This window comes from Erpetoichthys calabaricus, chromosome 1, assembly GCF_900747795.2.
Source record: "Erpetoichthys calabaricus chromosome 1, fErpCal1.3, whole genome shotgun sequence".
In the NCBI taxonomy this organism is placed as follows: Eukaryota; Metazoa; Chordata; class Cladistia; order Polypteriformes; family Polypteridae; genus Erpetoichthys; species Erpetoichthys calabaricus.
Genome location: NC_041394.2, coordinates 327,347,614 through 327,491,792, shown reverse-complemented (window position 1 = coordinate 327,491,792; position 144,179 = coordinate 327,347,614). Strand labels below are relative to the sequence as shown.

General features: G+C 40.2%; 2 protein-coding genes across 5 annotated transcripts; both read right to left on the bottom strand.

Moving 5' to 3' along the window:
- Window positions 1-31,975: 31,975 nt before the first annotated feature.
- Window positions 31,976-95,895, bottom strand: LOC114664665 (gastrula zinc finger protein XlCGF26.1-like). 4 transcript variants are annotated; one of them, XM_051925628.1, is made up of 3 exons: window positions 95,793-95,895; window positions 88,407-88,887; window positions 31,976-34,045 (listed from the first exon to the last, which is right to left on the bottom strand). In XM_051925628.1, the coding sequence occupies exons 2-3, from the start codon at window positions 88,858-88,860 to the stop codon at window positions 32,661-32,663; spliced, it is 1,839 nt and encodes a 612-aa protein (XP_051781588.1). In that variant the 5' UTR covers window positions 88,861-88,887; window positions 95,793-95,895; the 3' UTR covers window positions 31,976-32,660. The 4 variants fall into 4 exon arrangements, with proteins under 4 accessions (XP_051781588.1, XP_051781570.1, XP_028674695.2 ...); XM_051925610.1 differs by lacking the exons at window positions 88,407-88,887; window positions 95,793-95,895 and adding exons at window positions 51,049-51,552; window positions 74,693-75,060; XM_028818862.2 differs by lacking the exons at window positions 88,407-88,887; window positions 95,793-95,895 and adding exons at window positions 51,049-51,581; window positions 57,787-57,958.
- Window positions 95,896-104,763: 8,868 nt separating this feature from the next.
- LOC114664639 (gastrula zinc finger protein XlCGF26.1-like) lies at window positions 104,764-127,239 on the bottom strand. The gene is made up of 3 exons (XM_028818833.2): window positions 127,134-127,239; window positions 112,172-112,633; window positions 104,764-106,779 (listed from the first exon to the last, which is right to left on the bottom strand). Exons 2-3 carry the CDS (start codon window positions 112,596-112,598, stop codon window positions 105,971-105,973), a joined length of 1,236 nt encoding a protein of 411 aa, XP_028674666.2. The 5' UTR covers window positions 112,599-112,633; window positions 127,134-127,239; the 3' UTR covers window positions 104,764-105,970.
- Between the last annotated feature and the right edge of the window lie 16,940 nt (window positions 127,240-144,179).

Below are 144,179 nucleotides of genomic sequence, written 5' to 3'. Positions count from 1 at the left end.
TTGGGGTAATTTTGGTCGGCCGGCCACTCCTGGGAAGGTTCACCACTGTTCCATGTTTTTGCCATTTGTGGATAATGGCTCTCACTGTGGTTCGCTGGAGTCCCAAAGCTTTAGAAATGGCTTTATAACCTTTACCAGACTGATAGATCTCAATTACTTCTGTTCTCATTTGTTCCTGAATTTCTTTGGATCTTGGCATGATGTCTAGCTTTTGAGGTGCTTTTGGTCTACTTCTCTGTGTCAGGCAGCTCCTATTTAAGTGATTTCTTGATTGAAACAGGTGTGGCAGTAATCAGGCCTGGGGGTGGCTACGGAAATTGAACTCAGGTGTGATACACCACAGTTAGGTTATTTTTTAACAAGGGGGCAATTACTTTTTCACACAGGGCCATGTAGGTTTGGATTTTTTTTCTCCCTAAATAATAAACACCATCATTTAAAAACTGCATTTTGTGTTTATTTGTGTTATATTTGACTAATGGTTAAATGTGTTTGATGATCAGAAACATTTTGTGTGACAAACATGCAAAAGAATAAGAAATCAGGAAGGGGGCAAATAGTTTTTCACACCACTGTAATAAATTTTCTGTAATAATTTTGTTGCATTTGCCTTTATTCGCTGCGCCCAATTGAGGTCGCCCTTTTGAAGCTCGCCTTTATTCGGCGCTCAATTGAGGTCGCCTTTTTGTGCGCACCTTTATTGACGGATACCATCAGACAGACCTTAATGGATATGAAAAAGCACCAAAAAATCAAAAAGAGTTTACATTTGTATTTGGGTTTAGTATTTCGCTATCCTCTTTAATAAAATCCCTGTGTGTGCCCAGGTGTCCGTGTGGGTGTTCTGGTGAAGTGCACATGTGCGGGGCACGGTGCGATGCGCGATATTACTGTCAAGAAAAAATTACAGGCGTTTTACGGAAATACAAACCAGTATTACTGGGAGAGGAAATTAAAGGTACACAATACAGTGACGCATATTACAGCCACATACGAGCCAGTATTACTGTCAGAGGAGATTAAAGACATATTACCGACGCGCACGCCTGTATTACCGCCAGAGAAAATTAAAGGTATATTACGGACGTACAAGACAGTATTACTGTCACAGAAAATCAAAGACACACAATACACGGTGGCTGCCCACGAAGAACGGTCAGCTCAGCAAGTAAACATCAACCCAAGAAAGGCTGAAAGAAAGAAAAATACAACCAACAAAAAGAATGAGGTCAAAGTCCCTTGCCATTTAATATAGACTGTTCTTACTAATGTTTATGCACTACTGTTCTAGCGCCCGTTATTGTAACGGGCTTAATGACTAGTACTTCAATATTTTCACAGTGCTACAGAAAAATTATATGGCCTTTATTAACCCCATGGGAACATTCATATCAATACAACAGCCAAAAAAAGCTTGCATAACTACTACAGCTGATCAATTAATTGCTAAATAAAATAAATGCAAGTATGTTGTGCTGATATTTAAAAAAAAAAAAAAAAAAAAAAAAAAGAGAGATTTGACCCCAATGTTACCTCGTACATTTATATCAAGAGGGGTTAGGTGGAGGTTGTACCCTTTGGTGAATGAAGGCGGTAACTCGTATGTTACGTTAAGAGGGCCAGTGTAATGTATGAGTAACCACGTAAGCATGTAGAAGAACACAAGGCACCGCTGAAACGGACAAGTACCAAATTTACGTTTTTCTCACATTTACCAAGGCTCGTTGCCCGCCAAGGATCATTGGCCATCAGGGCATGCAATACACCCACAGGTCACCCCTTAGTCACAGAGAGACACACCAGCTTCAGAGACGGTTCTACTAGCGTATACCTGTTAACGTCATTACTTTCCATTCAGGGATTTCCGGGGTTGTTCATACGCACAAAGTGAATATCGTTTGCAATAACAACGGATGTAATGTCGCTTAACAATTGAAACTATTATTTTAATAGTTTTTAATGATCTACATGGCACACATTTTTACCTGTGGTCTGGGCCTTTAAATTGAGAGGAATGTGTAGCAGCACGTTGTTTACTCTGAAGGCGTGTGAACTTAATTTCCGGTGTGGAGAAACAGAAGCAAAGTGATGTGCATGGAAAGTCCGATCCAATTACAGTTTGGAGCAGCTCGTCTCGGTAGGGATCGGGGTATCCAGTATGCCCAGATAGCCAGCTGGCTCCTTATTTTAGTAAGATGGACAATCTCTAATCCGGAGTGGTCTGTGGGTGGAGCGATGGAATAAGATCGAGACCCCAAATCTTCTCTGTTAGCCCTAATTTATGCTGGTGTTATCTCTCCACAATGGACCTTTTGGGCCAATGGGATATTGGACTGTAAGATGGACTACCCTCGTGTTCAAGCCTCAGCACTTCATTTGTCCCCAGGTGGAAGTTTGGCTTTTAAAAGGCTCTTTAAATAAATAATATATACGCACGTGTGTTTGTGTGGGTGTGTGTGTGTGTGTAGCTCGTCCTCAGAAATGAACACGATGCGTGCGCGACTTGCAATACAAGCAAAAGTCGGGGGGCGCAGTGTGATAAAAGTCGGAACGTGACGTCAGAGTCTGTTTACTATCTACACGTGACAGGAAGCCGTTATGTGGATCGTACAGGATTGATGTGCCTGCTTCAGTGTTTGAAGAATGTTTCGATGTGGTGAAGCAAATTTCCGGCATATAAATGCATTCGTGGTGCTTTTATATTTAAGCGTCGCATATTACCCATCATAATGATACGATACATTTTAAAAGTCTCACACACTATCTAATGTGCCATTTATTTATTTATTTATTTTTTTTGCAACAACATCAGAATATACGGCGGTGTATTTGAACCACAGAGGGAAAAAAAAAGTTAGGGACTCAGTAAAAAGGTGTATTTTGTGATTAAAGTGGACATTTCGACTTATCTCGAATTGTCCACTTTAATCACTTACTTTATCATTAAAATAGACCGTCATAAACGTCCTCTTAAAGCTGTTAATCGCTATGTGTTTCTGGGCCTTCCTCCTGCATTGACAGCAGCGGCAAACAGGAATCGCCACACAGAACACATTGCATTTATGATATCTCAGCTCTCTGCACATTTTGAATCCTTAGATTTATACTTGATATCACTTTCATGATGCAATGCATTAACGTATGCCTATGTATATTTCATTTTACTGATAAATCGTTAACATCATTTAAATAATGAAAACTCTTAATTACACACATGGGGGTGACACGGTGGCGGAGCGGTAGCGCTGCTGTCTCGCAGGGAGTCGCGTCCCTGGTGTTCCCTGCCTGAAGTCTGCATGTTTTCCTGGTGAGTTTCCACAGTGTGCTCCGGTTTCCTTCCAAAGACATGAAGGTTTGAGGATTTGGTGACGCTAAAATGACGCTACTCTGTGTGTGTGTGTGTGTGTGTGTGTGTGATTGTATTCAGCTTGCGATGATCTGATGCCCCATCCAGGGATTTTGTTTCTATCTCGCTCCCGATGCTTGCTGGAATGGGGGCATCCCTGGATTGATGGATTTCATCATTAAACATCCATCCTCTTCCAGAGATATTGTGGCAAGCTGTCCTCGGAATTTAATGGGTGTTCCAGGCAGTTCATAACACAGCGAAGCCGAACCTGTTCTCACTGTGATAATATCTCGCATTGCCACCTGGTGGAATTTTCCAGATTTACGTAAAGTACGCACGTAATGAACAGTAACAGTACAACACTTGCGTAGCAGTAGAGTCCTCAGGAGCGGGCGATCGTTGAGACTGTATACCAGTTAGTCTTACTGATGTTGAGAGACCAGCACTGCCAGGGTTTCAGACTCCTTTCGATTCTTAGACTTGTCACCAGCTGTGATCGGCCATGACGTTGTTCTTCTATGTTATCTACAGCTGCGTTTCCCATCCACCGGTCTGCAGACCCACACAGATCCATGAAAATCAGGCAGGTCATACATTTTAGCCAAATCTTTCCTTTCTGACAGTCTGTGATATCACTGATGTATTGTTAAATGTGAATGCTTGGCACTATTCTCCAACCTATTGATGATAAATTTGGATGCTCACAACTCCCTGAGGGGGCCCACTGCTCTCACCCACCACCCTAATCCCCTCCACACCACCAGGGCCATCTTAACAGCATCATAGGCCACCGGGCAAAGTAGTGCACTGGGATCCCTGTTTTGATAGCAAAACCGAGACCTACACAGGCATCAGAAACGTGGGCCCCTCTGCTCCTGGGGGTCCTGGCCCCCTACCACTGATCTCAACATACATGGGCCACAAAGAGGTTTTTCATGCTTTAGCCAGTCCACTAGTCATAACGGCTGAAAACTGCTCTTCTACAGAATAGTATTGTGTCCAGATGAGTGATAACTGGGGGTCCATGGGTGGTGCTGGTTCACTTCTGAGAGAATCCCACCAGGGAAAGGTTGTTCTGCCTACAGTAAGACATCTCATAGGCAGAATGGAAACTAAATTACCAGCAAAGGCCAATAACAACACAAACAATAACGACTGCTTTGTCATGTATCTGTGTGTCTCTCGTCCATCAGCAGCTTACAACCAAATTGGTTGCTTTTCCCAGCTTACTCGTCCAAAATCAGAATTGGTCAGCTTTGCCTTTTTTTTTTTCCTTTTGTGTGCATTCTGCTTTCCTGTGTGGCCATCATTCGATATACATCACCTGATCTAAACTCTCTCCTTGTAAGCCATCCATGGGTTAGTTCTTAGTCTTCATGGAGCTGCAGCAGAAGGGCAGCGTACGTTCAACTGTTTTTGTGGTCTTTCCTGGGGTTTGTTTCTGCTCATCAGCGGCCTCATGTATAATGCCATGCATAGAAGTCACACTAAAAACATGGTGTACAGACAAAAGTGGAACTAAGCGTACGCAACATTTTTAAGCCTACACACCATTTTTACATGAGGCCCCAGGTTTTCCTTTTAATTTTTGCTTTTGCTGCAGAGGGCTGACCGTGTCTACACACAAGGTGGAGGAGTCCTGATCTTAACCTTCATTTCTTATAAACGAGCTTTATGATTGATTGATTGGGTTTTTTTTTTTGCTTCATTTGGAAGTACCTCCAGCACACAGTGGTCTGTTGAATTCCTGAGATACGTGGTCTGTGGCCCATATGTGTAGTCTGTTTCGATAAGCGCCATGTCTGCTTCATTGATTCTTGTACATTGACTGGTGTCCATGAAGTAGTTTTCATGTGTCTGTTGTCCAGTTTATGTATGATGTTCTGTGACCAGTCAGTGGTATCAAAGCTGCATTGAATGACTAGCTGGGTTATGACCTGAATTTTATTGTGTGATGTAACAGAAGCTCTGAAGATCAAATTTGTTTGGCAGACATTCTTGATTTCTTGCTGCTATTCCTTATGGTTAATTGCAGCTCCTTCATTTATTCCTAAATCTATGTCCAGTTCTTCCAGGTTCAAATTTCTGATGATGCTCTCCTCATCCAGTCTGATGGTTTCATTATTTCTCTTTTGGTTTTTTTTCTGATGGATGAAGACTACCTCAGCACACATCCCCAGCCCAAGTTTCATTTGGATGTCTTGTGAGAAGTTTTTAACCCAATGAAGTTGTTCCTGGTTGCAGGGGCCAAGTAGCTTGAAGTCCTCAACAAACAGGAGGTGTGTGACAGTCTGTGGTTTGGCCGATTCCAGGTTCTGATGCTGAATCCATGGCTGAGGTTCTGGAGGAGAGAGGGCTTAGTGGATTTAGTGCTACACAGAACAGGAGTGGTGTCACCTCAGGGTATATTCCTCATTTGGCTTGTTTATTTGGGATTGCGGCCTCTCCTTTGTTGGGGTGGAGTGTCAGAGTTGTTTTCCGATATTGCATGGTGGTGGATGTGACTTTTATGAGGGCACAGTAGATGCTGTACACTTCAGAATCCACAATTGTGACACACTGTCATAGGATTTCTTATACTCCACCTAAGCCATGCTTGGGTCTCTGCTCTTGCAGAACCTCATTCTCACCTTTGTTACCAATAACTGGTCTTTTGTTCCATATGATGATCTTTTGTTTTATTTATGTTCTGTTGCAATTATGTTGCTTTCTTCCAGGTGACTGTGGATTGTCTTTGCATTTCTTGTTGTAAAGAGTTTGTGCATAGAAGAGATGGGTTCTGGGATGGTCGTGCTTTTTGGTATGATCTCATTTTTCGAATTAGGAAACTTATGCCTGTGCTTAACCACTGTGGTGCCACCTGTGGGTGCTGCATTAAGACCTTTGGGCACCCAGCCATCTGCTGCTGCAGTGCGGTGAGATGTTTAAGCCAGAAGTTTGGTATGGTGTCAGGACCAGATTAAGTGTGGTTTGAATTTTTTTTTGCATGGTTAACTCATTCAGTTTCCTTCATGTGTTTTCACGGTCTTTGTCTAGTTTACTTAACCAGTCAGCTGCCTTTATTCTGTTCTTGAGTATCCTCAACATATTTCGCCCCCCAATTTTTTTTTATTTGGTCTGAAGGTGTAGCTACTTCCATAGTACCCACACCTAGCATTGTATAAAGTGTCCATCTGTCTGTCTGCCTTTCAGGAAAGTAGCACACCATTCATGCATTTAGAGTTTCTTTATTGTGGGACATGATACTTGGATAGTAATAATAATAATAATAATAATAATAATAATTCATTACGGGCGGCACGGTGGCGCAGTGGGTGGCGCTGCTGCCTCGCAGTTGGGAGATCTGGGGACCTGGGTTCGATTCCCGGGTCCTCCCTGCGTGGAGTTTGCATGTTCTCCCCGTGTCTGCGTGGGTTTCCTCCGGGCGCTCCGGTTTCCTCCCACAGTCCAAAGACATGCAGGTTAGGTGGATTGGCGATTCTAAATTGGCCCTAGTGTGTGCTTGGTGTGTGGGTGTGTTTGTGTGTGTCCTGTGGTGGGTTGGCACCCTGCCCAGGATTGTTTCCTGCCTTGTGCCCTGTGTTGGCTGGGATTGGCTCCAGCAGACCCCCGTGACCCTGTGTTCGGATTCAGCGGGTTGGAAAATGGATGGATGGATGGATAATTCATTACATTTATATAGCGCTTTTCTCAGTACTCAAAGCGCTATCCACACAGGGAGGAACCGGACCCACACTCTGAGTCATGGAAGAATTCAGTAATGCTACAGCTGGGAGGCAGTAAAAGTTGTTTTTTTTTGTGTTTGTTTTTTTAAATATACAGTGAAATATTCTTCAGAAAAAAAACGCTAACCCACTCTTTGAAGAAACTGTCATATCTGAACTTACTCAGAAATCAACTCTCAAATATGCAGAACACGATTATCTCTCAGAAGTGGAATATCCTCAAAAGTAAGTGATTCTCAAAAGATGTTGAACCATGGAAATGGAGAGCAGCCTTAGGGGAATTAAGGATGGAAGGTGATGGAGGGACAGCTGACCGAAAGCATTCGAGTTTGTCCACAGAAGTCCACTGTCGACTGATGTGCCACTCCAACAGCCCAAAGATCAAAAGAGAGGTCGGCACCAAATGTTTACAATGCAAAACAGGCAAAAAATAGAAAAGAAAAAAAAAAGTATATATAAGAACACAAACAGAAGCGAACCCAAAAGTCAAAGAGAAAAAGCAGGAAAAGAAAATACCTCAAATAAAATAAAGCAGACGAGCTCATCGATACAAGACAAAGAAATCCAAGGAAGGAAGGAAGAACAAAGGAACCGTCTGCTCTCAAATAAGAATACAGACTAAAGTTTGACAGGCAAAGAAACGATGTCCTCTGGATGGATGGCATCAAGGTTAGAGCTGTTTGGGGACAAAAGCAGACGTCACGTTTTGATGGAAACCAAAAACTGCTTTTGAGCCAAAGAACCTCATACCCACTTTTTCTGCCTCACTCCGCACTGTCTGTGCAACGCGGCCGCAGAGAGCTTAAACAACTCAGCACATCCACATAAAAATGACAAGGGGTGAGCTTTCTTGAAGGCTTTTACTGGACAGACCTCGTTGTAAACTGAAATATAAACAAAAGAAACATACAGGTGTACAACCAAAGACAATAAAGAATGATTTACAAATCAATACATAGCAGACAGTATACATTCAACAATAAAGTTTTAAAAGACACTTACAAGGCGAGTGATTTCCATGGTTGTATCGAGACCAGTGGCGTAGCTTGAGTTCAGGCCGGGCGGGGCTTCAATTTGCCGCACTCCAATGTATCTGAATATGTTAACTTATTTAAATAGAAAATTAATTAAAATGATGTATTGAGAAAAACTAATACATTTTGAATAGATTTATTTATATAGAGAGAAACAGCAATATTTTTTTCACATATAATTATTTATAAGCATCAACTAGACAAGAATATAGTACAGACGCACTGATAAGACGTGTTCTGATTATTAGTTTAATATAATTACGCTGCGAAACCCAGAACCGGTGTGGTGTACAAGTGATAGGTGGGGATGAGCAAGAAAGCATTCGGATTGATAATGAAACGAAATTATACATTGTGAATTAGTTGTTTATCTTCCTAGAAATTATTATCAGTGTAATGTTTGTTTATTTTTGTTATTACCTCATAAATTTCAACTGCTGTGTCTGATGCCGTCACAGAAGGACCATCTGAAGATGATTTTTGAAGCATTTATGGATGAAAATCAGAGAATTTGACTTTTTTTCATTCATGAGTGATATTTTTCCAAACCCTGCTGCTTACACATGAAGTGTTCTGAGCCTTTTGGCCAATAATGCCGCCCCCAAAAATGTGCCGCCTGGGACGGACCGCCCCTTCTGCCCGCCCCTAGCTACGCCACTGATCAAGACAAAGAGAAGCGCGTAGACAGAGGTTCAGATTGCTGCATACCACAACTAACCAGACCCAGGGGTTTATATACCTTTTAAGATACGCTTCGGACGTGACCGAAACGAGATAAAGGGGTGCCTACATGAGACACATGGGTTGTATTGTATTCAAATGTTTAATTATGGAATCTACATGTTTTACGTGAGTTTCATGGACATTTATAACACCACTGTGAGTGTGGGACGTGACTGACAGTTGTTAATAAATGACCAGACAAAGGGGGAGCACAGCTCAACAAATAACCGCTAACAACATGTGGGGCAGAACACCACTAATGATTAGGCTAATAGACGATAGTCAAGGGGCTGGGTTGATCGGGGGTTAGATCTGATTGGCCAGAAGACTTTAATTATATATTTATATATATATATAATATAATTTGTGGGCCCTTATCGATTAATGAAAGTCATTGAATAATTGGTGAATACATCATTGGCCAAATAAACATAATGGATTGATCTGACACAAGGAAACAGTTCAAGTTAATAATACTAATAAAAGAATTGCTGACTGCATTAGTTTTACTGTTATTATGTAACATAATCCACAGTTGTAGACAAATGTGTTGAGCTATTTTGTGAATATTATAATACCCCTTATGGTGTGTTGCCTCTTAGACACACACGGAGGTGACCTCCCTGGAGGAGTGGATAGGCTCCTGGTGGAGGATCAAGTTGTCACCATCTACTTTGGCATAAATGACAACTCTCATCCGAATCTCTGAGAAAGGAGTCAAGTGGTAGAGCAGAACTGACAAGATGGCCATCTCTGAAGGCCCACCAGTGCCACACGTCAGTTCAAGTTGGATTAATGCCTACGAGTTTTCATTAGCATCAAGTCACTTCATGCACATGACCTGCATAGAGTTAGTACAATTAATTCTTAATAAACCAACTGTGGTGGGCTGGCGCCCTGCCCGGGGTTTGTTTCCTGCCTGACGTCCTGTATTGGCTCCAGCAGACCCCCGTGACCCTGTAGTTAGGATATAGCGGGTTGGATAATGGATGGATAGATAATTGTACTAAGGAATTGACGATTTGAGATGGAAATTTAGGACTGGCCAGTTTAGAACTTCGCATGAAGAGGCATGAAGTAGTAGAAATACAAATACTGATGCTAACTTGGAAATGTCCAGCCCACCCTTAAAAAGCCAATTGAAATTAAGCATTACATTAAAAATGGTTGGCCTTGATGCTGGGAATGTCAAGAATCGAATAAGTGAGCTCGAGTTAAATGTAGCTGGTGTAATTTTGATATCGTAGGAATAACAGAAACCTGGCCAGATAATAGAGGAGTTTAACATACGCAGGAACGTGTTAGTTAGGAAATATGGGCAAAACTACAATAAATAACCAGGCTGTTCCTGTTTCAAGCTGAATAAAGCCAGTTTTGCTAAAGTACTGAGACTCAGCCTCGTGTTTTGGGGTGCAGACAGGGACTCACACGTCACACGACAAAATAATAATTGTATACTCTGTATTTCAGGGCGGTGTGGTGGCTCTGAGGCTAAGGATCTCCGCTGGTATCCAGAAGATTGCTGGTTCAAATCCCCTTTACTGACAAAGGAGATCTTACTCTGCTAGCCCCTTAACCTGCAATAGCTCCAGGGGCGCTGTACAATGGCTGACTCTGTGCTCTGACCCCAAGGGGTATGACCTGCCTGACTGTTGTGTCTGTGTATATGAGAGCGGTAGATCTCACTACAATAAATAACCAGGCTGGTCCTGTTTCAAGCTGAATAAAGCCGGTTTTGCTAAAGTGCTGAGACTCAGCCTCGTGTTTTGGGGTGCAGACGGAGACTCACATGTCACAACCTTTATCATAGTATTAAAAAAGGCAAGATTAGAGGGGGGTATTATAGACACAGGGAACTCAAACCACCCTGATATGCGCTAACCATAAAAAGAGCAGGAAGGAGTTTAAAGACCTGATGTGTGACTGTTCTTTAACACAGTATGATAGACAGAACTTTATTTGCCCCCAGTTGAAAATCTGGCTTTTAACAGAAGTTCTTTAAATAAAGAAAAACAAATAGTAATAAATAAATACACACACACTTTGGTCTGAACACACACCACTTGACTAAAAAATGACTAAAAAGAGAGAAAAGTTCTGACTTGGCAGTCACAGTCACAGGGTGGCATCATGCAGATTTATGTAAAGGAGCCCCCCGTCACATTTCTTGACACCCTTCTGCTGAATAATTCATTGGCTGGAAGTCTTCAGGGTGTGTGTGTCACAGAGCGGATATGCAGCATTGTTCATAATGGCACTCAGTTTTGTTTTAATTCTCTACTTCACTATGACCTCCAGGGGGTCCAGAGTGCATCCTATCACTGAGCCTGCCCTTTTAATCAGCTTGTTGATTTGGAGGGCCTCTCTCTAAGTGATGTTACCAGCCCAGCACACCACAATGTTGAAAATCCCACTGGCCATCACAGAGTTAAAGAAGATATGAAGGATGTCACTCCCTACATTAAAGGACCACACTCTGCTGTGGAAGAAGAGCCTGCTCTGCTCCTTCTTATACAGTCCCTTTGTGTTCTGAGACCAGTCCAACCTGTCATTGATGTGGACCCCCTCTACATCCACTCCCTGAATAGTGACCAGACATGGAGGCGGCTCTTTGGTGAGGTGAAAGTTAATAACAAGTTCCTTGGTCCACCTAACTTATACTTTGTGTCATCCCCCTTTATCAATTCACTCCATAAGTGCACAATCCTCTTATAGTTTCTGCAAGTGACATGACCTGGTGGTATATTTATAGTCTGAGACATACACAATGAAGAGTAAAGGAGACAGGACTGTTCCTTGTGGTCCTCCAGTGTTGCTCACATCCATATCAGAGACACAGTCCTTGAGTCTCACAAACTGTGGTCTGCCTCACAGGACATCATAGGCTCATCCACCTGAGTTTACCCCTTAACAGAGTTGGCTGGCTGGTACAGAAGGTGTTGGAGAAATCAAAAACCATAATCCTCCCAGTGCTGCCAGTTTTGTCCAGGTGAGACTAAACCTTGTGGAGCAGATAGATAACTGCATCCTCCACTCCAATATCAAATATGCAAACTGCAGTGGGTCCAGGTGGTCTACCACAAGAGGACTCATATAGTCCACAGCCAGTCTGTCAGAGGTCTTCATGACGTGAGACATAAGTCCCACTGGTCTGTAGGAATTAGGTGAGGATGCTCCGGTCTTATTTGGAACACAAACAATGCAGGATGTTTTCCACACCAGTGGCACTGTCTGTAACCTTAGGGACAGACTGAACAAGTGACAGAGGACACCACAAAGCTGCTCAGCACAGGCTTGAAGAACTCAAGGACAGACTTCATCTGGTCCCACAGCTTTTCCTGTGTGTGGTCTTGTCAGTTGTCTCCTTACTTGGTCTTCCATTCTGGATACTCCACACTGATGGTACAGCACCAACAAGGGAGCAAAGCCTGTCTGGAGTTAGTATTTTGTACAAATTAGGACAGAACTGAGAGTGTAGAGGTGATTGAACCACTAGGGTCAAATAAGCACACCCTAATACAATTGTCAGTGTTTTGGAGGAGCGCATATTCTAAAACTACAACAGATACATTTTAGTAGAACAAATTGTCAGCAGAAGTGGAAATGCCTAAGTAATATAAATGAGGATAAACATTTATGCACGGAGATTGTTGAAGAGATGTGGAGTAGGTTGCTAAAGTGTTGTACATACAATGCAGGACAAGTCTCTCTATTATAAAACAAAAAAAAATCTTGGAAGGAGACGAGACGTGATTATGTCGGAGAGACACTTATACGTCCCGCGAGACGAGTTTAAGCCCGGAGCCAGAAATAAAGGACAAAGAGCAGATGACAAAGTAGAACGTCATAAAGAATTCAAAAACATTGTCGCGGTACACATGCAAAGCAGGTTAGAGGTAATGGAAGTACGAAAATTCAAAAGTCTCAAAAAAGGATAGGAAAGATCGCATTAGCGCAAACAAACAGAAATTATTACTCAGTGAAATAACAGAACAGTGAAAAGAGATTGAATATATTGTTTGGATTTAAATTTAAGTCGGAAACTTGTAGATCATCTAATTCGTATTGCCAGTAAGAATTAAAAGATTCCAAAAACGTTGGTGCGGTATGAAGTCCTGTGAGACGGAGACTTTTAACGTGAGATTCTTTCAAGTCACGCCATACTTACAACTATTTTCAAACAAGAACACAGTCATCTAACCTCAGTCATGTGAATGCTTTTGGCACTTTGACTTCCTGTGCTCTCAGCTCTTATACATTTTATCAGGACAATAATTTTATATGTTCTAGATGACATGTCAATGACTAAGTGAAGAAGAAAGAGCATGGAGAAACATTCGAAAAAGTCGTTTAATTTAATAGAGAGAAAGAAACGATATTCACTCACAGGCAGTTAAATGTTGCGTTGTCACGATGCAAGTCCAAACACGGAATCAAAATTCAATGCGATTTTGAAGAAAAGTTAACTCCAAATATTGTTTGTACTAAAGTTTTAAAGTCAAAGTGAAAACAATGCATATGTAACAATTCCCATGAAAATAACAATCTATTTAAATTGAATAACCGGTTAACCAAACTTGGGGGTGGATGAGTGAACGAGCAAGAAATTAAAGACATAAAAAAGGAGCTGAAAATGAGTGGTAAAGGGAAAAAAACTGTATGAGAGCAAAATTTCAAAAAGAAACCAGAACATCAGTAGGAATTTAAAACTACAGAAAAGGTGAAAAATGACCCAATGAGAGATTTTTCTTCACAGTGGTGCCTCGTACTTCGAATGATTATAACTTTGAATGTCCAGAGTTTGGATGCTAAATTCAACAGAAACTTTATAAGGAGTTTGAATGATGCTTCTACGTCTTAACTGCGCGTGCAGTGAAAAAATGCAGCATCTGATGGCGCTTACTCAGCGAGCATAAATGTCATCTGTTGTGCGCCCATGTTGTCTCTCACTATGAAAGCATCTCTTGTGTTACGCTCATATGTTTTCAGTGTTTTTTTTTTCACTTTATATTTGGTGTGTTTGGTTTTATATATTATATATATATATATATATATATATATATATATATATATATATATATATATATATATACAGTCCTGTGGTGGGTTGGCACCCTGCCCGGGATTGGTTCCCTGCCTTGTGCCCTGTGTTGGCTGGGATTGGCTCCAGCAGACCCCCGTGACCCTGTGTTCGGATTCAGCGGGTTGGAAAATGGATGGATGGATGGATATATATATATACACACATATATATATATATATATATATATATATATATACATATATAATATAGTGAAAACGCTGAACGCAGCCCCAAGGGGACGTGACCGCTCCTCTGAAATTCCCTCTTAAATGGTGATTTAATGGGAAACAAATAGTTTTTTATCTCCTCTTTGCTCAATCAGCTGCAGGCCTGCATCTTGCGTGGCACTTCAAACATTTAAAAGCCTGTATAGCAACTGTCCTCTTGTCTCACTGCCTTGTCTCTCTTATTCCACATACATCCTCTGCTCCTGTTGGGGGTCCTGCTCCTGAGATGCACCCCTATGAAGAGGAAGATTTTCTGTTCTATTGATTGAGATAAGGAGCTTGACTCCTTGACTATGTACGTTAGGTCCATAAATATTTGGACAGAGACAACTTTTTTCTAATTTTGGTTCTGAACATTACCACAATGAATTTTAAATGAAACAACTCAGATGCAGTTAAAGTGCAGACTTTCAGCTTTAATTCAGTGGGGTGAACAAAACGATTGCATAAAAATGTGAGGCAACTAAAGCATTTTTTTAACACAATCCCTTCATTTCAGGGGCTCAAAAGTAATTGGACAATTGACTCAAAGGCTATTTCACGGGCAGGTGTGGGCAAGTCCGTCGTTATGTCATTATAAATTAAGAAGGTAAAAGGCCTGGAGTTGATTTGAGGTGTGGTGCTTGCATGTGGAAGATTTTGCTGTGAACAGACAACATGCGGTTAAAGGAGCTCTCCATGCAGGTGAAAGAAGCCATCCTTAAGCTGCGAAAACAGAAAAAACCCATCCGAGAAATTGCTACAATATTACGAGTGGCAAAATCTACAGTTTGGTACATCCTGAGAAAGAAAGCAAGCACTGGTGAACTCAGCAATGCGACAAGACCTGGACATCCATGGAGGACAACAGTGGTGGATGATCTCAGAATCACTTCCATGGTGAAGAGAAACCCCTTCACAACAGCCAACCAAGTGAACAACACTCTCCAGGGGGTAGGCGTATCGATATCCAAGTCTACCATAAAGAGAAGACTGCATGAAAGTAAATACAGAGGGTGCACTGCAAGGTGCAAGCCACTCATAAGCCTCAAGAATAGAAAGGCTAGATTGGACTTTGCTAAAGAACATCTAAAAAAGCCAGCACAGTTCTGGAAAAACAATTTTGGACAGATGAAACCAAGATCAACCTCTACCAGAATGATGGCAATAAAAAAGTATGGAGAAGGCGTGGAACAGCTCATTATCCAAAGCATACCACATCATCTGTAAAACACGGTGGAGGCAGTGTGATGTCTTGGGCATGCATGGCTGCCAGTGGCACTGGGACACTAGTGTTTATTGATGATGTGACACAGGACAGAAGCAGCCGAATGAATTCTGAGGTGTTCAGATACATACTGTCTGCTCAAATCCAGCTAAATGCAGTGAAATTGATTGGGCGGCGTTTCATGATACAGATGGACAATGACCCAAAACATACAGCCAAAGCAACCCAGGAGTTTATTAAAGCAAAGAAGTGGAAAATTCTTGAATGGCCAAGTCAGTCACCTGATCTTAACCCAACTGAGCATGCATTTCACTTGTTGAAGACTAAACTTCAGACAGAAAGGCCCACAAACAAACAGCAACTGAAAGACGCTGCAGTAAAGGCCTGGCAGAGCATTAAAAAGGAAGGATTGGATTGGTTTGGTTGTGTTGAACTGCTTTGGGATTGTGTTGGGCCTGTGGGACACAAGGAAGGCGTGCCCCACGGCTGAAGAGAAAAATAAAAAGTCTTGTTGATTTTACACGTGCCTCTCTGTCAGTCTGTGCTGGGTCGGGAGCAATATAGCGCCTTATTACAATACATATACACATATATATATACATACATACATACATACATACATACATACATATATATACTAGCTATTCCCTGCAGCTCCACCCGAGTAGTAGTGAAACAGGTCAAATCAATAAATAAACAGGTATTGCTAGCTAAGTGGAGGTAAGTCAGCTCCAAAATGTGGCCAGAGGTAGAGTGATTCGAACAGAGGCTGGCAAGTGAGTGGGGGGGGCTCGACCAGCTTTCCACTCCTGACATCACGCTTCCCCTCCCCTCCCCTCGGCCCGCAGCCTCTGTCTCAGATTAGCTCGAATACATCGGTCCAGCAAGCGAACTATGATACTTAGCGCGATGACAGAAGTCGCAAAATCAACCGGAATGTTCAAGCAAATTATAGAAAAAAAAGATCTAAATACGTTAAGTAGTTTTCTCGTGATAAGCGGACAGACAGATGGATAGACAGGCAAACAGACATTGGATTTTATATATAGAGAGATATAATTATATAACCCTTATGAATTATCCATGCCATCCAAGAAGAGTGTAGTAACGACAGCTGAAGTGGGAAAGGAACTTATTTCGAACCATGAAGGTATGGTAAATGCAATCTACATTTTATTATACAGTACTTACGTATTTTATTGTTTTTGTGCTTTATTATTTATGGTGTTTGTGTTATTTTTACTTTAAATAATGTGTATGTGCTGTTTACGTTTATTGAAATGGGTATTGTTTTGGATCTGGGAATGGATTCATTCACTTTCCGTTATTTCTAATGGGGAAAACTGCAGAAACGATTCAGAATTCAAACGGCCTGCTGAAATAAGTTCAAAGTACGAGGCACCACGCATTTTAATAGTAAAAGAACAGTCAAAGAGGAAGTGAAGAGTGTTAGGATCACGGAGGACAAACTAAAGTATACTAATAGTGAAATAGCAAATACTTTGAACTTGCACTTTTCTAAAATGTACAAGAGTAAAGATGTTCACCTCCTTAAAGCAACAGGTACAGTACTGCTAAGTGATTTGGAAGTTGTAGAGGGAGAAGTGCTGTTTGGATTAAACAGGCTACAATCTAAAACATCACCTGGGGCCTTGTGTTTCAAACATGTACTTAAGCCATTTCTTACACAATAATCAGGATTATTAAAACACAAACTTTTTCAGTGTTGTCATTTTCGTGATTCCAGGCTTTAGGACAATGAACTGAACAGAAAATCTCATTTTGTTGTGTGTTTCATTGTCACGTTTCAATGTCATTTACCGGTGATAGAATAAATTCAAGAACATGTTCTCTCAAAGGGACTGTCTTCAGTGTTGGTAATAACACCTAATGCATGTGTTTAATGGTTATTGCCCTAGTGTGTAGCCTATCTTTTTTTTTATATAAAAATGGCATAACTGGCAATGGCAGCATTAGTTTTGTTGGAGGATATAGCAGGCTATCAGGGGTCACAATGATGATGACTGGCATACAAGCCGATTTAGAGACGTCCGCTTGGAGTTGTGTGCTGAATTGGAGCCCACATTACAGAGGACATCTCACACAAATCACATAACCCCTGTTATGGAGGCTACATGGCGACAGGCACTTCTTCAGCATGAACTGGCTTACTGGTCAGGAATCTCACAGTCCTCTGAGTCGCATCACACCACCTTTATGGGATGGTAGAATTAGCAAGCCAAGGTCAAAAAGCTATTGGCAGCGACTGCAGATTTACCTAATGTAATCCACGCATTGGACTGCACACAAGTTGTGATAAAAGTGCTATCACAGACTGAATTTGCTTTTGTAAACAGAAAGCACTTTTAATCGCTAACTAATCTGTGATGCTCTAACATGTCGCCATTTACTTATTTGTCTGACCATTTTATCCAAGGCAATTTACAACATTTGACATACGTTTGATTATGTTTCTTTCATTTTTCTCATTGGAGTCCAGACAGGTGAAGTGACTCACTCCTGGGGGGTATTTTTCGTACGTCGCTTAAACCATCCGAGATCAGGTGCCTCATCTTGAATGAGTTAATGCCAGTGAAACTCATCCAGATAAGTCGGTTTTTCAAACGCAGCTGTGTATTAGATTAGTGTAGCTGGATCTAATCATACGAGATGAATGCGCGCGCCCGCGCTGAGTGAAAAGCCCATATATATTGAGTCTAGAAAACATGATCAGCAAGTCTTTGATAGGCTGTAACAAAATGACGAAAGAACGGGCGCATTTTTTTTCACACACGCAGCGCAAGACCTTTTATTCGAAGGACACGAAGAATTTCAAGATTTAATATGCACAAGCGGTAACACTGCAAAAGCAGCCCAGACCAGAAAAGACGGCTGGCAAAAAGTGGCCGAAAAAATTAAACGCTAAGTAGTGTACATTGTACTTAGTGAATGCAACGTTTCATTTCCTATGTGTCAGATTAATTATTATTTAATATGTCATAATTCCAGATCAAACGTGAGCACAAGGAGAACATGGGAACAGGTTAAAGTGAAGTACAAGGATATACTTCAAACTGGTAAATATTGGTATATAACTATTTAAAGAATTGTTGACATAAAGAATCATATATAATATAAAAAACATTAATTCTAAAGCTAATAAGGAGGCAGACAAGCAAAAAACAGGTGGAGGTCCACGCGGTCCAGACCTAACCCCTGCAGAAGAGTTGGCTCTCCAGCAAAATGCCCATCGCCCTGTTTCTGAGGGCATTCCAGGGGGAAGCTCCTCCTCAGAACCAGTGGCAGGATGCAGTGGTCACTTCATTTCAGGTAAAGGATGGTCATTGCATATTTGTCCTCCATGTGTGCTATAGGTATGTTCCATATAGCCCTCTTTTTCGTTGGGTCAGTTGCAGGGAATGTCATATCCTTTGAACCTGTGTCTGACCAACGAGATATTAACGAAGGTCAAATATTTGATGAAGACACTGTGTCTGATTATTCTTCAGGAGGAGAGGTACACTTTCCAAATAATGTTTGATCAAACTCCACTCTGATCAGTCCCATGTGCCCCAATCACATTTGGAAATCCTGGTAATGAGAATGTTAGGCTGATTGTGGGATTCTTCGTGGAACTGTGGGTGTTTTAGCCTGTGTATTACCTACCTGCAATGGCATGAAACGCCTCTTTTATTGTCTGCACACGCAGGTGTCCAGGAAACACAATGAAAACCTGAAGGAAATGTTTCAGAGCCAAACAGACTTTACGAATTGCCTGGCAAACTGCACTTTTCGATCGCTGTTCCGCATCGCCTACAGTATATAAAAAAGTGCCGCTTGCAAGAAACCTCAAAGCAATGCCTACTGTCTGTGTGGTTGCGAGAGCCCGACTTCGCCGAGTTTGACTTCGAATATACGGAGCTAATAAATCTTTGAGGTACAATATTCCCCCTCGGCTAAAGCGGTATCTTTCGTACAGAATTTCCTCCGGGGGCAATAAAGGATCTTGCCGATCGCGCAAAACCCTCTTTATATGAAATTCTCTTCCTATAATTTGCACATCAATATCAATTGGTCGCTCATTCATGAACGGCGAAGCCCTGACTGGATGACTTCCACACCGTCACTGATCACGTGTGTAAACTAATCCTTGTTTACGCAGAACAAACCTGCTCCGAGCAGGTTTGCGGATTTGGATGCGTTGCTATGACAACACTTCCAGCAAGAGTTTAAAAAAACCGACAGATCCAGGATCAGGCCAAATCGTCAACAATTACATCCGGCTAAGCGAGTAATCCACGTACGAAAAATACCCCCCCCGGTCACACTGTGTCTTTAACAGGATTTGAACACCCAGCCACAGGGCTTGAATGAAGCCAAAGCCTTAACCAGTATGCCACTCTGGCTAATGTTGTTCTGAGATGACTCGGCTTACACCACGGGTTCTTCATTTTATGAAACAGTACTGTGAGGCAAAGACTTTAGGGTCAAGCTATGCCTGCTTGTTGGCTTCTTGGTAACAAGCTTAATTGACAGGATTGCAATTAAATTTAGTAAATTACATTATTCTTTCATTAGATCATTAGAACAATCTCGACGAGAACAGGCCATTCAGCCCAGCAAAGCTCATCAGTTCTATCTACTTAATTCTTCTAAGAAAACATCAAGTTGAGTTTTGAAAGTCCCTAAAGACCTACTGCCTACCACACTACTCCATCCATCCATTATTCAACCCGCTATATCCTAACTACAGGGGCACAGGGTCTGCTGGATCCAAACCCAGCCAACACAGGGCGCAAGGCAGGAAACAAACCCCGGGCAGGGTGCCAGCCCACAGCAGGGCACACACACACACCCACACACCAAGCACACACTAGAGACAATTTAGAATCGCCAATGCACCTAACCTGCATGTCTTTGGACTGTGGGAGGACTCCTGCCCATCAACCTCCAGACAACGTAGAGGCTAACAGAATGTCAAGTTCTACTGTATCCCATGAGGAGTGTAATGCAGGTCAAGCTGTACCTGCTGGTTGCCGTTCTGGTCTCCATATTACAAAAAAAAAAAAAAAAGTATAGCAGTGCTTGAGAAAGTCCAGAGAAAAATGGCTAAGCTGATTCAGGGCCGAGAGGTCGGAGCTATGAGCAGCTGAACCTTCTCAGTTTAAGCAAACGCAAATCAAGACATGACAGGACAGAATTAGTGCAGTGGACCCCGGCTGTTACTTTAAAATGAGTTTAACAAGAACACGGGGACACAGCTGGAAACTTGCTAAGCACTTCCTTTTTCAATTCATTTAAAGGAGAACAGTCACGTATTTCTGTCATTGGTGGAGATGGTAAAGTCCATGGTGGGAGAACTCGGTACAATGGACTGAAGGTGAGTTTAACGGGAACACTGGGGCACCATTTGAAAGTTGTTAAGAGTAAATTTGCAAAAGTATTAGCAAGTTCCTTCCCAGAGAGAACCATAGACAAATTGAATGCAGTGTTGGAGAGAGTGGAACTTTGGGGACCCTCAAAACTCAGCTTGTTTTTGCTTTGGAGAAAATGGTGGAAAGGGTTGGCAAGCTTAAGCCGTTACCTAAATTGTTCTAATGCACTCATGTTTTAATTGCATAAGAGGAGGAAGATGAAGCAGACACATTTCTAATAAAAAATTTGATTATGTACTTGAGCTTAAAACCATCAGACAAATACAGGGCGGCCCACCTCCACCGAGATGACTCCCGGCTGAGGTTGTGTCGCCTGCCTTGTTTCCTTCCTGTCTGACCTCTGGAAACCACTTTTGTGGTGGCAATGTACTGAAGTGGTCAGTGCATACTAGTGCAGCCAAAATTAATGACATGCCAATTTTTCTTGGGCCATGTGAAAAAAAAACTAACTGCTTGCAAGCTACTAAGGGTTAAAAACTTATTATAATGGCAGGTTATTCATACAGGCGTCTGTCAAAAGACAGGTTGCAGTAAGCTGACCTAGGATAACTTCCTTCTTTAGGAATGTGACTGTTAGACACAGGAAAGATGACCTTTCCTTCTTTGGGGCCCTCCTTGATACGTACACAAAAAAGAAACGGTTGGCCGATTTGCGTAATATAAGACGAAATTCTTAGATGCTGTTTCATAAATAAGGGGGAGGGAGGAAAATGAATATTAAAAGGCGTTTGAAACGGGAACTTCGCTCTTCTGCTTTGCAAAGCATGAATCCATGTAGTCATGTGTGACTGAATAAGGACTGATTGATTGAACTATTCCTGTCTTCCTCTGAGACCTCCTTCCACAGCCACCACCCTGTATCATTAGTGATAAACAAGTAGCTGGAATAATGAAAAGTAAGTAAAAAACAGTGTTTGAAACAAGGAAGACTTGCACATACGGTAGGTAGAAATGACCCACATCCATCCATCCATCCATCCAGAAGAGACAGAAAATTTAACTGGGAAGGCCAATCTTATTTAAAGAGCGAGCTCATGGCATTGAACTTGTTTAAAACGTCGCACTGGGGATTCTCAAAGAAACTAAAGGATTTCCTGGATAAGTCTGAAACCAGCAAGCAATTCTTCACGTATTAAAAAGTTGTGGGAATGTGGAACAAATTACCAAGACATAGGGGTTACAGTCGAAACCTTGACCACGTTAAGTGGTGTCTGGGTGAGGTTTTGGGACAGCTTAGCTATTTGTTAAACAAATCAGGTTGATGGACTTAATGGTCTTCTGTCCTTTGCCAAATTTCTTATGTTGTTGTTCTTATAACAGACCACTGTAATCACCGGCCTGTGCCTGCTTTACAATTTCCAATGCCTTTCAATTTTAAATCAAAAAGAGAGCAATTTAAGTGAGCAAAATACCAAAGATATTTGTCTTAAGTTTAAATCTAAAATTATTTTTGTGCTTTTCAGCATGGTGATTGAACATTCAGTAAGTTATTCCAATACACATTTAAAGCAAAAACACAAAAGTTAGCATACTACACCTTGGCTACTGCAGTCGGACCTGCGGAGTGTAACGTGGTAGTGTGCGGCTTTCGCTGATTCAACTTTTAACACATTTGGACACCATGAACAGTGTAAAAAAAACAGAAATGTCCAGGCCTCTGGGAAATTGTAAGGGGTACACACATGGTTAGGTACAAAGTAAGAAAATGCACCTGATAAACAAACCCTCCATAAGTACGCTGTTAGTACACCACACCACAGTGAAATAAATATATACAGTATATATACAGTAGGCAGGTGTGAAAAAATGCTGTAGGAATGCTTTCACCGATATACATTCTAGTTGTTTATTTTTTATCAATTTACAAAATGCAAAGTGAGCTAACCGAAGAGAAATCGAAATCCAATCAATATTTGGTGTGACTACTCCTACTCTTTGCCTTCAAACCGGTTCTTATAGGTACACTGGCACAATATCATGGATTTTGTAGGATTATCATCAGGTGTATGATTAACCAGTTATACCAAACAGGTGCTAATGATCATCATTTCCATATGTAGGTTGAAACAGTCATGAACTGAAACAGAAAGCGCTGTGTAGGAGGCTTAAAACTGGGTGAGCAACAGCCAGACTCTGCTACCAAGATGAGGCTGTGGAAGACAGTTTCACATCACAGGTCACAGGAGCACAGCAACAAGACACAAGGTAGTTCTGCCACATCAGCAAGGTCTCTCCCAGGCAAAGGTTTCAAAGCAGAATGGGGTTTCAAGATGAGCTGTTCAAGCTTTTTGGAAGAAGCACAAAGAAACGGGAAACATTGAGGACCGTAGGCGCAGTGGTCAGCCAAGGAAATGGTGTGGAAGATGAAAGACACATCATGCTTACTTCCCTTCGAAATCAAAAGATGTCCAGCAGAGCCATCAGCTCAGAACTGGCAGAAACATGTGGGGCCTGAGTACACCCATCTAGTGTGTGGAAAAGTCTGGCCAGAAAAGGTCTTCATGATACCTCTGATATGGAAACAAGGCCAAGCGACTCAAGTATGCACAAAAACATAGGAACTGGAGTGGAGAAAAATGGCAGCAGGTGCTCTGGACTGATGAGTCAACATGTGAAATATTTGGCTGTAGCAGAAGGCAGTTTGTTCATTGAAGGGCTGGAGAGTGGTGCAATAAGGAGTGTCTGCAGGCAACATTGAAGCATGGTGGAGGTTCCTTGCAAGTTTTGGGGCTGCATTTCTGTAAATGGAGTTGGGAATTTGGTCAGGGTGAACGGTGTCATCAATGCTGAGAAATACAAGCAGATGTGTATCCATCATGCAATACCATCAGGGAAGAATCCGATTGGCTCCAAATGTATTCTGCAGCAGGACAACAACCCCACACATACAGCCAATGTCATTAACAACTATCTTCAGCGTAAGGGGGAACAGGGAGTCCTGGAAGTGATGGTATGGCTCGCATAGAGCCGTGATCTCAACATCATCGAGTGTGTCTGGGATTACATGAAGAGACAGAAGAATGTGAAGAAGCCTACATCCACAGAAGATCTGTGGTTAGTTCTCCAAGATGTCTGGAACAACCTACTTGCCAAGTTCCTTCAAAACCTGAGTGCAATTGTAACTAGAAGAATCAATGCTGTTTTGAAGGCAAAGGGTGGTCACACCAAATATTGATTTATTTCTCTTCTGTCCATTCACATTGCATTGTTAATTGATAAAAAAGAAACTATTAACACTATTATTTGTGTAAGCAGTCTAAGTTTACAGCATTATTTCACAGCACTATATATCACATTCAGGATGAAAGAAAGCAGAACATTAACTCAAAAATATAAGTCAAGATCCAAATTCAATGACAGCACGTAAACATTTTACTCAGCTCTCATACAACTCAGTAATTCTTTAAAAAAAAAAAAAAAAAAGGAACAAAATGTGAAATACACAATGCAAATATTATACAGTTTATAATCTGAATAAATACAGGAAAGTAACGGAAAACGATACACAAATCATGTAAACCAAAGGTTCACATCAGTTTCTCTGTCTGCTCATCTGGCTAAGCATTGTAATGGCTGGAGAAATCTCTGAGATTTGCTTGTTCAAAGGTCAACACAGATGACAGATTGGAAACCCAGAAAGCTAATGAAATGTCCATGATGGCCCGTGTCCATCTTCACACTGTTGGGCAGCAATGGCTGAGCACTGCCTTCTGTTCTATTTAGCTGCCTATATTTTTACATAATGAACTGCTACCACAATAACACATTCTAGGCAAATTAATAGGATAATTAGCTGAACCGTGTGCAAGAAAGCAGCAATCCAAATATGTCCAGTAAAGTGCTTTTACGGGGATTTCATGTGCAGCAGTAAAGACGGATCCTGTTTGAAAATCATTTGCCACATTCACAACAGCAGCAATGTTTCTACTGGGGATGAGGCCGTTCGTTTCTTCATAGAGCTTTGTGTTCTGTCATTGACAGGAAATAATGAAGTTGGGCCTTTAATTTTGTTTTGCTAAGTCCAATGGATGTAGAAGTACAATTTCAACTGTGGTCCATATCCGGCTTATTTCAGATCCCTTCGTATTTTGCTTTTTCCCCAGTTTATAAGGTGGAGTAGTTACTTGGGACTGACACCAGTCTTAATTTTCAGTTTGTAGAATCTGCTACATCAAATGTGAACTTTATAATGAAGGCTGACCTGGGATTTTCATCATTATGCTGAAGTACCTGATGGTCATAAGAATATATTAAACATGCCCAGTAAACAGGAACAATGCAGCACAAAAAGTACAGACAGAAAATGCCAATGCAAGCTGACATTACAAAACAAAAATATGCATGAGAATGCTATACCATATGGGGTAGTGGGTGCCCTGAAACTGAAACCAGGTTGAAAACAGGCTAAGCCCTGCCAGCTTGGAAAAGTGACTCAGTTGTTGGAATTGCCTGTACCTCATTTAGGAGAACATGACAGGTCAATTGTTATCAGAGTTAGTGACATCTGCAGACGGATAGTGGGCACACGTGGCTGTGCAGGTACCCGAAAGAACAGGCAACATGGGTACTGGCAGGGGGATCTTTCCTTTGAAAGTACAGAAAAAGGTAATGCTGTTAAGAATGCCAGAGCCAGTATACCAAGTTATCGTATGCATAAAACAAGGGAAAGAATGACTTTGACCATAAAAGAAAATTCTGAGTCTTGGCTGGAAGTAACGGGGAACTGGATTTAAAGCTGATTGTGACAAAATAAGAAGTAGATCAGGACAAACACCCAACTGCATGGTGTAGCAGAAAGGCTAGGGGTGTGGAGATAAAGAGAGAGAGAGTGATGGGAGATGTAAACAGAAGACTTGGGCAAGGTACTGGAAGGGAGACGAGTGGATGGTGGCTCTGCCTGGCACACAGGGACTTGAACCCATAGGGGCAGGCCCTGAGAAGGAGCAGGACTTGATTTCTGTTCTGTAACTTTGTTTCTTCCATTCTGCTTAATTGTTTTATGTACATTACTGTCACCATTTGTGATTAATCTGTCACTTACATAACCCTAGACCTCCCAAAGCACAGAGGTTTAATTACTTTTGCAAACACTAACTTTTTGCATTTTTCTTCTTCAGTTGAATATCTACAGAAAGTGGCATATTTTGACTTAGGAAATGAATAGCATAACAGATCACATTAAAAAACTGAATGCATAAATATGTATACAAATCTTTTGTCATGCAGAAAACTGATTATTTTCAAAGGAATACATTTGCATGCTGCTGTGTGTGTGTTTATGCATATAGACACACACATACTCTATATCTCTCACTCTCTATAACATTATATATATAACATTATATACAGTGCATCCGGAAAGTATTCACAGCGCATCACTGTTTCCACATTTTGTTATGTTACAGCCTTATTCCAAAATGGATTAAATTCATTTTTTTCCTCAGAATTCTACACACAACACTCCATAATGACAACGTGAAAAAAGTTTACTTGAGGTTTTTGCAAATTTATTAAAAATAAAAAAATTGAGAAAGCACATGTACATAAGTAGTCACAGCCTTTGCCATGAAGCTCAAAATTGAGCTCAGGTGCATCCTGTTTCCCCTGATCATCCTTGAGATGTTTCTGCAGCTTAATTGGAGTCCATCTGTGGAAAAATTCAGCGACTGGACATGACTTGGAAAGGCACACACCTGCCTATATAAGGTCCCACAGTTGACAGTTCATGTCATAGCACAAACCAAGCATGAAGTCAAAGGAATTGTTTGTAGACCTCCGAGACAGGATTGTCTCGAGGCACAAATCTGGGGAAGGTTACAGAAAAATGTCTGCTGCTTTGAAGGTCCCAATGAGCACAGTGGCTTCCATCATCCATAAGTGGAAGAAGTTTGAAACCACCAGGACTCTTCCTAGAGCTGGCCGGCCATCTAAACTGAGAGATCGGGGGAGAAGGGCCTTAGTCAGGGAGGTGACCAAGAACCCGATGGTCACTCTGTCAGAGCTCCAGAGGTCCTCTGTGGAGAGAGAAGAACCTTCCAGAAGGACAGCCATCTCTGCAGCAATCCACCAATCAGGCCTGTATGGTACAGTGGCCAGACGGAAGCCACTCCTTAGTAAAAGGCACATGGCAGCCCGCCTGGAATTTGCCAAAAGGCACCTGAAGGACTCTCAGACCATGAGAAAGAAAATTCTCTGGTCTGATGAGACAAAGATTGAACTCTTTGGTGTGAATGCCAGGCGTCACGTTTGGAGGAAACCTGGCACCATCCCTACAGTGAAGTATGGTGGTGGCAGCGTCATGCTGTGGGGATGTTTTTCAGCGGCAGGGACTGGGAGACTAGTCAGGATAAAGATGACTGTAGCAATGTACAGAGACATCCTGGATGAAAACCTGCTCCAGAGCACTCTTGACCTCAGACTGGGGCGACGGTTCATCTCTCAGCAGGACAACGACACTAAGCACACAGCCAAGATATCAAAGGAGTGGCTTCAGGACAACTCTGTGAATGTCCTTGAGTGGCCCAGCCAGAACCCAGACTTGAATCCGATTGAACATCTCTGGAGAGATCTTAAAATAGCTGTGCACCGACGCTTCCCATCCAACCTGATGGAGCTTGAGAGGTGCTGCAAAGAGGAATGGGCGAAACTGGCCAAGGATAGGTGTGCCAAGCTTGTGGCATCATATTCAAAAAGACTTGAGGCTGTAATTGCTGCCAAAGGTGCATTGACAAATTATTGAGCAAAGGCTGTGAATACTTATGTACATGGGATTTCTCAGTTTTTTTATTTTTAATAAATTTGCAAAAACCTCAAGTAAACTTTTTTCACGTTGTCATTATAGGGTATTGTGTGTAGAATTCTGAGGAAAAAAATGAATTTAATCCATTTTGGAATAAGGCTGTAACATAAGAAAATGTGGAAAAAGTGATGCGCTGTGAATACTTTCTGGATGCAATATATTATATATATATATATATATATATATATATATATATATATATATATATATATATATATATATATATATATATATATATATATATATATATATATATATGAGAGAGATAGATATTATAGTAGAGACCCTGGTTCCAGACCTGAGAGGGACACATTTTCCAAAAAGCTATGGACTGCAGAGGACACTGGGATGTCCAGAAAGTTAGTTATGTAAATGACCCGTTAACAGTGCACGAGCAGAGGGTTGCAAAATCAGCACTGTGATAATCAGTTTATTCCACATTTCCTTGCTGCTGAGGAGTCTGTGTGTGTGGGTGCCAGTAAGCTTTGGATGGACCCTGGCATTGGGTCAGCTCAGCAAACCAGGGGATAGCAAGACAGCTGGTTTGCTCCTGACCCTGGAGGAGTGGAGTGGGCTGGTGCAGAGTGGCATGCATGTGTTCAGGTTGAGGCGATGAAGGAGCTGGGTACACTTTATGTCTCATAAGACCTGACATGCCTAAGAAACCAAAGGTCCATAACAGGATTACATCAACATCTTGGCATAAAGTGGCCGAGTCCATTCCTCTGTCTCTTGAACAAGGGTCATTACAATATATATTAGAACATTAGAATAATCTAGACGAGAACAGGCCATTCAGCCCAACAAAGCTCACCAGTCCTATCCACCTAATTCTTCTAAAAAAACATCAAGTCAAGTTTTGAAAGTCCCTAAAGTCCTCATTTTAAAATAACAGTCTTGATCCACTGGACTAATTCCCTTTGTGATTTTAAACACTTCAATCAGGTCTCCTCTTAATCTCATTTTGCTTGAACTGTAAAGGCTCAGCTCTTTTAATCTTTCTTTATAATTCACCCCCTGTGACCCTGGAATCAGTCTAGTTGCTCTTCTCTGGACCTTTTCTAGCGCTGCTATGTCCTTTTTGTAGCCAGGAGAGCAAAACTGCACCCAGTACTCCAGATGAGGCCTCACCAGTGTGTTATAAAGGTTGAGCAGAACCTCCTGTGCCTTGTACTCTACACATCATATATAACCTATCATGTGGTTAGCCTTCTTAATGACTTCTGAACACCGACAGTTGATAGTGTAAAGTCCACTACGACTTCTAAATCCTTCTTATAAGGTGTACTTTCAGTTTTCAGACCTCCCATTGTGTATTCAAACCTAACAATTTTACTTCCATTTACGGACATTAAATTTCATCTGCAACAAATCTGCCCAAGCCTGTATGCTGTCCAAGTCCTTCTGCAATGATATAACAGACTTCAAATTATCTGCCAACCCGACTATCTTGGTATCATCTGCAAACTTAACCAGCTTGTTACTTATATTCGCATTGAAATCATTATATATATTAAAAATAGCAGCGGCCCTATCACTGATCCGTACCGGACACCACTCTTAACATCGGCCAATTCTGAGGAGGTTCCTCACACTATCACCCTCTGCTTCCTGTGTCTGAGCCAATTCTGCACCCATCTACACACATCATCCTGAACTCCCACTTATTTTAGTTTGATGCCAAACCTCTCATGTGGCTCCATATCAAATGCTTTCTGAAAGTCAAGATAAATAATATCTTCTCCACTTTGATCATACCCTTGTGTTACTTCTTCATAGAATTCCAGCATGTTAGTAAAACACGACTTTCCTCTTCTGAACCCATGCTGACTGTTCAGAATAACTCCTGTCCTTGCCAGGTGTTACTCAATCTTATTCTTAATAATTCCTTCCATTAAATTTTCCTGTGATCCATGTTAAGCTTACTGGTCTATAGCTGCTTGGATCTGCCCGGTCACTCTTTTTATATAACGGGAAAATATTTGCCCTTTTCAAGTCCTTCAGAATCTCGCTAGTGCACAATGACTTCCTAAAAATGTGTCAAGTGTTTATATATGTACTCACTAGCCTCCTTAAGAACTAGAGGCTGAATATTATTTGGTCCTTGTGATTTGTTTGATTTCAGCTTATTTAATCTGAGCAGCACTTCTCCCTCTACAATTAACAAATCCCTCAGTACCTCCTTAGTAGTCCCTGTTACATTTTGGGAGGTTATCCACTTGCTCACTTGTGAACACCTCAGAAAAATGTAAGTTTAGGGCGTCCGCTATTTCTTTCTCTGTATTTTTTAATTCCCCTTAACTATTCCTGATGCACTTCACCTCCTCTTTGACTGTTCTTTTATTACTAAAATACTGAAAGATATATGAATGTATGTACAATGAAGCTGAAAGAGATGCTCACTGTTACTGAATAAGCCAATAACTGGCCAGCTAGCAGTCTTTTTGGCAGTTTGCGGCGCATTCACACTTACTGAACAATCCCCGATGTGCGGAGTTCAAACCTCACCTCTGACAAACTCTCATGGAGATAAGAAGAATTATTATTATTATAATAATTTGTGAATTTCCCCTTGGGATTAATAAAGTATCTACCTATCTATCTATCTAGAAGATGGGGAAGTGCGGTGAGTGATTTTTGCCTGTGACTATAGGATTATTTTTTCTAACTTTGACAACATTCTGGGTTGAAGGACTATTAGCTTTTTATCGTCTACCTTTGGGGATCTGTAGTCTATTTCCTTAAAAGATTTTATAACTTGTTTTTTTGGATTGTAAATTTGGGGGATACACCTCTTGTATATTAACCTGCTTGGCAATAACAGAGTGTGTGGGTGATGGTAATAATCCATTTTACAGTGCTAAGCCTGAATAAACCTGAAGACAGTAATCTAGTGTCATCTAGTGGATAAAAACTATCATGCTGGAAAAAATAGCAAATTTCTGTGTGTTTTGCCACCTTACTCAATATTATTGAGTGTGGTGGAACTATCAAGCAAAACACAATAGTGCATAAATTAAAAGCTGTAAAGACAGTTTTAGAACAAACTGAATCTGAACCGTAAGTTAAACCAAAGAATAGTGTGGAATGTGAATTGGTCATCAGATGTTGGCACGGACAGTGAAACTGATGTATACTGCACTGTTATGGCCAAACGATATGCCAGTGAATTTGGTTGCCTGAAGGTTCAACATGGTGCAAGAAGGTGCATGGCCAAAAGAAAAACTGGGTTAGGGTTAAATTGGAATCTAGCTGAAGGACAGTAAGATATTGGCCCCCCAAGCTCTGTTCCTAATGCAGCAACTATTTGTGCTAGAGGAAATTTCGGAGTCACAAAGCCTTGCACTGTGGTAGCCTACAAGAACACGAGGAACACATTGCATGTGCAGATCAGGTCCTGACATTCTACCTTCTCATGTTCAAGCTACAGAAAAAAAATATACAAAATGCACAAAGAATCCCACTTCTCCTGTCCTGATTGCAGCACTAGTCTGTGTGTGGGTGACTGTTTCAAATATATCACACAAAGGACGCATGCTAAATCTACATCACTACAGCAGGGAATGATCGAAATACCTTTCCTACTGAATTTATATTGACATTTTGGTATTTACATGTTTCTGTTACACGTAACAAACTATTATTTTCAACAAGAAATAAGTATTTGACTTTTTTATCCAGGGGTAAACGTAACACTAAGGAGCCTACCTTCCTTGATGTAATCCCCCATGTCTGTAAATCATTTAATGGCCAAGATGGAGATTGTCAAAATGATTTATACTCTGGCTCTTCTTGCAAGTTTTCAAGGGAGCTTGTTGAAAGAATATTAGCGCTGCAGAGGTATTCTTTACTGATTTTCTGTCAGTGTGCCCTCTGATTTTTTATAATGTCTGCACCTTCAAATATCACAAAGCATTTAACTGATTCCTTCCTCAGGTTTCGGACTGCACATAACACCAGTGAAATACATTCAGGTGGCAGTCTGTTTGGAGCTGCTGGGTGCAAACTCAGAACAATAGAGTCTAGTTGTGATCCATTGAGGAGTTTGTGGCTTTACATTAGACAGCAGTGATGTTATGCAATATACCTGGTTAAACCATGACGGGTTAGCCAACTCAAATAATTATGCCTGTAAACAAAGTGAATTAAACATGCAGTCCAACTGGCTGTTCAGGGTCAGTTCCCAAATTATGGGGATGTAGAGGTCTGCTGCTGGAGCCATCAGACTCAGACAACAGGATTCAGAGTGCACAGTTTAGCTGAAGGAGAACTAGCCCCCTCTAGTGACCAGTTGGGGGCTTATAACTGCAAGGGCATCTTCTTCCTTCAGTGGACTCTCTCCATTTCAGTCTTGATATACGATATACTTCAACATTAAAAAAATAAACAAATGATGCATTTTTGGTGGATGTTAATTTTCCATTGATCACTGTATGGGGTGTCAAATGTTTTGCATTTTTTGTTCTGATTTTGTAAGTAGAAACTTGTCATCCCTGGTCAGCCATTGGGTTGTCTACACTCACTAAAATATTTTTTAATCTCAACCATATTCTGGTGTTTAAGCCACAAGTAGAATGAATTATCTGGGGTTAGCCTCTGCTAAATAAAGAAGTTTATTTCTTTGGCTATTAGCTCCATCCACTCCATTTCTTCATTTCATTTGTGTGTGGTGTATGCGTGGCTGTAGTTGCCCAATCGCCCTGCCACCTTATTTCTTTCTTTTGTTCCTGGAGGTCTTTGCACGTGGTACTCCTGAAGGTTTCAGTTTCTGTTTGATCTGGCAGTGGATTTATTTCAAATCGGAGTTTCCATCCAGTAACCCACCATGAAGTGGTTTTTGTTTGTTCCTGAGCAATTTGTTCTGTCCGTGTCAGGTTTCTGTAGGCAAAATATACCATAGACAACTTCAGGTCCTTATGTCTTAAAATGAAATAGTTTGTCTTTATTAGTTATATCTTTGCTAAAGGCTTTTTTTTTTTAAATAATCTAACATTTCCATGCAGCACAATTAATTTTCCTCCAATAACATTCACCCAAGAATCCAAGCTTTGTTTTGTACTGCAGTGCCATGCTTTTGATTAAATACTGTGTATTACCATGTGCCTCTGAAGATGGCTCTTACGAAAATAGCGTTTGCCACAGTCAGAACAGCAGTATGGCTTCACCCCTGTGTGAGTCAGCGTGTGCTTCAGAAGATGATCTTTCTGTAAGAATCGTTTGCCACATTCGTTACAGCAGTAAGGTTTCACTCCAGTATGAATTCGTCTGTGTCTCTGGAGGCTGCTGCTATCTGAGAATCGCTTATCACATTCAGGACAGGGGAAGGGCTTCTCTCCGGTGTGAATTCTTAAATGGGTCTGAAGACTGCTCTTATCGATAAAATTTTTGCCGCATTCAAAGCAGGAATATGGCTTCTCTCCGGTATGAATTCTGGTGTGTGTCTGCAGTCCACTGCTGCGGGAGAATCGTTTTCCACACTCATTGCAGCAATATAATTTTACTCCAGCATGAATTTGGTAGTGTTTCTTAAGAGTGCCACTATCACAAAATCGCTTGCTGCATAAGGAACAGGAGTATGGCTTGTCTCCGGTGTGAACTCTGGAGTGTTGCTCGAGACTCCTGCTGTCAAAGAAGCGTCTTTCACATTCGGAGCAGCTAAACGGCTTCTCTCCAGTGTGAATCCTTGCATGTTTCTTTAGACTGCTCCCCGCAGTAAATCGAGTGCCACATTCATCACAGGAATATGGCTTCTCTCCCGTGTGAATTCTTTTGTGTTTTAGAAGACAGCTACTGTCAGTAAATCGTTTGCCACAAATAGGACAGCAATAAGGTTTCTCCCCAGTGTGGGTGCGTAAGTGTTTCTTAAGACTGCTCTTCTCAGTAAATCGTTTACCACATTCAGAACAGGAATACGGCTTCTCTCCAGTGTGAATTCTTGTGTGTTTCTGAAGGCGGCTCTTGTCAGGGAATCGTTTGCCACATTCAGAACAGCTGTATGGCCTCTCGCCGGTGTGAGTTATTATGTGACCTTGAAGACTGCTCTTACAAGTGAATCGTTTGTCACACAGGGTGCAGCAGAATGGCCGCTCCCCAGTATGACTTCTTATGTGCTTCTGAAGATTGCTGGTAGAAGAGTATCGCTTGTCACATTCAGAGCAGCCATATCGTGGAATCGGCCGGTGCTCTTTAGGTTTAGATTTGCCATTTAAAGTTTTTCTCTGTTCCCCACAAACATTGGAAGTTGTTGCATTTGTATTATGTACCAGTTGCTTAATGTTGATGGCATCGAATCTTGTTAGTTTCACAACAGGCAGAGTGTTATTCTGCAAACAGGTTAGTGTCAGAACCTGTAGTTCTGATGTTGACAGCTTTGTGTTTCCACTTCTGCATTTTTGCTGTAGCTTGCGATGAAGAGAGGACTGTGCAAACATAGCTGAGGGAACACTACTTTTCTTATAAACACCTGCCAAAAAATAAATAAATAAATAAATTATTAAGCATGTTCAAAATAGAAAATAAGAAGTTCAGAGTGTGATCTGAAAGAGTTGACTATTAAGTGTAAAACTGGTTTATCTGAACAGGAATAGGCCACTATCAGGTGTGTATTGCAGTGGTGACAGGTTCACACTCTCCTTCCGTTTACATATTTATTTATAATATAAAGTACCAAAAAAAGACATGATCAGAACAGCATTATCACCTATGACCCACCATGGAGTAAATGGAAAGAAAATGAATATTACTTGAACACAGGAAATTTATTAAACAAGACACCATTCAGTCCATTTGTCACTTGCAAAATTGTCTCAATATCTCATTCAGATACTTCTTAAAGGTTGTTACAGTTTCTGCTTCAGCTACAGAACTATGTTTTTTAATCAAAGGTTCTTTACCTTAGAAACTACCACATAATCCTAATGTTCTATTCTAGTTCTCATTTTAAACAAAATAAACCTGCTGAAACAAAAGTAACTGCTCTTGTCAAGAAACCCATTCACTAAATGCACATAAATTAAAGAGTCTAAAGACCACATTTTTGAAAATAACTGCACACAAAGACGAATAAGAATAAAATATAGAACCAGAGTACACGACACTTTAGTCTAAATAGTGAAAAAAGCAAGTGAGAAGCAGCATTCTCTCATCAATAAAAACTGAAAATACATAAATATGTCACTAAAACAGAAACTGAAATATGTAGAAATCAAAGAGAATTTCATCAACCAGGACACAGGCAGCTCAAGGTGCATCAGAAACCATGAATTAACACTGACTGGTGTGTAAGAGATTTCCATCACACAATGAGTATATCATCTGCAGGATCATATCCTGCAAGCACAAGTAGTATACATTATATAAACAAACCACACGGAAAAGACAGCACCTTCAGAAGTTCAGATATAATCATAATGCATGAGTGAAGGATCCATATGAACAAAAGGGTTTGAGATTTCTGAGCCATTGGAAATTCTTCAAGCTGAAATGCCTCCTTATGAGATAGGCTACAATATTTTCCAGCTGAAAATTGTTATCCCTTAAAGCATGGGTGTCAAACTCCGGCCCTGGAGGGCTGCAGTGGCTGCAGGTTTTCATTCTAACCATCTTCTTCATTAGTGACCAGTTTTAATTAACTTGACTCTGGCTCCTTAGTTGTTTTTTTTTCCCTTAACTAGCAGCTAGGCACAAATGAGACACGGAACAAGCTTCCGCATGACCAGCTCACTTGTGCCCATCACACAACATCTGAAAATAAAGAAAGCATGAAGGTCTCGGCAAGGTTGATCTCTCAGGTCACCAAAACATTTTGATGATGTTCTTAGAAAAATCAACAACAGCAGCAAAAAGCCGTGGAATTAAATAACGGGTTTAATTAACAGCAAGAATGAGCTTCTCATTAAGAGATTGGTTGGAGTTTGAAATCCCAGTTTAGCTGGTCATCTGTTGGCTCATTTCAAATCTCATTTCTGTTTGGCTGTCACTTAATGAAGAATCAAATCAATTCAGAGGACTTAATCCTTAAAGAACAGGGCTATTAAAATGGAGAAAAGAAGTTAATTAGCAGTGAAAACTACTCACTGATTAGGAAAAGGGTCAGAATGAAAACCTGCAGTCACTGCGGCCCTCCAGGCCTGGAGTTTGACACCCCCACCTTAAAGAAAAGCTGCTGGAGAAAGCCACCTGCAAGACATGTCCTTTATCCTTCATACTAATGTCTTTCACCTATATTCACTAAAGAGTAGAGCTTCAAATGTAATGGCATGTATACCCAGTACAATGAACTAGTTGTCACAACACTAGTTAAGATTTGTCAGCAGACAGAACAAAAGGGTAATTTTAAAAGGGACCAGAAGGTAACTGTATGTTGGGGGGGAAGGGAAAACATTTCCAGAAAAACCAAGAAAACCAAATATCGAATTTGAAACTTGAAGTTAAGAATTTAGAACTTAAACTTAACGCCAGCAATCTCTATTGTAATGGATGCCCCTCTTTGATTTGGGTGTGTTTCTAATCACTGACAAGCAGGACATTCATGGTGCTGACCTTTACACCACTACACCTGTGACATCACACACTTCCCGTTATCCCACCCTGGAAACTGCTAATACAATATCCACAAAGGCAGCACCCATGGATATCCAAGATGGTGTTTCAGAAAGATGTAAGCATATGGAAACAAAATTTAAATTCAGTGCTCTAACAAATCTCAAGCATAACCAAAATGTCAAAAATAATGACAGAAAAAAAAATTAAAACATGCAACAGTAGTTTAATACACACATACCAAAGTTACAAGCTCACACAGGACAATTCATCACCCACATTCAGACTCCACCAATCCATCCATTATTCCCTCACCCCAAATGTGATTAGAATTAGTAAGCAAAATGGCCGGACTGCATCTTCATCCATGTGATTCCTCTGTTGTGGCCTCCCAGCTGGGTAAGGTATTATAGTCCAGCCCAGGTGGGACGCCTGTCCATCTGTTTACAGCGGCAATGTACTACGCTGTCCTTTAAGATATTCCTTTTCTATGCACAGTTCATGTAACACTAACACCATTTTGTAGTCAACCCAGGAAGCTGCTGTATCTTGTCCCACTTGTGAAAGGTCTTGATGGATCACAGGAATGGAACAGTCAGGAAGCTATATCACGTATGATTAGTTTTTTAAAAAGAAAAAAAAAATTGGGTTTGGGTTGCACATATTAGGGATACAGTTTATTTGTTACTTGTACTGTTTTCTCTTTAGTTAAAAATGCTAAGGTTTTGGTATAACTTGAAAAGGCAAATCCTTGTTTATGTTACTTTTTTCTTTTCTTTCTTTCCAATAGACTAATTTTCTTAACATTGGGACTGCCAAACTAAAATGACATGTTTGCCCTGTGCCCCACCAACCTCCCCACATATCTTGGAGGAAAAACTGTATAATGCACATTTTTGATGCCTACTATTAACTTACATGCTGAGATCAGAGCAGCATATGTGTCACATTCAGGACCACCAGATTATTCCTTCACAAAGAAATGCTATCCTATAAAGTTCCACTGTATGCAAAGCTTATAATATTCTAACTTTATTTATTTATTTATAAATATTTAAATTAAATTTATTAAATTTAATTACATACAAGTTCTTTTATCTGCATACATGACAACTCTAAATGCAAACTCCTAGCATTTATTTACTACAGGATTTTATTATTCAGTATTATTCTGTATCAGATTATTATCTGATATTGCCAAAAGTCAATAAAGTAATGCCTATATGAAATCAAAAATGTGTTAAATAACAACTGATACAGTCATATGAAAAAGTTTGGGAACCCCTTTTAATTCTTTGGATTTTTGTTTACCATTGGCTGAGCTTTCAAAGTAGCAACTTCCTTTAATATATGACATGCCTTATGGAAACAATAGTATTTCAGCAGTGACATTAAGTTTATTAGATTAACAGAAAATATGCATCATAACAAAATTAGACAGGTGCATACATTTGGGCACCCCAACAGAGATATTACATCAATACTTAGTTGAACCTCCTTTTGCAAATATAACAGCCTCTAGACGCCTCCTATAACCTTTGAGTGTCTGGATTCTGGTTGGAGGTATTTCTGACCATTCTTCCATACAAAATCTCTCCAGTTCAGTTAAATTTGATGGCTGCCGAGCATGGACAGCCTGCTTCAAATCATCCCGTAGATTTTCGACGATATTCAAGTCAGAGGAATGTGATGGCCATTCCAGAACATTGTACTTCTCCCTCTGCATGAATGCCTTTGTAGATTTCGAACTGCGTTTCGGGTCATTGTCTTGTTGGAATATCCAACCCCTGCGTAACTTCAACTTTGTGACTGATGCTTGAACATTATCCTGAAGAATTTGTTGATATTAGGTTGAATTCATCCAACCCTCGACTTTAACAAGGGGGCCAGTCCCTGAACTAGCCACACAGCATGATAACAACAACATTTATTTATATAGCACATTTTCATACAAGTAATGTAGCTCAAAGTGCTTGAGAACCTCCACCAAATTTGACAGTAGGTAGCAGGTGTTTTTTCTTGGAATGACGTGTTGTTCTTCCGCCATGCAAAACGCTTTTTGCTATGACCAAATAACTCAATTTTTGTCTCATCAGTCCAAAGCACTTTGTTCCAAAATGAATCTGGCTTGTCTAAATGAGCATTTGCATACAACAAGCGACTCAGTTTGTGGCGTGAGTGCAGAAAGGGCTTCCTGCTCATGACCCTGCCATACAGATGTTCTTTGTGCAAATTGCGCTGAATTGTAGAACAATGTACAGATACACCATCTGCAGCAAAATGTTCTTGCAGGTCTTTACAGGTGATCTGTGGGTTGTCTGTAACCATTCCCACAATCTTGTGCATATGCCGCTCCTGTATTTTACTTGGCCTGCCAGACCTGCTGGGTTTAACAGCAACTGTGCCTGTGGCCTTCCATTTCCTGATTCCATTCCTTACAGTTGAAACTGACAGTTTAAACCTCTGAGATAGCTTTTTGTAGCCTTCCCCTAAACCATGAAACTGAACAATCTTTGTTTTCAGATCTTTTGAGAGTTGCTTTGAGGATCCCATGCTGTCACTCTTCAGTGGAGAATCAAATGGAAGCATAACTTGCAATTGACCACCTTAAATACCCTTTCTCATGATTGGACACACCTATCTATGAAGTTCAAGGCTTAATGAGCTAATCCAACCAATTGGGTGTTGCAAGTAATCAGAATTGAACAGTTACATGCATTCAAATTAGCCTAATTACAAGGGGACCCACATTTTTGCACAGCCAGTTTTTCACATTTGATTTAATTTTATACAACTAAATACTGCTTCACTAAAAGTCTTTGTTCGGAAAACACCCCAGTACTCAGATGTTCCTAGGAAATGAAAGACATACCACTGTTATCTTTTTTGTTGAAAGTAAATTATTATGCAGGCTGAGAGGATTATGCAGGCTGAGAGGGGTTCCCAAACTTTTTCATATGACTGTATATAGGACTTTGGCCAAATTTGACATAAATGTGTGTGGCGTTGTGCTTCAAACACTCTTAAAAATGCTGGTTCTACAATGGCACTTTATTGGGTTGTGTGGTAGAACCACTGCTTGAAGAGGAACAAAATCATTCAGGGGTGTTTTCTTGCGTATTATGCTGGTTCTTTGCGGTTTGAAAAGCTCCCTAATACATGATATTGCCAAAGGTATCAGGACTCTGTACCCCCCAGACCCCCCCAAATCATTGAATTCTGGCGTTCCAATCCATGGCCACAGGTGTATAACATCAAGCACCTCGGCATGCAGGTGGCTTCTACAAACATTTGTGAACGAATGGGTTGCTCTCAGGAGCTCAGTGAATTCAAGCGTGGTACCATGAGAGGATGCCACCTGTGCAACAAGTTCATTCATGACAATTCCTCACTACTAAATATTCCACGGTCAACTGTTAGTGGTAGTATAACAAAGCGGAAGCAATTGGCATCTCAGCCGCGAAGTGGTAGGCCACATAAAATCACAGAGCAGGGACAGCGCATGCTGAGGTGTCTAGAAGTCACCAACTTTCTGCAGAGTCAATAACTACAGACCTCCAAAAGCTCAAGAGCAGTGTGTAGAGAGAGCTTCATGGAGTGAGCAGCTGCATCAAAACCTTACATCACAAAGTGCAATGCAAAGCGTCGGATGTAGTGGTGTAAAGCCCACCGCCACTGGACTCTAGAGCAGTGCAGACATGTCCTCTGGAGTGACAGATCACAGAATCCGATGGACGAGTCTGGGTTTGGCAGTTGCCAGGAGAGCAGTACTTGCCAGACTGCATTGTGCCAAGTGTAAAGTGGTATGGGGGGATTATGGTGTGGGGTTGTTTTCAGGGATAGGGGTTTGGCTTGGCCCCTTAGTTCCAGTGAAAGGAACTCTTGATGCTTCAGTATACAAAGTCATTTTGGACAATTCATGCTCCCAACCTTGTGGCAACAGTTTGGGGATGGCCCCTTCCTGTTCCAACATGACTGCGCATACACCAGTGCACAAAGCAAGTTCTGTAAAGAAATGGATGAGCGAGTTTGGTGTGGAGGAACTTGACTGACCTACACAGAGCCCTGACCTCAACTCAACAGCACACCTTTGGGATGAATTAGAGTGGAAACGGCGAGCGAGCCAGGCCTTCTCTAACCCTAACGCTCACAAATGCTTTGAATGGTCACAAATTCCTCTAAACACACTCCTAAACCTAGTGGAAAGCCTTCCCAGAAGAGTTGAAGCTGTTAGGCTTTAATATGAAGTTGGCCCACCCTTTGCAGCTCTATGTATTAAGAATTGGATGTTATTAAAGTTCATGTGTGTGTAAAGGCAGGTGTCCCAATACTTCTGACAATATAATGTATGTGGACAGAGCAGAAATCTTTCATGAATAGTAGGCTACCGAGAACGATATAACAGATCACGAAAACCTGAACATAGCCTGTGTTTATTGTACCCAGCAAGAATCCTTTAAAACCTTAACCCTATTGGTATCTGTTATCATCAACTCATTACTATTTATTAACCTACTTATGGATCTAAATTAAGGTTCTTTCTGGAACCTTCCTGTGGATGGTTCTTTTGGGAGCCAAAACAGCTTCTCTGTGGCACTGCTCTGATGAACCACTTTGGCACTTTCATTTTAAGGAGTGAAGATTTTATATTTGAAAACATTCATGCCATCAATAACAATAGTGCATTACCCACCCTCTTTCAATAAGAACAAAAAAACAACCCTGATCATTCTGTAGTTTACTCAGATGAGCAATCACTTTGAACTTTTACCATGTTAATATTGTCAGTCAATGTTCAGGTGATATGCTGGGATGTTTGCTGCAGATTTCAACTCTAACCCAAACCCTCTTAACACTGTAAGGGTGTTGCTACAGATATTAAGTTAACAAGGTATTTTCCAGCAAAAAATCTTGTGCAGTACTCAAGCTATTCTGGAACATTCACATCATACATTAAAACTGTTTTCTTAACCTATTTTTATTTTGGAAATATCGGACGTTTGTTTCATCACACAGTATTACTCAGAAGCACATGCAACAGATTCCCTCGATTCAAGTTTTTACTCTCAGTTCAAATTTTCTGTTTTATACTCTGGTTTGTCTTTCCTTTTGTCCAAAGTAGGTGTAATAATTACAATAAAATGAATACACTACAACACAAATTTATTTTGTGACACAATAATCTAAGTACTAGATCTCTATTCTGCTCACAGCATGATTGATGAAGTACATACAGTATAGATCACCAAACCAATACAGGGCAGTACTGCAGTACTGACATATCATGCAGGAAATACCAGAACAAGAATTATAACTTGAACTATTAAAGTTAAAATCTATTATATCATGGTGCATTAATCTAAGAATTTACTGTACTTAAACATATTACAAGCTAATTTTAAAGTAGCTTCACAAATATCTAAGAGGGAGTGGGGATGTAAGGGACCTAAGAGCGCCTTTCTACAGGTGGAGGTTTTTGGTTATTTTCTCAAGCATATGATGGGCACAATTAAGAAAAGGTGACCAGTTATTGCTGCCTAGTTGAGAAATACACAATGTTGTCCTAAAAGTAAGGTGGCACATGGTGACAGATCAGTGACAAGTTGCTTTTATACATGGATTTTACAAAAAAAAAAAAAGATTTGAAATTATTTTAAAGAAATAGAGAAGATGCCTTCAATTAAGGAAAATTAAATTATATCCATTTTCTTTGGGAACATTTATATATATAAAAAAAACAAAAAAAAACAAAAAAAAACAATGAACTTGCACACATTACTGCCTTTGACCCTAGTTCTTGTTAATATTTTGAGGGGAATTATAGTTTCAGAACTTTAAAAACTAAAGATAGCTTCAGAAATGCCTCAAAAAGTGGCGGAGTGGTGGCTCTGAGGCTAGGGATCTGCACTGGCAATCGGAAGGTTGCCGGTTCGAATCCTGTAAATGCCAATAGGGACTCTGCTCTGTTGGGCCCTTCAGCAAGGTCCTTAACCTGCAATTGCTGAGCGCTTTGAGTAGTGAGAAAAGCGCTATATAAATGCAAAGAATTATTATTATTATTATTAAAAATCTGTCCTATATAACCTGAGCTAAGTAAATCACTTTTATCTTAAACGTTTTGCCTGTTTTATATGAGCAGTAAAACTGTTAATGTCTGTTTAGTGTCCCGTGTGGTTTTACTTCTATCAAACCAAATTTTTTTTACCCTTATTACTTTCATAGTTTTATATATTTCATTTAATAAAGAAAAAAAATGTACATACATAAACACACACACAGGTCCATAAGTATTTGGAAAGTGACACAATTTTCATAATTTTGGCTCTGTAAGTCACTACAATGGATTTGAAATAAAGCAATCATTATGTGATTGGAGTGTAGACTTCTAGCTTTAAGGGGTTTACCAAAAATATCATATGAGCCGTTTAGGAAAGACAGACATTTTTCTACATACGCTCCTCCCCCATTTTCAGGAGCTCAAAAGTATTTGGACATTTGACTGCCAAGTTGTTCCATACCCAGGTGTGAGCAGGTCCCCATATTATTTAATTTACTATTAAGCAGGTAAAAAGTCTGCAGTTGATTCCAAGTGTGGAATTTGTATTTGGAAGCTGTCACTGTGAACCCTCAATATGAGGTCCACAGAGCTGTCCATGCAAATAAAAACAGGCCACCATCAGGCTGAGCAAACAAAGCAGACCCATTAGAGAGACAGCTGAAACACCAGGAGAGGTCAAATCAACCATTTGGTACATTCTTAAAGAGAAGGAACACACTGGTGAGCTCAGAAACAGCAGAAGGTCTAGAAAACCACAGAAGACAACTGTGTCGGATGATTGCAGAATTCTATCCTTGGTGAGGAAGATCCCCTTCACGACATTTAGCCAAACCAAGACCACTCTTGGGGAGGAAGACCTATCACTGACAAAGTCTACAATCAAGAGAAGACTTCATGAAAGTAAAGAGAGGGTTTACCACAAAGTGCAAACCACTGGTGATCCTAAAGCATAGGAAGGACAGATTAGACTTTGATAGAAAGCATTTTTTAAAAGCCTGTCCAGTTCTGACACAATTTTCTTTAAACAAAGGAAACTAATATCAATATGTACCAGAATGTTTGAAGGAGAAGAAAAAAAATGGCTCATAATCTGTAGCATACCACATCATTTGTGAAACATGGTGGAGGCCGTGTAATGCCTGATCATGCATGGCTGCCAATAGAAGTCAGTCACTGGTGTTTATTGATGATATGAATATAGGCAGAAGTAACAGGATGAGTTCTGAAGTGTACAGGGCTGTACTGTCTGCTCAGATTCAGAAAAATGGTACAAAACTGATAAGACGACATTTCACAGTACAGATGGACAATAAGACAAAACATACTGTGACAGCAAGCCAAGAGCTTTTCAAGGCAAAAAAGTGAAATATTCAACTGACCTCAACCCAACTGGACATTCATGTCACTTACTGAAGACCAAACTGATGGCAGAAAGTCCAATGAGCAAGCAGCACCTGAAAACAGCAGCAGTAAAGTCCTGGCGCAGCATCACTAGGGTGGAAACCCAGCACTTGGCGAAGGCCAGGGGTTTAAAGTTCAGGCAGTAATTGACTGCAAAGGATTTGCAACCAAATATTGAAAATGTTCCTTATATTTATGATTATGGCATAAATATAAATATATAATATATAGCCCATGAAAATGGAGGGTACCAGGTATAAAAATGGCTGCCTTTTCTAAACAGCCCATACAATATTTTTGCTAAACCACTTGAATTAACGCTGAACGTGTACACTTCACTCTCATAATGATTACTTTCTTTCAAATCCATTATGATGGCATACAGGATCAAATTGATGAACATTGTGTCACTGTCCAAATACTTATGGACTTAACTGTACATACACACACACAAAAGGTTTTGCCTCAGACATTGACTGTATTTATATATTATATATATTGGGAAGAGATCAACAAGGACAGTTTATTCTACAATTTTCTTTAAATGTTATAGTAAAAGCCAACACAATAAAATAATTTAAGAGGAATCACCATTAAATGTCTTCAAGTTCTGCCTATCATCAACAGTTCATCACATCTCTTCATCTCTACTGTACCTCTCTCAATGGCTGAGGATGCGATCCATCATTGCAGCTCAACTCTGACATCTTGTGTATGTAAATGTGACCAATTATTGCTGCATAGTCAATAAATTCATACTGATGTTCTTAAAAGTAAGGTGACAGTCTGAGCACATGGCGGTAGATCAGGGTCAGAAATCTCCATCAAAGTCACAGTTCATGGATCCTCCAAAAGGATAATGACCCAAAACACACAGCTAAAGGCACCTAAGAATGGCTAAGAACAAAACCTTGGTCTATTCTGAAGTGGCCTACTATGAACCCTAATTTGAATCATATCAAACATCGAGGACAAACAATAAAACATGTATTCTGAAGAAGGCCCCCTTCAAACCTGACACAGATGGAGCAGTTTGCTCAGGAAGAGCGGGCCAAACTACCTGTGGACAGGTGAAGAAGTCTCATTGAGTGCTGCCAAGTATCGCTTGTTTGCAGCGATTGCCTCTAAAATTTGTACAACAAAACATTAGGTTAAGGGTCCCATCGATTTTGTCCGAGCCATTTTCATTTCTATTATTATTTGAAATATTTTGTTGAATCAGCGCTCTAAAGCAAAGCCTGATTTTTTTGTTGAATATGCAATAAATAATGATGGGTGCCAATTACATTTGTCAGTTTCAAGTTATTTCAGAGACAACTGTGAGTTCCTTTTTTTTTTTTTTTGTGGAGGGGTGCCAACAAAGCTGTCCACGTCTGTACACTCTCCTGTTCATTTTAGTCAACTCTCTATCAAGTTAATTGAACTAATGTGCTCATTACAGACATTACTCAGAACAGGGGTCTCCAAAACCTTGGTACCAGCAACTCGCAACCCCTTTCTAAGTAGCTCGCCAAAGGGTTAATGAATCCTACATAAATTTTAAAACTTGATTAGTCAAATAAGGGGTGGGAAATCTTTCCAAAAAATCATATCACGATCCTTTTAACACAAAAATCACGATCCACAATCTGAATTGCAATCTATCTTTTCAATGTGGCATACACTTAAGAGAATATCTGGACTCAAACTCATCAAGACCGAAGTAACACTTTATTTTAAATTTCAAACAAAGTTGAATTCAATTGTTCTCTCGTTCGCTAGATAAGCGGAGTTAAGGAACATGCCCCGAAGCTGGCGCGAGAGTGAGGAAGGCCCCTCCCCCTGGCCCGCTGCATGGTTCTTGGATTCGCGCAAATAAAATCAGTACCACAAGCGAACTCTGATACAGTGCATCCGGAAAGTATTCACAGCGCATCACTTTTTCCACATTTTGTTATGTTACAGCCTTATTCCAAAATGGATTAAATTCATTTTTTTCCTCAGAATTCTACACACAACACCCATAATGACAACGTGAAAAAAGTTTGAGATTTTTGCAAATCATGAAGTCAAAGGAATTGTCTGTAGACCACTGAGACAGGATTGTCTCGAGGCACAAATCTGGGGAAGGTTACAGAAAACTTTCTGCTGCTTTGAAGGTCCCAATGAGCACAGTGGCCTCCATCATCTGTAAGTGGAAGAAGTTCAAAACCACCAGGACTCTTCCTAGAGCTGGCCGGCCATCTAAACTGAGCAATTGGGGGAGAAGGGCCTTAGTCAGGGAGGTGACCAAGAACCTGATGGTCACTCTGTCAGAGCTCCAGAGGTCCTCTGTGGAGAGAGGAGAACCTTCCAGAAGGACAACCATCTCTGCAGCAATCCACCAATCAGGCATCTCTGGAGAGATCTTAAAATGGCTGTGCACCGACGCTTCCCATCCAACCTGATGGAGCTTGAGAGGTGCCGCAAAGAGGAATGGGTGAAACTGGCCAAGGATTGGTGTGCCAAGCTTGTGGCATCATATTCAAAAAGACTTGAGGCTGTAATTGCTGCCAAAGGTGCATCGACAAAGTATTGAGTAAAGGCTGTGAATACTTATGTACATGTGATGTCTTCAGTTTTTTTATTTTTAATAAATTTGCAAAAACCTCAAGTTAACTTTTTTTACGTTGTCATTATGGGGTGTTGTGTGTAGAATTCTGAGGAAAAAAATGAATTTATTCCATTTTGGAATAAGGCTGTAACATAACAAAATGTGGAAAAACTGATGCGCTGTGAATACTTTCCGGATGCACTCTACATAGCAAAACGAGAGAAGTCGCAAAATCAACTGGAATGTTCAAGCAAATTATAGGAAAAAAAAAAAACAGATCTAAATCCATTAAGTAGTTCTCTCGTGAAAAGCGGACAAATATACAGACAGACAGACATTGGATTTTATATGTTATTTATTAGTAAACCTTCAAAATAATGTGCAGTTAAAGACTTAACAGCATTCTCAGCATTTCTGGAACTTAGTAGAGCCAGATAACTATAAGAATCTTCACCAAGCAGCTCTGAAAATATCTGCTTTGTTTGGGTCTACATACTGTACCTCTGCGAGTCTGCCTTTTCAGACATGAATCAAAGTTCAGATCAAGACTGATAGATGAACATTTAAAGGACTCCATAAGTGTGAACCTAAGTGGCTACACTCCACCATACACCTGCCTCTCTTGTTGACTCCATGCAGTGCCAGTCATCTGACTAACTGAAAAAACACATCACACATGCAACTGGACATGTGAATACTCTTGTGAAGTGAAACAAAATGACAAATGAATAAGTCATATCTGTGTATTTGGCATTGCATTGTTTTGTTTTGACAGCATTCATGTTTTAATTCAATAGTGTGAGATACACTAGAAAATGCATACAGATATACAAAATGAACTTGCAGGTGAACTAAATATTTTTTGTGATGTTTTAATGCAAAATTTGAGGTGTGGACACCAACATTTTGTAAATGTTCAGGCAAAACAAGCTTATTCAGTTTGTTTGGGTTGAAATAAGCTATGAGAATAAACGTTAGAAAACATGAGTAGCTCTCGGCCATTTTCATTTTGTAAAAGTAGCCCTCGAGGGGGAAAATAGGCTGGAGACCCCTGGTTCAGAACATAAAAAAAACATATTCACCTCTTTGAAAGTTCTACACAGCATTTGACATTTTTGATGCTAGTGTTCCACGTTAATTACAAATATTAAACACATAGGTATTGACCCCCTTCAAGTCAGTATCTAGTGCATCTACTTTTGACAGCCATGACAGCTTTGACTCTGTGTGCAAAAGTCTCTATCAGCTTTCCACATGTGGACACTGCCATTTCCCCCTCAGTCTTCTTTGTAAAACTGCTTAATCCAAGCAAACATCAGCACAAATGAAGACAAAATAATTGACCATAAAAATATAATGCACACATTTAGAGACTACTATAAAACCTTATACTCTACCGAGATTAAAGAAGACAAGACACAATCTAAGGCATTTCTGGACACATTACATATACCACAGATAGATACTCTTTGGGCAGAGGAATTGGATAAACCTCTGGCACTATTAGAATTACTAGATGCTATAAACTCACTGCAGAGTGCGAAAGCAGTAGGCCCCAATGGCTACTCTGCTGAACTCAGCTAGCTCCCCTTCTATTAGCAACATTTACAGAAACTAGAGAAAATAAAATTCTACCACAAACTTTTCAACAAGCATTAAGTACTGTCTTTCCTAAGCAAAATAAGGACTTATTAAAATGTGCATCGTACAGACCAATCTCACTTCTGAATAACACTGTAAGATACTCTCCTAAGTCCCAGCTAGAAGGATGGAAAAAGTACTACCTTTGGCATTATCACAAGACCAAACTAGATTTATTAAAGGCAGACACTTAGCTTCCAATCTCCAACGCCTGTTTAATTTGTGAATTTCCCATTGGGATTAATAAAGTATCTATCTATCTATCTATCTATCTATCTATCTATCTAATGTAATATATTTACCCACAAAATCAAACACCCCAGAGATTATATTATCGTTGGATGCAGAAAAAGCATTTGACATGGTTGAATGGAACTACCTTTTCAGTACATTGGAGAAATTTGGTTTGGCCCGAACATTTGTGAATGGACCAAATTACTATATACCAATCCAGAAGCTTCAGTTTGCATTAACATCATCAGTTCAGACTACTTTAAACTAGAATGTGGTACCAGACAAGGATGCCCCTTGTCTCCACTGCTTTTTGCAATCGCCATTGAGCCACTTGCAATTTACTGTTGAAATGCTATTGAGATAAAGGGATTATCAGATAAGGACTGGAACAAAATGTTTATCTATATGCAGATGATATGGTACTGTATATATCAGACCAACAAACTACTGTGCCTGCAGTCCTAACAGCACTAACAGAATTTCAAAAGATTTCTGGTCTCAGAATCAATTTGAATAAAAGTGTGCTCTTTCCAGTGAATTCTCAAGCACACAATACAAGATTGAACACCTTCCCTTTTATCATCGCAGACCAGTTTAAATACCTAGGGGTAAACATCACAAGTAAATATAAATCTCCGTTAGCAACACAATTTTGCCGTCTGTATGGCAAAAATTAAGTAAGACTTGCATAGATAGTCAACCCTTCATCTCACATTAGCTGGAAGAATTAACGTTGTTAAGATGAATATCCTTCCTAAGCTTTTCTTTTCATTTCAAAACATTCCAATATACATCAATAGATAATTTTTTAAGAAATTAGACTCAACCATAACCTCATTTATTTGGAATTCAAAACATCCACGTATCCAAAGGGCGACTCTACAAAGACCCAAGGCAGAAGGTGACATGGCTATACCGAACTTCCAATTTTATTACTTGGCAGTAAATATACAAGCTATAAAAACTTGGACATGGACACAGATGAACACACACAGGCTTGCTCCGCAACAGAAATAAAATCCTGCAGTACTTCTTTATATTCCTTGCTTGGTACCCCTATAAATACAAGTTATCGCAAATATACTAACAACCCAATTGTGCTTCACTTACTCAGAATACGGAACCAATGTAGAAAGTATTTTAAGATAGAGAAGCTTTTATCTGTGACACCTCAGCAACCTTTTTCCACCCTCTGAAATGTACACAGTTTTTAATACCTGGAAAACATTTGGGATTAAATCACTTAAGAGATCTGTACATAGACAACATTTTTGAATCCTATGAACAATTACACAAATTTAACTTTCCTGCAACACATTTCCTTCACTACCTTCAAATCTTTGTTCAACAGAACCTGTCCAATTTTCCTCACCTCCCACCTACCTCTATACTGGAAAAAATATTGCTCAGTCTCAAGGACTCAGCATTTCTCCAATATATAAAACTATTTTACAGTCCCTCCCTTTCAAAGATCCAAGAGAAAAGTGGGAAAAGGATCTCTCACTCAATATCTCAGAAAAGGAGTAGAAAGTAGCAATGCAGAGAATTCACTCGAGCTCCATATGCGCAAAGCATAAAATTATTCAACTTAAAATTATATATTGAGAACATCTGTCTCATTTAAAATTGTCCAAAATGTTTCCAGGGAAAGATCCAACCTGTGAATGCAGCAATCAAGTTCCAGCATCACTGGGTCACATGTTTTGGGCCTTCGCCAAATTAACATCATTCTGGGCCAAAATCTTTAAATGCTTTTCAGACAGCTTGGAGATCACAATACCTCCTAACCCATTAACAGCAGTGTTTGGTGGGCTCACAGAGGGGCTTAAAGTGGAGAAGTACAAACAAACTGTAATTGCCTTTACCTACACTACTGGCACATAGTCTTATCTTAGTCAATTGGAAGAATCCTAACTCTCCCCTATTTTAAGTCAGTGGGTAACTGATGTTATATACTATTTGAAACTGGAAAAAATCAAATTCGCACTTAGAGGATCTGCACAAAACTTTTTCAATAACATCTCAGGTTCTCTCCTCTCTTTTACTCCATTTATCTTTATTCATTTATTATTTTATCTATTCATTTGTCTTTACTAGCATAATGTCTTACACTGCTGGCCTAACTCTCTTTCTCAGGGTTGGGGTTTGATTTGTTTCAAACCTTTTTCTTTTTGTAAAGCTCGAGTTGTGTGTGGAGTGTTATTTGATTTAAAAAAAAATCAATAAAATTAAAATAAAAAAGCTTAAACTTTATCAGGGTGAATGGTGATTGTAAGTGAACAGACTTTGTCAAGTCCAGATACAAATCCTCAATTGACTCAACCACACCGAGATGTTAACATTGTTGTTTTAAGCCATTCCTGTGGAGCTTTGGCTTTTGGTATATATTGTAACTTGTGTTTTACAGTCCCCTTTTGAAAGAGTGGTCTGAACCATTCTTTTGTCTTCATTGTATAGATTAGACCATCATATTGACTCAGGACAAGTGGACATTTAGACTTCAATCAACTGAAACCCCAGTCAGCCGATCTCCATTGAACAAATTATGGGCCTTCTAAAACCAATTGGCTGCACCAGTGATGATTTAGGGGTGAACACCTGTGAGATCTATTATTTAGTTATATTTCCTCCATTTTATACGTTTAGACTTTACCACAAATGACAGCTTAATTAAGACAACTTTGCGAAGATCTGTTTTTAACATTTAGAGTTTTTTTTTCCTGTTTTTCTATTTAAAAAAAGCCAAATAAAATCAACTGATTCAACGTTGTGAAACAATAAAATGAGAAAACTGCCAAAGGGGAGTGAACACTTTTCATAAGCACCGTACTATGTGATAAATGGCCTGCTCAATTCAAAATTCTATCATGTGAGAAAACTCAGTGTGTATGGTCTTTCACTTTTTACCGCACAATTTATTCATCTAAACAAGCCTTAGTTTCCAAGTTGCACAAAAAAGCAATTGGGCACCGTTTATGTAAACCTCAGGCTCAAAAAACAAACTTCTTTTAGCACCTACCATTTTTAGTGGGAGATGATGCTTTCTCAGTCCTCTTCAAGTCTGAATCCAATGATTCCGACTTCACCTGGAGAGAGTGATCCTGTAGGGAGAAGGGCCCACTCAATGTGGAGCCTGGCCCGGTGACTATTTCTTCCTCTTCTTCTTCTTCTTGTTCTTCTAGAGAAACAGCTTCTGATTTAAAGTTTTCTTGCTTGACTCGGTTTGTAATTCCCTGCTTGTGTATGTCAGACTGGTCAGATTTCTGCTCAGCCTTTTTCATGAAATGGATGCACTCCAGTTCACAGTCCTCTTCCTTAATGGCTACACCTCTTTTCTCTATAGTGTTCGTGAAGACCCGGCTCCTGTGTAGTACTACATTGCTTCTTTCCTTGACTTTACCTCTGTCTTCTGAGGGTCCTTCTTCACATGTATATTTCACCTCTAGGGGCTCCAAAATAGCCTTTGATATTTCCTCCATTTTATACGTTTAGACTTTACCATAAATGACAGCTTCTTCTTCTTCTTCGTCTTCCTCCTCTTCTCCTCCACCTCTGTATAAATAGAACAGGGTAGAATTAGTCACAAAGAAATGAAGAACACTGAGTTTCATCCCAACTATCTGACACACCGAGTATGTCAAGAAACGCTACTGGGACTCCTTTAAACCCACAGCAATATGCCTTTATAGTGCTTGACTGGGACTGGGACTGCTCTCCTACCTTTAGCCAAGTCAAGCATTTTTCTTTCTTTTTAGTAATTCTAATGTGTATTTTATGGGAGTTGTTTGTTTTAATATTTCTTGAGTATCTGTAAAAAGCTAAATTTTCTCCCTTGAAACAAATAAAATATGGTCTGTCAAAATCCTCCTTAATAAACGAGTAAACCAAATTATTTAATTTCCAGAAACTGCACTTCATCCTTCCTTTCTACCCACTGGCCATGCATAGAAAAAGAAAAAAAAATCTTAGAAGGTGCTTTGTGTTCTTACAGTAAAGTGATATCAATAACCATTAGGCAGAAAAAGATGGAAATTACTTCATGACCAGACTTCAGATTCACTAGCTACGGTTTCTCAGTGTGACATAATTTTGCAATTATATAACAAGATACAAATGGAAAATATTCCTAAATTACTCACAATGTCTATTTTATAGTACACAAAACAAGACAAATACTGACAGCTGTGTTTAACTTGGAGACCCCAATCACACTCGGACCTTAATTTATTTCTTCAGAACCTTCTAAAAACAAAGAGACCACTCTGGGTCTGCACAGATTTAGGCCATAAAGCAGAGAGTTAGAAATTCTAAAGCTTAACCCGGACGCTAAAGCTCACGAGCAGTGATCTCTCTCTGAGTGCAGTGTGTGAGCCATCATTCACACAGTTTATAAATAAACAATGGTGTCAAAAATGGTGGTTAGAGAAAAACTGTGCATGATTGATGTGGAACTTCTGTCTGTCTCGCTGCACCCCATTCATCTGCCCAGAGAACTTCATCACGCCAACACCATCTCCATTTGCGATACGGAGACTTTTAAACAGTGTGCACTGAACAACACACTTCACAATTGTTTACCGGAGCAAAAACGTCACTGGGTCCATCAGACCATTACTGTGTCCAGTTTATTCCAACCTATAAACCCATCTTTAAGAGAGAAAAGCTGGAAAGCAAACAAATTAAAGTGTTGGATGAGGACTCTGTAGAGTACCTCTAAGGCTATTTTGAGGGTACTGACTGGTCAGTGTTTGAAAAATCCTGTGCTGACATTAATGAACTGACAGACACTGTGAGGTGTTACATACAATTATGTGAGGACACCATAATACCCAGCCAAAATACACCCTAACAACAAGCCGTGGATTACCAGAGAGCTACAACAATTGTTGAAATGCCCTTTTTTTTTTTTCCTTCGGGTTAACATGGAACGTTAACGGAACAGAAGGAGAGGAAACGTGAAAGAAACCAGTCCAAGCTGAAGTACACTATATTGCCAAAAGTATTGGGCCTTTACACACACGTGAACTTTAATGACATCCCATTCTTAATCCATAGGCTTTAATATGGAGTTGGCCCACCCTTTGCAGCTCTAACAGCTTCAACTTTTCTGGGAAGGCTTTCCACAAGGTGTAGGAGTGTGTTTAGGGGAATTTGTGAGCATTCAGAGCATTTGTGAGGGTTAGGATTAGAGAAGGCCTGGCTCCTAGCAGTCTCCACTCATCCCAAAGGTGTTCTATCGGGTTGAGGTCAGGGCTCTGTGTAGGTCAGTCAAGTTCCTCCACACCAAACTCCCTCATCCATTTCTTTACAGACCTTGTTTTATGCACTGGTGTGTGCGCAGTTATTATTTTTTTTTTTTTTATTGTTTGAGAAAAATATTATTAATAAAATAATAAATAAAAAAAAACTTTAAAAATAAAAATAAATTAACAATGAAGACTCACTAATGTGCTTGTATTGTTTACTGAAGTGCCTTGTTACAATGTTTTTAGTTTTTCCCATCTTTAGCCAATACTAGGGGGCTTTGCCCCCTGCTCACTTTGCTTGCCAACCCCCAGGCTGCGCTACGTGCCAGCCACTTTGCGTCTCTGCCGCTCGCGTATGTGTATTTCACTTTCACCAAACAACAAATCTTTCAATTATCACAGATACGCCTCTTCATTGGGAAGAAACACTACTTTTCCCTGATGGCAACACGAATTAGATGACCTACAAGTCTCCGACTTAAAGTTTAAAGCCGAACAATAACTATATACTTCTGTCATATCACCTATGTTCATATATTCAATATCTTTTTGCTGTTCCATTATTTCACCAAGTAATAATTTCTTTGTTATCTCTAATGTGATCTTTACTATCAGCTTTGTGAGACTGTCGAATTTTAGTACTTTCGTTATCTCTAACCTTCTCTGCATGTGTATTGTGCCAACGTTTTTGGACTTCTTATGACATTCTACTTTGTCTTCTATTCTGTCTTATTTCTGAACCCGCTTGGAGCTGAGAGCACAGGAACTGTGTCTGACAATAGCATTCATACGAAAGAAGAAGTGATTGGACTGTGAGCGTGGTTGTAAATGTTTGACAGGAGGGCAGGACTTGGCAAAATCTCTTGGCAAAAAGTCTCATCTCACAGGACCTGAAATTATCTCTTGCGGGAGCTGAAATTATTCCGAGAAAGTCTAGTCTCAGGATTTCCTTTTATAATAGAGAGATAATGTTTTGCTGGCTGTGCAAATAAATTCTTCCATGATTGGTGGATCAAGACCTTCACAAATGTGTTAGCAAATATGCAAATTTACTGGATAGTTGGCAAAGTAAGAATTGCACCTTTGAGTTCATTGGAGGAATAAATTCAGCAATCATAACTGACATTAGAAAAATTAGAAAGTGAGGTAGGCTGACTTTAGATAGTCCATGAATCAACGGAAATAACTTTAAAAAATTAAATGTAAGCATTAAAGTGAATCCATTCATAAAACTGTATTCACTGGCAAAAAAAAAAATTCAACAGCATGTGACAGTTCAGCTGATCTTGGGAATATTTCAGATTTGTATATAAAACAATTTAAATTAGAACCAGATGTCAATGTTTACCTTGAAAGGTGCATCAGTCATGCAGGGCAAACAAAAAAGGTGTAGCTGCTCTTTCAGGCCTAACCATTTTACACTCATCAGAGGAACTTTGTGTGGCACATCATGAGGACCCGGGTAAAGATGAGGGATATTGAGACTGTGCTAAGGACTATTTACAGGTGCTGGTCATAAAATTAGAATATCATGACAAAGTTGATTTATTTCAGTAATTCCATTCAAAAAGTGAAACTTGTATATTAGATTCATTCATTACACACAGACTGATGTATTTCAAATGTTTATTTCTTTTAATGTTGATGATTATAACTGACAACTAATGAAAGTCCCAAATTCAGTATCTCGGAAAATTAGAATATCAATTAAGACCAATGCAAAAAAAGGATTTTTAGAAAGGTTGGCCAACTGAAAGGTATGAACATGAAAAGTATGAGCATGTACAGCACTCAATATTTAGTTGGGGCTCCTTTAGCATGGATTACTGCAGCAATGCGGCGTGGCATGGAGTCGATCGGTCTGTGGCACTGCTCAGGTGTTATGAGAGCCCATGTTGCTCTGATAGTGGCCTTCAGCTCTTCTGAATTGTTGGGTCTGGCGTATTGCATCTTCCTCTTCACAATACCCCATAGATTTTCTATGGGGTTAAGGTCAGGCGAGTTTGCTGGCCAATCAAGAACAGGGATACCATGGTCCTTAAACCAGGTACTGGTAGCTTTGGCACTGTGTGCAGGTGCCAGGTCCTGTTGGAAAATGAAATCTGCATTTCCATAAAGTTCGTCAGCAGCAAGAAGCATGAAGTGCTCTAAAACTTCCTGGTAGACGGCTGCGTTGACCTTGGACCTCAGAAAACACAATGGACCAACACCAGCAGATGACATGGCACCCCAAACCATCACTGACTGTAGAAACTTTACACTGGACCTCAAGCAACGTGGATTCTGTGCCTCTCCTCTCTTCCTCCAGACTCTGGGACCTTGATTCCAAAGGAAATGCAAAATTTACTTTCATCAGAGAACATAACTTTGGACCACTCAGCAGCAGTCCAAAGGCGAGACGCTTCTGACGGTGTCTCTTGTTCAAGAGTGGCTTGACACAAGGAATGCGACAGCTGAAACCCATGTCTTGCATACGTCTGTGCGTGGTGGTTCTTGAAGCACGGACTCCAGCTGCAGTCCACTCTTTGTGAATCTCCCCCACATTTTTTAATGGGTTTTGTTTCACAATCCTCTCCAGGGTGTGGTTATCCCTATTGCTTGTACACTTTTTTCTACCACATCTTGTCCTTCCCTTCGCCTCTCTATTAATGTGCTTGGACACAGAGCTCTGTGAACAGCCAGCCTCTTTAGCAATGACCTTTTGTGTCTTGCCCTCCTTGTGCAAGGTGTCAATGGTCGTCTTTTGGACAACTGTCAAGTCAGCAGTCTTCCCCATGATTGTGTAGCCTACAGAACCAGACTGAGAGACCATTTAAAGGCTTTTGAAGGTGTTTTGAGTTAATTAGCTGATTAGAGTGTGGCACCAGGTGTCTTCAATATTGAACCTTTTCATAATATTCTAATTTTCCAAGATACTGAATTTGGGACTTTCATTAGTTGTCAGTTATAATCAACAACATTAAAAGAAATATACATTTGAAATACATCAGTCTGTGTGTAATGAATGAATCTAATATACCAGTTTCACTTTTTGAATGGAATTACTGAAATAAATCAACTTTGTCATGATATTCTAATTTTATGACCAGCACCTGTACACACTTTTGTGTGTGTCATCTCTTAAGATAGCAAAATTTGAGGAGCTTGTCAAAGCTTCAGAGGCAAATGCGATTGCGTTTAAAACACTAAATGAGATCAAGTGGCTACACAGTAAATACTCTGATTAGGAACTACAACATTTTAATGGAATACTGCCAACACAAGACTAGATCTTGCCAGATTTTTTTAAAAAAGTTTGGAACAGATCCTCTAAGTGAGAATTTATTTTTTTCCAAATTCAAATAGTACAGGACATCATCATTATAATAGGTGAGCTGGGATTCTTCCAGTTGAGCAAGACAAGTCTCCGTGCTAGTAGTGTGGTGTCAGCAATTACAATCCATTTGTCCTTCTCCACTTTAAGCACATCAAACACAGCTGTTAATGGATTAGGAGGGATTGTGACACCAAGGCTGTCTAATAGGCATTTAAAGATTCTGGCCCAGAATGATGTTAATTTGGTACAGGCCCAAAACATGTGGCTCAGTGAAGCAGGAGCTCGACTGCAACGTTCAATATGTTATATATCACTATTATTATACAATAGCTGCCAAATACGTCAATCTCCTTGAGAAAATAAACTTGAAAGTGGAGCTACATTCTATTATATGTACACCATTCTGTGAAGCAGAAACAACCTTTTCTATTCAACTAATATGAAGTTTAATAGCAGACATCCCTTGTCTTCCAGAAATCGGCTCATTTTCCCAGACTCCCTCAAGCGATTCCCAACTTGAAACCCCAAGATCCTGACACCAGCAATCCCTATACGGCTTCCTGGTCCCTGTAGCACACAATCCCATCACCTGAAAGCGGTTCTGTATGGCGGGGTTGTATATAATAGCAGAGATCTTTAAGTTGACAACTTCATTTGTGGGTTTCTTTCCTCCGTCATGTCTGCCTGTCATTGACTGATGCTTCGGGGCGGAAAAACAGTTTTAAAATTTGACATGTGCTTCCAGGCAGTACCTGTTTTCACGGTTAACTCAACGAGATATCTCTTCATTCCCGCTCTGTTGTTAACAGAGAGTTGTGACTGGCAGTTTCCCAGCAAATGACCGTATACCCGTTGTTTAAATCGATTCAAGTAGATTGTCGTTTATTCTGCATCATCTCCTGAACAATTCAAGAACCCGCACGCCGGCTGCTCCGTCTTCCATTGAAGGGTTGGGGCGCACCCTCGGCACTATTCTGTCCACACCAACATATCCACTTTTAACCACAAAACTCTTCTCCCTAAGAGACTGTTGAGAAGAGTAATAGCGGCCGCTGCCAGTGCCAGTTGACAGCGTACAGCGACAGACTAAAACGCCGAGGAAATAATATTAATAAGCGGAGACCGAATACGACATGAACTGAAGACAGCCGTGAGCACCGAGGCCAGTGGGCGGTTCAAACAAGAGAACACTCACCGTGGTGTAAGCATTAAATCAAGAAAAGCACAGACGGTGCTTTTCATGCTGCTCGCCATCTGAATCTCTAGCGCCAGTGCGCAATGGTGCTACTGCATCGTTGTTTTTTCAATTTTTATCGCTGATATCGCGCTTGTACGTACCTCTTCTTCCGGATAAGACACCTGCGACGCGCAGCTGTACTTCTTATATCAGCCTTCCCCCTAGCAAGCTAATAGCAAATGTGTCTGGGGAGGGGGAAAAAAACAACTTCCGGTTCTGACTACACTGTGATGTATCAAAATAAGAGTTCTACTACTACTGTAGTTAACCAGAGTCTGTACAATGTGTTACACGTACAGAAATGGCAATGCAATACCCCATACAGAGATGGCTCACTTGAAGAAAAAAAAATAAAACAGGTAATGTCTCGGAAATGCCACCCTGAATTCATCATTGACCACCCTAACCCACTCTAACTCTCACCTCGGAGTACTGTTCCCTCCACACATCCTTCTGCTGATACCAGCATAGAAGAGACATCCCCACCCATAATTACAACAGCGCAAGTGAGCAGAGAGCTGAGGAAACTTTGTGCCAGCAAACCAGCAGGTTCAGATGGAGTATCGCCACAACTGCTAAAGGTCTGTGCATCGGAGCTAGGGGGTCCTCTACAGCGCATCTTCAACCTGAGCCTGGAACAGGGGAGAGTCCCGAGGCTTTGGAAAACATCTTGCATCACCCCAGTCCCAAAGGTATCACGTCCTAGTGAGCTGAATGACTTTCGGCCTGTTGCTCTGACATCACATGTGATGAAGACCATGGAGAGGCTGCTGCTTCACCACCTTAGGCCACAGGTTCAACACGCCCTTGACCCTCTGCAGTTTGCAGATCAGGAGAAGGTGGGAGCGGAGGATGCCATCATCTATATGCTACACCGATCCCTCTCTCACTTGGACAGAGGCAGTGGTGCTGTAAGAATTATGTTTATAGACTTCTCTAGCGCCTTCAACACAATCCAACCTCTGCTCCTTAGGGACAAGCTGACAGAGATGGGATTAGATTCATACCTAGTGGCATGGATCGTGGACTATCTTAAAGACAGACCTCAGTATGTACGTCTTGGGAACTGCACGTCTGACATTGTGGTCAGCAACACAGGAGCGCCACAAGGGACTGTACTTTCTCCTGTCCTGTTCAGCCTATATACATCGGACTTCCAATACAACTCGGAGTCCTGCCACGTGCAAAAGTTCGCTGATGACACTGCTATCGTGGGCTGCATCAGGAATGGGCTGGAGGATGAGTACAGGGACCTAATCAATGACTTTGTTAAATGGTGCGACTCAAACCACCTACAACTGAACACCAGCAAAACCAAGGAGCTGGTGGTGGATTTTAGGAGGCCTAAACCCCTCATAGACCCCGTGATTATCAAAGGTGACTGTGTGCAGATGGTGCAGACCTATAAATATCTGGGAGTGCAGCTGGATGATAAATTAGACTGGACTGCCAATACTGATGCGCTGTGCGAGAAAGGACAGAGCCGGTTATACTTCCTTAGAAGGCTGGCGTCCTTCAACATCTGCAATAAGACGCTGCAGATGTTCTATCAGACAGTTGTGGCGAGCGCCCTCTTCTACGCAGTGGTGTGCTGAGGAGGCAGCATTAAGAAGAAAGACGCCTCACGTCTGGATAAACTGGTGAGGAAGGCAGGCTCTATTGTTGGCATGGAGCTGGACAGTTTAACATCTGTGGCAGAGCGAAGGGCGCTCAGCAGGCTCCTATCAATTATGGAGAATCCACTGCATCCACTAAATAGTATCATCTCCAGACAGAGGAGCAGCTTCAACGACAGACTGCTGTCACTGTCCTGCTACACTGACAGATTGAGGAGATCGTTCCTCCCCCAAACTATGCGACTCTTCAATTCCATTTAACATTATACAAAGTTATTGTCTGTTTTTCACCTGCATTATTATCTTTCTTTAATTTAATATTATTTATTGTATCAGTATGCTGCTGCTGGAGAATGTGAATTTCCCATTGGGATTAATAAAGTATCTATCTATCTATCTATCTATCTATCTATCTATCTATCTATCTATCTATCTATCTATCTATCTATCTATCTATCTATCTATCTATCTATCTATCTATCTAAGTGAAATGCAATCACTGAATGTAATTTTAACATAGAAAGATATACTGTCATGCTGCACAGATTCATGTTCTTTATATGCTCTTTTAGATAGCTCTCTATCCTTAAAAAGATTGCCAGTATGACTCTGGCAGGCTTGGCAGGCAGGATCTGCTTCTGTGCTCCCCTGCAGATGGCTCCGAAGCTGTTGACTTACATGACAGAATGCCAGCCTATGTTGTTGGTGGCTCAATCACAGGATGATGCAGATTTGTCAGGGTTATTCCATAACACTTCCTTCAAAGTCGGTGCCCCCAGCAACCAACTGCAAATTCTCTCAGCATCACACAAACTAGACGAGATGGCAGGGTAATTTTCTTTTCAGTTGTGTAGCTGGTGACATAGGCAGACCAGCAGGAATCTTGAGTCCTATGTTGTCAGATAAAGCAACGTTGATTATAAGCAATGTGCTGGCAGGTGGCAGGGTTGTTTAACACTAATGTTGTGGGGCAAGGAATCCCAAGGACAAAAGAGTTCCAAAAGCTCTTCTAAAAATGCACACTACAGGGGAGTATATAGATAGACAAACTCCAGCTGGAATAAGGGCAAGAACAGAAACTTTATAAATGAAAAAATAAAAGATTTACTTCACAAAATGCTTTGTAACAAAACGCCAGCTCTGGTAAGCACAAAAGGCAAAAATGAATATGCCTGAAACTTGAACAAAGTTCCAATACAGATTCCAAAGGCCTAATTAGAAGAAACAGAGCAGAAGGCCAAATAATCTGTAAATTACTAATACAACAGCAAAACATAAGTAAACTCACCATTCCCAGGCACGTCTGAAATTAAACAGTAGGCACTGTGGGACACCTTCTGGATTTATAGGGTGGTGGGCAGTTCCTGGCAGTGATTGGCAGTTGGCCCCACCTCTTCAGGACCACCCACAAAACACAGGGAATTTAACACAGGCAGCTTATACACATAAACAAAATCAAAAATCAAAAGAATAATGTACATAAACATCAAATGTAATATTAATAACATCAACATCAATGAAAGATTCAAAAATGAACAAAAGAAACATAAAACATCTATTAGAACCCCAGGCTGAGACATGACAACTGCACTGCCAGTCAGTGAATACGATCCCTCCTTGTGATGGTAAGGGGTCAGCTGATCACAGTGCACCGACACTGCCCAGTGTCCAAGGCTGGATTAAGACCACCACAAGCCCCAGAGTGTCAAAACTCAAAAGGCACCCCTCCCTTCACCAATAATAATAATAATTAATTACATTTATATAGTGCTCAAAGCATTTTACATAGACAAAGGGGAACACCTTCAATCTCCATCTGGATGATGTGAAATCAGCCATTATTACACCAGTGTGCTCACCACACATTAGCTCTTAGATGTTGAAGAGATGCGAGAGATAACCAATTAGAGACAGGAGATGATTAGGGGGGCCAGAATGGACGAGGCCTTGATGGGCAGTCTAGCCAGGACATCAGAATAAACCCTACTGTTTTCAAAAGATTCTCTTAATGATCACAGAGAGTCAGGACCTCAATCGTACATCTCATCCACAGGAAGGTGCCATATTTACAGCACAGTGTCCACTGTCACTGCACTGGGGCATTGGGATCCACACACAGACCAAAGGGTAAGCACTCCCTTCTGGCCTCACCAACACCTCATCCAGCAGTAATCCAAGCTTTTCCTAGATGTCTCCCATCCAAGTACTGGCCGAGTCTGAACATGCTTGGCTTCAGGTGGATGACCTGTTCTGAAGTGCAGGTGCTATGGCTGCTGACACTACACTCACTGAAGACACGGCTACTAGACACGTCTATACTTACACGTTATGGACATCAAATATGTCTATCATACATCAGGTTCAAGAATTGAATTAGGAAAAAAAGAACTTTACACTGGGTTAACTTCACCTTCCTTTTTTTGTCCATTAGTGTACTAAGCGTAATAAAATAATCGATAAGTAAAACATTCCATCTGTGGAAAATCAATTTTCTACTGATAGCACATTTAACAAACATCTAACATGTTTAAAAGGCAATTATCACTTTGTGACAAAAGGTAATATACGTGTATAACTGAGCATTTTGGGGTCACATCCTTGCACCAAATAAAAATAAAAAACAGAATGGGGATCCACATTTGGGTTTGGCATTGCTTGATACATCCTCATTGTCTACTACACCGTTGTTCACACCTCTGTCTGTGTTACAGGACACCACAGAATCAAACCACAGCTTAGTGCTAGAGCCACTAGAAGCCGCTAGAAGCCACAGCGTCAGTCTTTTCCTGACTGACTGTAAGGTTGGTCTCATAGTCTCAGCGGCAGAATTTACAGCTTGTTCAAATCATTATTTATTTTTTAATTGTCAGGTATACTTTTCAGAAAAGCAGTACCTTTTGCTTCTCTCTCTTTTTTTCTTTTTAGCTGCACCACTTGGTTACCATTTTGAATTACCACCCATGTGGACTTTTTCACTTTTCTGGACACAGTAACACATCACATGTTCGCTCTCATTAACAATGACCTGTTAGACACCTGCTCTGACCATGTCCCATCCATATGAACCAACCAGGATATTTTATTTAAACCTCATTGGATAGGTTTATAATGGTGAGAATAAACTTAAAGTAATTTTGATGGTGGATTGCGGTGAGTGCCTGTCAATAAATTTTTCTTTCCCTCTTGGATGCAAAGGCCCCTTTGCAAAGCAGGACACTCAAGAGTGTGTGCCCAAGTCACTCTGATGGTAGATCCAATGCTGCTGGTGTCCTACCTTTACTAATTATGCTACTTCAAACAACCAGTCCAGCACAATACATGGACTGTGACAGCTGCTGGTCAAGTTCAGTGACCTCCTATTCATTGTGGGTAGTGCAGCCACGAGATCTCCAGGGTGTAGAGGACGGCATTGGCATTATCTCTTGCACAGTATATGCCATTCTGCTGATTGCTAGCACCCTTCTGATGTTTCTGAATTAGCATGCAGGTTTACCTCCAGACTTGGCTGTGCTGGGATTGGGCTGATTTTCAAGCTGGGGGTGTCCAAAATCCAGGTTAAGCCCACACTACGACATGTTGGTCCCTGTCTTTCTGATGCTCTGCTGTTATAATAGAGAGTTGGGTGACCAGGTTTATTTAATGATAGGTATGAATAATAAAGGGACATCTTTAATCTGCTTTGTTTGACTAAAATCCTTCTCTCTCCCTTTTTTGTCTCCAATTTATCAGATGCCTCCTCCAAATCTCATGCCTTGGTTCTTGCCACTGCCCTCTTTTGCACCCCTTTTTTGTCTGCTTATACATTTCTCTATCCTCCTCCCTCCCAGACTGGTACCATGTCTACTTTGCCTCCTTCTTTGCCTCTATCACATCCTGCACCTCTTCATCTGCTCTCGATACAACTTTGCTATTCTTCTCCCATCATTCCTCCACACTCTCAAATGACTGCACTTCATTTATAGAACTTTTTTTCTAAACTGTTCTTGAGCCCTTCCTCTTTTAATCTCCATCACTTTATCCTTGGTGCCACTTGCTCTGGTTTTATTCTCCTACTGATTTCGATCTCCCAGTCTATCACCACCATTTTATGCTGCACTGTCACACTTTCCTCATTTATGACCTTACAATTCTTTATTTCTTTATAACCATGGGGCACAGAAACTGCCCAAGTATTAATTGGGCTAGTCTTACAAATCTGTGGTGGGCTGGCACCCTGCCCAGGGTTTGTTTCCTGCCTTGCGCCCTGTGTTGGCTGGGATTGGCTCCAACAGACTCCCGTGACCCTGTAGTTAGGATATAGCGGGTTGGATAATGGATGGATGGATAGTCTTACAAATAGTGAAGTAGAAGAACAGGAATTTTTTTTGTATTATTATTATTTTATTAAATTAATTAAAAGTAAGTATCATTACATACAATCAAGTTAGACTTAACAAAACTAAATTCATTTCAACACCCACCCTTGAGAAGGAAAAGAAGGCCAACAGTCTGAGTAAAAACTTTAAGAGTAGAAAAGAGGAAAGAGTAACTAACCTTCTCCCCGATATAAATGCTTATTCTAAAATGTTATTGATTAGATCCGGGATCTCAGACTAGTCCTGGAGGACCAAAGTAGCTGCAGGTTTTCATTCTAACCATTTTCTTAATCAGTGCCCTGTTTTTGCTGCTAATTAACTTCTTTTGAATTAATTTTAATTGACTTGCTCTTGATGACTCATACCCCTTAACTGTTTCTTTTTCCTTAAGTAGCAGCTAAACAATACTGACATACAAAATGAGCCAAAACATGACCAGCAAACTGTGTCCATCACACAATATCATAAAATAAAAAGGGTGAAGGTCTTAGGCATGTTGATCTGCTCAGGTCCCCAAAATATTTTAACAGTGCTCTTAGAAAAGTAAAGAAAAAAATCAACAATTTTGAAAATGTTATTGCACAATGAGAGCAGCAACAAGCCATGGAATTAAAGAGCGGGTTTAATTAATGCAAGACTTGGCACCTAATTAAGCAACTGGTTGGAGTTTGACGCCCTGACTTAGTTGATCTTCTGTTGGCTCCCTCACTTCACGTTTCATTTCTGTTAAATGAAAGAAATGAAGCAATTCCAGAGAACACATCTTTAAAAACAACTCAATTAAAATTAATTCAAAAGAAGTTAATTAGCAGTAAAACAGGTCACTAATTAAGAAAAGGGTTAGAATGAAAACCTGCAGCACTGCGGCCCTCCAGGACTGGAGTTTGAGATCCCTAGATTAGATCGTGCCAGGTTTTGAAAAGGTTTGTACAGATCCACTAAGTGTGAATTTGATTTTTTCCAATTTCAAATAGTGTAGAACATCAGTTACCCACTGACTTAAAAGAGATGGGTTGGGATTTTTCCAGTTGAGCAAGATAAGTCTATGTGCTTATAGTGAAATAAAGGCAAGTATAGTTTGTTTGTTCTTCTTATCTAGGAATCCACCAAACACAGCTGTTAGTGGATTAGGAAGGATTGTGACCCCAAGGCTGTCTGACAGGCATTTAAAGATTTTGGTCCAGAATTTGAGTGCAGGACAAAACAGGAATTTTTAGTTGTTAGCAATGACAGTGCTTTAACATACTGTGTTAACAAACAAATGTGGTGTGAAGCCAGTCTAGATTTAGTATTTTGTTATAGTCAGGTTAGGATTGAGGGTGTAGAAGTGATTGAACTGTTAGGGTCAAGTAACCATCAAATAAACCAGTTTTCAGTGTGTTGGCAGAGTGATTATTATTCTTTCTTATTTTACAAACTTTATTTAAAGAAAAGAACATTGCATACAATCAAGACTTGCACTTAAAACAAAGAAAATAACATTACATACAATCAAGTCAAACTTAACAAACCTGAACTCAACCCCCTGGCTGAGAGAGAGAGAGAGAGAAGAGAGCTAACAGCAAGAATAAATCTTTTAAAACAACAAACAAGTGAAAATTAATATCATACCCCCTAATATGAAAGCTTATTCCAAATATTTATTCCTAGAGCTTGCCAGATTTTAAAAAACGTTTTGAACAGATCCTTTAAGTGAGAATTAATTTTTTTTCCAATTTCAAATAGTACAGGACATCATCATTATAATAGGTGGGCTGGGATTCTTCCAGTTGAGCAAGACAAGTCTCCGTGCTAGTAGTGTGGTGTCAGCAATTACAATCCATTTGTCCTTCTCCACTTTAAGCACATCAAACACAGTTGTTAATGGATTAGGAAGGATTGTGACCCCAAAGCTGTCTGATAGGCATTTAAAGATTTTGGCCCAGATTGATGTTAATTTGGTACAGGCCCAAAACATGTGGCTCAGTGAAGCAGGAGCTCGACTGCAATGTTCACTGGTGGAATCTTGGCCTGGATACATTTTGGACAATTTTAAATGAGACAGATGTGCTCGATAAAAGATTTCAAGTTGAACGAGTGAATGGTTCGCGCATATGGAGCTCGAGTGTATTCTGTGCATGGCTACCTTCCACTCCTTTTCTGAAATATCAAGTGAAAGTTCTTTACCCCCATCATACCCTTTGATCTTTGAAAGGAAAAGACTTTAATGTGTTTTTTATATATTATGGAGATATTGTCTGAGTATTTGAGACTTATCAGTATTTCTTCTGGAACAGAGAGAAAAGCCAAGCAAAATGATACCTTTTATTGGCTAACTAAAAAGATTACAATATGCAAGCTTTCGAGGCAACTCAGGCCCCTTCTTCAGGCAAGATGTAAACCTCGAAAGCTTGCATATTGTAATCTTTTTAGTTAGCCAATAAAAGGTGTCCTTTTGCTTGGCTTTTCTCTACATTCATAATGGCTAACACGGTACAACATCCTAGTTCTTCTGGAATAGAAACAGGAGGGAGGTACGGAAAATTGGGCAGGTTCCTTTGAGCAGTTTCTGATTTGATCACAATGTTGTTTTTGGCTCACATAAGCCAGTTTTAGACTTCCTAGAGACGTCCTCTTGAGAGTCATGTGCTGAATCGGAGCCCACATTGCAGAGGCCATCTCATACAAATCACATAACCCCTGCTATGTAGACTACTAGGTGATAGTCACTTCTTCAGCATGAACTGGCTGACTGGTCAGGAATCCCACAATCATCCAAGTCACTTTATGCCATCTTTATGGGACGGTAGAATATTAACATACCACCCAGATACATAAAATATCCATCCCAAGGGGATGAGCAAGCCAAGGTCAAAAAGCAATTGGCAGCGACTGCGGATTTTCCTAATGTAATGGGCACATTTGAGTGCACATATATTGTAATATATGTGCCATCATAGAATTAATTTGCTTTTGTTAACAGAAGTCATGTTCACTCAGTTGATAAACAACTTATATGTGATTCTCAAATGTGTCTAGATTTACTTATTAGGCTGATGCTTTTATTCACGGTAACTCACATTTCACATACTTTTGTTTTTCCAATTGGAGCACAGCACCAGCCTGTTCACAGAACACTCAGTCTTTTAAAAGGACTTGAACTTGTAACCTCAGGGAGCTTGAAAATTAGCTAATATTATACCTTTATATACCGGGTTATTCAAAATGAAAGAGCAGATTTCAAAAATGTATTTCAATCAAACTGTACAAGACAGAAACACATTCCGCACATCACTGGATCAAGGAAAGTTCAAAGTTTAAAAGCCCGGATAAAAGTACCAGTGAATGCCACTGTTTCTTGTTTATAGTAAAATGGTGACAACACCACAAGAGAAATCATTTTGTATGCTGCAATTTGTGAAGTGCAAGTCCATTGTTCAAGTGCAACGTGAATTCCGCTGACGGTTCAACAAACAGCCACTTTGTCATAAGCAAATTTATGAGTGGCATAAAAAAAATTCGTAGAAGAAGGTTGCATATGCAAACATAAAAGCACTGGTCGTCCACGCACGTCAGATGAAAATGTTGAGCGTATCTGAGGTGTGTTCGATCGGAGCCGTAGGAAATCCGCATCACGGGCAAGCATTGAACTTGGAAATCCTCAAATAACGATATGGTGTGTTCTTAGAAAGCGTCTGCATATGAAGCCTTACAAGTTGCAATTATTGTATCCTGACAATCATGAAAAAAGGTTTGAGTTTTGCACTGCAATTCTTTAGGTAATGGAAGAGGACAATTTTCCTGAACAAGTAATTTATTTCGGATGAATCAACTTTCCATCTCGAAGGTTAATCGCCACAATGTTAGAATTTGAGGGTAAGAAAATCGAGGGTATGAAAATCCTTGCAAAGTTGTCGAAGGTAAATGTGTTTTGTGCCATTTCTGCAAGCAAAGTTTATGGACCTCTCTTTGTTGAGGAGCAAATCGTGAAGGGATTTTCATACCTGGACAGGCTACAAAACTGGTTGTTTCCTCAACTTCAAGATGATTCAAATGACTTCATTTTCATGCAAGATGGTGCCTTGCCTCTTTTGCCCTTGGAGGCCCAGCGTTACCTGAATGACACCATTCCAGGACAATGGATTGGAAGAGGTGGACAAGAAGATCTTGCTCATCATCTATGGCCTTCCAGGTCTTCTACCCAATGTGATTTTTATCTATCAGGGTACATTAAAGAAAGAGTGTTTGTTCCACCTATGCTCGCTAATCTTCAAGATTTATGACATCGAATTGAGGAAGCTGTGAATTCAGTAACTAGGGACCAGATGACTGGTGTTTTGAAGTTTGTCACACTACACATGGTGTTGATGTTGAGTGCACGTAAACTCAAGGACCATAGGACCAACCTTTGAATTTTCCTCTATCCAGTGATTTGCGGAATGTGTTTCTGTCTTATACAGTCTGTTTGAAATACATTTTTGAAATCTGCTCCTTCATTTTCAATAACCCTGTATAAAGGATGAACAGGCAAGCAGTAAACATAACATGCATCACAGGTTAATAAATGGAAGGAATTATTAAGGAAAAGAAGGAGCAGCACATGTCTGGGACAGGAGTGTCCGTGAATAACCAACATGGGTTCACATGAGCGAAGGTGTGTTTTACTAATATGCTGAAATGCAATGACAAAAAATATATATTTTTTAAAATCTGGATTTTCAGAAAGATTATGATAAGGACCCAATGAGAGGCTAGTTAGCAAAATAAGTGGTGTCCATCAGGGGTCAGTGCTGGGGATGCAGCTCTTTGTAATAAACATAAAATAATCTGGAGAAGAGAATAATCAATAATCTTATTAAGTTTGCATGTTCTCCCCGTGTCTGCGTGGGTTTCCTCCGGGGGCTCCGGTTTCCTCCCACAGTCCAAAGACATGCAGGTTAGGTGGATTGGCGATTCTACATTGGCCCTAGTGTGTGCTTGGTGTGTGGGTGTGTTTGTGTGTGTCCTGCGGTGGGTTGGCACCCTGCCCAGAATTGTTTCCTGCCTTGTGCCCTGTGTTGGCTGGGAATGGCTCCAGCAGACCCCCGTGATCCTGTGTTCGGATTCAGCGGGTTGGAAAATGGATGGATGGATAAATATATATATATATATATATATATATATATATATATATATATATATATATATATATATATATATATATATATATACATATATACATACATACCAGGTCCCCAGGTCTCCCAACTGCGAGGCAGCAGCGCTACCCGTGCCGCCCTATATATATATATACATGTAGATATGTATATATATGTGTAGATATGCAAATATATATATGTGTCTGTCTGTATATATATATATATATATATATATATATATATACAGTGGTGTGAAAAACTATTTGCCCCCTTCCTGATTTCTTATTCTTTTGCATGTTTGTCACACAAAATGTTTCTGATCATCAAACACATTTAACCATTAGTCAAATATAACACGAGTAAACACAAAATGCAGTTTGTAAATGGTGGTTTTTATTATTTAGGGAGAAAAAAAAATCCAAACCTACATGGCCCTGTGTGAAAAAGTAATTGCCCCCTGAACCTAATAACTGGTTGGGCCACCCTTAGCAGCAATAACTGCAATCAAGCATTTGCAATAACTTGCAATGAGTCTATTACAGCGCTCTGGAGGAATTTTGGCCCACTCATCTTTGCAAAATTGTTGTAATTCAGCTTTATTTGAGGGTTTTCTAGCATGAACCGCCTTTTTAAGGTCATGCCATAGCATCTCAATTGGATTCAGGTCAGGACTTTGACTAGGCCACTCCAAAGTCTTCATTTTGTTTTTCTTCAGCCATTCTGAGGTGGATTTGCTGGTGTGTTTTGGGTCATTGTCCTGTTGCAGCACCCAAGATCACTTCAGCTTGAGTTGACGAACAGATGGCCGGACATTCTCCTTCAGGATTTTTTGGTAGACAGTAGAATTCATGGTTCCATCTATCACAGCAAGCCTTCAAGGTCCTGAAGCAGCAAAACAACCCCAGACCATCACACTACCACCACCATATTTTACTGTTGGTATGATGTTCTTTTTCTGAAATGCTGTGTTCCTTTTACGCCAGATGTAACGGGACATTTGCCTTCCAAAAAGTTCAACTTTTGTCTCATCAGTCCACAAGGTATTTTCCCCAAAAGTCTTGGCAATCATTGAGATGTTTCTTAGCAAAATTGAGACGAGCCCTAATGTTCTTTTTGGTTAACAGTGGTTTGCGTCTTGGAAATCTGCCATGCAGGCCGTTTTTGCCCAGTCTCTTTCTTATGGTGGAGTCGTGAACACTGACCTTAACTGAGGCAAGTGAGGCCTGCAGTTCTTTAGACGTTGTCCTGGGGTCTTTTGTGACCTCTCGGATGAGTCGTCTCTGCGCTCTTGGGGTAATTTTGGTCGGCCGGCCACTCCTGGGAAGGTTCACCACTGTTCCATGTTTTTGCCATTTGTGGATAATGGCTCTCACTGTGGTTCGCTGGAGTCCCAAAGCTTTAGAAATGGCTTTATAACCTTTACCAGACTGATAGATCTCAATTACTTCTGTTCTCATTTGTTCCTGAATTTCTTTGGATCTTGGCATGATGTCTAGCTTTTGAGGTGCTTTTGGTCTACTTCTCTGTGTCAGGCAGCTCCTATTTAAGTGATTTCTTGATTGAAACAGGTGTGGCAGTAATCAGGCCTGGGGGTGGCTACGGAAATTGAACTCAGGTGTGATACACCACAGTTAGGTTATTTTTTAACAAGGGGGCAATTACTTTTTCACATAGGGCCATGTAGGTTTGGATTTTTTTTCTGCCTAAATAATAAAAACCATCATTTAAAAACTGCATTTTGTGTTTACTTGTGTTATATTTGACTAATGGTTAAATGCGTTTGATGATCAGAAACATTTTGTGTGACAAACATGCAAAAGAATAAGAAATCAGGAAGGGGGCAAATAGTTTTTCACACCACTGTATATATATATATATATATATATATATATGTGTGTGTATATGTAGATATGTACATATGTATATATGTATATGTATATATATGTTTATGTGTGTCTGTGTATATATATATATATATATATATATATATATATATATATATGACAGCAAAACTCATAACAATGACAACACAATTACATTGACAATCATCCATCCATCCATCCATTTTCCAACCCACTGAATCCGAACACAGGGTCACGGGGGTCTACTGGAGCCAATCCCAGCCAACACAGGGCACAAGGCAGGAACCAATCCCGGGCAGGGTGCCAACCCACCGCAGGACACACACAAACACACCCACACACCAAGCACACACTAGGGCCAATTTAGAATCGCCAATCCACCTAACCTGCATGTCTTTGGACTGTGGGAGGAAACCGGAGCGCCCGGAGGAAACCCACGCAGACACGGGGAGAACATGCAAACTCCACGCAGGGAGGACCTGGGAAGCGAACCCGGGTCCCCAGGTCTCCTAACTGCGAGGCAGCAGCGCTACCCACTGCGCCGCCGTGCCGCCCTCATTGACAATCATGTTACGTTATTTTTAAAATGTTTCCTTTTCTTTTTCATAACCTCTTTAACACTCTACTTCTCTGCTGCGAAGCGTGGGTATTTTGCTAGTATATATATATATATATATATTAGAGAGACAGAGACCCACCTGGGTTCAGACCTAAGAGGCACATGTTCTTCATGAAGCCATGGACTACAGATGGCACTGGGATGCCCAGAGAAGCTGGCTATATACTGTACAGTAAGTGAACTGTGAACAGTGCACAAGTGTAGGGTTGCAAATCCACTACTCTAATAATCAGTTTATTACACATTTCCTTGCTGCTGAAGAGTGTCCGTGTTTATGTGTTGGTGCCAGTAAGCTTTGGATGGACCCTTGCCTTGGGTCAGCTCAGTAAATGGGCAATTATGGGTGAGTGGAATGGGCTGGAGCTGAGCGGCAAGTATGTGTACAGGCTGAGGAGATAAAGAGGCTGGGACAACTTTGTGTCACAGAAGACCTGGCAACGTAATTGAAACCAAAGGTCCTTTACAGGGTCACACTAATATGTTGGCATAAGGTGGTAGAGTCCATTTCTCCGTCTCTTGCATAAGGGTCATTACGATATGTACGTACATATGCAAGTGACAGTGAGTGCACAGTGAAGTTGAAAGAGATGCTCACTGTTGCTGAATAAGCCATTAAGATGGTCAGCTAGCAGTGTTTTTGGAGGTTTGCTGAGCAGGGAATCTTAATTCACAATTTCTGAACAATCCCTAAAGTGCTGAATTCACAACTCATCTATGACAACATCTAAGGGAGGACGTCAGGCTGAGGAAAGGAGGTAGCGACCCTGAGTGATTTCTTGCCTATGACTACATGTACTGTATATAATTTATTTTTTCTAACCTTAGCAACTTTCTGGGCTATTTGCTCTTTATTCTCCAACTGTATTCTAGTCCTTAAAGATCTTCCCACCTATTTATTTTGGATTTTAAAAACTTGGCAGATACACCTCAACCTGTTTAGCATTAACCCTGAATGTGACTTGGGTTGATGATAATATTCCATTTTACAGTTTAAGGCCCGAATTACTCGCAGGACAGTATTCTGTTGTCATTGTGGAAGACAGTTAATTGATAAAAACAATCACCCCAAAGAATCAGGCAGGAGGAAGCTTGCCATATGTATTTCTTTCGCAGAAAGGGACAGCCCTGCAGTTAACAAATCAACAGGAGGGATTCTCAATAAACAAAGGGTATAGTTCTTATTTATACACTTTACATAACAGATTTGCATATCTCAGTTATAGTATAAAAGAATAAATCTTACTGGCTATAAAATTCAGGCACTTTGATCATGCAGCATAACATTCCACTGCTTGGTTAAATCACAAAAATCATGTGTGGCACTTTTTATCTCCTTTATTCTAATTGGTTAAAGTCCATTCCCCATACAAGACCCTCAGACCTTGGTAGTTTCCTTCATTTGTGGAATTTCACATGTTTTAGGCGGTAAGGCTGAACACACTTTAACACACATACGTGCAGCTGCTGGCCTTCAGATGTCACTTTGAGATTTACGTTTATGAGATTTACAGCTTACTTGTTTTCTCCAGAGTTGTATGTGCTGTGACCTTCAACTTACAGCTGTAGCTCTAACAGGTTTCTGAAGAAAGGCACAAGGCACTGTTAACCATTTATGTCCTTAGTGCCCACATCATCTAGTGGAAAAAAAAAATTATGCTGCCAAAAAAAAAAAAAATCTTGAAAATTTCTGTGTGTTTTGCCACGCTACAGTAACTCATCGATACAATAGCGTGTAAAGCCAATTTTAGAACAAACTGAAAGGGAACCATTAGTTAAATGAAGCAATAGTGATGACAATTTCAATTGGTCATCAGACGTTGGCGCGGACAATGAAACTGATGCATACTTCACTGTTAGGACCAAACTACCATGATATGCCTGTAAGTTTGTTCACCATTGTGCAAGAAGCTGCATGACAAAAAGGCAAAAAAACAGGGTTAAAAATTGGAATCTAGTAGAAGGACAATAAAGACATTAGTTCCCTAAGCTCTGTCTCAATGCAGCAAATATTATTCATTTTAGGGGAAATGTGGGAGTCACAAAGCCTTGTCCTGTGGTAGCCTATAATAATATGAGGAGTGCATTGCACATGCAGATCGGGCACTGACGTTCTACCCTCTCTTGCCCAAGCAACAGAAAAAATACAAACAAATGCACAAAAAACACACTTTTAACTGTTCCAATTGCCACACCTGTCTCTGCATTGATGACGGTTTCAAAACATGTCACACAAATAACGTAAACCTACATCAGTAAACGCTCAATATACAGTACCTTTCCTACTGTATTCATGTTATCATTTTGGTATTTAGAGGTTTCTGTTACATGTAATATTGTAACATTTTTGACTCGTTTTTTTTCTGGGTTAAACATAAAAAAGAGCCTACCTACCATTTTTGATGTATTCTTCTGTTTACGTGAATATTTTACTAGCCAAAATGGAGATTGTCAAAATTATTTATAGACTGCTTCTTTTTTGCACGCTTTCAAGGGAGCTGGTGGGACTAATACTGGCTCTGCAGATGTTTTTTTTTTGCAGATTTTTCTGTCAACATGCCCTCTGATTTATATAATGTCTGTACCCTCATGGATCACTAAGCATTTAACAGATTCCTTCTTTAGGTTTAAGACTGCACAACACCAGTAAGAAATACATTCAGGTGGCAGTCCTTTTGGAGCTGTTGGGTGCAAACTCAGAACAATAGTCCATTGAGGGGGTTGTCACTTCATATTATACATCAGTGATGTTATGCAATACAGCCAATTAAACCACGGTTAAGATTAGGGTTGTCAGAGACAAATAAGGTCGGTTGTAAACTGTAAACCAAGTGAATTAAACATGCAATTCAATTGGCTGTTCGGGGGAGCTCCTGGCGGAGGTCTGCAGCTGGAGTCTTCTCACTCAGGCTGCAGGATTCAGAGAGTGTGCAGTTTAGCTGAAGGAGAACTAGCCCCCTCTAGTGACCAGCTGGATTTAGGACTGCAAGAGTATCTTCTTACTTCAGTGGGTCTCTCCATTTCAGTCTCAATACACTGTATACTTCAACAACATTAAAAAAGAAAAAAATGCCTTTTTGGTGGATGATAATTTTTCATTGATCAGTGTATATAGTGTATTTTTTTCTGGTAATGTAAGTTGAAATTTGTTGTCTCTGGTCAGCCATGGTGTTGTCTACATTCACCAAATATGTTAGTCTCAACTACATTCTGATGTTTAAACCAGAAGTAAAATAAATGAATGATGAGGGGTTAGCCTCTTCATAAATATATTTTTGTCCATTTCTTTGAGTCTTACCTGAGTACATTTCATTTCCTCATTTTGTGTTGTAGGCCTGGTTGTACCTGTCCATCCATCCTGCCTCTCTATTTCTTTATTTTCTTCTTGGTGGTACTCCAGAAGGTTTTAGTCTGTTTTATCTAGTAGTGGATTTATTTCAAATGTGAGCCTCCATCCAGTAACCCACCAAATATTCTATGAATGTTCTGTTCATGTAAGTTTCTGAGCTTCTGCAAAATGTACCACTGTGAGCTTAAGGTCCTTCTATCTTAAAATGAAATATGTTGAATTTATTAGTTGTATCTTGCTAAAAAATTTTTTTTTTGTTTTAAATAACGTAACATTTCCATGCAGCACAATTTTTTCTCCAGTAACATTCATCCAAGTCCAACTTTTGTTTCGTGCTGTAGTGCCATGCTTCTGATTAAATACTGTGTATTACCATGTGCCTCTGAAGATTGCTCCTATGGAAATAGCATTTGCCACAGTCAGAACAGCAGTATGGCTTCACCCCCGTGTGAGTCAGTGTGTGATCCAGGAGATGATCTTTCTGCACAAAACTTTTGCCGCATTCACTACAGCAGTAAGGTTTCACTCCAGTATGAATTCGTCTGTGTCTCTGAAGGCTACTGCTATCTGAGAATCGCTTGTCACATTCAGGGCAGGGGTAGGGCTTCTCTCCAGTGTGAATTCTTTTGTGTTTAAGAAGACCGCTACTGTCAGTAAATCCTCGGCCACAAATAGGACAGCAATAAGGTTTCTCCCCAGTGTGGATGCGGAGGTGTTTCTTAAGACCGCTTTTCTCGGTTAATCGTTTACCACATTCAGAACAGGAAAATGGCTTCTCCCCAGTGTGAATTCTTGCATGTTTCTGAAGGCGGCTCTTGTCAGGAAATCGTTTACCACATTCAGAACAGCAGTATGGCCTCTCACCGGTGTGAAGTATCATGTGGCTCTGAAGACTGCTCTTACAAGTGAATCGCTGGTCGCATAGGGTGCAGCAGAAAGGCCGTTCTCCAGTATGACTTCTTATGTGCTTCTGAAGATTGCTGGTATTTGTGTATCGTTTACCACATTCGGAGCAGCCATATCGTGGAATCTGCTGGTGCACTTTAGGTTTAGATTTGCCATTTAAAGTTGTCCTCTGGTTTCCACAAATATTGGAAGCTGCTGCATTTGTAGTATGTACCAGTTGTTTAGTAATGATTGCATCGACCCTTATTAGTTTCACAACAGGTAGAGAGCTATTCTGCAAACAGGTTAGCATCAGACTCTGTAATTCAGATGCTGAAAGCTTTGTATTTCCATCATGGTGTTTCTGTTGTTGTTTGCCATGGATAGGGGCCTGGGCAAATGTGGATGAGGGAACACTGCTCTTCTTTTGTACATCTGTAAAAAAATATAATAATCAAATTATGTTCAAAATAAGAAAGACAGACAGGTTCACAGTGTATTCTAAAAGATGTGACTATTTAGAGTAAAACTGGTTTATCTGAACAGGAATAGGCTAATATCCAACACACATGTAATTGTTGAGCATTGGCTGTGTCTAACACAGGGATTATATTATATATATATATATATATATATATATATATATATATATATATATATATAGTGGAACCTCGGTTCACGATCATAATTCGTTCCAAAACTCTGGTCGTAAACCGAGTTGGTCGTGAACCGAAGCAATTTCTCCTATAGGATTGTATGTAAATACAATTAATCCATTCCAGACCGTACGAACTGTATGTGTATATATATATATATATATATATATATATATATATATATATATATATATATATATATATATATATATATATATATATATATACAGTGGGGCAAAAAAGTATTTAGTCAGCCACCAATTGTGCAAGTTCTCCCACTTAAGAAGATGAGAGAGGCCTGTAATTTTCATCATAGGTATACCTCAACTATGAGAGACAAAATGAGAAAAAAAGAATCCAGAAAATCACATGGTCTGATTTTTAAAGAATTTATTTGCATATCATGGTAGAAAATAAGTATTTGGCCACCTACAAACAAGCAAGATTTCTGGCTCTCACAGACCTGTAACTTCTTCTGTAAGAGGCTCCTCTGTCCTCCACTTGTTACCTGTATTAATGGCACCTGTTTGAACTCGTTATCACTATAAAAGACACCTGTCCACAACCTCAAACAGTCACACTCCAAACTTCACTATGGCAAAGACCAAAGAGCTGTCAAAGGACACCAGAAACAAAATTGTAGACCTGCACCAGGCTGGGAAGACTGAATCTGCAATAGGTAAGCAGCTTGGTATGAAGAAATCAACTGTGGGAGCAATTATTAGAAAATGGAAGACATACAAGATAATCTCCCTCAATCTCGGGCTCCACGCAAGATCTCACCCCGTGGGGTTAAAATGATCACAAGAATGGTGAGCAAAAATCCCAGAACCACACGGGGGGACCTAGTGAATGACCTGCAGAGAGCTGGGACCAAAGTAACAAAGGCTACCATCAGTAACACACTACACCGCCAGGGACTCAAATCCTGCAGTGCCAGACGTGTCCCCCTGCTTAAGCCAGTACATGTGCTGGCCCGTCTGAAGTTTGCTAGAGAGCATTTGGATGATCCAGAAGAGGAATGAAGCCAAAATAGAACTTTTTGGTAAAAACTCTACTCGCCGTGTTTGGAGGAGAAAGAATGCTGAGTTGCATCCAAAGAACACCATACCTACTGTAAAGCATGGGGGTGGAAACATCATGCTTTGGGGCTGTTTTTCTGCAAAGGGACCAGGACGACTGATTCGTGTAAAGGAAAGAATGAATGGGGCCATGTATCGTCAGATTTTGAGTGAAAACCTCCTTCCATCAGCAAGGGCATTGAAGATGAAACATGGCTGGGTCTTTCAGCATGACAATGATCCCAAACACACCGCCTGGGTAACGAAGGAGTGGCTTCGTAAGAAGCATTTCAAGGTCCTGGAGTGGCCTAGCCAGTCTCCAGATCTCAACCCCATAGAAAATCTTTGGAGGGAGTTGAAGGTCCGTGTTGCCCAGCGACAGCCCCAAAACATCACTGCTCTAGAGGAGATCTGCATGGAGAAATGGGCCAAAATACCAGCAACAGTGTGTGAAAACCTTGTGAAGACTTACAGAAAAAGTTTGACCTCTGTCATTGCCAACAAAGGGTATATAACAAAGTATTGAGATGAACTTTTGTTATTGACCAAATACTTTTTTTCCACCATAATTTGCAAATAAATTCTTCAAAAATCAGATAATGTGATTTTCTAGATTTTTTTTTCTCATTTTGTATAGTTAAAATATAGTTAATTATACCATAGAAAAAACAGCGTAATGGTAAACTAAATGTAAAAACATTGAATAACACTGAGAAAACCTTGAACAACAGAGAAAACTAACACTGCAATAGTTCGCGCTATAGTGCTAGGAACCGCTCGCTAAAAACACTTTTTTTTTAATGAGTTTTAAGCACAGGGGAAAAAAATGAACATTTGAAAAATCCGTAATTTAATAAACCACCAAGAAAAGTAACATTGCAACAATGAAGGCTACGAACCGATTGTTGTAAACAGAAGTGAACACAAAAACAAGCCTTCTCTACCTTATGCGTCCCTCGCTCGCTTGCTCTCTCTCGCGCGCTTGTGTGTGTGTGTGTGTGCGTCTCTCTTTTGCGAGTCTGGAGCGCCTGTGTGTGTGTCTCTCTAGCGCTCCTGTGTGTGTGCGCGCCTCTCTCTCCCGCGCCTGTGTGTGTGTGTGTGCGTCTCTCTTTTGCAAGCCTGGAGCGCCTGTGTGTGTGTCTCTCTAGAGTGCTCCTGTCTGTGAGCGCGCCTCTCTCGCATGTGCTCCTGTGTGTGTGCGCGGCTCTCTCTGTCTCGCCGCTGCCTGTGTGTGTGCCTCTGTCTCTCGTGCTGCCTCTCTCTCGTGCTGCCTGTGTGTGTGTGTGTGTGTGTGTGTGTGTGTGTGTGTGTGTGTGTGTCGCGCTCTCTCGCTCGCTGCACAGGAAATGCACAGGGAGAGACTGAACATGTACAAACCGAAAGGGAACCTGGCTTGTTCGTATACCGAGTGTGTGGTCGTGAACTGAGGCAAAAGTTTGGCGAACTTTTTGGTCGTAAACCAAGTTGTACGTGTACTGAGATGTTCGTGAACCGAGGTTCCACTGTGTATACATATATATCTATACTAATTAATAAAAGGCAAAGCCCTCACTGACTCACTGACTCATCACTAATTCTGCAACTTCCCGTGTAGGTGGAAGGCTGAAATTTGGCAGGCTGATTCCTTACAGCTTACTTACAAACGTTAGGCAGGTTTCATTTTGAAATTCAACGTGTAATGGTCATAACTGGAACCTCTTTTTTCACAATATACTGTAATGGACGGCAGCTCGATGGCCGTGGAAGGAGGAGTTGAGTGTCACGTCATCACGCCTCCCACGTAATCACGTGAAAAGACTGTGAACGCAGTAGGGAGAAATGAAGGAGGAGCCGCAAACAGCGAAGAACAAAAAATTCATTAAACAATTGAGAAGGGAGCGAAACAATAAGAAGCGAGCGAGTAAAGCATACAAGCATCTTCATAAGGGAAACAAAGCACGGTGTAAAATGTAAGTTTAAATTAAGTTTATAGAAACGCTCCCACTGCGGATTGCAATAACATATTCGCGAGATAAAAGAACGCAGTAGGGAGAAATGAAGGATGAGCCGCAAACAGCGAAGAACATAAAATTCATTAAACAATTGAGAAGGGAGCAAACAATAAGAAGCGAGCGAGTGAAGCATACAAGCATCTTCATAAGGGAAACAAAGCATGGTGTAAAACGTAAGTTTAAATTAAGTTTATAGAAACGCTCCCGCTGCGGATTGCAATAACATATTCGCGAGATAAAAGTTTAATGAGAAGACACGAGGTATAAACGAACCACACGCCGTAGCGCAACGTTAGGGGCTTCACCTCTGGCGCTGACGTTCGAGATTCGATTCCCGAGAGCGGATGCAGTGAGTGTGTACGCCTGATGAGTCCAGAATTAGGGAGAAACACGTGTCGCATACTCTTTGCATTATTTGAAAGTAAACTATTAAAACCATTCTATGATCTGCTTCTCGCAACTGAAAGACGGCACATGGCGGATGTTAGCCGACTTGCTGACCGCAACGTTAGGGGCTTCAACTCTGGCGCCGCAAACAGCGAAGAACAAAAAATTCATTAAACAATTGAGAAGGGAGCGAAACAATAAGAAGCGAGCGAGTGAAGCATACAAGCATCTTCATAAGGGAAAAAAGCACGGTGTAAAACGTAAGTTTAAATTAAGTTTATAGAAACGCTCCCGCTGCGGATTGCAATAACACATTCGCGAGATAAAAGTTTAATGAAAATACGCCTGATGAGCCCAGAATTAGGGAGAAACACATGTCGCATACTCTTTGCATTATTTGAAAGTAAACTATTAAAACCATTCTATGATCTGCTTCTGGGAACAGAAAGAGGGCACGTGGCGGACGTAAGGCGACTTGCTGACAAACCACAAGCGTGACCTGGCAGGTAACCACCCATACAATCAGATTGTGATTCAGAAAACGAATGCCATGAATGTAATTACCACGATCTACATATTGTCAAATAAACGAAACACACGCCGTAGCGCGACAGCTGTGAAAAGGGAGCTTCACAAAAAAACAGATCCTTAACAAATTGTTATTGGTATATTTTCGATCCGTTTAAAAAGGTTTTCTTTTCTTCTTAATAAAAAATTAAAAGCAGTACTTCGCCGCAACGAAGCGCGAGAATTTGGCTATATATATCTGCTTCTCGCAATTAAAAGAGGGTACGTAGCGGATGTTACACGACTTGATGACCATGCATAAGCGTTACCTGCCAGGTAACCACCCATATAATCAGATTGTGATTCAGACTAGGAACGCAATGAATGTAATTACCCCGATCTACATAAAAGGCGAAAGTCTTGCAACATTCAAAGATGATGGTTTGGGATAAGTACACCATGGAACATAAAAGAGCTTATGAAGCCTTGAACCGAAAAGAGCAAGATCTCAGAGATCGTAAAAAAAAAAAAGGAGGTAATGTCATTTTACTCGTTGTAGATTTTAGTCTAACATTACTAGTTATTCCACGAGGGAGACCAGCAGATGAACTCAACGCGTGTTTAAAATCCATGCTTCTCCCACGGTCGGTTATATGTCGCGTGTTCTCGGGTAGGTACACCAAAAAATGTATACATTTAAGCATGTAATGGGCAAAGAAAAAATGAGGTATACCCGAAGGCACTGCAGTAGTACTCAATGTAACTTTACTTCTTAAATGTTAATGTTTTACTGTTTAATAATTTATACGCTTCTTATATGTTGTTCAAATTCTTTTATCAAAATACCAGTGACAGCGCAATGCACGATAACATAGAGTGAATACACCATACGTATCTGCCCACGGCCGCCCTGGTGCGCGCAGATAGGAGTTGATTCTACAATAAAATAAAATAAAGATAAAAAGAGTAATACAATCATCACCCATTAAGCGCATAGCAGACGTGACGTACTATATGTGTACCAGATTTCAAGTCAATAGGTGAAACGGTTTGCGAGCTACAGGTGATTTAAAATCCTGGACAGACAAACGAATAGCCACGGTAGCAAATTATAGAAGAAGATTTTACTGTTTAATAATTTATATTTATATGAAATGTGCTTCTTATATATTACTTCATATTCTCATATGATAATGATGTTAATGTTGTTTATATTGATTTCTATGTTATTGTAAGTGCATGTATGTGTGTGTATATATATATATATATATATATATATATATATATATATATATATATATATATATATATATATAAAATATATGTGTACAGTAATCCCTCGCTATATCGCGCTTCACCTTTCGCGGCTTCACTCCATCGCGGATTTTATATGCAAGCATATTTAAATATATATCGCGGATTTTTTGCTGGTTCGCGGATTTCTGCGGACAATGGATCTTTTAATTTCTGGTACATGCTTCCTCAGTTGGTTTGCCCAGTTGATTTCATACAAGGGACGCTATTGGCAGATGGCTGAGAAGCTACCCGACTTACTTTTCTCCGTCTCTCTCTTCCGTAGGGGGATTGAGCAGGGGGGCTGTTCGCAAACCTAGACGATACGGACGCTCGTCTAAAAATGCTGAAAGATTATCTTCACGTTGCTACCTTCTGTGCAAGCTGCTTCCTGAAGCGACATGCTGCACTGTGCTTCGCATACTTAAAAGCTCAAAGGGCACGTATTGATTTGTGCTTGTTTGTTTTTCTCTGGCTCTCTCTCTCTCTCTCTCTTTCTCTGCTCCTGACGGAGGGGGTGTGAGCTGCCGCCTTCAACAGCTTTGTGTCGCGGTGCTTTGCATACTTAAAAGCTAAACAGCCCTATTGATTTGTTTGCTTTTTTTCTCTCTCTCTCTGACATCTGCTCCTGACTTGAAGAGGAAGATATGTTTGCATTCTTTTAATTGTGAGACGGAACTGTCATCTCTGTCTTGTCATGGAGCACAGTTTAAACTTTTGAAAAAGAGACAAATGTTTGTTTACAGTGTTTGAATAACGTTCCTGTCTCTCTACAACCTCCTGTGTTTCTGCACAAATCTGTGACCCAAGCATGACAATATAAAAATAACCATATAAACATATGGTTTCTACTTCGCGGATTTTCTTATTTCGCGGGTGGATCTGGAATGCAACCCCCGCGATGGAGGAGGGATTACTGTATATATATATATATATATATATATATATATATATATATATATATATATATATATATATATATATGTGTATATATGTGTATATATATATATATATATATATATATATATATATATATATATATATATATATATATATATATATATATATATGTGTATATATATATGTGCATATATGTGTATATATATATGACAGCAACACTCATAACAATGACAACACAATTACATTGACAATCATGTTACGTTATTTTTAAAATGTTTCCTTTACTTTTTCATAACCTCTTTAACACACTACTTCTCCGCTGCGAAGCGCAGGTATTTTGCTAGTATATATATATATATATATATTATATATACACACACACACAGAGAGAGAGAGAGAGAGAGAGACAGAGAGAAATTAATTTCTACATTGTTCCCAAAACACAGAATCTGGGAATTCATGGTTCACTTAATCAGCCCAGGAGTCCAACAAAACCAGAAGCTGGTTGGAACACAAAATCTGCAGCCAATGCTCTAAAATTACATGTGTGTGGACAAGGCTCTGAGGCACCTTTTTGAGTGATGTGTCAAACAATGGGCAAAACGTACTGCCCAGGATCAGAAAGCTAGTTCTTACTCACTGATCATGGATCCTCCAAAAGGATAATGAGTTAAAACACACAATTAAAAGCACCAAGAATGACTAAGAACAAAACCTTGGAGCATTAAGAACAAAACCTTGGACTATTCTGAATTGGTCTTCTATGAGCTCTGATTTGAATCTTATTGAAGGAACTGAAACATGCAACTTGGAGAAGACCCCTTCTAACCTGAGACAACTGGAGCAGTTTGCTCAGGAAGAGTGGACCAAACTACCTGTGGACAGGTGAAGTCTCATCGAGAGCCACGTGAAACACTTGATTGCAGTGATTGCCTCTAAAGGTTGTGCAACAACATACAGTCATTTAAAAAAGTTTGGGAACCCCTCTCAGCCTGCATAATAATTTACTCTACTTTCAACAAAAAAAGAAAACAGTGGTATGTCTTTCATTTCCTAGGAACATCTGAGTACTGGGGTGTTTTCCAAACAAAGATTTTTAGTGAAGCAGTATTTAGTTGTATGAAATTACATTAAATGTGAAAAACTGGCTGTGAAAAATGTGGGTCCCCTTGTAATTTTGCTGATTTGAATGCATGTAACTGCTCAATGCTGATTACTGGCAACACCAGAGTGGTTGGATTAGCTCATTAAGCCTTGACCTTCATAGACAGGTGTGTCCAATCATGAGAAAAGATATTTAAGGTGGTCAGTTGCAAGTTGTGCTTCCCTTTGATTCCCCTCTGAAGAGGGACAGCAATGGGATCCTCAAAACAACTCTCAAAAGATCTGAAAACAAAGATTGTTCAGTCTCCTGGTTTAGGGGAAGGCTACAAAAAGCTATCTCAGAGGTTTAAACTGTCAGTTTAAACTGTAAGGAATGGAATCAGGAAATGGAAGGCCACAGTCACAGTTGCTGTTAAACTCAGGTCTGGCAGGCCAAGAAAAATACAGGAGCAGCATATGTGCAGAATTGTGAGAATGGTTACAGACAACCCACAGATCACCTCCAAAGACCTGCAAGAACATCTTGCTGCAGATGGTGTATCTGTACATCGTTCTTTGTGCAAATTGTGCTGAATTGTAGAACATCTGTATGGCAGGGTGATGAGAAAGAAGCCCTTTCTACACTCACACCACAAACAGAGTCGCTCGTTGTATTCAAATGCTCATTTAGACAAGCCAGATTCATTCTGGAACAAAGTGCTTTGGACTGATGAGACAAAAATTGAGTTATTTGGTCATAACATAAAGCGCTTTGCATGGCGGAAGAAGAACACCGCATTCCAAGAAAAATACCTGCTACCTACTGTCAAATTTGGTGGAGGTTCCATCATGCTGTGGGGCTGTGTGGCTAGTTCAGGGACTGGGCCCCTTGTTAAAGTCGAGGGTCGGATGAATTCAACCCAATATCAACAAATTCTTCAGGATAATGTTCAAGCATCAGTCAAAAAGTTGAAGTTATGCAGGGGTTGGATATTCTAACAAAACAATGACCCAAAACACAGTTCAAAATCTACAAAGGCATTCATGCAGAGTGAGAAGTACAATGTTCTGGAATGGCCGTCACAGTTCCCCGACTTGAATATCATCGAAAATCTATGGTATGATTTGAAGCAGGCTGTCCATGCTCGGAAGCCATCAAATTTAACTGAACTGGAGAGATTTTGTATGGAAGAATGGTCAAAAATACCTCCATCCAGAATCCAGACACTCATCAAAGGCTATAGGAGGCATCTAGAGGCTGTTATATTTACAAAAGGAGGCTCAACTAAGTATTGATGTAATATCTCTGTTGGGGTGCCCAAATTTATGCACCTGTCTAATTTTGTTATGATGCATATTTTCTGTTAATCCAATAAACTTAATGTCACTGCTGAAATACTACTGTTTCCATAAGGCATGTCATATATTAAAGGGAAGTTGCTACTTTGAAAGCTCAGCCAATGATAAACAAAAATCCAAAGAATTAAGAGCGGTTCCCAAACTTTTTCATAGGACTGTATTTGGTTAAGGGTTTCATCAATGTTGCCCATTCCATTTTCATTTTTTTTTTTTTTTTTGGTCCTTTATTTCGCCTTATACAAGTTCTTGTATTAGGAATTTGTTAGTTTTTGCATACCCCTTGGGGAATGAGGGGAGGGTCAGCCATTGTACAGCACCCCTGGAGCAGTTACAGGTTAAGGGTCTTGCTCAAGGGCCCAGCAGAGTAGGATCTCTTTTGGCAGTGACGGGGATTCGAACCGGCAACGTTTGGGATACCAGCGCAGATCCTTAGCCTCAGAGCCACCACTCCGTCCTATTATCATTTGTGTTCTTATTTGAAATATTCTGTTGAATCAGCACTTTAAAAGCAAATTCTAATTTTGGTTAAATATGAAATAAACAATGATGGGTGCTAATTACATTGGTCAGTTTCAAGTTATTTCAGAGACAATTGCAGGTTTGTCTTTTTTGAGTTTTGTGGAGGGGTACTAACAAATTTGTCCACATCTGTACACTCTCCTGTTGATTTTAGTCAACTCTCTATCAAGTTAATTAACCTCAAGTGCTCATTACAAGCACTACTTTAGAACATAAAATAGTCACCTCCTTGAACGTTTTCACATTTTATTGCTATACAGCATTTGACATTTTTGACACTTATGAGCAGAAAAAGACTGTCAACCTGAAATGAGATTTCTAAAAGTGTTCAAAATTAATTCCAAATATTAAAACACATAGGTATTGAGCCCCTTCCAGTCAGCATCTAGTGGATCTACCTTTGACAGCGATGACTGCTCTGACTCTGTGTGCACAAGTCCCTATCAGCTTTGCACATGTGGACACGGCCATTTTCCCCTCATTCTTCTTTGTAAAACTACTTCAGCTCTATTAGAACAAAATGTTGATTGTGAGTGGACAGAACTTGTCAAGTCCGGACACAAATCATCAATTGAATGGAGATTTGGACCTTGACTCTGCCACTCCAGGACATTAGCAATAGTGATTTAAACCATTCCTGTGGAGCTTTGGCTTTAGGTATGGGGTTGTTGTATTACTGGAAAAGAAATATTCGCCCAAGGCATATGCTTCTTGCAGATGCTTCAGTTTCTCCTCCAGGATTTCCCCTTATTTTGCTGCATTCATATTACCGTCACAAGCCCACTGGGGCCTGCTGCACAGCAGCATTGCCAATGTCACAATGCTGGCACCACCACGCTTCACAGTAGGGATGGAATGTTTGTCATAATGTGCAGTGTTCAAAAATGGCCTTTAGTCTGATGGCATAAAAGCTCCATTTTGGTCTCATAAGACCACAGAACTTTTTTCCAGCCGTTTCCCATGTGCCTTGTGCCGAGGTGTCCTGTGTGCTTTCTCCTCTTGCCTCTTTCCCATAAAGCCGGGAAGCACCCGGTCAACATCTCGTCTTTTGAGAGATGTTGTCAATTTCAGCCACTGTAGCTGGAAAGTCCTTTAGAGTTTTGAACAGACTCCTGGTGGTTTCCTTTACTAGTTGTCTTCTTGGATGATCACTAGGCAGATTTACAGCTGTGCCTTACTGTTTCCTTTTTGTCATGACTGATTTAACTGGATATTCAGGACTTGGATATTTGCCTCCATCCCCTGCTTTTCAATCCCCTTTTCACAGAGTTGTCTGGATTGTTCTTTTGTCTTCTGTGTGGGTTAGGGCACCATACTACCTTACCACAAAGTTGCACTTTCAACATGCAAAGGGAATTTAAACTAAAATCAATTGAAATCCCAGGCAGCTGATCTCCACTGCACTAATTATAAGCCTTCTAAAACCAATTGGCTGCACCAGTTATGATTTATTGGTGCCATGTGAAAAGGATAAACACCTATGAGATTAATTATTTTGTGTTTAATATCTCTATTATATAAAAAAAATCCTGAGACAAGACAAGACTATTTCAAAGAAATTTTTTCAAGTCCCGTGAGACGAGACTTTAGCCAGGAGATTTTTTCCAAGTCATGCTGGCCTCTCAACCATATTCAACCATGCACACGGTCCTCTCACCTCTCATTCGTGTGAATACTTTTGACAGACACAGTTTCTGCTCTCTCAGCAACATTTTCTTCACTTTAAGATCCCAATTAAAGAAGACGTATTATGTCCAAATCTTATTGAAGAATTTTATCCTAAAGGGTTATCAACAGAAGAAATGAGTACACAGGCAATCCTAGCACTGAGAAACGATGAAGTCAAACGAATTTACATGAAAAATGTTGATCGGTTACACTGCAAATTGGTTAAATGCGTATCAAGACTATGCTAAAGCAGTTTGTGGCGATAGCGTGGAAGATGAAAACATCAACTTACAATATCCTGAAGAATATCTACAACCGTTAACACCGTCCAGTCTTCCACCGCACAAATTACTGTAGAAAGAAGGATGTATCCAAGAAAAGTAATGTAGTACATCTTTCGTGGATAACATTAGACAACAAAGGAGATCTTGATATGCCATTCGTATTAAAATGTTAACAGTTTCCGATTAGAATAGCTTTTGCAAAGACAATTAACAAATCTGAGAGACAAACATTTGAAAAAGTCGGTTTATTTATTAGAGAGAAAGAAACGAATTTCACTCACGGGCAGTTATACAATGCGTTGTCACAATGAAAGTCCAAACACAGAATCAAAATTCAATGCGATATTGATGAAAATTCAAATTCAAAAAATTGTTTTTACTTAAGTTTTACAGTAAAAATGTAAGTTTAAAAAGTATTTGCATGATAATTTCAAAGCCAAAGAGAATAAAATTGTATTATCAACGAATATCTCTAATGCAACATGAAACAATTTACTTTAAAATTACTATGTTTTACTATTTATTAATATGGTTAATTACTCGCTGTAATGTAAAATAGTTAGTTCTATTATGCAAATGTAAAAATTCCCATGAAAATAATCTGTTTAAATAGTACATCCGCATCCCCATATGCAAGCGGCTGAACCGCAAAGATGCTAGTGTGTAGCGCAGGCCCGGGGATTGGCGAGCGAAGCAAGCAGGGGGCAAATCCCCTTAGTTTGTTATTAATTTAGACCACTTTTCAGAGATCTGTTTTCATTTTAATATTGAGGTTTTTTTTTTCCCTGTTAATCGGCGTGTCAATAAAAACAAACTGAATCCAGTGGATTCAATGTGGTAGAACAATAAAAAGAGAAAACTGCCAAAGGGGTGCCTATACTAGATGATAAATGGCCTACTCAATTCAAGATTTTATCATGTTAGAAAACTCAGTGTGTATGGTCTTTCACTTTTTACCACACAATTTATTCATCTAAACAAGCCTTAGTTTACAAGTTGCACAAAAAGGCAATTTGGCACCCTTCATGTTAAACCTCAGGCTCAAAAAACAAACTTCTTTTAGCACCTACCTTTTTTAGTGGGAGATGATGCTTTCTCAGTCCTCTTCAAGTCTGAATCCAATGATTCCGACTTCACCTGGAGAGAGCGATCCTGTAGGGAGAAGGGCCCACTCAATGTGGAGTTTGGCCCAGTGACTATTTCTTCCTCTTCTTCTTCTTCTTCTAGAGAAACAGCTTCTGATTTAAAGTTTTCTTGCTTAACTCGGTTTGTAATTTCCTGTTTGTGTATGTCAGTCTGGTCAGAATTCCGCTCAGCCTCTTTCATGAAGTGGACACATTCCAGTTCATAGTCCTCTTCCTTAATGGCTATGACTCTTTTCTCTATGGTGTTCGTGAAGACCAGACTCCTGCTCAGTGCTAAATTGTCCCTTTCCTCAACTTTATCTCTGTCTTCTGAGGGTCCCTCTTCACATGTATATTTCTCCTCTAGGGGCTCCAGTACAGTCTTCGATATTTCCTCCATTTTGTATGTCTGGCTGCTACTTCTTTTCTGTATTGACAGAGCAGGGTAGAATTACCTCAGAATTACACCATAAACAAAATGAACACAATTCAGTTTCAATTTTTGAACTGACACACTAACTTAAGAGTACTTTTAGCCAACAAATTATTTAGTAGAAGTATGTCAAGTTGGGCGGCACGGTGGCGCAGTGGTAGCACTGCTGCCTCACAGTTAGGAGACCCGGGTTCGCTTCCCGGGTTCACCCTGCATGGAGTTTGCGTGTTCTCCTCGTGTCTGCGTGGGTTTCCTCCCACAGTCCAAAGACATGCAGGTTAGGTGGACTGGTGATTCTAAATTGGCCCTAGTGTGTGCTTGGTGTGTGGGTGTGTTTGTGTGTGTCCTGCGGTGGGTTGGCACCCTGCCCGGGATTGGTTCCTGCCTTGTGCCCTGTGTTGGCTGGGATTGGCTCCAACACACCCCCGTGACCCTGTGTTCGGATTCAGCGGGTTGGAAAATGGATGGATGGAAGTATGTCAAGAAACGCTACTGGGGCTCCTTCAATCTCACAGCAATATGCCTTTATAGTGCCTGACTGGGACTGCTCTCCTATCTTTAGCCAAGTCAGACATTTCTCTTTCTTTTTAGTAATTCTGATGTGTATTTTATAGAAGTTGTTTGTTTTAATATTTCTTGAGTATCTGTAAAAAGCTAAATTTTCTCCCTTGAAACAAATAAAATATGGTCTGTCAAAATCCTCCTTAACAAACGAATAAACCAAATTATTTAATTTCCAGAAACCGCACATCATCCTTCCTTTCTACCCACTGGCCATGCATAGAAAAAGAAAAAAAAAATCTTAGATGGTGCTTTGTGTTCTTACAGTAAAGTGATATCAATAACCATTAGGCAGAAAAAGATGGAAATTACTCCATGACCAGACTTCAGATTCACTAGCTAAGGTTTCTAAGGTTTGTAACATAATTTTGCAATTATATTACAAGATACAAATGGAAAATATTCCTAAATTACTCACAATGTCTATTTTATAGTACAGAAAACAAGACAAAAACCAACAGCTGTGTTTAACTTGGAGACCCCAATCACACTCTGACCTTAATTTATTGCTGTGCTGGATCACATTCAAAACCTTCTAAAAACAAAGAGACCACTCTAGGTTGGCACAGATTTAGGCCACAAAGCAGAGGGCTGAAAATTCTAAAGCTTAATCCAGATGCTAATGCTCACGAGCAGTGATCTCTCTGAGCAGAGCGTGTGAGCTATCATTCATACTGCTTATAAATAAACAACAAAGTCAAATAGAGGTGGTGGGTAGAGAAAAAAATGCACGATTGATGTGGAAGTTCTGTCTGTCTCGCTGCGCCCCATTTATCTGCCCACAGATTTTCATTACACTCGTGTGTACAGCAATTTGCCTTTATAGTGCCTCACTTGGACTGCTATCTTTTAGCCAAGTCAGATGGTTTTCTATCTTTTTAGTAATTCTGATGTGCATTTGATCGGTGTTGTTTGTTATAATATTTCTAGTACTTCTATAAAAAGCTAATCTTCTTATATAATACGCTACCGTTGCTGTCCAAGATTTTAAATCACCTGTAGCTTACAAACCATTTGACCTATTGACCTAAAATTTGGTACACATGTACTACGTGACCTCTACTATGCGGGGTGATGATTGACCTCCAAGGTTATTCCTCTTTTTATTTTATTTTATTGTAGAATCAACTCTCGGTAGCAGAGTTCTCATCCCTACCATCTTTACCGTCACTTCCCCTACCTCTTCATATCTTAAATAATTCTTGAGGCAGATTGAACATTTAAGTGCCAGCTTAACCGAAAAATTAAGGAAAACCACAAATCTCATATCGATTAAGTCACAAAACTTACAAAAGGTCATATCAGAATCTAAACAAGAACATGAAGGCAGAAGAGAACTTGTACAGAAGGTGACGCCTGCCAAGGTAAAGGTTTTGATAGCGAACATGCTGATGGCTGTGGAAATAAATTCTTCCATGTTGGTGGAATTGACTTGCCAAATATGTGAAAATATCTGACAGCTGACAAAGTAAGAACTACGCCTTCGAGTTCACAGAGTGCATAAATTCAACAATCAAAACTGACATGTTACATGAATTTAAATAATAAAAAAAATCAGCTTACTTCACTTTGATAGTCAACGAATTAACGGACATAACAGTTTCAAAAAAATAAATTTAGGAATGAAAGCAAATTCATTCATAAAAATGTGTTAACTGGCATATAAAAATTCAACAGCATGTGACAGTTTAGCTGTTCTTAGAGGAATATTTGATATTTTTATATATAAAACTAGCCATTCCCCGTGGGTCCATCATGCTGATGTCACGCTTTCCCCTTCCCTCGGCCCACAGCCTGTGTCTTGGATTAGCACAAATAAATCGCTTCTGCAAGCCAACTATGACACTTAGCGCGATGACAGAACTCGCAAAATCAACCGGAATGTTCAAGAAAATTTGGGTTTATCAGGCGTACACACTGAACTGCATCCCCTCGCGGGAATCAAACCTCGGACGTCAGCATCACAGGCGAAGCCCTTTACACTGCGCCACGGCATGTGGTTCATTTATTTGACAGCCTGGAGATGTGGAGTGTGTACGCCTGATGGGCCCAAAAAAGGATGAAACACGTGTTGCGTACTCTTTGCATTATTTGACAGTAAACTATGCAACATTCTATGATCTGCTTCTTGCAACTGAGAGAGCCCCGTGGTGGATGTTTGCCGACTTGCAGACCAACCACATGCGTTACCTGGTAGGTAACCACTCATACAATCAGATCGAGATTCAGACTATGAATGCTATGAATATATATTATATACATACATACACACACACACACCCATACATACATATATACACAAAGAGATAGAGGGAGAAGTTAAATTAGAACCAGATGTCAATGTTTACCTTGAACGGTGCATCAGTCATGCAGGGCAAATGAAAAAGTGTAGCTGCTCATTTAGGCTAATCCATTCCACACTCATCTGATGGACTTTGTGTGGCACATCATGAGGACCCGGGTAGCGATGAGATTCAGAAAGATATTCCCCTGATGAGGGATATCAAGACTGTGCTAAGGACTATTTACACAGTTTTCTGCCGGTCATCTGTTAAGGTGGAAAAATTTCAAGAGCTTGTCAAAGCTTCAGTGGCAGATGTGATTGGATTTAAACCACTAAATGAGGTCAATGGATTATCCAAATAAGCAACTACGACATATTAGTGAAATACTGCGGAGTATTCACAAATACTGCTTTGATGAACTGCAAAATGCAGAACACTATGTGGCTATCTGGACCTTTGTAAGCAGTATCGAAAGACCACAATACTAAAAAAGGAAAAAATTTGAAACTGGAACTGTAAAGACATTTTCAGATATGGTTACATTTACTAAAAAACAGCATCACGTCCAAGAGTGATTTTCACTTTTGCACATTTGTGGCACATTTAGGGCCCCAAATGTGGACTTTGGAAGAGTATTTAGCCTAATGAACAAAATAAAACCGTACATATGCCAAGCATTTCAAAAACTTGAGAATTTAACTCTTTAAATTCTGGACAGACTGTTAATGTTGATAGAGATTGTAACTTATGGACAGAAAATGTCAAGAGAATTTGCATATTCAGTGAAATTTTGAGTAAAAACAGACTTTATAAAAGAAATAAACACTTTTGTTATATCAGTTAATTTCTCTATACTGTACTTAGCATTAAATATGCAAAACAGTAAATAATTATGTATATTTTTTGCACCATATACAGAAATGCATTACTAATACTGGTGCTTACAAATTGTGGGTTTTTAGAACTTGATGCTCACATGAACACAAATTTGCATGCACCATGCCACTCCTTACAGGGAATATTGGTCTGAAGTGTACAAAGTGAAGAGAAAAGGAGACAGAACTGCTCCACATGGTGCTCCAGTGTTGTGCCCATGCGTATCAGAGACACAAGCTGCTGTCTGCCAGACAGATACACTGGGAAAGCAGTCACCATCCTCTGGAGCAGAAATATATATTTTTTCTATTTAACTAATATGAAGTTTAATAGCAGACATCCCATGCCTTCCGGAAATCAGCATCTTTTCCTGGACTTCCTCAAACGATACCCATTCTCCCAGAAATCCTTCTTCTTCCAAACTTGAAACCCAAGGATGACCACAATCCTGATACAAACAGCCTCCTAGTCCCTCTACTGCATGTAATCCCATCTACCAAACTGCCCTGAAATTGGTTCTGCAAGACAGGATTGTCCGTAACAGCAGAAATCTTTAGCAGCAATAAACTGTCAACTTATATGTGGACTTCTTACCTCCACCAAGTCTGTCAGTTGCTGACTGATGCTCTCTGTGGCAGTAAAATCATTTTCAAATCTGACATGCGTTTCCAGACAGTACCTGTTTTCACAGTTATGTCCAGTTTGTGACGCGACAACTCTACATTCTAGATGTGTTGTGAACAGAGAGTCATGATTGGCTGTTTCTCAATAAATCATGAGGAGTCTGCTGTTTTAATGCATTTGAGTTGATTGTTGTTATTTTACTAACTTTGCATCGTCTCCTGAACAATTTACAAGCCCACATGTTGGCTGCTATGTCTCCCATTGAAGGACTGTGGAGCACAATTCTGTCCACACCCACATATCCACTATTAACCACAAAGATCTTCCCCTAAGGAAACCCAAGTCTGCAGTCTCCAGAATATAATAATCAGAGATGATAGATACCACTATTTTTTTAATTGATAGCCATACAAGTATTTTATGTGTCAGAATTTTCAATACCTGTACAAACTATTTTTTAAAGAGCATCGGAATTTATTTTCAAATGATGGTGTTGTTTTAGTATGGCTAATATTAATTGATTAGTCGGTATTTAAATGAACTAATATCAAAACAAAGCATCAAGGTCAATAAAACCATTTTTTACACAATATATATTAATAGAAAGAAAGTATCATGTAATTTTCTAACCTACTTGACCAGGCCGTTGGGGGGCTGTAGCATATCCCAGCTAACATAAGGTGCAAGGCAGGAACAAACCCTGGACAGAGCGCCCATCTATCATTCATTTAATGTAACCAATTTACCTTAACTGCATATCTTTGAACTGTGGGAGGAAACCAATGCAGACATGGTGAGAACATGCAAACTCCATGCAAGGAGGACTCAGGTTGAAAACCTCTGTCTCCTTAGTGCAAGGCAGCAGCACTGCCACTGGTTCACTGTGCCACCAAGAATGAACATACAAATGTTATAAAGGTAATATGAAATTTTATGTTTTCATAAAGATTTGGTTATTTGTTTAACACATGTAAAACCGGCAATCAACTTCACGAAAGAACTAAAACTGATCCCCCTTAGAACATTAACATTTACAGAAAAATAATATTCCCACATTTGCATTTTCTATTAAATTTTACTACTCCTTCGTCTCACAAATATTGCAACGGGAGGCTGTATTTCTTTCCATCTGTGAAAAGTAGCGGCATACAATGTTATGCGTTCAGTCAGCCATTGCCGTACTGTACACCAGGGGTAGGCAACGTCGGTCCTGGAGTGCCACAGTATGTGCAGGTTTTTGTTCCAACCCAGTTCCTTAACGAGAACTCAATTATTGCTGATGAAGCACATATTGCTTAAGTGACATTTTAATGCTTCATTTTAGTGGTCTCGCTTGTTAAGGTTCTCCAACCTTAATTGCTTATTTCAATCTTAAACTGCTGCATTCAGTGTTTTAATTGCTCCTTATTAGCAATAAGATGTAAAACAGGGGTAGGCAATGTCGGTCCTGGTGAGCCGCAGTGGCTACAGGTTTTCATTCAACCCAATTGCTTATGTAGAAACAAATCATTGCCAATCTCAGACCTTATTTAATTTTATGGCTTGTTAGTCTGTGCAATGTAAGGCTTTTATATCGTAGATTTTTTTCCTTTCCAAGGATATCATCCAAATGATATGAAGCCTAAAACAGATCATTTTCAGTCTGTCACATTTTTCTATTAAGTGTTTTATTAAATCAAACCGTGCATGATGAACACACACAGATGTAATTGGAAAAAATCTAGCTGGAGAACTGCTGGCTGCTTTGTCTTTTACATCTTATTGCTAATAAGGAGCAATTAAAACACTGAATGCAGCAGTTTAAGATTGAAATAAGCAATTAAGGTTGGAGAACCTTAACAAGCGAGACCACTAAAATGAAGCAGTAAAATGTCACTTAAGCAATATGTGCTTCATCAGCAATAATTGAGTTCTCGTTAAGGAACTGGGTTGGAACAAAAACCTGCACATACTGTGGCACTCCAGGACCGACGTTGCCTACCCCTGCTGTACACAGTCTGCGAGTGTGAAAGGGGCGTGGCTGTATGTCATTCTTGCGGAACTGCGCGTCTGCTCATTTCAGTACGTGAGAGCGGAAGTGGGTTAGTGATTTCTGTTGTTTTTGCAAGAATCTTGCTACCTGATCTTACAGAAAAAATAGCAATCGATTTTTTTCATGGTACTCGACACCAAATAAGTACAGTTTGAGCATCTAAGTATTGATTACAGTGGTATCGATCTGCCCATCAATAATTATAGTCTCCAAACGTTTCCTGCAAAATCTCTCAGTCAAGAAAGGTAAAAGATACCCAAACAGCAACAGTGCATGTGAAGAATAATAGCGGCAGCTGCCACTGCTAGTTGACATAAAGCGACAGAATTAAACGGTGGCTCTATAAGCGACAATAACATTAACTGAAAACAGCCGTGAGTATAGAGGCCGGTTCAAACATGAGGACAATCACTGTTGTAATTCCATTAAATCAAGAAAACAGAGACTCTAGCGCTGGTGAGCACTGGTGCTGCTTCTCCATTCTTTTGCCTTTCCTTCGCTGATATCGCTCTCGTACGTACCTCCTTTTTAGCTCCTATACCAAAGATGCGCAGCTGAACGTCTTAAATCACCGTTCGCCTTAGCAAGCCAACAGCAAAGTGGATTGGAAAGAACAACTTCCGGATCTAGCTACACTAAAATGTATCAAAATAAGAGATCTGATCGCACTAATTCACTATAATGTTTCAAAATAAAAGACCTAACCGCTCAAACCGCTTCAGGAGTTAACCATTTCGATGGTTCAGAAACTGCACACGTACAGTATTGAGGTAGTAATGCAATACAGGGATAGCACAGTTGAGGCAAACAAGATTCATAAAGGTAAGATCTCGGAAATGCTACCATGAATCCGACAAACTAATCCAAGTGAAATGAAAACACCATATGTAATTTAAACTTAGAAAGATATATTTAATACTGTGACACTACACAGATTCATGTTTATTGCATGTCCTTTTAGGTAGCCTGCTATCCTTAAAAGGATCGCCAGCTTTTGCGACACTAAATTAAAAAAAATGTGTGACTTTGGCAGGCTTGCTGTTTTTCTAGCTCCCCTGTCAATGGCTCTAAAGCTGGAGACTTACAGTGCATCCGGAAAGTATTCAGGTGTGTGCCTTTCCAAATCCTGTCCAATCAACTGAATTTACCACAGGTGGACTCCAATTAAGCTGCAGAAACATCTCAAGGATGATCAGAGGAAACAGGATGCACCTGAGCTCAATTTTGAGCTTCATGGCAAAGGCTGTGAATACTTATGTACATGTGATTTCTCAGTTTTTTTATTTTTAATAAATTTGTAAAAATCTCAAGTAAACATTTTTCACGTTGTCATTATGGGGTGTTGTGTGTAGAATTCTGAGGAAAAAAATGAATTTAATCCATTTTGGAATAAGGCTGTAACATAACAAAATGTGGAAAAAGTGATGCACTGTGAATACTTTCCGGATGCACTGTACATGATTGAACACCAGCCTATTCTGTTGGTGTCTCATTCACAGGCAGATGCAAACTTGTCAGGGCTGTTCCATAACCCTTCCTTCAAGGTCACTGTCCCCATAAACCAAATGCTCTCAGCGTCACACAAACTCGATGAGATGACAAGGTAGTTTTCTTTGTAGTTGTGCAGCCAGTGGCATAGGCACATCAGCAGGGATCTTGAGTGTGGTGTTGTCAGCTGACGCAACAATGACTATGAGCATTGTGCTGCTGGGTGGCACAACAAGGATGTTAAATGTTGTGCTGTCATGTGGTGCACCATGGTTGTTTAACACTGCTGTCATGGGCTAGAAGTTACAGGCACTAAATAGTTCCAAAAGAACATCCAAAGATGCCCTCTAGCTGAGTTGGGTTAGATATAGTCAAACCCTGGCTAGATTAAGGGCAAGATTTATGTCACAAAATGCTCTGTGAAAAAGGTAGCTCCGGAGAGCATGTAAGGCAAAAAAGAGTTGCCACAAGAAACACAAAACAATCCAAACGAAAAAAGTCAGCACACAGAATCTGAAGACATAATTAAAAGGAACAGAGCAGAAGGAGAAATAATCTGTAAACCTCAAAGGGGAACCCCTTCAACCACTCACAATGTGTAACATCCTGCTTCAATGGTAGTCATTATTGCACCAGTCAGTACGCTCACCACACATTAGCTCTTAGATGCTGAAGGGATGAAAGAGATATCCAATTAGAGATGGAGGATGATTAGGGGGCCAGAATAGACAAGGACTTGATGGGGAACTTAGCCAGGAAATCAGGATAAACCCTACTGTTTTCAAACGATTCCCTTAATGGTCTTTAATGATCACAGAGAGTCAGGATACCTCAGTCGTACATCTCATCCACATGAAGGTGCCATATTTACAGCACAATGTCTACTGTCACTGCATTGGGGGATTAAGGTCTACACACAGACCAAAGGGTAAGCACCCCCAGCTGGCCTCACCAACACCTCATCCAGCAGCAACCCAAGCTTTTCCCCGATAGTTTCCTATTCAAGTACTGCCCGGGTCTGAACATGCTTGGCTTCAGGTGGATGACCTGTTCTGAAGTGCAGGTGGTATGGCTGCTGACACTACACTGAGGGTGCATCAGAGTGTTGCTGGTCTTGAGGATATAGAGGAACTGAATATTGTGCTTCATTAGTTCAGACTCAAAAGTTTCAACCTGGTCACTGAGCAGATCTTTAGGTGCGCCAAAATGGCAGAACAGCTCTTCTATGAGCCTCCTACTGGAGGTAGTCACACACTATTCCAAAACTGTGTACGCATTGGGACACTTCATAAACAAGTCCATAGCCACAAGGGCATAATAATGTTCAGTGTCTTTGGTAGGAAAGGTGTTGATAATGTCCACTGCCACCCACTTCTTTGGGGCACGTAGAGACTGGAGAGGTGCATGTGATGGAGGAGTTACGCCTTTACATGCAGTGCAGCCATCACAGCAGTGGACGGAAAGCTCAATGTCCTGCCAGCAGCCCGCCTGGTGGAACAGCTGTCTTAGAAACTCTACCATGAACTCCCTAAAGGACTTGGTAGCGTAGGTGCCAGTGTACCAACAGTTGCAGAACTGGCTATCCTTGAAGCAGGTTCTTCTGTGTTTGATAAACCAGACTATCCTGCATCTCTAAACCGGAGCCCTCTCTGTGGGCCCATAGTGTATTACATCAACCCATGGTGGCTCTCATCCTACTACTATTCATCTTTGAAATACAGCCAGGTTTGGGTCTTGCTCCTGTCCCTGCTGGAATTCACTTGTGCTGATGCCATGCAGTGTAGTCAGCACTGCAAGTTTACCTTGAATTGCATGGCATTCAGTGACAGCACCCCATCATTGTTCAGCCTTGGCACAGAGACTGCAGTTCTCCAGAAAACAAGATCTTTAAAGAGAGGGCATCAGTATTGGAGTGCTCACTTCTGGCTCTGTCCTTGAAGAAAAAAAAGAATACTCCTAACAGTTCCCATACCAGGAGAAGGTGGGAGCGGAGGATGCCATCATCTATATGCTATACCAATCCCTCTCCCACTTGGACAGAGGCAGTGGTGCTGTAAGAATTATGTTTCTGGACATCTCTAGCGCCTTCAACACCATCCAACCTCTGCTCCTTAGGGTCAAGCTGACAGAGATGGGAGTAGATTCATATCTGGTAGCATGGATCATGGAGTATCTTAAAGACAGGCCTCAGTATGTGCGTCTCTGGAACTACAGGTCTGACATTGCAGTCAGCAACATGGAAGCACCGCAGGGGACTGTACTTTCTCCGGTCCTGTTCAGCCTATATACATCGGACTTCCAATACAACTCAGAGTCCTGCCACGTGCAAAAGTTCAATGACGACACTGCTATCGTGGGCTGCATCAGGAGTGGGCAGGAGGAGGAGTATAGGGACCTAATCAAGGACTTTGTTAAATGGTGCGACTCAAACCACCTACACCTGAACACCAGCAAAACCAAGGAAATGGTGGTGGATTTTTGGAGGCCCAGGCCCCTCATGGACCCCGTGATCATCAGAGATGACTGTGTGCAGAGGGTACAGACCTATAAATACCTGGGAGGGCAGCTGGATGATAAATTGGACTGGACTGCCAATACTGATTCTCTGTGCAAGAGAGGACAGAGCCGACTATAGTTCCTTAGAAGACTGGCGTCCTTCAACATCTGCAATAAGATGCTGCAGATGTTCTATCAGACGGTTGTGGTGAGTGCCCTCTTCAATGCAGTGGCGTGCTGGGGAGGCAGCATAAAGAAGAGAGACGCCTTACGCCTGGACAAACTGGTGAGGAAGGCAGGCTCTATTGTTGGCATGGAGCTGAACAGTTTGACATCTGTGACAGAGCGACGGGCGCTGAGCAGGCTCCTGTCAATCATGGAGAATCCACTGCATCCACTGAACAGTGTCATCTCCAGACAGAGGAGCAGCTTCAGCGACAGACTGCTGTCAGTCCTGCTCCACTGACAGACTGAGGAGATTGTTCCTCCCCCACACTATGCGACTCTTCAATTCCACCTGGGGGGGGTAAACATTAACATTATACAAAGATATTGTCTGTCTGTATACCTGCATTGTTATCACTCTTTAATTTAATATTGTCTTTATCAGTATGCTGCTGCTGGAGTATGTGAATTTCCCCTTGGGATTAATAAAGTATCTATCTATCTATCTATCTATCTATCTATCTATCTATCTATCTATCTATCTATCTATCTATCTATCTATCTATCTATCTATCTATCTATCTATCTATCTATCTATCTATCTATCTATCTATCCAAGTTGTCACCTGACCCTCTGGCTCTTTGAAATTCAGAAGCAAGGTGAGCAAGGCGAGGCCTATCCGTAAAGTGAACTGGGATCCTGTAAAGGTATGGATGGAGGTGTCACAGACAGGTGCATCATACACTCATTTAAGTCCAGTTAGTTTGTAGCAGTGCTACTGGGCAGTAAAAACTTCAACTCCCAGCAGTCCCTGCAGTTGATCTGAGTGGACATCTGCTAAAGGTGCAGGGGCTGTTTTGTCTTCCAGTTTGTGGCCTTTGGATTATCGTTCTTGTCCTGGATTATCTCCTATTCATGTGTGTATGATCTGTCTGGAGTCTGCCTGCTGCACCATGAGGACTGAATTAGATTGTTTGTTGACCTTTGGAGAAGGAGCACTCCTGATCCTGTCACTCTTTATCGTCAGGATATTCTGTGTAAATGCTAGGGGTCGCTGTTGCCCCTTTAACCCCAACAGACAGACGCTCAGGACACAAAGTAAAAGCACTAAGAAGTATTTTAATGTTTCTTCTTCTTAAACAGTTCCTCCAAAGCACCCCAGCCACAATATACAGGCAATTAAATGAACACAATACTCTCAATTTTCAATAATAATAATAATAATTCTCTCCTCCACACCTCCCAGCAAGCTCTGTCCTACACATCCTGACTCTAGCTCCCTTGCAGGGTCCTCCATAGTCCTTTAAATAGTCCTTGACCCAGAAGCGCTTCTCTTCTTCCTCCCACATGACTTGCCAGCACTTCTGAGTCAGATGGAGAATCCCAATTCTTTAATCAGCCCAGAAGTACTTTGGGGCTTCCGTCCTCATGATTTCCGAGTTCATGTCTATTGTGTATTCACTTGAATGGGAACTAGGGTGGATCATTTAAGTTTGTGTAATTAGATTTAATGTATTTATTGCTTAATACATTTGTCAATTTCTGTTTTAATGTCACGTGCTTCTTTGTCTCTGTGAGGGAGTGTGCATGAGTTGGGCCAAGGCTGGGGGCGTTCCTGGGGTCCCCAACAAAAAAATAAATCACCATCTACAGGTGGTGTGAATCTTAGCTGGGTTTTTCAGCCCACTACAGGTTCAGAGAACGAGTATAGTAGCTAATCACCATCTCCTTCCATCTGGAAGAGGATTTCTTCAATACCCTAATTAATGGTGTCTCTGTCCAGAATGTGTGGTACCTTTGGGTCTGGATAGGCTTAAACAGGTGCAGTGATAAGGGCCTACTTAATTTGGTTAACACAGTCTTAAAAGCTGGCATCCACAGGTGCTCATTGCCTTGGTTGGTCATAGCATGTGATGGTGCTGCTGTTCCCACAAAACCTCTCACAAACTGCCAATAACAAGATGCCAAACCCAGAAAACTGCTGAATTCCTTCACATTACTGAGCTGTGGCCTACTGCACACTGACAATTTTCTTAGTGTTGGCTTTTGTCTGCAGTAGGTACCCCTCTGCTGGATCCAGCTTTAGTTGGGTATGCCATCACCTTGGAATACAAAGTACACAGTCGGCATCGATTTGAAGTGTGAGGTGTTCTGCAGTGCACACAACTTGTTCTGTCCACAATGTGCCACCTCGTGTGTTCTCCTTTCCCTTGTCTGACTGATGCTGGCCGTGTATTTCATTAACTGACAGCTTTGCTGTTCTTAGATATCTGGCACACTTTGATGCTGGCTGCATGTTTTCTCTTTGTGCACATTGTGGACTTTTTATTTCAGAGATTTTGCACTGCGAGAAAGGTTTCATTCTAAAAAAAAAGTATTTATTATCTGGGAAATTACTTCTCTGTTTGATTTGTTTAATTGCAATTTACTTGACTGTTAAAATGTAATAAAAATTAGCTGTGCTGCCCATGTAAATGGTTTGAAATCTAAATAATCAACATGGACCTCAGCATTAATGTTTACAGTGCACCATCCAATTCCTATGTCTCTGTTGCAATTTGGTGAGTGATCTGTAAAAGCAATGTTAATGTTTGTGAGGTGCCATCTGTTGGAATGACATATTAAATGCATTTTATCACTAAAAGTGTTTGTGATGCGACACCTTTCAGAATGACAGAAACAATGCAACCAGCCAGACACACAGACAGCCACACAGACAATATATCCTTTTATTAATCTCAAGTTTAAAAAAGACTGCAAGAATTGTTCCAATACAAATTACATCAGAAGGACTTTGCTTTAGAAATATTTTGGATTTTTAGGTCTACTGTATTATTAGGTCTCTATTAATAACGGTAACGAGTCTGAGTACAGGAAGGTTTTGGAGGACTTTATCTTGTGGTGCAGGGACAACTTGCAATTTAACATCAGTAAGACAAAACAGCTGGTGGTTGACTTCCAATGTGTCCAGGAGCCTCCAAGACCAGCCACCATTGGGGACATGGAAGTAATGCAGAGTTACAAGTACCCGAGGGTCCATATGAACAACAAACTGGACTGGTCTGACAACACAGTGGTGCTGTACAAGAAGGTGAAGAGCAGACTGTACCTGCTCAGGAGACTCAGGTCTTTTGATGTGTGCAGCAAGCTGCCTGAAATGTTCTACCAGTCCATAGTGGCCAGTGTGACATTCTATGCTGCAGTCTCCTTGGGAAGCATCTTAAGCTAAAAAAAAAAATTCACAATGCCTGAATAAACTTTTCAGGAAAGCCTGCACCATCACATGGAGAATCCTGGGGGCTCATGTATAAATGGTGCATACGCACAGAAATGTTGCATACGAACGTTTCCACGCTCAAATCGGGATGTATAAAACCTAAACTTGCCATAAAGCCACGCACATTTCCATGGTACCTCATACCCTGGCATACGCAATTTCTCCACTCGGTTTTGCAGACTGGCGGCACCCAGCGTCAAAGCAGTGCTACTGTTCCTGTGTGGTCACCCTTTCTTTCTTAGAATCACATTCCTGACGCGGCTTTATAAATACACTGAAACTAACTGCATATTGTTTATTAGTGTAATGCATCTGATTGTAATTAACATGCAGCAATATAATGGTCCAGGGAATAGCCATAGTATTCCAAATACAATAACTGCTTTAGCGTTGTTACTCTCACTGCACCTTCTTTTTCTTCTTTCAGCTGCTCCCAGCGGATCATCTTTTTCCATATTACTCTCACTGCACCACTCGGTGTATTCACATCACTGTATCTGAGTTTGGAATCACAGCAGCAGCTGATCAGAAAGAGAATTATCGGGATACAGCATCAAGCACACACTGCCTCAGCCACGGCAAAACGCTTTAGAGCCTTTCCTGTACGGACTTCGCGGTTCAGAAACAGTTTCATCCCAAGAACTTTAAAACGCACTCAATCAGTCCATCAAGTGCTCCTTGTAGAACTGTTTGTACTTATAAGTACAATTACCTCACTGTAAACTTGCATTACAGTTATAATATTGCACAACTTGCGCCACTTTATAAAACGCATATTTACATATGATGACGATATCATTTTTAAGATGAAATGGAGCAAAATATGTTGATTATATTATACAGATAAAACTTTAACTTAATTTAAATAATCTACTGTATATTGTTAATAATTAAACATGTGTGGACACGGTGCCGCAGCGCTAGCTACTTCACGGATTGTTCCTACCTCGTGCTGTATTCTTGCTGGGCTGGCGCAAAACTGGAAGGATAGATGGATAGAATAATTAAACACATACTACAAAGATATTTCAGTGTTCCTTAAACGTTTTGAAGAATTGGTGTTCTAAGCTTACAGATGGCTTAACGTCTATTACAGAGCTGATTGTGTGGCAATTGGTTAATTGGAGAAAGAAAAGTAAGGACAGGAATTGGAGGTTAGTACGTTTGAAAGAGACAGTACTGCTGCAATAAATTATTTAATCGAAGGTCACACATGGCACAGCAAGCTTCTTGTGTGAGACATGAACAATCACTGCGCCACCATGTTCCCATGTTTAATAACATGCTTTCATTCCTATCATCATGAAAAAGATATCATGTATACATCTCAGTATTTTAATTATTCAGAGATCTGTAATATTATGAATGTAATGGATTCTGTGTCCTGTCGGAGAAAGAGAAAGCCCGAAAGCACGTAGTGATTCCCACAAATAGAGCACATAGAAGATCAAATACAAAATAAAGCATTTAACGTGCTACTTTAGTTACGATGGGATTTGAGAAACTAGTAAATTAAATGATTTTAAGATGAAGTTTATGATGTTCTATATTAATGACAAAATAAACTACGTGATTAAAGTGGAAATTCCGAGATTAAAGTTTACATTTTGTGCCTTTTTCCCACTGTGTGCCTATTTTTTTTTCTCTCTGTACCCTAATAAGCTTTCATATGACACTCAGACGGTGGGCTACGACTCGCCTTTTCACGGTGACTTTGATATGTGACAACTTCTTTTTTATTTCGGGCGCTGTGCGACTTTGTGAACTTGAGCTTTCGTGTTTCTCCGACACGCTATGTCACTCGATCAGCTTCCTTTTGTTGTTTATACCACTGTTTAAACCAACGAATAGTAAGTTTTTTATTCAGAGGCGTAATTCTGGGAGGAGTTGGGGTGGGGCAGCAGGTGCGTGCACGTGCGTTACTTTTCACGCTGATCGGGATTTATGTAGCGGAAGAACGTGGAAGTTTGGTGAACGCACAGATTTATGCATCTGTATTTTTCTGTGCGTACACACATTCCCGCTTTTGTGCTTACACCATGTTATATTGTGAGTTCTACGCATGGCGTTAGAAATGAGGCCCCTGGACACACTGGAAACTGCTCTGGAAAGGATGGTGGTGGAAAAATTGGATGCCATCATGAAAAATTCCCTGCAGGAGGCGCTCTTTATAAAGGAAGCACTTTTAGCCGCAGGCTCATTCCACCATGGTGTGCTAAGAAGCATCTCTGGGGTTCTTTTCTGCATACTGCTATCAGGCAATTCAAGTCAAGCATTCTTATTCCAAAATAATATTAATGAGCTCTTGCCATGTTTTTTACTTTCTTGTGTACGAATTATAGGGAAAGTATTGTAATCATCCAAAAATTCAACCTTGAGATTTTGATGAATCTCATTATTTTAGACCTCCCTGAGTCCGAAAAAAAACATTTTTGGAAGTATGTCTGCGTGTCTGTGTGTATGCATACACAATAACTTGAGTACGCTTTCTGTTAGGTCAACCAAATTTTTCATTCAAATATTAGGCACAAAATGTAGATTTCTATCAACATTTCAGCTATTTCCGCTAACTGGAATTGGTACATTTTTTAATTAATGCAGCTGCAGTGTCTGATTTATTCAACTTTACTTTTATAATAATTGTTCAATATATTATTGATTTGACTTGATTTGTTGTTGATGGTTCTTTAATGTACATAATATAAAAATATAATCATTGTCTTGTGGTTCACTCCTCAAATATCCATCCCCATATCTGAGTATACGAGAAAGTCTAGGGGAGAGCACTCCCGATTTTTTCAAAAAGTTTTGGACACATCCTGTAGGAGAGAAATTTGTTTTTTGTAATTTGAGATAATAAAGAATGCCACTTGCTCATGGAGTTAATTCTTTAAGTTCACCATGGTAAGTCTACTTGCTAGTAATGAAGTACAGGATATTACTGTCGATTTATTACTATGAACTATAATTCAGTCTTGGATTACACCAAAAATAGCCGTTAATGGCTTATAAGTGATTGTGACACCAAAGCTGTCTGACAAATGTGTAAAGACTTTTGTCCAAAATGGTGCAAATGTAGTACATTCCCAAAACACATGGCACAGTCTTTTCAGAGAGAGATGATAGTGCTTCCAGGTTGGCTTGAGTTTTGCCCTGGGGACATTTTAGACAACTTGAAATGAGATAAATGTGATCAATGGCACATTTTTAGTTGGCACACAGAGAACTCTTACATGTATATCAAGATTGCCTGACTGTGAAAACCATTTGTCTCATTCAGTATGGCTTCTCCCCTTTGTGTGTCCTTCTGTCCTTCTGTGTTTCTGAAGAGCGCGTTTGCAAATGAATTGTTGGCCGCATTCTGAACAACAGAATGGCCTCTCACCAGTGTGAATTCTAGCGTGGATCGGAAGACTTTCTTTGAGAGCAAATCGTTTACCACATTTAGAACAAGAATATGGCTTCTCTCCAGTGTGAGCTCTAGTGTGCGTTTGAAGACTGCGTCGGTCAATAAATCGTTTGCCACATTCTGAACAGCAGTATGGCTTCTCTCCAGTGTGAATACTACTGTGGTGGTGAAGACTGCGCCTGTCAGTAAATCGTTTACCACATTCAGTACAGCAGTGACGCTTCTTTCCAGTGTGAATTGTGATGTGCCTTTGAAAATCACTTTTAAAGGAGAATTGTTTGCCACATTCAGAGCAGCAGTATGGCTTTTCTTCAGTATGGATTCTTGAGTGTCTATTAAGACTGCTTTTGAATGAGAATTGTTTGCCACATTTGGAGCAACAGTGTGGCTTTTTACTCTTAGCACATCTCTTATGATGTTTAGAATTATGTTTGCCTTTAAAAGTCATTTGCTGATTTCTGCAATTTCTCTCTGAATTTGTATTGTGCACTTGCAGAGAGATGTCATCCTCGATCCTTGTCAGCTTAATAACAGGCAAAGAGATATTCTTCAAGACGACTGGTGTGGAATCTTCTGATCCAGATGTCAGTTGGCCCATATTTCCAACATTTAGTACCTTTTCTGTCATGCCTTGAAGAGCCATTTGAGCAAATGAAGATGGGGAGACACCATCTGCCAAAAATGAAAAACACACATTTTAATCTAAGTATGTTTTAAATAACAAAGGCTGCATTAAAAGTGATCTGAGAAGTGGGGACAGTTCAAAACACTAACCTAATGATATAAATGATTACATATTTCTATGTTTGATTTATAAAATAAATCACAAAGTAAAATCCAACCAGGATAGCCCTGATGACCCTGTGAGCCAAAAGTGTCACTCTGAATGAGGACGCTGCTGCTTCACAGCTCTCAAGCCTGGTCACAATTATGAACTTGCCTCTTCTTTTTTTAACCATGTGGATTCACTTCACTTCCCATAGATGTGCATGTTAGGCTGATCAGAAACTGGCAAGAAAAAAGGGGAGAGTCTGAATGAAGCCACCAAACTCCTAAAATCTGTTCAAAATTCTCCATTAATTGGTATACAATTCAATCAACCAATCAGACTGATATGTCAGTTCTGGAAAATTCTATAAAGAAAGCATCTGTACCACTATCATCATATTCTCTTTATGTTTGCAATGATTTTTACACCTTAAATAATTATGGAAAAAATAAGCAGTACAGAAATGGCAGTTGTAAAAGTAAGACTGAATTATTTTACCCCACAAATCTAACTTAAAACTGGTGACTTAACCCATTAAATCCTGCTGATCTATTTATCATCACACAAACTGAGACATTGTTAGGGACCAATGCTGCTCCTAGAGACTAATGTTGGATTGCTGTAGATAACACTTATGGTACTTTTTAAGAGGATAAATGATCTTATATGTTTCATGTAAAAATAAATTGCAGACTGGAAGAACATCCGAGCTATTCACCAATTTTTCTAGAACTGACTAGCATCTTGTTGGACCACCAAATAAGGCACTCTCAGAAAAAAGGTTGGCTTATTTTTTAATCTTCTGACTACAAAAGAAAGAGAAAAGTCATCTTTAAATCTTTGTCACCATCAACATGTTATTTTACAGCCTGGACTTGTGTATATTATCATTTTGTATTGTTATTTGTTTTTTTAATAATTATATTTCATGTTTTGTGTAATTTCTGTTAGGTTTTGCTATTATTTAGTATTGTTTTACTATATCTTCAAATGTTTTGCCTTTCTGTGTGTTCTGTTGGTGGAAACCCCCAAGAGGTGGGGGCCACCATGATGTCACACCCGAGGGGCCGTCCTCCAACTTTATATGGTGATGGATGAGACGGTGTCTGTTATACTGCCATTGAGTGTTGTAGATGTTTATTTGTGTTACTGCTCTTCTTTAATATACCTGGCATGGTGGGCTTTTCTATTATTTGGATTACCAAGTGTGGAACTTGTACTGGGACTTATTGGCTTTGGATTGCATTATATTTAAAAAAACCTTTTTGTTTCATATTTGCTTCTTAACTGTTTTTGTTCTTTGCTCTTCAATATATCTCTTCATTTATAAAAGGTACAACATTTATGGTCACCCTTCTGGGATATTTTTCACTTTTAAAGTTAGCTCCCCTTTTTGGGTTCTAAGCAAGCTGAAGCAAGCAGATAGTAGTTGGGGGTTGGCGGAATGAGGCAATACCATTTCTAGAAAGGTTTTTTAAGGTGTTGGCTTGCTTTTTTGGGTCTTACACCCTTTTTCCATGATTATGTCTCCAGTATACAACACAACATAAACAAATATAAAAGGCAGAGAATATACTAGTACAACACCTAAATAAACAGGAAGTTCATAACATAATAATGGAGATTAGCAATGAAACTCCAGTGTATGTGTGTATATATATATATATATATATATATATATATATATATATATATATATATATATGAATAAAATATTTAAAATACCAGAGGCCCTGGCACTGACCCCTGTGGAATACCACTCTTAAAAATGTTTGATGTTTGAAAATGTTGGATTTTCTTTTTGCCATTTAACTATGTTTTAAAAACTCCATATCATAAACATATTTGGTGTGACAATTTTTAAAAAAATATTTCCATCAACACGCAGTTTCCCATTAATGTTGGTGCAGCTTCTTTAGTGACAGCAGAGTGTCCCACTGCCTGTATCCTCAACTAGTTTCTGTGCTGGAACACACTACATAAAACTGCATGGCATAGCTTGAAAGCAATGGTTCAGGTTTATGTAGTAACTAAGAAAAAAAATATTTTTTAAAGATTCTAAATTATTTTAGCCCTCCGCCCCCACCATCTCATTCCTTGACTGCATCCTACCACTTACAGCTCACATCCTGCATCACAAAAAATGAAGTGGGGTCCTGCAGGACAAGTGTAATGATACAGAGCTCTACAATAAAACACTTTCACAATACACTGGAGGCTGCTACAAGAGCTAGCAACATTATAACAAGAATGATTATGATAATCAAACATATTGACCTGTCATGTGTAACTCAACATTAACAGGAAATCACAGAACAACAGCAGAGCAGTAAAACGAGAAGAATCACAACTATGAGATAGTGTGAGCTGCCAGCTTTATCATACTTTATAGCCAAAATAACGGTTGTTCATTTAACTTTCTTGAAAGTTAAAAAAAAAAAAAACTGTACTATTAAGAAGATCTTGCATATATCGCTAATGTGTATGGATGACTATGTCGGACAAAATTTTAAAAATACACAAGCAAATAATGTTGTGAAGTGGCCATACATATAAACATAATGCTATGTGAACATAAATAATTACATTTATCATGAAATATGTTATTGTATTGCTTGTTATATATTCATTTAATTAGTTCATCTTTATTTTTAGTGACACCTAATACAACCTTGAAATGAAAACTGCCGTTTTTACCCGTCAAAGTTAAGAAAGTGAGCTGAGCTCAAGCATGTACGTTTTTTTTTACTGGTGTGTTGTCAGTGAAACTCATGCTCAAAGGTGTGAGTGAGTGTGCACGTCTGTGATGGATAACAGTGCAAGGAAAAAATTGTCCAGAATTACTACCCAGACCAGCTACATTCATTCAAGAAGCTCTAAAGACATCAACAGGAGTCAACATCTGAAGAGTCTTCTGCAAGTGTGGCACTTAAAGGTCAAAGAATTAGATCCACTTTATTGATGATTGACCAATTAATGGTACTTGCTAGAAACAACCATCTCAACTTTGACGGGTGAAAATGACAGCTTTTATTTTGCTGCCGATTTCATGTTACATGCAGTGTCACTGAAAGGACACATGAAGAAATAAAGGAGTAGATACAATTAATAAATGCAAAAAATTTTAAAACATGTATAAAATAAAAAAGTAAACAGATAGATAGATAGATAGATAGATAGATAGATAGATAGATAGATAGATAGATAGATAGATAGATAGATAGATAGATAGATAGATAGATAGATAGATAGATAGATAGATAGATAGATATACTGTATGTATATATGTGTGTGTGTATACACATATATACATATACATACACACACTATACAGTAGATCTATCTATCTATCTATTGAGAGTTCTAAATAAGGAAGGAGAGAACCAAAGGAAAGATGGAAGTGCCAGTTGGGTCACCCCATCCACTGCCAGTACTCAAAACAAAGAAGAAAAACGAGTATACACTGGCATAACAGGAATTAGGTACAATTTCTGTGTTTTCAGCCTCAGTGGCTTCTCTAAACTATCAACTCTCTCAAGCAGGTCTGAGTTAGGGAGCTCCGCCATGCAGGACTGTGTTTGTCAGACAGAAACATCAAATTTATGTCGTCCTGACCGGAAGAGGCATAGTTCAGTTGAGTGTGGGGCATGGCTGAGGTGCCCTCCTTGGGTAACTTTAAAGAGGAAAAGAGATGGTATTGTTAGTGTTGGCGTCCTCTATTGCCCAGGTGGGTGCTTTCATCGGATTGGCTGGCCCAACACTGTCTCAGCTGTGGAATGGCCAATGGGGGAGGCAGCTTGATGGCCGACGTCTCCAGGACTCTAAACATATCCAAATCATATTATGTAATATCATCTACTGTTAAATTCTGCTGCGTACTTGTAATATTTTTATTTTTATGCTGTATAGAAGATTTGTTCTGTTCTGTGTATTGTATTGTATTGACTCCCTTCTGTTTGACACCCACTGCATGTCCAACTTACCTGGAAAGGGGTCTCTTTCTGAACTGCCTTTCCCAAAGTTTCTTCCATTTTTATTTTCCTACAAGGGTTTTTTTTGGGAGTTTTTCCTTGTCTTCTTAGAGAGTCAAGGCTGGGGGGCTGTCAAGAGGCAGGGCCTGTTAAAGTCCATTGTGACACTTCTTGTGTGATTTTGGGCTATACAAAAATAAATTGTATTGTATTATTGCATACCTTGTCTGAGTCTGGAAGGTGACATACAGGGACCTCAGGCACACGTGTGACAATATACATAAAAATAAGTTAAGGGTTGTGTCTGTATGTCACGCGATTACTCGCAAACCACTGGAGCAGAATCTTGATCTTGGTCTTAACTGAAAGCTAATGACATGATACACGCTGATGAAGCACTACATGTGGCTGGTGGCAACTTCAAAAAAGTTATTGGGGTTTTTGTCTTTCTTAGGAAAAACTTCAAAGTGACAGTAATCAATATGGGGACATAGACGAGAGAAAAAGAACAGCAGTAACATCTGCGGAACATGAAATGAATTGCAGAGGCTGATTACGTGACAGGAAGAGGGACATTTTATTTATGTAGCGCCTCAGCCCTGGTCTCCGCTGTGCGCAACTTGCTGGTACTCACTAAACGTGGTTAGCAGCAAACTACACAAAGTTCTCGGGGTTCACATGTTGTTCTACGGAAAACTGCAAAAGAAAACTTGAGAAAAAGAAGTGTGTGGACCACCTTTATTAGAGGACCAGAAGTCAGATACGTATCAGCTGTGGAATACAGGTGTGACAAACGCAGACAAGTGTCTGCACAAACTGGCATCTGCTCAGGTCTTTACAGCACACCGGTCGTTTTCATCACAGCCAAAAGTCATACCTTCCAAGCGCAAAACTAAGTCATTCACAGCATTATACTGTACAACAAGAAACAACAATATCTGCCCGCTCAACTCAGTTTCAATCCAAAAGTGGATGAGACAGCAGGACACTGCCACACATATTAAAGCGAGGGGTCAGCCAGAATATCAAGCCATTGAACAGCTCGCTAGCACTATGGCCCATCACCTTGCCAGACAGCCTCCACGGTACTGAGTGAATGACATGAATTTAAAGAGCACCTGTCAGAACATCACTGTGATAGTAAGAAGGAAAAGAAGAGTATGAACCACCTTTCCTTAAGGACCGGATATCTGAGTGTTTCCTAGTCAATAAGATTTACAAAGCAATATTAAAAAAAAAACACCACAGTTGAGCCATATCCCAAGTGAGAGCCCTTCAGGTCAAGCCTCAAGTCTTACACTACAGGACTTATTTTAGTACTTACATTCTTCAGAACATGACGTCTTCTCTGTCTTCTTCACGTCCTGCTCCAATGATTCTATTTTCTCCTGGACAGAATGATCTTGTAGTGAACAGAGTCCATTTTGGGGGGACCCTAAACTTGCTACTGCTTCATCTGAAAAAAATGGCTCCGATTTAAGGTCCTCTTCCTTGACTCTGTTCAAAATTTCAGGTTTCTCTAAATCAGTCCCGTCAGATTGTTGCTCCGGCTCTTTTTTAACACTGACATATTCTTCGTCCTCTTTTTTAATGACCACATTTCCTTTCTCCGTGTTATTCAAGAAAATCAGGCCATTCTGCACAGTTGTATTCTCCCAATCCTCTTCTTTAATCCTGCCACCTGAGGTGTCCTCCTCTTCACATTTAAACTCCTGCTTTAGACACTCCAGAACAGCCTGGTTCATCTCCATTTCATACACCAGCAATGGCACAGTCCACTTTATCTCTGTAAAAAAAGAAGCCATCAATATGAAGTTAGAGGGGCAAAAAAAAGAAGTTAGCACATTTCACTTTCATCTTTTATTCACTCCTTTGCAAAGAAAAAATAACAAAGAAGAAGAAGATCAACTTCCATAGGTCTGTGATGCCAATAATTAACAGCAGACCAATGACACATTGGTTTGAGGGCAAAAGCAGGCATGGCTGCACTTCAGATCCTCTTGATTTGCCAAGAGTGTGTGATATGCATTCATTTTATGTTTGTGTTACAAGTAACTGAAATAAAAGCAAAATGTCAAACTTTACAACATTAAGGCTTAGCACATTTAAAATTGTACATGCATAAATTTTCAAACTGCATTAAACAGGCAGAAAAGAATAATACCTATGAAACATGCTACCCTTTATTCTTGCAAACACTAGGCTTTGTTCTCTCTGACCATACTCCTTAATCCATCAATGCTTGCTGGTCTCTTTAAAACATTCATAGTCACACAAATTAATATTTTCTGAGAGACTTCTGCTGGAATATTTAGGGAACTGCTTAAGGTAGTTTTAAGAGGATATGCCTCACATAAAAATGAATTTCAACCTAGAGAGCATCAGGGCTAATTTCCAAGATTTCTAGATCTGATCAGCAATATGCTAGATCAGGGGTAGGCAACGTCGGTCCTGGAGTGCCACAGTATGTGCAGGTTTTTGTTCCAACCCAGTTCCTTAACGAGAACTCAATTATTGCTGATGAAGCACATATTGCTTAAGTGACATTTTAATGCTTCATTTTAGTGGTCTCGCTTGTTAAGGTTCTCCAACCTTAATTGCTTATTTCAATCTTAAACTGCTGCATTCAGTGTTTTAATTGCTCCTTATTAGCAATAAGATGTAAAACAGGGGTAGGTAATGTCGGTCCTGGTGAGCCGCAGTGGCTACAGGTTTTCATTCAACCCAATTGCTTAATTAGAAACCAATCATTGCCAATCTCAGACCTTATTTAATTTTATGGCTTGTTAGTCTGTGCAATGTAAGGCTTTTATATCGTAGATTTTTTTTCCTTTCCAAGGATATCATCCAAATGATTTGAAGCCTAAAACAGATCATTTTCAGTCTGTCACATTTTTCTATTAAGTGTTTTATTAAATCAAACCGTGCATGATGAACACACACAGATGTAATTGGAAAAAAGCTAGCTGGAGAACTGCTGGCTGCTTTGTCTTTTACATCTTATTGCTAATAAGGAGCAATTAAAACACTGAATGCAGCAGTTTAAGATTGAAATAAGCAATTAAGGTTGGAGAACCTTAACAAGCGAGACCACTAAAATGAAGCATTAAAATGTCACTTAAGCAATATGTGCTTCATCAGCAATAATTGAGTTCTCGTTAAGGAACTGGGTTGGAACAAAAACCTGCACATACTGTGGCACTGCAGGACCGACGTTGCCTACCCCTGTGCTAGATCACCAGCTGAGGCACTATGTAGGAAAAGGGGGGCTTTGTACTTTTGACTATACAAAAAAAATATATATTATATATAACAAACACACATACACATATTCTTTTTTAAGCCACGTCATCTTTACTTTGAAAATGTAGAAAAGGCTAATAAGAGTTTAGCATGACAAATTCCAAAATAGAAAAGTCTGTAACACAATTACATACAGTCATATGAAAAAGTTTGGGACCCCTTCTTAATTGTTTGGATTTTTGTGTATCATTGGCTGAGCTTTCAAAGTAGCAACTTCCTTTTAATATATGACATGCCTTATGGAAACAGTAGTATTTCAGCAGTGACATTAAGTTTATTAGATTAACAGAAAATATGCATAATAACAAAATTAGACAGGTGCATAATTTTGGGCACCCCAACAGAGATATTCCATCAATACTTAGTTGAGCCTCCTTTTGTAAATATATCAGCCTCTAGACGCTGTCCTCCTATAGCCTTTGATGAGTGTCTAGATTCTAGATGGAGGTATTTATGACCATTTTTCCATACAAAATCTCTCCAGTTCAGTTAAATTTGATGGCTGCCGAGCATGGACAGCCTGCTTCAAATCATCCCATAGATTTTCGATGATATTCAAGGCAGGGGAATGTGATGGCCATTCCAGAACATTGTACTTCTCCCTCTGCATGAATGCCTTTGTAGATTTCAAACTGTGTTTTGGGTCATTGTCTTGTTGGAATATCCAACCCCTGCGTAACTTCAACTTTGTGACTGATGCTTGAACATTATCCTGAAGAATTTGTTGATATTGGGTTGAATTCATCCAACCCTCGACTTTAACAAGGGCCCCAGTCCCTGAACTAGCCCCACAGCATAATGGAACCTCCACCAAATTTGACAGTAGGTAGCAGGTGTTTTTCTTGGAATGCGGTGTTGTTATTCCGCCATGCAAAGCGCTTTTTATTATGACCAAATAACTTACTTTTTGTCTCATCAGACCAAAGCACTTTGTTCCAAAATTAATCTGGCTTGTCTAAATGAGCATTTGCATACAACAAGCAACTCTGTTGGTGGCGTGAGTGCAGAAAGCGCTCCTTTCTCATCACCCTGCCATAGAGATGTTCATTGTGCAAATTGTGTTGAATTGTAGAACAATGTACAGATACACCATCTACAGCAAGATGTTCTTGCAGGTCTTTGGAGGTGATCTGTGAGTTGTCTGTAACCATTCTCACAATCCTGCGCATATGCCGCTCCTGTATGTTTCTTGGTCTGCCAGACCTGCTGGGTTTAACAGCAACTGTGCCTGTGGCCTTCCATTTCCTGATTCCATTCCTTACAGTTGAAACTGACAGTTTAAACCTCTGAGATAGCTTTTTGTAGCCTTCTCCTAAACCATGAGACTGAACAATCTTTGTTTTCAGATCTTTTGAGAGTTGCTTTGAGGATCTCATGCTGTCACTCCTCAGAGGAAAGTCAAAGGGAAGCACAACTTGCAATTGACCACCTTAAATACCTTTATATCTCATGATTGGACACACCTGTCTATGAAGTTCAAGGCTTAATGAGCTAATCCAACCAATTTGGTGTTGCAAGTAATCAGTATTGAGCAGTGACATGCATTCAAATCAGCAAAATTACAAGGGGACCCACATTTTTGCACAGCCAGTTTTTCACATTTGATTTAATTTCATACAACTAAATACTGCTTCACTAAAAATCTTTGTTCAGAAAACACCCCAGTACTCACATGTTCCTAGGAAATGAAAGCCATTCCACTGTTATCTTTTTTGTTGAAAGTAGAGTAAATTATTATTCAGGATGAGAGGGGTTCCCAAACTTTTTCATATGACTGTATATCAGCAATGCATCAGGAAATAAAACTAGGGAGTACAAACAAATAACTAGCACACTTAGTGAATAGTAGAAGTCCTTGTATTCCTCAAAGTGCAAGAAGGAGAGGTTCAAGTCAAGAACATTGATAAAATACAGATAACATAGCCTGATATTCTAAGTCAGTGTTTCCCAACCTCAGTCCTGTGGCTCCATTGTGGCTGCAGGTTTTTGTTCCAAACAGCTTCTGTTTTTAATTGGACTCCTGGGCTAATTAAGTATTGTATTATTTCCCACGTTCTGTGTTTTGGGAAAAATATAGAAATTAGAAAACTAAGTTTGGTAAAAATATATTAAAATGTACCGAGCAGTTATATGGGAATAATGTATTTTTTTCTTTTTAACAATATGTTGAATTTCATATTTCTTGATTTTCATTCTACTTTTCCAGGTGTTCTAATTGTCTAATTAATCCATTATTTACTAATTAGTGGGTCTGATGCTAAAGTACTTGCAGCCTTTGATTATTCAGTTTTGTTTGCCTGAGTGTCCGCTCTGCTCATTTTTAATTGTCATTAATAAGATACAACAAAAGGGGAAAACTGCACAGAGAAAGGGCAAAATATAATGAAATCAGAAAAAGAGAGGTAAGCATCAAAATCTATAGCAAAAGAAGTAATGTTTTTAAATATCTTATAAATGTAAAATCATGCTGCTGTGCTTTTCTGAATGTAGAATAAAAGAAAAATAATACCAGCTAATTAAATGAGATCAGTGCTATCAGGTGTTGTCACTGATTAGGAATCTGGTTGGAATAAAAACCTGCATTCATGGGGGACCACAGGACCGAGGTTGGGAAACACTGCTCTAAGTGTAAGACGAACCCCTGAGTCTCATTGTAATTCAAGATGCCATAAACTGACCGCAAAGTGGGAGAGCTGCAGGTTTCGGCATGAAGTTTTTAAAAAAGTTTTCAACTCAGTTAACACTATTACAGTGAACAATGTTTGCTAAGATATAGAAAATACAATTCTACCAAAGACATTGTGTCACACGCCAATTACTGTCTTCCCAAAGAAAAACAAAGTCTTGGTACAATGTACATTGTACAGGCCAGTTTCACCTCTGAATGGTGATGTTAAGATCAAATAAGCGAAAGACTCTGTAATATCCCAATATCAAACTGAAGCTATTAAAGACATACTTAGCATCCCATCTTCAGTGCTTGTTGAATATAATATTGTCATCTAAGCAATCTGAATTGCCAGATGTCTCACTATCTGATGCAGAAAAAAGTTTGATAGAGTTGAACAGGCGTATCTATTTACCATAGTGTAAAGATTTGGGCTTGACATTAATAGACTATATTGACAGGACTAAATTACTTTAAAATAGTCCAGAAGTTGCAGGCCGTATTATTACTAATATAAAATTTAAATGACTTCAAATTAGAACTGTGAACATTCTGCCTCATCTAGTCATTTTTTGTTTGTTTTTTTGCTTACTTTTCCCCCACTCCCTTGCTTGATTTTTGTATTTTCTTTATTTTACTTGTGCTTTGTCCTGATTCCTTTCCCTATAATGATGTGTTTAGGGCTTTCGGGGTAACTTAAGTATTTTTCACAGCTTGGATTGCCACCATCTTATATATAAACGTCTACACATGGAAGTGTGTTTGTATGTCTGTCCGGCCCAGAAATCAGCAAAATTAAACCTCCAAAGAAAGAGTCACTCATCTAGCCAGTAATATAGAAATGTGGCGAGAATGTCGGCAAAGCAAACCTCCGAAGAAAGACAAAGTCACTTAGCCGCTAATGCACAAGCAATATGAGCACGTCGGCAAAACAAATCCTCCTAGGAGAGAGATGCCCAGAGTAGTTCCTTTCAGTTACCTGACATCTCTACATTTCAAATATTTTTTTCTGACAATTTCAATTTCAAGTTTCTAGGACCCCATGCTTTTTACAGCATGGGCTTACACATCTAGTTTTCTAATATTGTTTGTTTAAGACTGCTATCATGGTTACATTTATATTTATTTGCCAAAGTGACTTACAACAGAGGTAACAGAACCGAGTAACATTAGGCTAGGGCCCGTTTGTCCAGCAAGTGTAATAATAGGACAGTTAACAAAAGTTGACTTTCACAAGTGAAAAGAGGTAATCTTCTTCTATAATACGCTACCGTGGCTGTTCATTTGTCTGTCCAGGATTTTAAATCACCTGAGCTCGCAAACCGTTTCACCTATTGACCTGAAATTTGGTACACATATACTACGTGATGTCTACTATCCGCTTTCGGGGTGATGATTTTATTACTCTTTTATTTTTATTTTATTTTATTGTAGAATCAACTCTCGGCAGCGCGCAGCAGGGCGGCCATACGGAGCATGCGTACGGGCGCCGTTCTCATTCCCCACCACCTTCGCTAATCATTCTTGAGGCAGATTGAAGACTTAAGTGCCAGATTAAGTGAAAAATTAAAGAAAACGTACTAAGTAATTGCAACACAAAAACTAACTTAATCAGTTTTAACGCGAAAAGATGCCGATGAAAGAAGAGAAGCAGCGGGCTGCTAGGGTGGAGTAAAGAAGAGCTGCTCAGGAAGCAGCAAGTGCATCAACCTCTGAGAAAATGAATGCTAAACGTACAGAGAAAGAGGATGAAAACTATGAATGCTCAATTCAAGTGTATTCACTGCACGTTATCGTGCAGTGCGCTGTTACTGGTACCTAATATTAGATGAGCTCCGTATCTGTCAGTGTTTGTTCACTTTATATTTAAAGGTCAAATAAACTACCAGAGCACATCTATTGACCTTGTCACTTGTATACCTTGAGGTCAATTCAGTTGATGAAGCATGGCTAAGAGAGAGTGAACTTGCTACTTGTCTACATTACCTGTATGAAATATGGGGACCATTTTTGAGTCATATTTTTCACATTTACTGAGATGTTTGTAATACTATTTGAAAGCAGATATGTTAATACATGTGGGCGACTATTAAATGTCATTTTATTTTATTTTGGTACGATATCCTGCACATGCATTGATACTGATTGCTGGCATATGTGTAAGGAACAGAATTGTTGTTAAGCAAAGTTAATAAGTAATTTATAAAGTAATGCAACATATTAAGAATACACAAAACATCAGGGAGATGTGTAGGACAGAGTGAATAGAGTTGCTGCCTCTGTTAAATAAAAATCAGGAACACTTTAGGGTGATGGTGGGGGTTGGGGGGGGGGACTGGGGAGTTTGTGGAAGGTAGTGTGTGAAGCAGGGCGTGTGTTTATAATCTACTCCCCATCATGCTTTCCAAAAGTATTGACTATGCTGAATGTATTAGCTACAGTCATTGACAACAGTTTCACAGCAAACATAGCAACAAAAATACTAGTGTAATAGTGTCACTAACATCAAGTGAGTTTGCTGCCAGACTTTAATGTTTAAAGTGCATTAACTATATTCATTGGCAACACTTATAGGACTCGAATCCTGCTCAGCAATGATCCACTTGGATTTTTGCCATTTGGGGGCTCCGTACGTACCTTTTGAAAATAAAATGTATTATTATTATTATTAAAATAGCACAAAAAAAAAAAACACATGACTCTTTCAAAATAACTCAATTTAGCGTAAAACCCACAAATCTGGCAATGAGATGTCACCATCCAGGGTCACTGCTCTTTATGGCAAAGTGACCTGAAGGGGTGGGGCATGCTCCAGGTGTCACATCCTGGTGTGAGTTCCCTCACTGGTCATCCTCTCTGGGTTATGGAAAAAGGAAAAGATACCATTAGCAACAGTACCCCCTCTCGCCCCGGAGTGGTAATGCTTACCTCAGGAGAGCTTTTTAGGGGACCCCTGACCAAGCATATATGACAACATATAAATGAGGCATTTGCTACATGAGTCTCATATTTCCTACTTTGTACAACACAAAACCCAATCATTGAAAATGACATTTTTTGTATTTGGTATCTTACAAAAAAGTGTAGTAATTAAAAAAAAACAAAAAAAAAAAAAACTACAAAAACAGTGCACCATTATACACATGGCAGCCTTTAAACAAAGCTGAGGGTCATCCCCATTCCAGATCTACTGTGTACATGAATCAGGTATATTATATATATATATTATATTATATTATATATATAGTGACTGCTGTCACTGTCCTGCTCCACAGACAGATTGAGGAGATCGTTCCTCCCCCAAACTATGCGACTCTTTAATTCCACCCGGGGGGGGGTAAACGTTAATATTTAACATTATACATAATTATTGTCTGTTTTTTTCACCTGTATTATTATCATTCTTTAATTTAATATTATTTATTGTATCAGTATGCTGCTGCTGAAGAATGTGAATTTCCCATTGGGATTAATAAAGTATCTATCTATCTATCTATCTATCTATCTATCTATCTATCTATCTATCTATCTATCTATCTATCTATCTATCTATCTATCTATCTATCTATCTATCTATCTATCTATCTATCTATCTATCTATCTATCTATCTATCTATCTATCCACTTAGTCCATTTTGGCCATGGTACAGTCTCATCATGCAGCTGCATCAGACATCAAGCTGAAGTTGGGCCACATTATTGAGAATCTATTGGCGAAGAGTAAGCCATTAATCTGTGTTCATGAAAACCAAAGAAGATGCCAAGCTTGATTCATGCTCGTAACTAATAATTTACAATCATAGATTATAATCAATAATTCAATCAATCTTAAACAGCAAATAAGCTACAATACAAAAGATCACAGAGCAAAGATTTTTTTTTTCTCCTCCCAATCAATTTTGGGATATTCACAGAACAGGTGAGTTTTTGATTGCTTCTTAAATACATTGAGGGAGTCAGGAGTTCAGATAAAGGTGTACAGCCTGTTCCACCAACTGGCAACTGTAAAGGAAGAGAGTGTGGAACCACAAGAAGATGTGACTACATGAATAGATAGATAGATAGATAGATAGATAGATAGATAGATAGATAGATAGATAGATAGATAGATAGATAGATAGATAGATAGATAGATAGATAGATAGATAGATAGATAGATAGATAGATAGATAGATAGATAGATAGATAGATACTTTATTAATCCCAATGGGAAATTCACATTCTTCAGCAGCAGCATACTGATACAATAAATAATATTAAATTAAAGAATGATAATAATGCAGGTCAAAAACAGACAATAACTATGTATAATGTTAAATGTTAATGTTTACCCCCCCGGGTGGAATTAAAGAGTCGCATAGTTTGGGGGAGGAACGATCTCCTCAATCTGTCAGTGGAGCAGGACATTGACAGCAGTCTGTCGCTGAAGCTGCTCTTCTGTCTGGAGATGACACTGTTTAGTGGATGCAGTGGATTCTCCATAATTGATAGGAGCCTGCTGAGCGCCCTTCGCTCTGCCACAGATGTTAAACTGTCCAGCTCCATGCCAACAATAGAGCTTGCCTTCCTCACCAGTTTGTCCAGGCGTGAGGCGTCTTTCCTCTTAATGCTGCCTCCCCAGCACACCACTGCGTAGAAGAGGGCGCTCGCCACAGCTGTCTGATAGAACATCTGCAGCATCTTATTGCAGATGTTGAAGGACGCCAGCCTTCTAAGGTAGTATAGTCGGCTCTGTCCTTTCTTGCACAGCGCATCAGTATTGGCAGTCCAGTCTAATTTATCATCCAGCTGCACTCCCAGGTATTTATAGGTCTGCACCATCTGCACACAGTCACCTTTGATGATCACTGGGTCTATGAGGGGTCTGGGCCTCCTAAAATCCACCACCAGCTCTTTGGTTTTGCTGGTGTTCAGGTGTAGGTGGTTTGAGTCGAACCATTTAACAAAGTCATTGAAGGACATTTTTGTGTCCTTATGCTCTGAGCGGATGAATCAAAGATTGAGTTGTCTGGCCACAGCAACAGTAGACATGTTTGGTACAAACTGAAGGCAACATTTCAGGAGAAGAACCTCATACTAATTGTGAAGTTTGGTGATGGATGTGTTTCAGACTTGGGTTGCTTTGCTGCCACAGAGCCTGACCTGCCATCGAGTCAACTATGAATTCTGCATCATATCCAAGTGTTTTGCCCAGAGCTCTGCCAAGTTACACTGTGGCTAAGATTTGGGTTATTGGAGGGTATCTGAATTAAATAATGACAACTATCCATTAATTCAACTTCACCTCACAGTTGCCTGATTGTCTACTTCCACACCAATTTAGGCTATTTTTAAATGTGTTCTGCGTGAAAGAAAAAGGCTTGGGTGTGACTCCTCATTTTGGGCTATTTTTCTTGAAACTGTAAGTGATTTTGTAAATACTAAAATTGTCTATTTCCATTTATATGTGCCAGCCGTTATTTTTCTTCCCATCCACACACTGCCACACAACCTCCTTCATTTAAAGTGTAAAACATGTCAATTTTATAGATTGTTACAGTTCATTCAACCAATGACCTGTTGGTTATATTATTGATCAAACTAGGCAACTCAGTGGCAGTTGACTAATTATGGCTGATTAAACAGTCTAAAAAAGAAAAGCACAAATGGGTACTGAAAACAAACACATGGGTGGAATATCTGCAGCACATAAAGTATTTTTACAGTAACTTTACTATTGGTAGCGAACGTTTAGGAGGATAATATAAACAAATTTTTCAAAACAAAAAAAATATGTATTAGGAGGTGTGGAAAGATATGTCCTGTTGGACGAGAGGGTTGTTTCCCTACGCCTTCGAGTTGGGGGAAGGACTCTGACTGTTGTTTGCACTTATGCGCCAAACAGCAGTTCAGAGTACCCAGCCTTCTTGGAGTCCCTGGAAGAGACACTGCAAGGCGCAGCTCCTGGGGTCTCTATCGTCCTACCGGGAGACTTAAACGCTCATGTCGGCAATGACAGTGAAACCTGGAGAGGTGTGATTGGGAGGAACGGCCTCCCTGATCTAAACTCGAGTGGTGTTTGGTTGTTGGACTTCTGTGCTGGCCATGGATTGCCCATAATGAACACCATGTTCGAGCATAAGGGTGTCCATAAGTGCATTTGGTGCCAGGATGTCCAAGGTCGCAGCTCAATGATCGACTTTGTAGTCGTGTCATTGGATCTGCGTCCCTTATGTCTTGGACACTCGGGTGAAGAGAGGGGCTGAGTTGTCAACTGATCACCACCTGTTGGTAAGTTGGATCAGATGGCGGGAAAGGCTGCCAGACAGACCAGGCAGACCCAAACGTATAATGAGGGTCTCCTGGGAACGTCTGGCAGAGAAACCGGTCAGAAAGATCTTTAACTGCCACCTCCGGCAGAACTTCAACCTCATTCCGAGGGAGGCGAAGGACATTGAGTCTGAAATGGCCATGTTCCGAGCCTCCATTGTCGAAGCAGCAGAACAGAGCTGTGGCTGCAAGGTTGTCGGTGCCTCTCGTGTTGGCAATCCACGAACCCGGTGGTGGACACCTAAGGTTCGAGAGGCCGTCAAGCTGAAGAAAGAGTCCTACCGGATCAGAGGCAGCTGAAGGGTACCGGTGGGCCAAGCATGTGGTGGCATCGGCTGTTGCAGAGGCAAAAACTCGGGCATGGGAGGAGTTTGGGGAAGCCATGGAAAACGACTGGCAAACCGTCAGGCGCCATGGGAGGGGAAAGCGGTGCTCCACCAACACTGTGTACAGTGGAGATGGGGCACTGCTGACTTCAACTGCAGACGTTATTGACCGGTGGAAAGAATACTTCGAGGACCTTCTCAATCCCACCAGGATGTCTTCCTTAGAGGAAGCAGAGCTGGAGGACTCCGGGGGGGGGGGGCCCGTCCATAACAGGGGCCGAGGTAGTTAAAAAGCTCTGAGGTGGCAGGACCCCTGGGGTGGACGAGGTTCACCCTGGGATCCTCAAGGCTATGGATGTTGTGGGTCTGTCCTGGTTGACACGTCTCTGCAACATCGCATGGACATTGGGAGCGGTACCTTTGGATTGGCAAACCAGGGTGGTGGTCCCCCTTTTTAAGTAGGATGACCGGAGGATGTGCTCCAACTATAGGGGGATCACACTCCTCAGCCTCCCCGGTATATTCAGGGGTGCTGGAGAAGAGAGTTCGGTCGATGGTCGAATCTCAGATTCAAGAGGAACAATGCGGATTCCGTCCCGGCCGTGGAACACTGGACCAGCTCTACACCCTTGCCAGGATCCTGGAGGGGGCATGGGAGTTTGCCCAACCAGTCCACATGTGTTTTGTGGCATTCGACCGTATCCCTTGAAGCATCCTGTGGGGTGTGCTCCAAGAGTACGGGGTACAAGGCTCGTTGTTACAAGCCATTCAGTCCCTGTACAGGAGGAGCAGGAGCTTCGTCCGCATTGCCGGTAATAAGTCGGACTCGTTTCCTGTTGAGGTTGGACTCCGCCAGGGCTGCCCTTTGTCACGGATTCTGTTCATAAGTTACATGGACAGAATTTCTAGGTGCAGCCAAGGAGTGGCGGGGGTCTTTTTCGGTGACCTCAGAATCTCATCTCTGCTATTCGCAGATGATGTGGTTCTGTTGGCTTCATCGGAAAGTGACCTCCAGCTCTAACTGGAGCGGTTTGCAGCTGAGTGCGAAGCAGCTGGGATGAGAGTCAGCACCTCTAAATCAGAGGCCATGGTTCTCAGCCAGAAAAGGGTGGAATGCTCTCTCCGGGTTGGGAAGACATTACTGCCTCAAGTGGAGGAGTTGAAGTATCTTGGGGTCTTGTTCACGAGTGAGGGAAGAATGGAGCGGGAGGTTGACAGACAGATCAGTGTGGCATCCACATTAATGCGGGCTCTACAATGGTCCGTCGTGGTGAAGAGAGAGCTGAGCCAAAAGGCGAGGCTGTCGATTTACCAGTTGATCTACGTTCCTACCCTCACCTATGGCCACGAGCTTTGGGTAGTGACCGAAAGAGCAAGATAAAAGGGGCCGAAATGAGTTTCTCCGCAGGGTGGCTGGACTTTCCCTTAGAGATAGGGTGAGGAGTTCAGTTGTCCGGGAGAGACTCGGAGTAGAGCTGCTGCTCCTCCGCATTGAGAGGAGTCAGTTGAGGTGGTTCGGGCATTTGGTTAGGATGCCCCCTGGACGCCTCCCTGGGGGGGTGTTCGGGGCATGCCCCACTGGGAGAAGGCAATGGGGCAGACCCAGGACACGCTGGAGGGATTATATCTCCCGGCTGGCCTTGGAACGCCTTGGGGTCCTCCCAGAGGAGGTGGCTGAGGAGAGGGAGGTCTCGGCTTCCCTGCTTAGGCTGCTGCCCCCACAACCTGACCTCGGATAAGTGGTGGATAATGGGTGGATGGATGGAAAGATACTCCTAATGTAAAACAACTGATTGTTTCTGTTCTTGGAGAAAATACAAAGGTTTACGACTGCGGCATAAATCTTTCTTATTTGATTACAACACTTATAATAAACTGTTACAGCCTTTTACGTATTTAGTAGCATTTTGTTTTCCTGTGGCAACAAAATGTGTTGTATTTCTCCATGAAACTTGAGCAAAATTACACCTTTTATTGGCTAACTAAAAAGATTACAATATGCAAGCTTTCGAGGCAACTCAGGCCCCTTCTTTAGGCAAGATGTTTATCGAAACCTTGCATATTGTAATCTTTTTAGTTAGCCAATAAAAGGTGTCATTTTGCTTGGCTTTTCTCTACATTCTTAATGGCTAACACGGTACAACACCCTAGTACTCCATGAAACTTGTAATTATTATTGGTCTTTGGCTTAGTTATGTCAAATCGTTCACCTAAGAATAAAAGTTAAAAGGCTGACATGCTTGATGAAAAGTTATAAAGCCCAAACTTTAGGTTCCATACCTTATTTTCTATTTTTTTTTCTCTAGGTACACAGCTCTTCAGTGACGGTAATGTTGTTTCAAATGAAAAGGAAAAAAAACAGTAGCCAAATTGACTCTCGTCATTTTTTTCTACAAATGTATTAAAATAAACACATTTTATAGGCTTCCTTCTGTGAGTTGTATCCTCTGACATATAATGGTCTTAAAATTCAACTACATGGCCCCGGCTACTCGTACAAATGATGGCCAGTCAGAGGAGTGACGTTCACGGGCGTTTGCAGCTTTTCTCTAGGATTGGGAGGGATCTTGACTGTGAATGGATTGTGAAGTGCTTGTTAAATCTGGCAACCCCGGGCGTAGTTGTGTCGTGTCGTATTCCCCATACAGCGAGTTCACTGTCGGACTTTTCGGAGAAACGCAAGGTTGCTGTTGATTTGTTACTTGATCTTTGGGGGAAAAATCAATTAAAGACACTGCATTTCTCGTAGAAATAAACAGAAAACTAAACGAATCCAATATGCATTGCTCCAAAAGCAATTCCACCAAAATATTTCATTTGGAGCTGACCAGATTATATTTATTTTATATAACTGACAAAAGTGAAGGTCAGCGCTAAGTCACAACAATTCGGGGGTAGCTTCTTTTTTTTTCCTATTCGTCTGACTTGTAGCTCTGAGCTCCTAGGGCATTCGTGGAATTTCCGCCTCGGAAACTCGAGTTTACAGTCAGTTCGAGAGCACGTGAGTGCAACATTACTTGCAGAAAGAGGGGCGAATGTGAGGAGTTGCTATTACTGTAACACCCTGGTGCGAAGTCATTCGTGGCGTGCTCTGGCTCAGAAACACCGGAGCCCCTACGAGTATAACCTTCCTCCTACTAATGGAAAGTAATAATCTGATTTAAAACAAATCTAAAACAGTTCTCTGCTTGCTCCGATTTTTATATTTGTAATAAAGAGATCATTGGCTCAAACTCTAATAAGCATTTAACGTTACAGTCATTTCCTTTGTCCCACTAAAGCGGTCCGCTAAAATATTAATCGAAAATGTTTAAGCTGAAGAGAGTCACAGTATCAATCAGAAGTGCAGGCACATGGACATGCACTTGTGCAGAGTCTTTAAGACTAGAAACCAAAATGCGGTTCGTCCCCGTATTACCCAAACATGCTCCGATATTTATATTTGTAATAAAGGGGTCATTGGCTCAAACTCTAATAAGTATTTAACGTTACATGCATTTCCTTTATCCCACTAAAGCGGTCCGCTAAAATATTAATCGAAAATGATTAAGCTTAAGAGAGTCACAGTATCAATCAGAAGTGCAGGCACATGGACATGCACTTGTGCAGAGTCTTTAAGACTAGAAACCAAAATGCGGTTCGTCCCCGTATTACCCAAACATTTTTATTCGAGTACGTACCTCTTCCAGATGACCACTAACCGCTGCAACTTCCCCGTGCAATGTTTCCACCACAGAGACGCTGCTTCAAGCGAAAAGAAAAAAAAAACCTTCCTGTTCCACAGATACATGACTATATCAAAATAAAAGTCCTCGTCGAAGTAGTAATATACAGTAATCCTTTTATAGCTGTTACTCTAAATCGCAATCCGTCCATTTTCCAAACCCACTCATCCAGTCTTACTGCAGACACTGTAACGTGTAGTTATTAGTCTGATTTGCTAATGTAACAATTTTGGAGCGGTAAGTTACGTGAAACAATAAACGATGTACTGTATACAAACGTTATTCATTTGTTATATCATGTTTAAAGGTTACATTGATACAAAAGCTTTTGTACGATTACTAGGCGAGATCTCATCAGAATTTGCAGTAACTGAAACCTATGCAATGTAGCCAATATCGTCTAGCTGGATATTTTAAACTTTGTTAGCTTTTATTGCACTTGGCATTATTTTCACCCGAAAACCTTTATTGTCTTCTTTACATTTAATTCTTCTCGCGTGATGCACAATCTTGCTTACCATGTTTAAAGTTTAATATATTTAATATGTAGGTTTATGCGTATTAATGCTTAGTTAGGTATTGCGCTTGATTTCATTTATTTTGCGAGAGCGTTATAAGGATCATCGATTTGGAGCACTTTTGAAAGTGTTTTATATTAGTTATGTCTTGAATCAAACATTAACGGGTACTCTCCCGAAATTATTATTATATATGCAGTCACAACGTTTTATTTTCTAAAATCCTGAACTCATTTCGAAGTGTTTTTAGATGCTAAATGTATTGCCTTTAACCTTAAGGTTATTCTCTGTCTCTCTCTCTCTTTGTAAAAGCAAATGTTCCTCTTGTGGGTAGCACCTTATCTAACTCCAGACTGGACTGTATCCCCTAGAGCGGTGTCTCAGTCTCTCGCTTTTCCGCCCTTCCTCCTTCGAAGTTCGTACATCAAAGAATATTCTTAATCCTTTTTTTTAGTTCTTCCGTTTTGCTCAAGCCATAAAAAACCTTTAAGCTTCATTTCAAATTAATCTTCCGTTGAAGGTCTTTTCTAAACTCCTCTAACTTGTAAAAGCGTCTTAACACTTTGAAGAAATGTGACAAAGTCGTATCAAAATGACAGTTTAAATGTTAAATGTTCGGTGTTCATCTACTTTATTCTCTATTTTAAATGCATGTCTCATTCTGTTATGCAAATTTACAGCCAGCACAGGAAGAATTCAACACTTGTTGCCAACGACCGTTAAATTGCCCCGTTTGCTCCACCCACAAAACAATTGTCATGTACGGCTCCACACGTAAAAAACGCTTTGCATTTAAAAGGTATGTAGGCCTTAAACCTTCACATCAGTTCATTCTCCGCCTAGAGCAAGGTTTGTTTAGTTTGATATTTTCTTCTGTAAATATTTTACTCAAATGAACAGGCAGTGTGGTGCACTGTGTGACCCTGAGCAAGTCACCTCACCAGCTCCAACTGGAAAAGTAATGTTGTAAGTCTATTTGGATAAAGGCATTGGCCAAATAAATAAATGTAAAATAACAGCGGTTTGGAAAATGGATGGATGGATGGATGGATAAAATTACCTTTATTTGCAAATTCTGCAATCTCCTTTGTAGTTTTAGAAGTCACTATTCAAATTGCACAATGACAAGAAAAGTTTTCTTGAAATACATAAAGCTCCAACATGATATTCGGTTGTAAGCCTTGTTTTTAATAATGATCTCATTTTGTGAAGAGTTTACCACATTGCTTGATGACTTTCGTTTGTGTCTGTCTATGTTTTTGATCCATAATCATGGGTTTTCAATTTATTTTAGGGGTTAGTAAGGTAATTGTTTACCTAAATCTCCTGTACACTGAGATGTTTGGGTAAATTGATTATATTCTTCATAATTGCATTCAATTTTAAGCCCACCACCTGCTGAACCTCATTAAGTGTCAAAACCACCACCCTCTACATCTGTCATAGAACACTAGTATACACTGCCATCTGTGCTGAGAGGAACTGATGCTTATGGGAAAGCACTGAAATGCCCTCATAGTCTTCTCAAAAAAAAACTTCACAGGTTGAGGAAGCATACCGATGGGTCACAAGATGTCACGCAGGCCTGTCATCTACACAGTGTATGTGTCTATGAGACAAATGGCATAAATGCCATGCAGAGAACTGGGTACAGAGTTTCTGTGCCAAGACATGCAAAAAAAAAGGGAGGGTATGGGGGTCATTAGGTCAGATGTGAGTGAGAGGAATGTCGGCAATATCACCTTCTGGCTCAGCAGAGTTGGCATTTCAGATACTGCAGAGGAACTGTTGCAGAGGTACAGTATTCCTTCAGGAAGACAGTCTGAGGGAAATGGTGATCCTGAAGTTCTTTTTAGAGGCAAAAGCTGTAACAACAGCAACAATAATTTATTTCTTGTATAGCCAAAAATCACAAAATTAATGCCTCAATGGGCTTCATAAGGCCTTGTTATTTGACAGCCCCCTACCCAAAGGCTTGACTCTCTAAGAAGAAAAAAAAAAAACAATTGTTGGAAAGAAATATGGAAGAAATCTTGGGAAAGGAAATTTAGAAACAAACCCCCTTCCAGGTAGGTTGGGTGTGTAATGAATTTCAGAAAATGAGGTAAATACAATGCATACATCAGAACATAAGTAATCCATGTAATGTGTAAAGAGGTAAAAAGCTTCCTGGGTGACACTTATTCCAACCTTGTGTGAGGGGGAATTTTGGTGAATATTCATCACAGATATTGTTGTGGCTTATCACTGAACTACCAGAGACCATGTGAAGTCCAGGAGATCATTTCTTTATTTATACACAGCACATTGTTTGTTCCTGATACAGACAGACAATATAGAGTCACCGAATTATTTTATACATTAGCTTGGTTGTAGACGTGGAGAAAACGTCTTCAGAAAAATTGAGCAGAGTCTTCAGAAAGGCAGTTGTTGTCTGATAGAAGACACTAGTTCCTTGGAACTATGTTCTTTTCAATTGCGGTGTCTTAATTAACCTGAATTTAAATAATTATAAATTAAAGAGGTGATATCCCTCCCTTAGTGATACAGCGGTGAAAAATCACATAAAAAAAAGGATAACTTAGCTTTGTTTAATATCAGCTTACGCTGCATATAAGACAGAGGAAACAAACAACAGTACTCAGTCCAAGGGTGGGGGCCTTGCGTGTAGAGTATGCAGTCATCATCGCGGCGCAGGAAGGATTTTCAGGACCGATTTGACGTAGTCTTTCATCCGTCCATCAGTTTCCCAGTGTTTGGCAACTCTCCAAGCTGTTTTATACTGCTTTCTACATGTGCAGGCCCCCAGATGGCACATAGCCCAATTCCAAACAAGGAAAGAAGATTTTGTGTTGACATCAGACAGCAGGTACAAATAGCAAAATCTTTTCTTCAGGCTGACGACACATTCCTCCAGCTGTTCCTGTCTATCTTATCCTATGCTTGGCCGAACAATTCTGAATGCTGACATTCCTTGTACTAAATCTGGCTCAGCTCTGCATGTACACAGAAAAGGAATGAAAAATACATTTAACAGTGTCTGAACAGAGACAGTGACATTAATCTTAATATTATAACAAACGTATTATAACAAACCACCCTTTGTCACTGGATCTGTGACAAAACAATCCCTGAGGATCTTATCCACAAAGCAAAAGGTACTCGATCCCCCTTCACAATGTAAACAGCTCCTCAAGAATGCTTGTAAAGACGTGGGGTGTAGTGCCGATCTAGCTCCTGCTTCACTCGTCTAATACGCAACTGTAGGTAAATATTTGTAATGGTGGAAATTATAATAATAGTACTTAACAGTACAATTGGATGAACAAGTACATTTAAAATAGATAGATAGATAGATAGATAGATAGATAGATAGATAGATAGATAGATAGATAGATAGATAGATAGATAGATAGATAGATAGATAGATAGATAGATAGATAGATAGATAGATAGATAGATAGATAGATAGATAGATAGATAGATAGATAGATAGATAGATAGATACTTTATTAATCCCAAGGGGAAATCACAATGTCAGATGGTGACCACTTTGTGAAAAAATCCCACCAGTGATGTGTGGAGATTTCTTCAATTTCTTCTGCAGAGGTAATTACTTTCTTTTCATCAGTTTTTAATCTTACTAGTAGGTCTCTTGCTTTTTGTAATGTTACATTAAAAAGATGTTCATATTGTTTAGCATGCTCTAAAATTGCTTTTTATTTAGGTAATTCTATCTCATAGGCAAATTGTAAATGGAGGAATGGGTTAGCTTCTGCTTCCCAATGTAGTTAAAACGTAAGTTCTTCCATAATAGTCATCTCATATGGTACTAACATTGGTGCAACAGGATACCCCTGGGCCCTTGTAATGGGTACCATCACTCCAAGTTGTGTTATGTATTGTCACTGCACATGCAGAAGTGGTATCAGTTTGAAACACTTCAGTGGAATTTACTGCTGTTTGGCGCCAATAACAGTCTCCAGCTAAAGGATGCAAACAGGGGTGTGGCAGTGTACCCACCCTTTGACATACAAACCCTTCTTGCCAATTATAATAAAAGGCAGGTTCAACAGTATTATTATTCATGTCTATCAATTTTCTATCTACTATGGGTGCCCACCATGTTCCTCCTAGTAAAACAGGCAGAACATGAAACGGACACCAAACATTGTCATCTTCAGCAGTGGTTGACACCTGAAATACAGCTTGGCATATTGATTCTTCACACATGAAGGACTTTGGCTGCAACCACCAGTCTAATGGTAATTTTAATTTCTTTCTCCAGTGTTGGGAGTCTTTGAATCCCCAATCTGTCTTAAAATTTAAATACTCCTGTATAGCAATAATCTGTTTTAAATAACATGCTGATTCTACATCTATGGCCCATTGGCTTTGCATACCAATCCATAAGGACTCATTTAACCACCCATGGGGGGTCTTCCATAAAAGCAAATCCTGTAAATGTCTGTCTGCCAACTCTGGCCCCCAATGAGCCAAAGTTTTACACCAATAGATGATATTTTGTTATATAGTGCTGCTATATCAGCAGTATTAAGAGACCCTAAACCTAAACCTCCTACTCCTAAACCAGTTCCTATAGCTCCCCAAATGTCTCGCTGTGGCCTTCGTTTTATTTCTACCTTATGAGGAGGCCAAAAAAGATTGTATGTTTCTACAATTATATGTTGCATCTGTACTGCGTGGTACTATATTTTCTCCTTTTGGAAAATCATAATGTTTTATATCAAACCCACTAACATTAATGTTAAATGCTACAGTAATTATTTTGTGTGCTATCCTAGCTTTTTTACAAACTTTAATTTGCCTGAGTAGTGTTGCATCAAATGGATAACCATTCCCTCTTCTAGTCTTATGAGTTTCCCATAACATTACTGGTACCTTTACATTCATTGTTGATTCCTTTTTAAACACATATAATATTATATCATTCTCGGGTGTTGATATTGCAGTCAGCTGTTGCCCCCCTTCAATTGTCCAACATGATACTCCATTAGAATCAGATTTACAATTCATCATAGCCAACCAGACAGATACATTATTATGCACAGTCACAGTTATTTCAGTGTCTTCATAAGTCATAGCAGGTAAAGGTAACAGTTCAGGATATTCCAGTTTCATGGAAAATGGAGCCGTAGGTGTCTTGTCTCGTAACTGCCAGGTACAGTTCTTGGTAAGTGTGAAGTTCAGTGTCACGTGCTTTTCTGTTCCTGGTGTGTCAGCAGCCTAAAAAACTTTATTGTAGGGGGTGCATCGGCTCCATCCGGTCCATAAACCGTCTGTTCTGATTACTCCACACGTGAGGGTAATCTGTGTAAGGGAAAGCAGAGGGGCGAATGAGAGCCCGTTAAAAGAACCATTCTCGTGTCTCCTGGTCCTGCAGCTATTATTTCTCCTGCCCTAGGCTTTTGCCCTGGAGTTAATACCCATACCTTCCCTCCAATTTCTCCTTTAAACTGTTCAATACTGACTAAAACAGGTGTGACGTTTTCTATGTGCAGTTTACATATGGCCTGTCCTTCAGCTATGTGTATTTCTTGACTGCCTTGATTTGCTAATACTAAATACCATTCATTTAAACAGATATCCAATGTCTCTGTTAGGCATGCATCTGTTACAAGCATTTCAACATTTATTCTAACCTCCCATTCCTTTGGCCACTGACCTGTTATTCCAAAGCTTAGTTTTTCCGATGAGTTTAACTTGATTATGGGTGACTTAGGTGCCCTAACCAATAACCCTGTGGGACTTAATTCATTGTTTGCCAGTGGGCTAATTGTTGTCAGGCGGAGGGCACACACAGGTGGCTCTCCTCCGACATTTGGATGTCTTATAAATGGTGTGGACCCAGCCAACGGATGATTATTGAGGTTAAATAAGGCTTGCTTTAAAACTTTTAGTCCAGCCTTTAAGATGAGTATGCCCAGTTAGTTTTTTAACTTGTTCTTTCTAAAGGCCATTCATTCTCTTAATAAGTCCTGCTGCCTGTGGGTGATAAGGGATATGTAAAGTCCACTGGATTCCAGCTCCTTGAGCCCACTTTTGTACGTCTCTCCCCACAAAGTGGCTTCCTTGATCACTTTGGATTTCTTTGGGCACTCCATATGCTTGGATTAAATGGCTTAGTCCATTAAGTGTAGCTTTTTGGTCAGCTCTTATTGATGGATAAGCTTGTAAAAATCCAGAATAAGTATCTACTGCAGTTAAGACATACAGTGGTTTATTTTCTTGTGGCAGTGGCCCAATGTAATACACTTGCCAAATTTGTCCTGGTCCAATTCCTCTCTTCAGTTTACCAATTGCCTTCTTCTGTAGGGGCATTGTTTTACTTCTGTACAGGTAGAGCAATTGTTCACTATTTGTTTAACAATATCATTAGTGACTGGTATACATCGCTGATGACACCATTGATATGTTTTTTCCGCTCCCATATGTCCTGAAGTTTCATGAGCCCACCTTGCTAATGATATTAAAGAAGGCTCGATTACATTTACTTCAGCATAGTGGCACAAGTTATAATCCTCTGTATAGGCTTTTTCCAGTTTGATTTCTCGAACAGCAGCTATTATATCAGCTTGTTGTTTATAAATCCTTTCAAGGGATATCAGTGGGCAATGGGCATCTACATGACCAATGAGAGTCTCCCCTCTCATGCCCATTATCCAAAGCTGCTCCCACAGTTCTGTGCCACCCCATAGTTCTCTCCCATAAATAGTCCAAGCAGCCCTTTTCCACATGGTTATCCAAACTGTTAGTCCTTGAAAAACTGCCCAGCTATCCGTATAAACAACAATAGGGAAGCTTTGATTTTCTGTTAATGCCATAGCTACAGCAATAAGTTCAGCCCATTGGCTTGATTTACCTTCCCCCTGTTGATGGAGGATGGTCTCAGTGTGAGGCTGATAAGCTACTGCTCTCCAAAGACTTTTTCCTCCTTCCACAGTTGCTGACCTGTCTGTGAACCAGCTGTTGTCCTGCTGCTCTGGTGTCAAATGACTTTATGGTGCTGGTGCTTCTTTAAAGGGCGACTCCACTACAGGCAGAACAGGTGGTATGTCATCTGGATCCTCATATATCACAGCTCCTGCCATGGCCCCTTGTAATGCACTCGTGTCTTTTCCTTCAAAGTGTGCTCTTGCTTGCAAATACCATTTCCATTTGCATGATGTTTGATTTTGGGCAGTGCCTGCTCTCGCTCCCAGACTATTGTCTCTAACCCACCCAGCAATAGGCAAGTTAGTGTGTAGCTTTACCGGAGCAGGACCTGTCTGTCTCTATGTGTGCAAAAGGGCCCAGTATGCTGCAAGGAGCTGCTTTTCAAGTGGTGTATATTTAGTCTGTGATCCTGTCAGCTGTCGGCTCCAGAAGCCTATGGGGACACATTTACTGCCATGCTTTTGCCACAAGCTCCACGTAGCAATATCGTTCTGTTCTGTGGCCTCAAGTTCAAAAGGCAAATTAGCTTTTAAAGGTCCCAGTCCTTGGTGTTGGACTAAAGCTTCTTTAGCTGCCTCAAAAGCAGCTTGTTGTTTTTCTGTCCATTCAAACCGTGCCTTTTTCTTGACAACATCATGTATTGGTCTTAAAATTAGTCCCAAATGTGGCACAAAAGCTCTCCAAAAACCCATTAGTCCCACGAAGGATTGAGCTTCTTTTTTATTAGTTGGTGCCTGTAACTTATACAAAGAGTCAATTACTTTTTGGGGCACTTGTTTTTCTGGTCCAAACCACATCATGCCAGAAATTTAACTTCTCTGGTGGGTCCTTGGATTTTGTCTTTATTTATGGCCCATCCTCTGCTCTCCATGTGAGTTATTAAAGCAGACAATGCATTTGTTACTGATGATTCATCCCCAGTTAACATTATATCATCCACATAATAGAAACCTCGTACCTTTTCCAAATCTGGGCAGGTAGCCAGGTCTCTTGCTACAAGTCCATGGCATAGCATAGGGTAGGTATCCCTGTGGCAGTACTTGAAAAGTGTACTGTCTGTTCTTCCAGGTAAATGCAAACTGATCTTGACTTTGGGTTGCAATTGGAATAGAGAAAAAAGCATTAGCCAGGTCAATGACATCATGCCACTCTCCTGCATTAGCCATGATGTCTTCTATGATGGTAACAATATCAGGAACTGCAGCAGTCAATTGCGGTGCTTTAGCATTTAGACCTCTGTAATCTATTGTCATTCTCCATTAACCATCCGGTTTTCTGACTGGCCACACAGGAGAATTGAAAGGGCTAATTGCAGGTTGAATAATTCCTACCCGCAATAACTCTTCCACTGTTTCTCCTATTTCTTGCAAACCTCCTGGCAAACGATACTGTTTTAAATTTACAAGTGTGTCAGATACTGGAATTTCTAAAGGGGTCCATTTTGCCTTTCCTCTTACTATTGCTTTAACTACTCTACACATTAAATTACGAATCCCAAAAGAAAATGTTCCCCATTCTGTTTGTAATGATTTTCCTGTAAGAATATCTATCCCCAGAATTTATTCAGGCAATTCTGAAATTAACACATTAGCTTTAAAAGAGGGCGACTTTCCTATTGCTAAGTGTACTGTGATTAGTTTCGCCTGTATATCTGAGCCCCCGTATCCGTTTACATTTGTAATTGGTCCTGAAATTTTATGTGGATTCCCGTGAATTAAAGTTACTTCTGCCCCAGTGTCCATAAGTGCCATAACCTAATGTGCTTTTCTTCCTTTAGCCCAGTAAATTGTTAGCGGGACGTACGGGCGTCTGTCTCCTGTATGAATGAGCCGTGCCTCCCCGCCTATAGGAGACCTGCCATCCCCTCAATATGTTGGTCGGGGTGTGCGCCACTCTTTTGAAAAGTTAAAATATCGTTTCGGTTTTTGTTCGGAGTGTTTCTTTCCCTCCTCACTAGGCGGTGCGGTTGGTGTAATTCTTCATTTTTAGGCTTTCTCAGAGCTTGCCATCTCCGAAAAAGTTCTGCACTTTGTTTGCCATCTACGTCCTTTTAATTTTTCCCTGCTTGTAGCAGATCGTGAACTATCCTTCCACGGCCTACTTTAATTCTATCATGTCCTTCTATGGATCTGACTGGTCTCTGCCCAGTAGATGCCGATACCGTAGTGCCCAATTCATCTAACTGACCCAATAATGCAGCCACATCCCATACTGTCTGCTAATGAACTCCGGCGAGCATAGATAATAGAGCCCCTTTTAATGAACTCGGTGCGTTTTTTTTATTAAACGGCTACGCATTCCGGCAGTGAATGCCTCATCATCAGGGCCAGCAAACGCGACTCCTGGTGCGGCTTTATAAATAGCCGATTGCACACCCATTTCTCGCAGCTGCTGAATTGCTTCAGAAGCTGTACGCCAAGATCTATCAATTTCTTCCGAGTCTCTAGCATCTTATAGCATTTACCACCCATTCCACTATCGATACAACTGCTTGATTCAGTACCCCTTAATTTAGGATTCGTAATGATAGAGCCTAAATGTTTAATCTTTGCATCCGTCAACTGACAACTATCACCACCTTCATCCCACATACGTAATATCCATTGCATCAAGCTCTCGGCTGGTCTCTGCCTGTCGTTTACCAATTTCCAGAAACTCTGCTTGTGTAAAATCTCGTACGGTTCGCGTTAACCTGTGCTGTCCGCCTGGTTGCCCTTTGGCTTTATTTTGAACGGTGCGGTCTTGAATGTAGCATGTCAAAATTGTTATTTCTATGATTTATCTCGTCCGATTCCATGTCGTCTTCCCCCAAAACATCATCTTCACTGTCTGAGTTATATACAGTGCCGTCCCATGTTTCTGGGTTCCAATCGCCTTGCATTATGACTCATATTTTAAAAGAGGAAACGAGGTGTTTTGCACTAAACGTACGGCTAAAACAGCTAATTTATTCTCCCACTCGTCCACACGGGACATGGCATTTTCCATGCATTCTCAAGAGATATTTTGCTTTTCTTGTAGATTTTCTATTTCTTGTTTAAGTTCCCCACATTCTATGACCATACTTTGAACTTTATGGTCTAACTCGCGTACTGCGGTTAATAGAAGCCATCCTAATTCACATCCTAATTCATCCTTTAAAATACTGGTTATGGTTTACAAAGCTTTAAATAATCTCACTCCATCCTATATTTCAGAATGTCTTTCACCTTACACTCCAAATTGTAACCTTAGATCTTCAAATGAGGGTCTGCTTATTATTCCAAGAGCTAAACTTACAGGAAGTGGTGAGGCAGCCTTCTGCTGTTAGGCACCTAAAATCTGGAATAGCTTACTGATAGAAATTTGACAGGGTAATACAGTGGAACAGTTTAGAAAACTTCTAAAAACTCAATATTTTAACATGGCTTTTTCATAGCTTCATTTTAGTATAATCCTGATAGTCTGTATATGCATTTAATTATCATTATCATTCATGGTGCTCTGAAATCCGTACTAACCCCTACTTTCTCTGCTGTTCTTTTTCCAATTTTCTGTGGTGGCAATCTGTGCCACCACCACTTGATCAAAGCACTGTGATGTCCTTACATTGATGGATTAAAGGCCAGAAGTCCACATGACCGTCATCATCAAGTCCTTCCATGAGAATCCTGAATACCTTGAGGATTGATTGAGGTCATTTATGTTAGGCAGAATGACTAGAAGGAGCTGGGTGGTCTCATGGCCTGGAACCACTGCAGATTTCAATTATTTCTCCAGCCGTCTGGAGTTTTTTTTTTTTTTTGTTTTGTTTTTTCTGTCCTCCCTGGCCATTGGACCTTACTTTTATTCTATGTTAATTAATATATTTTGTCTATTTTCTCTTTCTTCATCCCATAAAGCACTTTGAGCTACATATTTTGTATGAAAATGTGCTACAGTATATAAATAAATGTTGTTGTTGTTGTTGCTCTGCATTCTCACGCTCCTATTCCTAGGCTATTGATGGTCTATTGGTTAATCAATTCTCACAACTAAGTTGGAATCAGGAGGACCCACATGTGAAGACTGGACTCCTCAATTAATGGTTCAATTAATAATTACTTTTTGCACTAGCATCCTTTAAGGCTGAAATCATAGGCCGCCATGTCAGTAAGCAGCAGCTTCACTGACAGAAGTGACGCCTCCTTCCGGGCGGTCGCATTCTTATAGCCCAGAAGGTGCGGAGTCAGTTGCCCTCACTGGGCAGTTTCTTTGTACTGTGGAGGAAGAAAAAGACAAGAAAATTAGTAGCAGTGCTCCCTCTCAGCCCAGGGTGGTATTGCATACTTCGGAAGAATTTGGAGGGTGATCCTCTGATGCACAGGCAGGACAATACATATTTAAAGTAAAAAAAATACAGACACTCCCAAAAGATTTATTAGTTCAGAAAAGTAAAATGGGAAACCCAAAATATTTTATTCCTCTTAAAACAATGTGCCAGGTAGGTCCAGACCATCCTGCGCTTGAAGAAGCTGTGCAGATAAATAATAAAGCTCATAATGTAAAAATGAAAGGCTTGAATTAGAGTAAGTCTGATTCATGGGAATTACACTCAAACTCCCAGTGAGGAATTTTGATTAGTAATTGCTTATATACTGATGTTTACAAATCAGTGTAATTTCTCCTTTACAGTTCTCTAAACATATGATAGGTGGTGTCATCAGTGCAACATGTAGTACAGGTACCAGGAGTGGAAAAATGGACTTCACAACTTTGATGACCATTGTAAGAAAGAACAAAAGAGATGAAAGGGGTTTGAGACACCTTAAGGCTAACCCTGTATATCATATATGTGAACGTTGAAGTGTGTGTGTCTGTCTGTCCGGCCCGGAAGTGAGAGGTGGAGTCGGGGTAAGGGCTCCACCTCCGAGGATACACAAGTGAGGCCAGCACGTCAGCAAAATGGAACCTCCGAAGAAAGAGTCACTCATTTAGTCATTAATATAGAAGCGTGGCGAGAATTTCGGCAAGGCGAAAGCGAGAAAAGACAAAACCATTTAGCCAGTAAAATGGCATCCCTTTTACTTTTCCTCCCACAGCTAATGCACAAGCGGGGCGAACACATCAGAAAAACGAATCCTCCTAGGAGAGAGATGCCCAGAGTAGATCCTTTCAATTACTTGACATCTCTACAATTCAGTTTTTTTTATGACGATTTCAATAGTTTCTAGAACCCCAGGCTTTTTACAGCACAGGATGACACAGCTAGTTATATTATATATATGACATCTTCATGTTGATGGCAAGTTTCCAATCATTCAGAAATTCAGACATTCAAACTAAAGTTAGAATTTACTTAAATTTCATAGCTTAATCTAATTTCCTTTAAACTGCCTGCTTTTTAAATGGCACTGGATACTCCTTATGATCCCAAGAGTGCAGGAGACACGATTCTTAGGTCCCGGCCCAGAACGGTAGAAGGATTACTGCATTATTTAAGAGGGTTTTACTTTGATACAGAGAACAACAATGTATCTCTATTGGGTATATAAGCCTCTTTTATAATCTTCTTTAATAAATTTTTCCCATATCCCCTGTCCACAAATCTTTGATACCAATCTTCAACTTGAGACGAGAAATCCACTCTGTTAGAACAAATCTTACGATACCTCAAAAATTGTGAAATAAGTTTTCAGCACACCTTGCATATAAATTTTATATTTCCACTAAGACCAATTTCAGATTTGTATCACACTCATTTAAAAAGATATTGAAGGAAATCAGTTGTTCAGTGGACCCTTTCCATACCACAAATATATCATCAATGCATCTCACCCAGAGTACAACATGCAGGTAAAAAGGGTTAGAGTTCATATACATATAAGCATCTTCAGAACGTGTGAGTGGGAGGCAGCTAAAGGGCCTGAATTATCGTAGTTCCATGTCAGACCAGCAGGTGGCGAGTTGCACTAACTCACTCTCTTTCAATCCTCTGCAGACCATCCATGGGAAATCCCACACAGTTCTGGCTCCATGGAGGACATCACTTCCGGTTCTGGGCCCATGGGTGACATCACTTCCTTTCTCTGCCTTTAAAGCCACCATATTTCTCACCTTGAGTCAGTTCACCTGTTAAGAACTCCAAACCTTTTCAGAACTCCATACAAATTACCCATTTGCAGCCAGGGCACAATATATAGGTGGCTGCCGCAAACCTTTTTGATGTCTTTCGGACTCTTTTGTGACACCACACACAAATTAGCAACACTGGGGCTAATCACTACAACTTTATGCTGCTGACAAAAGCTTTTGTTGAAATAACAAGTACAAGAGGTGTGTGTTTGTTGATGAAGATAAATGATGAATTTGTCAGCCGGTTTAGACTGTTGAAGTGTGATTCTGATATCAGTTTATGGATCTATGTATTATAGGAATAGGTATTTATAGTATTTTGGTGGTTTATCTTTTCTTTACATTTGTTCATTTGAATATAGTTATATTCGTTATATAGGTTTGAAAACAGTGTTACACTTCTTTTTTACTGTTACACCATAACAACTTACATGTCTTTTAGCAGCTTCTTGTACTTTCCTGAAGCAGGCATTTCCAATCTAGAACAAACTGACAGATTAATAAAAAAAAAATAGTTACACAAGTAAGTAAACTTTAATGCAAGTTTCCTTAGAGGGTTCTATTAATGAGTAAAAATTTCAAAACAAAATGAATACACTTACATCGGAATCCATGCATCGGGTAACCCAAGACTCCAGAAGTCTTCACGTGTAAGGCAGATATTTCTTTCTTTGACATTTAGTTCAGCTGAGGGACAATATGGGTCCAGGACGTACTTCAGCTACAGATAGAAGTAATTATGACAGAATTTAATTTTAATTAGTAAATACACTCTGCAAGCTGTTCTTTAAGGAACAATGAAATTGGCTTTAACCAAGCAATAATACAAGGGTGATGGGTGGACATGGCACTTGCCAATTCATCCTGAAGAGGCCCCAAATCCTTCTCCCATTTCTATCCTAAGCAAGCATATTGATGATCAGTTGCTTGAGCAGACATTCAATGTAAATGGTCCTGATGATAACAACTCTTATTTGGTCCATGAACTGATAAAAACAATTAAAACTTTTGTTACCAATAATGGGATCCTCTAGGATCACTTTCTACAGCAGCATTGACTGAGGTATAAACATTTAGGCCGATCAGAAACTCATGTAAGAACCTTACTTTCCAATCTGCAGTAGAGCCTTAGACGTGAGACATTGAGCTGATGGTGCGTCCCGTTGTCTTTCATGACACTGGTGACGCCTTTTGAGGAGATACAGGATACAGTAAAAGGCCCTTGGTGGTGAGGCTGTGCTTCAGACATTGCTTTTTGGGGTTTTCAGAAATCAGGACAGAATCCCCAGCATTGATTGTACACAGTTTCACTGACTTTCATTTGCAGTTCCCATAAGGCATGTGTGTGCCATCTCCATATTCATGAGAATTTACAAAAGCAGACAACATCAAACTTAAAAATCTGTGATATTTCATTAGCAACATCAACCTTTTTTTTGTAGAGCATTGACCTTTTCATTCAAAACTTTCATTTCTTTAACTCTGGTGTCGAAGTCTTCTTCTGGACCTCCAGTGTCAATAGTGTCTCCCACTGGACAAGCATTTGTAACCTCTGGTAAGTGTGGATGTCGGTGAAAACTCAAGAAATATGGAGTTTAATAAGAAGTTCACCATTAGTGCACTTCGTTGGGACTAATTAAAGGAGAAACACATTAGAAGAAGATGTCCACCCACCTGCCTAACAGCTTTGACACCTTATACAAGTGCAGGAAGATGGAGGTCCCAGTCATTGTGTCTCTCTTTGACATATTTTCTCAGTGGACGCTTAATAGTTTGATTTGTTCTTCCATCCTGTTTATTTCAAAGAAATTTAGAAAAATTTAGCAAATAATCTTTTTTCAGTTACCAACAACATCCATCCATCCATTATCCAACCCGCTATATCATAACTACAGGGTCATGGGGGTCTGCTGGAGCCAATTGCAGCCAACACAGGGCGCAAGACAGGAAACAAACTCCGGGCAGGGCACCAGCCCACCGCAGACCAACAACATCCAACATGAATTAAAGACACCCACAATTACCTGCCCATTTGTCTGAGGATGGTAAGCACTGGAGACTACATGCTTTATTTTCAGATGTTCTCATTTAGCTCTTCATGAAGCATCACAAGAATGTATTTTTTCTTGCAGTTTCACACAAGGGGACAAAAACATCCAGGCCTGCAACCTCTCAAGCTTCTTTCACCTGAAAAAATATGTATTATTACATTTGATTTTATCTCACAAATCTCTAGCCAGCATTATCCTGATAGAAGACAAGACTAGTGCCATAGTCTTGATGGGATCATTCAGCTGGCAATGTTGATGACATCTCACCTGAAATAAGAGATACACACTGAATGAAATTTTGCATCATACACTTAAATTATTGATAAGAAAGAATTTAACTGATTGTAAAGCTGCAAGAGAAGTACACTGTGGTAAAATAAATTTGGAAGTAATCTTAGCAACTCACAAAGGCAAAAGGGAGGCCAGCAAGGATAACAAGAAGACAAGAAGAGCATAAGAACAACGTACTTCACAAAGGAAAACCATCCTAAACAATCAAGTTATCTTAGGACGATAAAACAGGGCTATTGAGGACTGGGTCTTGCTATGGTGCAACCCTATTTTGAAAACAAACATTTTGAGGGTGGCATCATAATTATTACTTGATTTGTCTCTTGGCAAGGAAGGAACAGAGGTCCAAATGGACTACTCTTTGGACGACTACAAAAACATGTAACTCACACAATTACCTGCCCATTTGATCCTTCTGGAGGTACTAAGGGTTTATGGGAGGACTGAAAAACTGGGCATCATTTTGAGAACACAGAATAAACTGCACCAGTCCTCAAAAGAACAACACAAGCACATAAATCAACATCAACATCCGGCGCCGCCGTGAGTGGCAGCCTTTTCAGCAGCTCCGTGTATGACTGTATATGTATGTGTATTTTTCTACTTTTATTTTTCTATTTTTATTTATTGATCACTCCTATTACTTTATTTTATGTGGATTCGTTCCCTGGACACACTTACTTTTACAACGTGGGCATGGATTTTTACATGCCGAGACTCGCCTATTCAAGTACTCAACTTCGAGTGCTGAGAACAAATGCCAGTATCGGTGTGGTTCCCTATTTACCCAACGAGGTAAGAAGGCGGTATCGTGGCAGCAGAGCCGGCACTAAGCTAAAAATGAAGCGGCTTGCGAGAAAGTGGCGTTTCAAGCCTTCGGTGCCTTCTGTTATTCTGGGGAATGTGAACTCAATCTCAAATAAGATCGACGAACTGGCTGCGCTGGTGAAAAATGTCAGGACCTACAGAGAATGCAGTTTGTTGTGTTTTTGCAAAACCTGGCTAAATAACACCATCCCAGAGGCCAACGTGGAGCTACCCGGGTTTAGCACAGTTAGAGTGGACAGAGATGCAAGTACCTGTGGGAAGCA

What these genes read in the sequence shown, in the direction of transcription:
- LOC114664665 (XM_051925610.1), bottom strand. Translation starts at nt 51,508, where the DNA reads ATGGAGGAAATATCAAAGGCTATTTTGGAGCCCCTAGAGGTGAAATAT. An exon ending in ATCATCTCCCACTAAAAATG is followed by an intron (nt 34,046 to 51,048) that starts GTAGGTGCTAAA and finishes ATTTTTTGGCAG; the next exon opens with GTGTTTATAAGAAAAGTAGT.
- LOC114664639 (XM_028818833.2), bottom strand. Translation starts at nt 112,598, where the DNA reads ATGGAGATGAACCAGGCTGTTCTGGAGTGTCTAAAGCAGGAGTTTAAA. An exon ending in GACGTCATGTTCTGAAGAAT is followed by an intron (nt 106,780 to 112,171) that starts GTAAGTACTAAA and finishes CATTTTTGGCAG; the next exon opens with ATGGTGTCTCCCCATCTTCA.